We start from the raw sequence: 142,976 nt of genomic DNA, 5'->3' as shown, positions 1-142,976 counted from the left end.
CTTTTTTCCTTCCTTCCTTCCTTCCTTCTTTTTTCCTTCCTTCCTTCCTTCCTTCTTTTTTCCTTCCTTCCTTCCTTCCTTCTTTTTTCCTTCCTTCCTTCCTTCCTTCCTTCTTTTTTCCTTCCTTCCTTCCTTCCTTCTTTTTTCCTTCCTTCCTTCCTTCCTTCTTTTTTCCTTCCTTCCTTCCTTCCTTCTTTTTTCCTTCCTTCCTTCCTTCCTTCTTTTTTCCTTCCTTCCTTCCTTCTTTTTTCTTTTTTTTTTTTCTGAAGTATTGTGTGGAACATACTGAATATTGTGAATTATGGAGCACTGGTTTTTCTAGAGTTGATTTTATCCAGATATTCATAATATATATGTCAATATCATCAAATTGACAATTTCGGCATTCTAATAGTCGGACTAATTGCTGATTTAAAAATTTCGCCTTGTTTTTCCTAATGTTTTTTTTTTCTACTTGCTGTATTCCGGTAGATCTTGCATTAATTTCTTCTCGCGTTTTGAAAATACTCATTTGAGATGAGGTCCTGTGTCTTTCAGAAACAGACTTACCATTCTGGAAGCAATTTTCCTTTTATGTTCAGCTGTTTCGTTTACTATTATGGGAATGCTGACTGTGTGGAAAACTCTATACTTAAGTTATATTTCTAAGGTGAGCTTAATAATGAGGCAAAAGAATTTGACATAGATATATATCAATACATTATTTTTCCTTTTTATTTACCCGTGTTCAACCTCTGACATGTTTGCTTCATCACGATCAGATAAATCACCAACTAAAACAACTACCTGCCAAGACAGTATGAAGTCAGGAAAGCTACATCTGTTTTACAGCTTGCTCATACTTATCTCAGCTTGCAGCGAGTGTGAGGAACTATAGATACAACACGTATGTTCAACACATACGGTAAGGTTAGCTGTAAGGTGACAGTCATCACTTAGTTACAACCAGAAAAAACAACTCCCCCCAGCTAACTAGCTTTGTTTCTTGCTTGGTAAGTCTTTTTTTTTTTTTCTTTCTTTCTTTTTTTTTTAACATTTGCTGATTGTAGATGTATGCAATAAATAATTGGTTGTTTTGCTGTTGGTTTTAATGGGAGAAATACAATGAGCTGGCAAGAAAGAATTCTTCATTTTAATCTTGCAGTTCTTTTTTTTCTTCCTACCTGTAAATGGATCTTCCTCTTACGGTGTTTTTTAACAAGGGATCCCATCCAAGTGTGAGCCTCAGGTCTTCTGCCTGTCACTGCATTTCCATGCCAGGGTTTGTGTTATTGTTAGTAAGTCCTCTTCATACCAATACCTTGATAAAAATCCACCCGAACCAAAAGGAAGACTGCTGGCATATTAAGGAGCACAAAATACACTGTCAAATTCTCAAGTCTGGAAAAATAGAATAGTTTTCCTCAAATCTCCTTCTGCTGTGCAACTTTAGGCTTTATTTGAGGCCCTTATATAAGGAAACATTTCTGATAGATGACTGTATTTTTTAAATTAATGATATCCCTTTATTACTGTATGAGACAGCCATGTATGTGTATCTGTGCCTTACAGCCTTCGTTAATGAACCACATCTGATTAACCACACATGAGTTTTTTCGTAACAGAACAGCTTGTTGATTTTTGCAAGTGTGGATGAAGAAAAGTTCTGTCCCCCAAATGCCTCAGAAATATGAGCAGCGTGGGACAAGCCACGTTATCTTAACTTCGTTTCAAAGGGAAATGATCGTGTGCCGTTTGGAAGGACAAGAGCAATACTCAAGGAGTAAAGGATTTAGCCTTCCACTGAGTACGCTTCATGGCTTCTGTTGTAGGCTGCCCCTCAGCTGCAGCAACAATTCTTTGTGAAATAATTATTTTGATCCGAGTCCCCAGCCCTAACATAAATCGATTAATGTTTACTCATGTAAGTAGTGCTACCAGAAAGATCAATATGGTGCTAATTCCTTGTTAGCAGCGAAGCTGTCACGCAGTCGCTGCGGGCCCTGCTCAGATTGGTGGGGACGGGGCGTTTAGATCCTTCCCTTCATGCAGCAGGTTCTCATCGGGCATCTCCTTGCTCCAAGGGGTGCCTCATTCCCTTTTTTTTTCATCCACTCTCCAAAATACATCCACAATATGAAGTTTCTTTGTTATATTATGCCCTGAGAAACAGATTCAGAGCGATGTTAGGCTTTTAGATTGGCAACCTCAGCCCAGCACAGGTTGTTACAGCTTCTGAGGGAAGCTTTGTGTCCCTCGTACACAAAGAAATGCGTCTTCTCAAGCGAGTTCTGGACCTGATGATTTGACTTGTGTGCATGTGGTATTATGGGTGACATTGTTTTGGAATGTATTTCTGCACCTACTGTGGTTTGCTGGAAAGGAAACAGTAAGTCTGACTGCAGGTAATGTGATGTGCATATTATGTGCATATATGTGTGTGCATAACTCTCCATTGAGCTACTCTGCTTTCTGCACTTTCTAAACCAGGCCAAGCACAGTTTAAGGGGATTAACCGAACGTAACAGAATGTGACATGCCTTGGTTAGTGTATCTGATCAGTTTTTCCTTCAGTCATTTTGTTTCTTTTTTAAAGACCCTGCACCGTATTAAGGATCTACTCTAAAAATTCTGTCAAGTGTAAGTTACTACAGAAAAAAGGCAAAAATATTGCATCATGCATTCACATTTCCTGTATTCAGTGTAAAAGCTCTCTAGTGTGAATGCACAGCTTTCCAGTTTTCTGTAAAATACTTTAATCTCTGGGAAGTTATTATATTGTTATGCATGCTCTCATCTTTGTCCAAAATTTTGGACAGTTCAGTCTGGCTGGATTCAATTGCAGGCATTTTATCTCATTGAAATGTAAATGTGTGTAATTGTACTTTGTGTTTTTGTAGCTCTCAGAAGCATGTGTTTGCAGCACATCTGTCTCTGGATCTTTTTGTTATTAGTCACCTGGAATTAAAAGCAGTCCTGATAGGATCTCTAGAGCATGAGTATTCTGAAGCAGTTAGCTGCTATAGTTCGTTGGCCAGATTTCATTTATAGGTGATATTTTACTTACCTGTGGTTTATATTATGTAGCAGACCTAGAAATTCTATCGAGGTGAACAGAATATGACCTAATTTACATTTAGCAGGAATTAAATGCCTAGGAGTAGAAAGAATCTGCAGGTCATTTTGTGTGAAGATAGAGGAGGTCTGTGTTCATCCACTGTTTGTATGCACTTCTTGGGTCATCCCCACATGGTGGGTCCTCCCCACAAAGAACAGACTCAGAAGTGTTTATAGTGCTGCTCCATGCAGAACGTGTTTTGCATAGGCTTTTGCAGTGGGAAGGAGGGTAGAACTGCAAACTCTACTGTAGGTGCAGCTTTCTGGCACAGTACAGTTGGCCAAGTCCAGGATTTAGGTTGCAACTGGGGATAAAATGCTCTTGATTGTAAAGATTCAGCTCCCGCACAGTCTTCTGAAGCAGATCGGTGAAATCCGAAGTCTTACAAGAGCCTCCAGACTTGGGCTTCCAAGAGGGACGTTCATGCCGAGTCGGAGTGATGTGTCGGTCTGCAGCGCTGCCTTCTGCTGCTCGGGCTTCTCCTGAAAAACGTGGAACCAATAGTGCTGCCCTGGATAGGGCTTTTGGTCCTGAACTGGGGCAACCTCCATGAAATCTGCTAGGGGCTTCACTGTTTCTTCTGATCTTTACATAAGATGCTCTAATACTTCACTTGGCAGGCTGAAAGCCAAAGACAGGAATATACTTTATCAGCCCAGGTTTCCCCAGGAAACGTGAGGAGGATGCTAGCGCACCCCCAAGCACTGCTGAGCTTCAGGGGGGTCTTTCCTTCCTAGAAAGAGTGTCCTGTAAAGACACAGCTGGGTTTTCCTCCAGCTCCGGGGTGGCGTTGGGCCGTCACAGCGTTCACTGTTTCCATTTCACTTTGCTGCTTTTAAGAACCCAAGCGATTTATGTAGTATCAGATGGTGACTTTTTTCCCTAAATTATCATTAGTGTGCATTTAATATTGCTGTTTAATTACAAATCCATAGACTTTTAATCAATTTAAGCACAGAACATGAAGGATTTGAGTTTTAAGAATATATATTATGAAATGTAATATATCTGTTATCTTTAAATTATTCCTCTGATTCCTTTCTTTGAAGTTTTCCTATCTCATCATCCCATATGTCCCAAAGCACTCCCTTCTGGTTTCCTTCCTTCATGGATTCTTTCTCTTGCATTTTTAATTTTTGTGTCTCCAGGCATCTCTGCAGTTTTGTCATTATTGTAATTGCTTCCCAACCCTTCAGTATTCTTAACAATTTTGGACAGCTCTGTGCACACATCCTCATTCTCGGTCTTGGTTGTTCTTTTCTTTTGTGTGTTTTAGTGGGGATGGGAGCCTGGAATGATAAGTGAAGTTTGAATACTCTGGGAATGGCTAATATACATATTTTTTTAAAAAAGACACTTTCCAGTCCTGGGGAGAGCTCTGGAAGCAGCTGCACTGCCCAACTATGGGCCTGGAAAAATGTGGGGTTGTTTGTTTTTAGATCTCTTCAGAAACCATATTCAGTGACTTAAAAGTACAGGGGCATGCTCACACAGAGAATAGTAATTTTTAGATTAAGATATAATTAGTAAAATAATTAATTAGAGCCATTTCTGAGCTGTCAACCAATCTGTAATATTTTTAAATTTTCTGCCTATGCAGATGCGTATCTCGATGCGTAATTCTGATGTGCATATATATATGTGTGTGTGTGTGTATATATGTATATACATACCATATGTGTGTATATATATATATATAAACACAGTAACACATATATATATACATAAAAACACACATGGGATATGTGTGTATATATATGTATATATATTTATATAAACATACACACACACACCATGCCACATAATGGTTTTTGAAAAGTAATGTTATCAGAAGCAAGGGCTGTGAATAATAACTAATCAAGTAATAAGACATATGCCTACTTCAGTGATGCATAAATATTGGCTTCATGTTAGTGGTTCTTCCAAAATTCCTAAGCACTGGAATATGAATGAATGAAAACCCTCTTCTGTTTTGATCAGGCGAGCGGCACTTTCCTTGCAGTGCCCTTGAACCGCCGTGCCAAGATTTGTGTGGGTTGTTTTCTAGTTTTATCATCCCTCTGCCATTTATTGCATCCAGAAATCTTTTCAGCTTTGAATATTATGATTAGCATCATGACTTATCAACTGTGCATAACTTAAGTGTCAGTAAATGAACCTAATGAAATGTGTTTGCCCCTAAAACTGTAAATTTTGATGGAAATCAAAGCCGCCTTGCTTTTGTATTTAATGGTCTTGTTGGGCTCAGTTGTTTGCAGGAAAGAATTTAAAATGCAGCAGCATGAGGGGTTTCCAGTCCTTAACTCCTATCAGTGTCCTCCGTTCCTTCAGTTTGTCTCAGTTCATGCGTTGCACTTTGCTATGTTTGTCTCATTTGAGGCACAGATTTGTGCATCATCCTCATGCAGGATTCCCATTCAGCTTGGTGAGAGTTTAGCATTTGGTAGTGCCTGCTGGTTTACCCTGTAAAATTACATATTCAGTATATAATTTATTAAAAAAAAAGTCAGTAAAACTATCCTTTCTTTTGGAAACGATGAAGGCTAACAAGCAATTTAATGGGAGATGGACCAGGTTTGCAAAACCGTAATGAAAGTTTAATGCGCCTGTTTGGTCAGTGTTTTGTGCGGAGGGGATTGCAGCAGTTACGCTGGGCTCTCTTGGATGTGTGTCCGTCACGGGCTGTCCAAACAGCCATGTCTAGCTTGGGCCCCCCTATCCCATAAGAGCACGCTGAGGTCTGCGGCAGCCGGCGTATTCACCCGGATAAACGCAGCGCGTTTCAGCACAGCGTGCAAGACGTGCAAAGTAAAAGGAAGATTAGATTAAAAAGGAGATGCCTGAACACGAGCATAGCTGCAGATACTGGATTAATTTCCTGGGACCTTCTCATAGCTTTTTTTTTTTCAGTTTCTGTTTTTCCTGCTGTCATCAAAATAGGCATCAAATATAAAATGGACAGTTGTGTTAAGCCTGCCTGCTGTTTCCGAGACAAGGATAGGTGCTGTTTTCCCAGAAAGGTTTCTCGCTTGCCATCTTCTCCACTATAGATCTGTGAGCAAGAAATGGCTCTGGATCATCTTTACTGTTTGAATATGTGCATGCAGTTGCATGCAGTCAACGTAATGTTCTTAAATAAATTGAAAATCCACATCTGGAAGTGACTCTGTGTCCCCTGAGACACAGTAGTTGCCTGTGTATGGGAGGATGTTTCAAAATAGACTTGCTCTGCATCAAATAAGTAAAACTGCACATCATAAGGCGACCTTTCTCCTTTTCATCCGTGTTTTGCAGGAAAGTGCCATGCTGAGAGTGGGGGTCTTGGTGGATTGCAAACAGGAGATCTCAAAAGCAGCTTCTCTTATACATTTGTGGTTCTAAAGAATGGGAATGAGCCTGTGATGGGACAGGGAGGCAGCTGCGTGCCTCAACTCTGCTCCTGCTGGTGGGGATGGCAGGGAAGGGGGCTGTTTGTGCTAGAGTTACTATACTTGGGGCCTGGAAAACACAGAAACTAAATAAAATGAACTGAGAAGGGAGGTTTTTAAAATAAAGCTCTCTAAAATCGATTGGATCATGAAAGATTAAAGAATAGCAAATGAAAACATGAAGCTTACTGAAAAGAGATGGCCATTTGAGTAAGACTGTAGATCTTCATTTCATTTTCTATAAAATCCTGCAGTGCAAGGTATCTTTTTTTACTTTTTTTTTTTTTTTTAGTTGTTTAACTTGTTATGAAATGGAAGCTGTCATCATTTTGGCAAGTGGCTGGAACATTTCAATGCTTTTGTTGCCAGGAAGAGCCTTCGAGATGATGCTGGTTTGAGATGTTTAACAAGTGCCCCGCTCTCAGCCTGTTCCTCAGGCACGTATTAAGCGGGAGGGTAGCAAGTTTTGTTCCTTCTTTAGCACCTGAAGAGCATCATCATCAAAATGATAAAGGTGGTTCTAGTATTGAGGACGTTTGGCATTTTGTGCGGTGTTTTGTGCATGTATATACAAGTATATATTTATTTTAATGGTATGTGAATGTGTAAATGTCTATGTTATATATATAAAAATACATGTATATTTCTGGGTTTGCATTTTATACAATTGGGCAGAATCCTGTTGGTCGCATGTTTTAGTTTCCTCCTTTTGTGTCTTCGGCTGCGTTCAATTTATTAATATTTTATAAGACTCTGATATTACATTATTCAGAGAGGTTTTGTTTGGCTTTGTAGCTGTTGCCTTTTCACAGGCAGATAACAAGACAGATGATTTCTATTTTTCCGCCGCTTCCGGAATATAGGGGTAGGTCCACAGCTCTGGATGTTGATGCCAAAGAGAGAATGCTGCAGTGTGCAGGACATTCTCCCAGTATTTTATAGTTGCTGTGTCTGCATTTGCATGGCCGTGTTCTTTTCCATGTACTGTCAGGAGGTTTGATTCAGCAGCCTGACGTTTTGAAAGCACCGGGGAAGACGGGCTTTGTACGTATTAGTTTGTCCATACTGGGCACTCGAGACGTTTTCTCTGTTTAGATAACGCCCAGTGGCCCGTATGGCTAGAGCTGAAGGACTGTACCAAGCTTTAAACAAGGAGTCCAGTCCTTAATGCAAATGCAGCGCAAGTGCAAAATGCTCAAGGAGTCCAGTCCTTAATGCAAAAATCAATGGAAAGGCCTAGGTGCAAACTGGAGCTGGAAATGAATTTGACTGTTGTTTCCACAAGGTAGCCATTAAAGACAGAAATACAAATCAACTGCCGCTTATTTTGTTTGCTCTCAGCGTGAAGGCTGAATGTTCTGTGCTTTGGAAATCCTGTTTTGTGGCCGGGTTCTGCATAAGGGAAGGTTTGGGCAGCTTCATCGTGCTGCAGCCTGCTGGCAAGTCGCAGCTGGGGCCGGGGCTGCTCTTTCAGCACCATCCAGAACAGAGTGACTCATCGTGACCTACAGCAAGGTTAAGGTGTAGGCAGCCCCACGCTGCAATAAATGCTTGCTCTGAACTAAAAGTCATGCATTTTTTCACCAGTGTGTTATAGGCTATTAAATACAGTCTCTTGTGATTCAGTTAGTTGTATCGTTCTGCTTCTATGTTTGTTTTTTGAAAAGAAATGCCAGGATGGTTGAAGTGCTTCTGGATTTATTAAAAGACTTTCAAATGCTTCATGTAATTCACTGCGTTTAATTATTTTAGGAGGTGTTTCGGAGTTTAAAAAAAAAAAAAAAAAAAACGTGAGAAGAGCTATGTGGGGTTAATTGTGCCTGAAAGCAGAAAATAGTAAATAGCTGAGATACTGGAATGAAGGTAAGAATGGATAATTCAGCAGTTTAGCAGCTGAATTCATGAAGGCTGTTCGCTTGTAGTACTGTGGATGATTTATGGGAAAGTGTTGCTGCAGACACGTGGATGAGAATTTTTGTTGTAAGACAGATTCTCTTGAAAAAAAAATCTTGCTTCTTGTCCCTTCTCCCCTTTTTTGTAAGCAAAGAAATGAGGATGGTTGCAGTTTCTGTAGATGTACAAAGCAATAGTTTGTAGATGTAGCAGATGTGGATTTGTAGATGTGCTCATAGTGATTTAGTCATTTACCCCGTCCATTTGTGGAATCAGGGTAGTCAGAATGGACCAGGACCCTTAAGGATCGGTGAGGACATGGGGAAACTGGGTGTTGTTGCCAACTGGGGAGAGTAAACAACGGGGGCATAAAGAATGTTTCAAGAACGGTTAAAATGAGTTATTTGCCATGCCAAGCTGCCATTTAGTCTGCAGAAGAGCTTTCCGATTTCCCACGTGTTGTTGTAAACAGTGCAATTTATTATTATTACTATCATCATGTGTTCTAGTTTTGTTTCTTCATTTCAACTGATGATTTCTGGGATGGGCCATGTTGCACATCTGCTATTTCTTCTTTTGAAAAACAGAAAAAATGGGTCCCATTATATGGCAAATACAATCTATTGCTCCTTTAAGATACTGTCTTTGAACATCAATGCAGGAAAGTGATTTCTCCTGCTGCATGATTCTCGGATGGTCACCGCTGGACACTATAGTATTTCATATTGTCAAAGAGTCCTATCAAGATTGTTGTGTACCACTTGATTTCTTAAGCTTTTCTGCAATACCCTTCATATCTGTGTTATTCCAGCAGTATTTGTTAGCGTTCACATTTTAAATAATGTATACATTTAGCTTTTCTGTATAGTGAATTCAGTATGCAGTATTTAACATTGTACTTTCCAGCTTTGGTGTGTCCATTTAGGCAAAAGCCTATGTAATAATTATTTTCTGGTTCTGCCGGTTTGTTATCATACTTGTTTGATACCAGCATAGAAATACTCAGTCTGTAGTGAAGTTCACATCAATGGCTGTGACTGAAGGAGGAACATTTGGACTCGTTTGGCCTCAAAGGCATTTAGTTTTTCTAGGGATACAGAAAGGAAACACTGGACTTCATTCAGAATGTGGTCATAAAAGGCACATTTTTGTTTTGCTGGTGTAGTGTGCACAATCTAATTTATGTTCATTCTGAAATATTAATTTTTTGTTAACTTCTCAGACTCAGCAACCGCGGAGCCTAAGCTGACATAATTATTGGCTTAAAGGTATGAAGACTGTGTTCTTGCCTCCCTCCCATCCACTGATAACGTCCTAAGTATGTAGGAACAAGTTGTTAACACAAGAAACTGTAGTATTGGCATCATTCCCTCTTGCTACTGTAGACTTGACCATACTAGTTTTATGCTTAAATTTACCTGTGTGAGTGGCCATTTGGATATTAAGTACGTAGGTATCTTACTTCTTGAGACGTGCTTATAGTAACATCTACCAAACTTTCCTCTTATGAATAGGAAATTAAGAAAGGGGATTTAAGTAAGATAATACTCCTTTTTTTAAGATAAGATAATAATAATCTTTTATTAAGTAAGATAATACTCCTTTTTTTTAAAAAAAAAAAAAAAAAGAAGTCAAAGTGGTTTAAGACCAAAGGCTCCGATACTACTCTTTCCAGTAAAAGATTGGTTTTAATTCTCCTTCTCTGGAGATCTTCCAAACCCGCTTGGATGCAGTCCTGTGCCACGTGCTCTAGGTGACCCTGCGTGTGCAGGGGGTTGGACTGGATGATCTCTAGAGGCCCCTTCCAACCCTAAGCATTCTATGAGTCTATGATTCTATGATTCTAATTCAGGTACTTAAATTTTCAGGGCTGTGTAGCTGAGCTTCTGTTTCATAAAAGGGGAACAGTCTTAAGCAATTGTAAAATATATTTCTGATAAAGTTGATCTCTGGGCATAAGTGAGTATCTGCAAAACAAAAGTTGAATTTGATGTATAATTTTAATGGGAAGATAACGGACAATCACGTAATCCTGAACCATCTCAGTCAGACCTTTTCCCTCCATCGTTTTATGGACCGTGGAGCTAGAACCCTAGCGCAGAGTTGGGATTTTGCATAATGTTTTGTAGTCAAAAGCGCGTCACGTGTCTCACCAGCCTCTGAAATTTCACTTCTGTAAAAGAAATGTGATACTAAAAATCAATAGCGTTATGGCGAGCCCTGCACAGAAGGAAAGAGGATACTGTCCTTGTCCTGAAAAAAATGTCAAGTTCGAGTACGAAACAGGAAATTTGTGTTTTATAGTGAGTGGTTAAGAACTGAAGTGTTTTGAAGAGGAAATTCCAATTCATCTGAGCCTTGAAGCACATTTTTCAGTCGGGTTTGCCAGAATATTGAAGTACCTGTTTCATTTCCATAGCAGCTAATCAGATGCCCAAAAGTTGCAAGTGTTGAAATTTTAAGTCAAACCTATTGCCGTTTTGATTATTGGCCTTGTTTTTATAAAATAGAATTCCCAGATGATCCTTTAAAAGTAGGTTTGAAAGCAAACAGTTTATTTTTTTCTGTGTTTAGCTTTATTTGTATTACAAGTGAAATGAAAATATCATTCTCGTTCATGTGCATGAACTTTACATGTATGTGTCTGAAGAAGAATGGCAGGAGAGATGACATAGCCACACACAAAGGAAGGTTCCCTTTTTTGTGTGGTTTTTGTAGCATTCTGAGTCTCGTGGGATGACTAGAGCATCTAATCTCTGCCCTTGCGAATCAGCGGCTGTTCCTTTTCAGTCAGGTGCTGTGCAGCTGCCTTGGTGGCATTAGGAGGGGCCAGAAAAGGGCAAAACCAAGTTTTAACAGTCTGACTGGATGAAATAAGCTTTTCCCACGTGAGATCTGACAATCCACTTCAGTCAAGTGATCCTGGTTCATTTCTGTGTTTATCCAAAGCATTCTTGGTATAATTTAGGAGCATTTGTTTAGGGACCATAGGTTGGATAAGAAGAGGTACCCTGTTCTTTCCACAGCTTGCAAAGAACCAGCAAATGGGAGTATTTGTAGATGCAGATATTCAAAGGCTCCAAAGTAATGCTTATTGTAACCTTCATGTGTTTTCTTACAGAGGTACATTAAAACCTTCTCATTATCAAGTTAGACTGTAGGAAAGGTTTGACTTGCTGCATTTTGCCTTCAGTTTTTGCTCTCCCTCAATAGAGCGTTTCAAGGTTCAGCTACAGGCACTGCTAGGAAATTGCAGAATGTGTCAAGGTTAAATTGATCCAGCTTTTATTGTTAGCTGCTGGATCCTATTCTGTTATTATCAGCAAGGGTAAAAAGTTCTTGCTACCACATCTCCTTTTCAGTGAGTAAGGGCTTCTGTTCGGTAATCAAATGCCCTTTCAGTCTTTTCTTCCTGGAGCTTACAGACCGGACTCCTTAAGGCTTTAAAAATGAAAAAAGTAGATGGGAGAGTAAAATAAATGGAGAATGCTAAGGACAGCTTAAGACATAAAGCGAAGAAGATGACCTTTAAAAAACATATTAGGAACAAATACGAAAGACACCCTAGGTCAGCTATCTACTGTTGGTAAAATTGTGAGCAGGCAGGCAGAGGGTACCAAGTGTTGTGCCTGCCGTTGAGGCTGACACTTCAGAACCATTAGCTCTCTCCATAGGAGGTGCCCCAGGTTTGCAGCACATCCAGATCCACCTCCTTGTCTCTGCCTATTTTCCACTTGTGCTTCAGGCACAGAAAAGCTTTCTGGGAAAGTCTGCGTAGACCTTTAGCTCCTTTTCCAGATGCTTGAATTCCTTCATGATCTGTGGGATGGTGCCTGCCATGGCCAGTGATCCAAATGCAGATCTCAGCCAAATACTACGCTGCAATTTTTAATGACTACCTTTAAAAGTAATTCCTCTGAAGCAGGAAAGGTGTTAGTGTAAACTTAGAGCTTGATTAAGATGCTAGGCGTGATACGTCTGTTCTTGGAATTCGTATATAGGATGTTAGTATAATTGAAGCCCTGTGTTTCTGTATCATTAAAAAATAGGAAAAAACAACACAGCCAGTGTATGAAAATGTTTAAATGCTTTTTCCCTTCCAGTGTGACTGAGTTTCCATTCATGCCTGTATCCAGTGTTGATTTAAGCTCCATTTTTGGGACCACTTACACTTGCGCAAACTTCCATCGCGAACATTATGCACATGAGGAGTCTGGTTGCACAGAGGGAGCTGCCAGGCTCACAGTCCTGTGCGTCTAAGGCCTTGTAAGGCAGCAGGGGAAGGGCTGAAGGTAATTGAGGGTTGAAAACGGTGATTGCGGATTGCTGCTGGCCGAGCTGCTCATCCTGCTTGCACAGCGGGGCCGGAGCATCCGCTGCGGGGAACAGCCAGACTCTTGGGGTCTATTCCCAATGTTGTGGCTCAGCATCATGAACGTGCTGCCTGTGTGGGACAGTGCCCGTTTCCGAAGTGCTGACAGCGTGCGTGTCCCCAGCGCTCCGTGTGTACCAGGTATGGCCTTTGGTGCGTGGCTGCAGTGCCCTTGGGGCAGGGAGAAGGTGCAGTGCTCGGGCTTCCATTGGCAGCTGAAGAGTCACAGGGATTTGCCTGGCCAGGAAGCCTGGGAACACTGGATTCTCCTGCAGGCTACAGGTCAAATCTTTTCTGGTCTTTTGGGATTTACTGCAAAGTTTCTGGGGAAGTGAAATGCAGGGCTTGATGGGCAAGTTCTCCAGACAGATTTAGGTGGACTTAATTCTGTCCTCAGAAATCTAACTCTAGTGCTCAGTCCTCTAGGACCAGGACCCATCTTTGGCCTTTGCACAGTGTAAGCATTGCCATTTGTCTCTCACCTGCCTTCCTCTGTTTTCCCTTTCATTCCTCTGCTAGCCTCACGGCGGCTCTGCCATGTGAACAGTTTGGCACTGTAGCACTGCTGAAATACAACTATCCTGCACATACCATGCAAGATAAGGTACCTCATGCCTTTAGGGAAACCCAAAGGTGTGAAGAAATTAGATTTCTGTGTATATTAGATATCTCCAGTAAATTTTGCTAGAGGAAGGCAGTGGATGTTTTTGGTGGATGAGAGCTGTCTTCCTTGGAGCTGGAGCCTCATAATTTGTGTATCTTGTAACTTGCATCTGGAGGATTAGATTTAAGAAACCAGCCTGAACTGTAGTTCATAAGACCTGGGAATGTAGTATTTCTTATTAATTGAACATCGAGAGGGGGAATGAGCATCCTTCAGGATACTGTGCTAGATAATTCAGTGCAGAGAAAGTCATCGTTGTCTCTTCTTTGCTTTTAGTGAAACACAAATTGGCTTTCATGTTGAAAGAAAACACTGTAACATAAAATAATTAGAATAAATGTGATAAAGAATAGAAGCTATTAAATATTATTATATTATTAAATGTGTATTATTAAGTAGAATTAAAATGCAAGGAGGAATTTTGATTCAGAGTTCAGCAAAGCACTGTGATGAAATATAGATGAATGTGAGATTTGATTCAAGGTTAACCCTTAGTCAACATGTAATTCTGTTTTAAAATGCATGGATTTTAAAGATACAATGAAATTTGTGTCATTTTGAGCCAATGAGCTGTATAATCAACATACTAGAATTCTCTGTATTTCCTTCTTTTGGCATCATTCCTCTGGTTTGTCCTGTTTCTTGTGTGGAAGGATTCGGGCCCTGAGCCTGAGTATTAACAAAAGTTTTGGTTAATCCTTGCTGTAATAAAAAGGCATGCTACAGAAATCAGCAGCTTTGGAGATTATGTTGTCTTTGCTCAGCAATTCTACTTCAGTTGGGTTTTAAATTACTATATTGGAAAATGCCAATGTAACAAATACATACGGCATCAGTGTAAATTATGAAATTGCAATTAGCTTTTAATTTTAGTGAGAGAGAATATCTTGAACCTAGCATATTCTTGTGTGATTGATCTTTTTTAAAACGCCTACTTAAACTTTATCCTGCCTCATGGCTATCCTTTGGGAGGAGTCTGGATGATGGATTGAAGATCTCCATGGTGGTTTGCTTGGCTTTACTAGTACTGGGGTTCTAGATTTGTTCTAGAAGAAGTCTGAAACCTGCAGAAAAGACCCATATCCTTTTCCTTTTCCTTTACCCAGGTATAACTCATGTTTAACTGTGTGCTCCTGACTATACTCTACAGTAAATCAATAAGAATTTGTGAGAAATGTCACCAGACAGTGAATTGATCAAAGATGTTCATGTGTTGTTTGGCCGGTGATGTGACGTCTTTTCCTTCAGAACTGAGATGGACTCTCCTCCTGTTACCACTAACAGACCAGATAATTGTTCCTGTCAGAATCTCTTCGTTTCCTCTCTGCTTCTCTTTGCTGCATGAAAATCTCTATTATTTCTCACTGCATGTCACGTTGTTTTTTATTTGATGTTGATTTTTGATTTCGTAGATGTGTTTGCCTTTCTGTGGCATTGCTCTGATTTCTCAGCTATTTCAGAATTTGTTGTCACTAACGGAGGAGTCTTGCAAGTACTGTTTCTCTATAATGTTCACCAAGTTAGAGCTTGACCTAAATCAGTACCCTCCAACCTGAGGAGAACACCTAAATTTTCACTTACAGACCTGAGAATTCTGTCTGCTGTAACTAAATTTGCTGCCTGGCCTTAATCATTTTATACATTCCTAACAAGATTTTAACAGTGTTCATATTTATTTTGGAACCTACTGGTTGATTATCTGCCACAGACTCACACAATGGTTGAGGTTGGAAGGGGCCTCTAGAGACCATCCAGTCCAGCCCCTGCTCCAGCAGGGACACCCAGAGCAGGGGCACAGGGTGGCAGCCAGGTAGGTTTGAAGATCTCCAGAGCAGGAGCCTCCACAGCCTCTCTGGGCAGCCTGTGCCAGGGCTCTGGCACCCGCACAGCAAAGAAGTTCTTCCTCACATGGAGATGGAACTGCCTGGGGTTCAGCTTGCACCCATTACCCGTTGTCCTGTCACTGGCCACCACCAAGAAGAGCCTGGCCCCATCCTCCCTACCTTCCCCCCTCAGATACTTGAACATGTTGATCAGATCTCCTCTCAGTTTTCTCTTCTTCAGGAGAAACAGGCCCAGTTCGCTTAGTCTTTCCTCATAGATAGATGCTCCAGTTCCTTTATCATCTTCGTTGCTCTATGCTGGGCCCTCTCTAGAAGTTCCATGTCCCTCTTGTCCTGGGGAGTCCAGAACTGCACACAGTGTTGTCACTCGGCTTCAGTCTAGATTTCTGTTATCCCTCTTCACTTAAATGTTTTTTTCCGGGCAAGGCTGACTTCGTCTTTCTATTGGAAACTTGATGTGAAGAGGGAATGTGCAGTCTTAGGGAGAGGAAATAAGTCTGGAAGAGGAGCTTCTAGATTGTATGGTAAGACAAGCAGAAAAAGATGGAAAGTCATAGCAGCTCAGTAGAAACAGCTGAAGAAGAGAGTGTTTCTTGCTCCCTGCCCTTCCCGTGGATGCTTGCTGGATCGCTTCCCATGGAACTGCTGTTTCCTGTTCCAAGCAGTCAGATTTTTCAGTCCCGTATCTTCCCTTCTTCAAGTGTGCACGTTCTCATCGCAGGCCCAAACCTTTCTCTGTACTGCATAGATCATACATCTTTGAGAATAGTGGGACACCCCTCTAGATAGCATCAACTATCCACTTTTTAGGATAAAAGTGATTTGTTTTGTGGAGTGCTGACTATATACTGCTTATAGCAGTACTGGTGCTCATTGGTGACAGAGTGTATTTTTTGCTATACAGTTAAGCTTTTAAGAATTAATAACAAAGACGCTCTAGGATTAAAATTTATGAAAATATACTTTGGTCTCTTTTATGGCAGTGAGCTTCACTCTACATGAATTGCCTCTTGAGGTCCCTTTCACTGCGAATTACTCGCTGATTCCATTACAGATGCAGAAAAATAAGCCTTGCACAAAGAAAGGACAACAGAAGCAACTCACTCACTGCTGGTTTATAAAATATGTATGACTAGCCAGAGCACTTCCCTTTCCAGGGCAGCCGTACTTGTGGGTCGTCACACATTCTCCTTGGTATAAACAGGCTTGCCAAGCTAGCATTGCATAACTGGCGTGTTAAACAAGGAGACAGTATTTCGGGGTGTCTTGTGTGTGTGTATATGTGTGTGTGTGTATATATATATATATATATATATATATATATTTAATAGGGAGAACACAGGAAAAATAAAATGTTGGATGATGAATTTAGGGAGATGTAATTAACACCAGCTCCTCCAAGCTGATGTTTATGGAGGCTCCAGTCTGCAATCCGGTTGGTTCTTTTCTGTGGTTTGTCTGGTGACTCTGCCATTTTGAGAATGGATGTGGGCTAACAGATTTTGAAGTTGCCTTGCAGTGAGAATTAAATCTGGAACAGGAGTGTCGGATTGTTTCATTTCACAGAATCACAGACTCACAGAAGGGCTGGGGTTGGAAGGGGCCTCTAGAGACCACCCAGTCCAGCCCCTGCTCCAGCAGGGACACCCAGAGCAGGGGCACAGGGTGGCAGCCAGGCGGGTTTGAAGATCTCCAGAGAAGGAGCCTCCACAGCCTCTCTGGGCAGCCTGTGCCAGGGCTCTGGCACCCTCACAGCAAAGAAGTTCTTCCTCACATGGAGATTATGCTTTAAAAGATGGACTTTGGAAAGTTCGAATTTAACCAGAGCTGAAGGAGCCTGGAAGGCGATTGAAAAGTTATTGTATATTATATGTATTTAATCTACTTAGATCCTTAAGGCTCTACTTAATCTACTTAGTCCTTAAGGGTTTTAATTCTTCTCCTTTGAGAGTTCATCAATAAGGTTGAAAGCCACCCAAATAACACTCTTTTTTAAAGATTTCAGGATATGATGCTATTGCAGTACTCATTCCTATCTCAAAATCCAGATTCCTGATCATTCAAGTTTATACATATAATTTGGAATTGTGGTCTTATTATGTTGATATATGTGAGCTGGTGTGATATTTTGTCTTTATTGGTTTGGACTATTTTTTGTAGGAAAGAGAAGAAGAAAACAACAATATAAAACTACATTCACAATTTGTATGTGCCTTGTTTCATTTTGCTGTTTAAAAAACAGCAAAAGAAATAGGAAAAAAAAGAGTAGGAGGTGAATTGTAGAACATAATGCATTTAAGTAAAACAATATACAAGGGTATAGGATTCTTATTTCACAGTAATGGTCCTAGTCTATAGTTAGTAATTTCTCGTCAACAGGGCTGATGTTTAAAATGTTCAAAAGTGTTTTTGAATAAAATTAATTTGATTCAGACTCTCCTGCATCTTTCCATAAGGTGTGTGGAAGTAGGTTATTTTTGTATTATATCATATTTTGCTCCTGATTGATACTACATTGTCAAGAGATGCCTTTAATTTTAAGGAGCTTCTCTGTCTTCCATGATGGCAATCTATCCATGTTATCCATCTGTCCTATTGTAGGCTGTATGTGCTTCCTGATTTCTCCTCACAAGTATTGAGAAATGCAGATATTGCTGTGACTCACTGGTCAAAAATGTCTAAGCTGTAGGTGTCACCAAAATATTTTAGTTTTGAAAGCTGCTTAAATCCATACATCAGATAGACACTGAGAAGCACCTTGTGGAGGTCTCCTACAAAACAATTATTAGTATGTGGCAAAAGTTCAGGTGCATGCTCCAAGGAAATAAGAAATGGTAAGGAATATTTTAACTTAATTTTGATGATGCCAGTAATATATTTTTTAAATAAATTAATGTTAGAGTGCAATAGCACTCTATCAAAAAATCTTTTATGCACTAGATTCATTGGTGAAAATGTTTTCCCATTTCATCCTGAAAAGATGCATCTGGAATATAATACGCGTATGGGTAGTTTAGGGCAAAGGAATTTCCCTTTTACCAAAGAACAAATGTTTTCTTGTCCATAATGTATTTATGACTTAAAAATAATCCTTCTGTGAGAGGAATAATTTAATCACATTATAAGAATGATTCTGTCAAGCATTATTAAATATTTTTGGAGACTGAACTCTTAACAAATAGCTATTGATGAGCAATCCCTCATGCGTACGTTAGTGATTCTTATTATCTGAAATTATATCTAGCAGCCTGTATCCGTTTCCCACTGAATCTGAAAAGTTGATATTAATTTTGTCTGAGCGAGTGCTGCTAAGGGTTGCATAGTTTAACATCATAAATATATTAGCAAAGGTGATTTCTTGTCTTTTTGGTGATAAACTTAACAGTCCAATCCTCTGGTATTTGGACTCCCTGGAAGGAAGACGTTAAAGAAGAAAAGCTAATGTTGGGATGTGTTACCGGGATGTACAATAATATTACATTTTAACTTCTGAATTGGTTTAAGGATTTAAAAGTTTGCAACTGTCTTGTAATTTTCATTTGTATATTTGTAGAGGTATATTTATATAGGTATGTCAGTATATCTGTGACTGTATATAGGTATGTGCATATGTATGTATGTAGGTGTCTACACGATGCATGCATTCCTTCAATTTTCCTACAAGAAATCTGAAAATCCAGAACTAAATATTGTAAAATTCAGCTGCTTAGCAACTCAGATTGCCTTGGTTACTGGGGCTAATTCTTTCTGGACTATTCACTAAATACATATTATTTAAATAGAAAAATAAAAGAATATATTCTTCCCAGTTTGGCCCACGCACTGTCATGATATCTCAGAGAACCTTGCAACTAATGATTTGTTTCCAATTCAGTAATATTAATTTTAGGAATGATTTACTGTCCACATCAGGAAAAGGTGGGTGCATGATTTAGGACCAGTCTTGAGTAAAGATGACTTTTTGCTTCTTGCAGGAGGCAGCAAAGCAGCTTTGATGCAGCACTGATTCTTTGCCTTACTTCAGGTAAAAGTGAAGAGAGGGTGCCAAACTCCATTGGCATGCCTGGTAGAAATGCTGATTTCCAGGCCACATCGCTGATAAACTGCTGGATTAATTGGTTTTGAATTGTTTAATTCAGTTGGGAAATACCTCCTTCTTTTCTCTTGTCCTTATTAAGCTCTTAAAGGAAAGTAGCATTTCTCTAAATTCAGATTCAATACTGTGAAAGTGCTAAGACAGAAAGGGACTTGAGCCGAAAAGGCAACTGCTGTGCATTACGCTTCTCCCCCCTGCCGCCCATAGATGCGCTGGGGCAGGGTAAAATTAAATTACTGTTGATTTCTGCATGCTGAATAGGTTCGATTCTTTCCTTGCATTAGAGAGATCAAGTTCATTAGATGATGCACTCAGGAAAAGTAGAGAGGAGCCCTTCTAACTCCTGCTACATCGCAGCTGTGATTTTAAGTAAGACTGGTGTGAATTCACAGTAAATATTTTGAAGAGATTATAGGAAAAGTTAACTTTTCTGAGGAATAGTTTGTCCATCTGAGATAAAGTCAATTAATTTGCTCTTGTAGCTTTGAGAATTTGCAGCTTTGAGAATAAAACAATGCAAAAATAGTTACACTACCTTACAAAAAATATTCAAAGTGTTTCTGAAGGATAATGTATGTATGTGTACAGTGAGTTCCATAGTTCTTCCTCCACTCACCATTTAAAACTTACAATAATATTTAGCCTGAGGCTTCTAACTAATGTCCACGTTCTGTTGCTGTGGTCCTTTGGTCTGTTCTACCTCTCCGTTTTGTGCTTTTCCTAGCATCAATTCCAGCTGAATCATGAAGAGGCAGGCGAAGAGGTGACCAAACTGGTGTTTAATAAAGACTGGATGTCTGTAAAGTTTTCAAGTCCAGGTGGAAGTTCAGGCCTCTTTGGGTTAGGTGTCAACAGAGATGGAGGAAAGCGGCGGGAGGTGCATCTGGATGGTGGCAGGATTGTGTTTTTAACCTGAGCTCCTTCAGCTAGGTCTAACTGCTTATATCTAACATCTGAGCTCTATGCCATGCATGGGTTGGGTTCGGGATAGCTGAGCAGTAAAGCAGAGGAAAACGTCCTGCGAGCTTCCCTGCAACTCCAAATGGAGCAAGACTAAAAGGGTCTTTCTGATGGTGGCTTTACCAAATGTGATTTCCTTCTCTCTGAGGCAGATAGCCTCACAAAATGGTTTTATAGCAGGCCTTTTGCAAAAGAATAAGAAGCACAACATTATAACACAGGATTCGATCCTTGCATTAGCTGGAAAGCTGATTTCCTCAGAATTTTTCTTATGGTAACTGTTACAGATTAATACTTATGGTTGTGAGGCCATGTGAAAGCTGATTTTGTTTCCCTCCCACAGCCAAAACAGAGGCATTATTCTGGAGGGAAGAAGAAGGAGAATAGGTGGCATTTAAACTGGGCTTGGTCCAAGGGTTCTGAATAGAGTTTGAAGAAAAGCTTTTTATTTCTTGATACTTTGGTTTCCTTTGTGCTTTAAAATGTAGATTCTCTTAGTGATAAACCCACTACATAAATAAGTTTTCTGTTTCTTCATTTAGAAATAATTGTTTCCCTTAAGGGTAACTCCCACATGGAATACTGTAGCAAAAAGAAAAATATTTGAGATGCTGGCATCTTCTGGAGATTTGATTTATGTTTCTGTTGGTTGAGAAGTTGGTCGTTATCTTTCATAGTACAGCCAGAAGCAACATGCAGGTTTTCAGTATGCAAAGGTTAAATACCTTTTTGAATAGATACACTTGTTCCTGTGATTACAGCTTTCAGTAGAACCAGGGGTGGAGAGGCTTCCCTTTAATCCTTTGTAAGCTCAAGAGTTTGTTCTTCATAAAGCTTGGGTAAGTAGGAATAAGGTATTTTATTACCTCAATCAAAGGATTCTGCATTCCCTAAACTATGAGGTTGGCCTCTGAATTTCCATTGCAAAAAGCGGGACAAGAGTGTTGTGCTCTTAAGGTAGCGTTTAGGATAGATGAAACATAGTCGCAGCCTCAGTAGAGCTGCTTGCCCAATCCATGCTGACTTCAACGTGGCAGGTTTGCACTTAGTCTTGTGAACGGAGAGCGTAAATAAGCTCGGGGTGGGTCAGCTTTGCTCGAGAGGTTTCATTTCCAACCACCAGTTTGGTGCGTGCGCTTTTCAGAGAAAATGTACGTCTGTTTCCCCTAGACTGGAAGCCCTTGTGGTCCCTTGTTGTCACCATGCCTTTTGCCACTGGGCCATGGATTGAGGGAACATGATTTAAGAGAGATTTGGGGAGGGGGAAAGTCTCAGGTGCAAGTGTTGTGGTTTTAATTCTAAAGGAGGAAAAATGCTTCTTACCATTTATAAAACACAGTAGCAGTAAAAATCTTTGGAACTGACTGTATACACTTAACCACAATCTTTGCAATCTTAGTCGCAGCATGGAAGAAAATGGCAAAGTTTCTATCTTCCCTGTGATGGGTATGAGATGTGACGTGCATTATGTGTGGTTAAAATGCATGCTCCAGATTCTATTCCTTCCCATTATTCTAAAATTACACTAAAGAGTATAATTTGGCCTTGTTATGCTCTTTCACAAACATAAAACCTCAGAAGTCCCGAGCTGCATGCATGAATCAGTAGTATTCAAGGTATTATATTTATTTCAAGTCCCGGCTTGTGTCGTTCAGTATTTTAATAACGGCGTTCTGAGGTGCTGGTTTTGCTTCGACTCTCTTTAGCACCAGTAGGCCAAATTGTGCACTGTTAGGAGGAGGAATGGCAAGAACCGCGGAAGGGGGTTAATCTGCCTTTTGGCATTGGGATGAGGCCCGGCCGGCAGCCGCTCGGAGCCCTCCGTTCAGCCGTGTCCTGCGGCCACCGCGGAAGGCGACGGGCACGGCCCGCGGCGGCAGCGGCGCGGAGCTCCCGTGCAGGCCCCAGCGCCTTCGGGCCCGCTGGCGAAACACGGCAGCCGGGTGGCTCTCGCGGCATGGATTCCCTCTTTGCTCTCGCTGCGTGGGTTCCCTCTTTGCTCTCGCTGCGTGGATTCCCTCTTTGCTCTCGCTGCGTGGATTCCCTCTTTGCTCTCGCTGCGTGGGTTCCCTCTTTGCTCTCGCTGCGTGGGTTCCCTCTTTGCTCTCGCTGCGTGGGTTCCCTCTTTGCTCTCGCTGCGTGGGTTCCCTCTTTGCTCTCGCTGCGTGGATTCCCTCTTTGCTCTCGCTGCGTGGATTCCCTCTTTGCTCTCGCTGCATGGATTCCCTCTTTGCTCTCGCTGCGTGGATTCCCTCTTTTTGGGAAGATCGCATGGATACATGACTGATCGAATACAAATCAGATCTTCCTTTCGCCTACCTCACTGCTGTGAGATCGGGGGTCTTTGGTTGTGCAGTTAGCCTGAAATGTGCATGGTCTCTTTTTGATGGCATTAAAGGCCCCCACGCTTGAGTCTTGCAATAGGGTCATAAATATGATGTGAGAATAAGAGCTTGGCAAAAATATTAATGTTTTCTGGCTAGAACCTCCTCCTTGGCAAATATAGGCTAGAATATCAATGTTTTATTTCTGTTTAAGCTTTTCTCATCTACATTTTTATCTTAGGCTGGAGAAGAAAGGTTATTGATGAGAAATGATTCTAAAAAGAGTGGGTTTCCCTTGGTAAATAAACTAGGTTTCATCAGAAGAGACAAAATACTCGTGCACAGTGAAGGCCAAATATTTAACTTAAAGAGAAATTTGACTTCATTGTAACTCTTGTGAGTCATTGGTGAAATAAACCCCACGCTTCACTCAAACTAATGCACTTTCACAGCCTACAAGCCACAGATTAAATTTTCCATTACACTAGGTAAAAGAAAACGTTGAAAATAAGCGTGGACTCACAGATCTGTCCTTGTTTCAAATGCATGTCTTGACAGTTGTAACATGGACATTTTCTTCTGTTACTGCTTCTTGTTTACAGCCATGGGATCAGTTAGGATGGACCCTGTGAACACATTCAAGAATAAAATTTTCTCAGAAGCATAAAATGTTAGGAAGAAGCTTCACGAAACAATTTTAACAAAGAGATTTCTCCAGTTATCTCATGTAGCGCAGCTTCCCCCTCTTGGTTTTTAGGACATGACTTACCTTCTGGCACAGGTGATGTTAATTGAATGTTGGCCAGGTGTTTTGGTTGGCGTGTTCATGTCTGTTATTTTTGTCCACATGGAAAACACATCATTGTATTTAACAACTAGATTAAATTGCTTGGGGACCTATAGCTTTAGTATGTCTTGGAGTCGACTGCATTTTTTGCTCCCTGTCATGCTGCCTCTGTTAGACAGTAAGTCACAAGCTGTCTAATCCTATTAATAACTTGTTAACTTTTAATTTTTAATTTCCAAGTTACCTTTGTAAATGCACTGTATTTAGTGAGTCATTAGGAATACTGTGCTTCTCTAAACACCTAATTATGCATTTCAAGGTAAATTTCCCAGGTTAATTCATTGACTGTGTACAAAATACAAAGGAATTACCAGCAACTTCCAAGTAATTTTCTGTTTTTCGAAGGCTGACGGTATTTCCTTTAAATAAAATGTGGCTCTGCATAATGGTATTTCTACCTTGGACATAAATTTTCGCTATTGAATTTTGAAAATCTGATATTCTAGTGTTATGTATTGAGAATGACATCACATTGGTAGTGATATCAAGAATATGAACTCTATCAATACTTGTCAGGATTTTTTTCATGTTTATTTTGAAAGTAATTTGAAATATGCACATAGAAGCAATAAAATACTAACGCCTGCCAGGTACCAGTTTGAAGCTAAATGATGGGGGAGAAGTTGGGAGAGGATTATTTATAGCAGTTCTCAGTTAAATGTGTTGAGAAGGAGGCGTTCCAGATTCTTTTCTTAGTGTATTATACTTAGCAGGATTATTTCAGGGATAGCTGAGATTTTTTGTGGGCATACTCTGATACGGAGTCTTGAAGTAAATAAAGGAAGAATATGTGCTCAGAAAGTCATGAAACATCTGTTTTGAAAGGAACCGTCGCTTCTCCTCCTTACTTCAGAAAAGTTGTAATGTGCATATAAATTCCCTCTGGCCAGTGCCTGCCTCTTTGCCACTCTGTTTTGCTCCTCTTCCCTAGTGTACACCATAAAAGCTTCCTCATAGGATTTTTAAATTCTTGTAGGAAAAGACATCTATTATTCTTATGTGGGATTGATATTAGGTAGAAAGTGATTTGTATTTCCAGTGTATTTCATGCTTCTGTTTTTATCATGAACAAATATAATAATGTCTTATGAAAAGTAGGGTGTCTACCAGTTGGGAATGGTAACACTTTTAGGAAAAAAAAAGTAAAAGAACACCCAGAGAAAATGTTGAATACCCGTGAGATGGCTGCTTGTGTGAAGCTGAATACTCGTTGCACATCTATTATTAGTAGTCATGGTTTAGTCATATCTGACACATGCCTGTGGATTAATAACAGGATCATTGTGAATTACAGGTAAGGAGAAATCCCTGACTGAACTGTGGGAGTTCTCCTTGTTATGAGGATATATTTACTGTGGCTTATAGGATATGATATGTTCAACATAAAAATAGGCGAGATACTTAAAGTAAAATAATGTTTGCCCTACAAAGTGTGTTTTGGAGCTTGTTTTTAGCTTCTGTCGGCATCTTATGCCTGCATGTATTTGTTTGGTTATTGACCACTAAACATAAACTGTATCCACAGATGCCAGTTTTTTGATGCTAGAAAGTATATATTTCAGCAACCTCCTCCCCTGTGAGGAGAGGCTGAGGGAGCTGGGCCTGTTCAGCTGGAGAAGAGAAGGCTGAGAGGGGACCTGAGCAGTGTCTAGAAGTACCTCAAGGGAGGCAGTGAGGAGGATGGGGCTGGCCTCTTTTCACTGGTGGCCACCGACAGAACTAGAGGAAACAGCCACAAACTGAAGCACCAAAAGTTCCACAGGAACTTCAGGAAAACATTCTTGACAGTGAGGGTGCCAGAGCCCTGGCACAGGCTGCCCGGAGAGGTTGTGGAGTCTCCTTCCTTGGAGATCTTCAAACCCGCTTGGACGCAGCCCTGTGCCACGTGCTCTAGGTGACCCTGTGTGTGCGGGAGGTTGGACTAGGTGATCTCTAGAGGTCCCTTCCAACCTTAACGGTTCTCTGATTTTATGATTCTCCAGTGATCTGATCACTTTGTTGTCTGGCTTGTGGATACCTCATGGTAGCATCTATGGTGATCACTGGTCCCAGGAATTTCACTGCCTGTTTTAATGTGCCTCTCTTTAATACCCCATGCCAGGAACCTGTAGGTAGCTAAATGTGCTATCTGAAGGGCTTGCAAGAATTTCCAGTTGTTTTGCCTAATAAATTTTTTAAAAAACAAAAACCTTTAGCACCTCATGTCTTGTGGCCATGTGATACTGTGGTTTTGAAAGCCCATGTCTACATTGGTGCAAACCCTTGTCCTTAGTTATTACCAAAGAAGTATTTGCCAGTTTCCTTTGAAGGCTGCCTGTTATTTAGGGTTGGGGTTTCCCCTGCAACAGCCGCATGGGCTGTGTGTCTTAACACACAACACTGTGAGGACCGTGTTGCGCTAGGTGGTACCTGCTAAGACGCTGATCCGCTTCAGCAAGGGTAACCCTAGGGTGAGAGAGTAAAGGTGTTAAAGGGAGGCAACGTCATAGGGCCACTGCATTGCTCTACAGGGTGGTTTCACTAACCCAACACTCCCTTTCCCTTTCCCTTTCCCTTTCCCTTTTCTTAATAGAAATATTACAAAAATACTTGAGAGTGTTTGCAAATGGCATGTTCTATAATGACAGTTCCGATTTTGTCCTACACAAGATAGAGGCTCTGACAGTGTCAGCTAAGCCAATGTGTGCATTTCGGTATGCTCAAGGTGGAACAGGATTTAAAATACATATTCATGTTGGTGAAATGTTCTCCTTTCTGTTCCCTACAATCAGTACGAGGGGAAACCTCTATTTCCAGGATACTTCTACTGGTAATTTTGAGTATTTCACATTGGCCACTGTAGGATTTATTTGTGTTTCAGTACATCTACCTGTACATCATAGGAGCAGAGTAATTTAGTAGGCATGATTTAGTAATTTAACAGTAATAATATGGTCACCTTGATTATTAGATTATTAGATTTTAATGCTGATGTCGTGGTTGCTTCTCTCTTATGTGAAATGTTTGTGTGACTGGGCAACCCCATGTTTAAATCAGCAGTAAATACAACTGTATGCAGCTACTTGTTTATTTTGCAGCAATTGGAAGCATTTAAGAGGCCCTTGGGCCATGAGTATTCCAACCCGGTGCTTCCTCTGCCAGGCTGAGTACTTGACTCTGCACCTACTTTTTCTGCTCTGTAAGGTGGAATTAGGCCTGTATTACAATGGTAAATCAATTGCTAACACTTGTGAGTAATACTCAGGTGGTGCACGGGGGAAAGGGATGGCTGCTGGAGGACAAACTGCATGTTTAAGCCTCAGTTTTGGCAGAAGGAAGCTTGGCAGTGAAGTGTTGTGGAAGAGCGTCTCTTTGCCAACGTGGAGACGTGAGGAGGTCTGGGAGCCAGTGTCGTCTGGCGAGGGCAAAAGGAAGAGCAACGGAGGGGCCAGATGTAGCAGATGGAGGCGCCTGAACTATGCGAATATTAACCCTCCTCCTCCTCAGATCCTGGATGCTCAGAAGAAAGATGCTTGTTGAAACCCCAGATGCACCTGTGGATATTAGGAAAACAAAAATAAGGAAGAGGTGTTGGATTGTGTTGTTGGTTTTCCCTGGTTCTGTGTATTTCCAGTGCTGAAGCAAAGACTGATTGGATGCGAAGCATGAAAAAAGATATATATATTTGTGCATCTATTCCAGCTGTAGTATGCCATTAGAAAAACAAACATAAATCTTGAGTTTTCTTATGAAACTCTTGGGGAAAAGTGTGCTGTGCCCCTAATATTCGGCCTTCTCAGACACAATGTAAAGTGTGCTCGGAATTAGCAGTGTGACGCAGCCAGCGCTGAGACGTTGCAGTGAGAGCCAGTATTGTGTTATCACAGCGTTGCTGTGATAACAGGCCTGAAAAGATTGGAAATGACCATACCAATAACACTGGTTTGATAAACTGTGATGTAAAATTGCATGAAAAGCCAGAAGTGAGCTCTGCTGTAAGATTTTTTTTTTCTGTTAGCAATAAATCTGATGTGGATTTAATTACATTTTTGCTATAATATATAATAGAGGAAATCCAAAATGAAAGCCAAATTATTTTTTTTAAAATATCAAATTCAGAATATATTTTGCAACACTCTTAGGATGCAGTGTGCTGTGATTTTTTTGTTTGTTTGTTTTCTTTCCTTTTGTCACTCAGCATTAGCCAGTGCCTGTTGAAGAGGTGCATTTTAATCTTAAAAACAGCAAGGTAATTTTTAAAACATTAGGATATAAAACAAATAGTCTTTAGGAGAAAAAAAAATCCCCATCATAAAAAAGTATATTTAGGTCTCTAATTTCTGTTTATTTTCTTGATGGTATGTGCGCTAGGATTTCTTGGCTGTATTTATAAACACTGATTTCAATCATGTTCCGTTTCCTGGAGCACCTCCGCCCTGGGCTGGGTTTACATGGCATTTTGCTGCATTTCAGCATGTCCCCCTGCTGAGCCAGAATTAGCACACTCTTTAGTAACATCTTTTGTTCATTTATCTCTGTGGCAGGACTTGATGCTATAAACGGATGCTAAAAACCAAGATCATAATTGGATTTTTTTTGGTTTGTTTCCTTTTTTTTTTTTTTTTTCTCCTCTCCTTTCCTTTTTTCTGTGGTGGAAAGATGAAGGAATATAGAGAATATTGGCTTTTTTTTTAATGCAGTGCTAAAATAAAAGGTATAGATTTAAAGAGAAATGTAAGTTAAATTAGCCTTTAAATCTTCTGCTGTTTGTTAGCTAATATAGGAACTGTCTTCCAGAAAAGATTGAGGTCTTTCTAAAGATATAAATTGGGAATGGGGACTGCTCCCCTGAGACGTGCACATGCCTGGCACCAAGACGGTTGAGTGAACTGCGAACACAGGCAGTTTGCTGCAGATTCCTCCTGAAAAGGGGGGTGTTTGGAGCTCACCATGCCCACATCCCAGAGGATTCTGTGCAAGGATGAGCTGGAGCCAATGACAGCGACGTGAAACTGCGCAGCGAGGAGCTCTGAGCCAGGGCCTGCTCGTTGGCGTGGGGAAGCTGAATGGAAACTGTGAAGCGGGGATGGATCCAGCGGTGCGTGTCTCTATTTTTAGCTTATTAGCAGCTCATGCATATTTGATAGCCAAAAGCACTAATTCAGAACGAGCTTCATCTTTGTATAGCCCACTTTGATTTGCCTTTTTTTTTTTCATTCATTATTTGTTCATTAATTGGTCATTTAGGTTTGAAAGGATTTCCATTTCACTTAGTGCAGAGACTGGGCAAAGCAGCTAATGCAGCAGTATTCCTGGAAAAAAAATATATATATATATATATACACACACACATATACATATACATGTGTATATACATATACAGTGTATATATATATATACACACACACATATAGAGAGAGCGTGTACTCAGTGAATTAAATAATGTCTTGCAATGTATCTTCACAAGAGGAGGAAGCAGGGCCAGCAATAACTTAATTCCTGCCTCTTTAGCTCAAGGAGACAGTGGCCACGTGCACAGCAGACTGCTTACACCTGCATGTGATGACCAGGTAGGTGGCTCACTGCAGGAACATCATTTTCTTCATGTTGGAGTCCCTAAGGGCTCTTTTGTAGCTTGTGAGGAAACAGTAATTTTTGGAAGTGTAAGAGCTGGTATGTTTTAATGATGAATTTGAGGAGAGTCCGTAGGAGAGTCTGTAGGACTTCATAGCTATTTTGGTGGCAGATCCTGCAACACTTGCAACCTAATATACTGAATACTCAAAGAATCTCCTCAAATCTTTAAAGAAATATATTCTGGGGGGCAGAGTAAAGCTGGGTTAAAATAACTCACTGAAATACCATAAAGGTATATGGAACGAAGAGAAATTTGAATGTCTGCTGATGGACAATTTAGATTTGCTCTGGTAACATTTGTCAAGTTATTTTAATATTATTATAATAATTTTCTGTCATCTGGAGTTTGATCTGTTGTTTGTAATTATGCTGTGTATTTAAGATGTAGATACAAAAAGGGTTAGATTGAGCAAGTGAAGTTTGAAAAGGAGAGCCCATTCCTGCGTTTCTTAATAACATCAGGAATCTGCCTCTTGTGTCGTTGATATCATTTCAGGGAGTGAAATTAATTTTATATTGAGAAAACTGAGCTTATACAGGCCTGGTAACAGAAATGATTATACAGGATTTGGATGTGGAACAACCAAGATTTATTCTTGGTTAGGTATTTTGGGGATTGTCATCAATATATTTGATTGCTTTTGGCACAGCATATATACTAACTTTTCAACTGCCAATTAAATATTTAACTCTTAAGTGTCACTAGCACGCAGCAGGGATGTGGCACTTGTAGTACCTGCATCTGCACCGATTGTAGAGACTTGGAAGTGAAACTGCAGAACTACTGTGGTAACAACTATTAAATAATTATACTATTACTTGCTCAGTATTAAATAATTATACTACTACTTGCTCTGTCATATGCATTTTTTTAAACAGCTTTTAGAATTTTTTTTTGGCTTAGCAATTTTCCTTTCTTTCAAAACAATTTCTTTGCTGTTCACTAGGCTTTTTGCCATTATACTCTTTCTTCACATCATGTACTTTCATCTACCATGGTGAGGGCATTTTGCTTCCAGAATAACTAGATTCCTAGTTTTTCTTACCGTGGCAGAACAGCTCCTCACAGACATGATGTTCTCTTTTCCCTTTCCTCCGTGGCCTTTTGAGAAGGGCTGTGTTTGAGATGGGTTGTGTGACCTGGCATCAAAAGGCTAAACTGGGAGCAAGTGCCTCAGTATTTGATGGGAAATCCTTCAGGACAACCGATCAACAGCAGCTAGAAGGGGGTATATCGGTGTCATGAACACTGAAGATCAAATTTCTGGCAGTGGGGATTCTGAAACTAACGGTTATTTGGAGTACATATTGCAGAGTGAATTAACCTGTAGTTCTGCAGTGCACTGGGCTTCATTTCCGAGCTCCAGCCCTTCAAGGGGTCACCCACCGAGGTGGTTGCTCATATGAATGTCCTGGGTTCAAAGAGCTTTCCCCCTCCTCCGTGTGAGCCAGAGGGATTTATTAAACTGGCTTCACCTGTAGGTTGTGAGATCCTTTTGGACAAAGGACACCACAAGGGCCCATGCGCTGGAGACGAATCCAGCTTGATGGTCAACACGGCAGAGACGGAGCGCGTGACGGACACAACGTGGAGCTCCAGCCCCCTGGCAGCTGTGACATTTGCTCCCAAGCAGGGGGAAGATGAAGGGCTCAAAATAAATACAGTATAGGCTTTGGGTGGTGTTACTATACAAGAACTTCCAGTCATGTCTTTTGTTTTTAGGGGAATAGCCCAGGTGATAAAGAGTACATGGTGCATGTTGCCGTTAAGTTTGGTCTGTGTGTATCTATATTACGAATTAACTGTACAAAAATGTACTGAAAATGTCTAAAATAGGTGTTCTGTTACACTCTGAATTAGCTGAGCTGTTCTCTCGCCAAATAGTATTCTTTATAGACATCTTAAAATATATATATACACACACATTTATATATATATATATTTATGTATGCTGAACTATATGCTTTTTTTTTTTCCCTAAGGGGAGTTTTTCAGCCAGTCTAAATTATATGGTGGGTTCGTAATCTGAGCTGATGTTTAACAGCTGAGCTGAGTCACCAAATTTGAGTCTGTGCATGTGCAATTTGTCCTTCCCCCCACCCCGTCTCTCTCCTGTCTGGAAATTTGACTGTGGAATTTCAGCACCATAATTTTTAGATTTCTCTTAAAATATCTGAATGCAGTTTCCAGAAGTAAATTCCTGTGCTATTCATAGTTTACTAGCTGTGAGCTTAGAGGATGAGTGAGCAGGCTAAGGACAGGGTATTCTCAGCGTGGTTTGCTCTTCTTTTCCATTGTTTGCAGAGAAATTGAAAATTTTAGTTTAGAACATTAAAAAACCTGCTATCCCTCAAGATGCCTCAGGTTACTGGGAAATTCTTGTTTTAAAAGGGAATCTGGTTAGAAGATTCTACTTGGAGTTCCTTTTCTGGGAGCTAATAGGTTTATTAAGTTCTTTCATCATCAGTGCCTTGTTTTAGGCTGCTTTTAAAAAATACTTCAGCAAATGACTTGTCCTATCATGAAGGTCTATGGGCTTTATTAGAGAAGAAACAAAGCAGATCTTTAGAAAAATAACTTGCTTTTGAATGTAACTCATCTCTTTGCTCTTGTTTCTGAATAGAAAAAAATGTACTTTGAGACAGTAATTATGCAATTACCTTGCAATTTACTATATTTTTTTAAAAAGTCACTCATATATAAATTGTATTTGAGTTCTGTGTCAGTTTTTATGGTTTAAGATGATAGTTTCCTACCATTTTGATTTTTTTCCTGTTGTTTCATGAAAGAATACCACAGCTGAAAGAAATACCCAGAATGGGCTATTCAAAGAAAAGAGCAAATAACAAATTTTTGTAGTCAAATGTGGAAATCAGAGCTGAGGAAAAGACAGGTGGTTTTAATCTCTCCGAGATGTCTTCAGTGTCCTTGTAATTAAAAGGCCAAATGGTGTCATAGCTGTAATGATGTGATTTTTCAAATTCCCCGTATTTCTTCTCCTTGCAAGTTAATCCCAAGTTCTCTAGTTATTGTCCCCTTCCCAGAACTCCATCGCTGGACTTGTCCACGTCACCTGCTTGAGTAATTTATTGTTGAGAAGATGCCGCTGGGTACGGGGAACCCACGCGGCCACAGCTGCCGTGTGGCAGCAGTCTGGGCCGGCCACGTCGGGCGTTTGCGGCCCAGGCGGACAGAGTCTGTGTCTGAACAGTCCCAGCAACGGTGGAAGGAGTTGGGGAAGGAACTGGCCTCTCGTTGCTTCAGGCACGTCCCAGGGGTCGCAGGCCTAGACATGGAAATACCTCGGGGCGGTTTTGTGCTCCCCTTGAGGCTTGTGTGATACTGGAGGTACCAGGATCTTGTTTAGAAAATACATGCAAGGGCTCCCAAAATATGCACTGCATTGGGTTACTGCAAAAAACTGCCCCAGCCGTGGGGACAGCACAAGCACGGGGACACAGGTTTAACAAAGTGCCTTGAAAAAGGAAAGAGGAGGAAGGGGAACTATCTGCTGTGTTAAAATTCACTAAAAAAAAATGAGTCTTTTCTGGGATGTGTTTATTGTAATACCTGAATATAAAGGGAAACTAAGCGCACTAAGTTAGAAAGAGGAAGCTCTCCCTACGTTATGCATTAGCACCTCATATATTTTTAAAGCTTTTGTGAAAAACAGTTTACAGGGGTCTTACTGTTACCTGAGGCTTTTTGCAAACTCTGAAATAGAAGATTTAATTTTTTGAAAGAGACCTCACATGTTCCATGCAGGATTTTATTCTTTCTTTTAATCAGCCACTGGGTCATAACAAAGGTTTTGCATGAGTGCTTTGGGAATCTCTAAGTAGTATTTCAAATGCAGGCAGCAGCCGGAGGAAAGAGGTACAGAACAGCAAGAGGAAAGGGCTGTTTCTGAGCTCTCTGGGGAGGTGGGAACCCCCACGTTCTGCAGACACCGTTCGCACGCCCAGGGTCAGCCCGAAAGGGGCTGTTTACTGGAAGCGCTGAGGGAAGCGGCTGCTAGCGCGACCCGTAAGGCGCGTGAGAGACTCCCGCGTAGACGAGCAATGATTCACCGTTATAGCAAGATAAACGGGGCACCATGTGGGCTCTGCTTGGCTTTCTGCATGCTTGTTTTGCTTTTCTGCTGTAATTCCTGTGCTGGTGTTTCCTTTTTAACCAGACCTTTGTAACTCCCAGCCTTTCATTCATGTATTTTTTTTTTAATTGCTGAATATTGGACCGTATGTCAGAAATGCTTTGAACGCTGCTGTAGCTACAAAGGCTGGGCAAAGGGATCTGGTTTTGTGCGTCTGCTGGAGCTCTCCGTGTTCTTCACTTTTCCCAGATCTCTTGCCTTTGTGATTAGTAGTTAAGAGGTAGGTTTAGGTACAAATAATCCTGACTCAGTGCCATTTAGAGATTAAGAGGAAATCAATCCTACTTTTCTCTAAGCTTCTTGTGAGGTGTCGAAGGAAACACCGTGATGCAGATAAGCAGCTTTGATTCAGGTTTCACCTTGCAACTGAAATGCTGAACTTCTCCAGTGGCCCTGTTTTCCTGTCCTTTTGATTGAACTTCCACATTTTCACTTGCCTTCGCTAAGCACCATTCCCTGCGCTCAGAGAGTCTCCTGCAGGGAACACCGTCGGCCTTGGTGGCCTGAGCCCACGGCACGGACATGTAGCGCAGGGGCCCTGTCGTCTTCAGCAGCTTGTTTCGTCATCGGTTTTAACGACCGTTGATCCGGGCTCGTTAATCAAATATGGGCTAAGCGGTTTGTTCCTCAGGGGCAGCAGCTCTACACAGCAATTTCTTTCTTCTGCCTTCAGGATGAATTTTCAAAAGGGCAGATAACTGCTTGGGTCTCTTTCCTGCTCCATCAGCCCTCCTGATACGGGATTTAGAGCAATGAGCTTTTCCCTTTTACTCTGTGAATGTTGTATTTATCTCACTGCAAATCTCTTTAAATCCATTTTGCAGGCTATGGAGAGACTGAATTGTGGCACTAGGCACTAAGTCCCTTTCACAACCTCTTTCCCCAAAGTTTAAAAAAAATGCTCCAAAAGTGCAAGTCTCCTGAATTTGGGGATTCTCCTAAGAAGTTAGGAGAAAGTAGTTCTTGGAGATTCATGAAATTCGTTATCTTGAGGAGGGGAAAAAAACAACACAGAAACCTTCCATGGTCTAGGGCAGGGAATTGATTTTGGAATATGAAATTTGAACAGATTCCTGATACCAATTCTAAATTCGGTCCTTCCAAAGGTATTTTCTCAACTTTTCTGCCCTGAAAATTCTAAAATATTATTCTGCACCATTGAATTACTTTTGTCTTTCGAGTAGTTGTGCACCCAAGTGCAATGAAGAAAAAAAAAGTTTCTTAATTAATTCCTTGGGATCTTTTGGTTTTGATGCACCTTGCAAATATACAAAATACTATTTTTGTTGTTAAAATCATTCTGGTTTTCTTAGTCACAATCTTAGGGCCTTTGTAGAAAAAAAAAAAAAGCTGAACACTCATTATTATTATTATTATTATTATTATTATTATTATTTCCCTTGCAGTAATCAAATGTCTTTTGGCCTGTAGGCGTAGTCTGCTTAATAAAGCAGCTGTGGGACACGTGATGGGCAGCAGTAGCGAAGCGGGGGTCCTGTTACAATTCCAGCACTATGAAGGCATCCACCCCATGATCCTTCTTTTCTAGTGGGTTCCACGTGCTGTTAAATTAGGCGCTTGCTGGCTCGGAGCGAGGAGCTGCGCGGCCGGCGCGGCCTCACGGCGCTGGGGTTGTTTTGGGAGAGCGAAGCCGCCTGCGCGCGGTAGCTGGAGAGAAGCACCTGAGAAGACAGCCTGGGAATACGACACAAGTATCTTTCCTTTTCTTTTTTTATGCATCCGTACACACTTGTTTATATATGGCTATATATATAAATAATATATGTATATTATTAAGGTGGCTTATTAAGGTGGCTGCAGTAGAGAAGATAAGGAAGTAGATTATTTACTCACTCCAGTTTAGGCTGTTACAGAGACCTGTAGTCCTAAATTAAATCGTTTTGAAACAAGCTGGCTCCGTTTGAAGTTGGACGGATTAACGTGCCCTTGAACCTTTCCTTTCTTGTCTTCTTCCCGCCAGATCTGTGAACAACAACTTCTTCACGTAGCGTGTCAAAGCTGAAGGGGAGATGGCCAGCTCGGCGCGAGACCATCTGCTCTTCGTGCGGCGTCGCAACCCGCAGTTACGATACACCCTGAGCCCGGAGAACCTGCAGAGTTTGGCGTCGCAGGGCACCATGGCCGAGAACATGAACTTGCAGCGGGCCAACAGTGACACCGACCTGGTGACCTCGGAGAGCAGGTCTAGTCTCACAGCCAGTATGTACGAATACACCTTGGGGCAGTCGCAGAACCTCATCATCTTCTGGGATATTAAAGAGGAGGTCGACCCAACCGACTGGATAGGACTTTATCATATAGGTAAGTTGTCATTTTTCAGGATGTTTGTTGCTCCTTTGCCATTTACATTTTCTTGTATATGTTTTGGCAGACCACGTCACTAATCTGAAGATAATATTGAAATTCTGTAGAGAATTACCCTGGATTTCTCTTTGCTTTTCTTAGCACAGCAAACTATGTGCAAACACAATTCTAATTAGTGTAGATCTAATTTTATGCGACTTGCTAGAGAACAAAATGCTTTCTTCTTAAAGGACCTACATTGCAAATGTGCACAGTTTCTTCTTTGCGTCCGGTGACTGCCTTGCAGACTGGAGAGTTGAGAATACAATATTCATCATGTAACTTGATGTGCTTACTGTCTAATATTTATAAAGGTTTTCTGGACGAGAAGATTTTAACCATTAGGGAAAAGGTATTTTGTATAATTCTTTAGTTTTTGTAGAGCAGAAATTGTATGAGTTCCAAATGATACGAGATTCATGCTGCTTTTCCTCTTTTCTTGTTAAGGGATCTAAGGTCCAGTCACATGTTGACATCTAGTTTTCACATAACACTTGAAATTTTTGAGCTTTGAGAGTTTTGAACTCTTTCAAGGATATAGAATCATTATTTTTTTTTCATTAGTTTATGATATGAAAAGCTTTATTCTGCTTAATTTTTGTAGACTTCGGTAAGATAAAGTGCAATGGAGTAATTTGTCATAAGTGCATGTATTAGGAATTGCTAAGGCTTTGCAGGGTTTTGCATTGCTTTCGGTGAGAACTGAATTGATGCACTTTGGGGGTGTTTTGTTGTACATGCTAGGTCATTTGCTTATCATGTTTATTAATATAGAATTGCTCTTCTAGAAAATCTTGGTTGAAGAGACCTAGGGAGCTGAGCCACCAAGAGTCAATGAAAGCAGCACATCTATTAACCACCTTAAAACACCAGAGAGAAGGTTGAAGCAATGAAAGCTGGTAATTGTAGATCAAAGCTGTAATGAATTATTTGAAAAAAAAATATTAACTGGGCCTTGAAACACAGCTGTAAAAACGAGCTGTCATCGCCCCTTCCCGTGGACCATGGTGTCCGATTTGGGCAGGGCAAGGCAAATTGGTGGGATGTTGGCGTGTCCCGGAGCTGCGCACACTGCCCCACCGTTGGTGCCACTCGCTGCCAGTGCCACTCATGGCTTGGGAAGTTACAGGCACTTGCTTCTTGTTTTCTCTGGAGCACAGGGTGTGGGGGTGAATGGATTTCAAAACTAAAGCTCTGCTCTCGAGCAAACTGTTAAGACAAAATACTGAGGTTACCATTCCCTGGTCTCCTTGAGCATAAACCATTTGACTCGCAAAGTCATTCTCCTCTGGCACTGCCTCCTGCAGGTGACACAGGTGACATGTTGTCACTGCCACGAGCCCTTTCTGTCTGGGCCCGCGTAACGCAGTATCCCTGATATTCCTCCACATCCTTTTGGAAAGCATCGTTTTCAAAGGAGCCAGGAGTAGACAAAGGTGTAAATATTTTGTTACTTAAAAAAGGCATTGCAGAACCCAAAAGCACAGTTCTGTCTTTTTTTTGTTGGTCTTTGGTTTTTGTTTGTGTGCTTTGTTTTAATGTTGCTTGTGCAGTTAACTGATCACTGCTTTGGAGGTTAAAAAAAGAAAAAAAGAGTAGTCTTTAATTCTGTAAATGAGCAGAAGAAGGAGGTCTAAAAACGACATCTCTCTGGGCACAGGCTTAGTGCTGCAGGCAGCTTGTCAAAGAGCTGCAGCAATCCAGGTGAAGCTTCACTTCGTATTAATTTCGCAGAATGCATCTGTTGTAACAGGAGCTTCAAATGCCAGGCAGAGAAAAGTCTGCTGCCTCCATTCATGACTTTATTGAGATGATTCAATTAACTCTCTCATTAGCTTTCTGCCACAAGAAAGTGCGTATTTCTGTGCTTGCAAGTGTGCTCTTAGAGTGCAGTTAAAATTGCAGTTAAATCTTTAGGAATCCCACCAGACTTTTGTTAACCCCCTCCTTTTAAGACTGGCTTTAAATCACTATGGTGATTTAAATAAAAGGTGGAGCTCTTTCAAAGTACAGTCCAATTTCACTGAAATATTTTTCCTGCTAATTGTTTTGAAAGTGTTTCATTTTATAAAGGGAAAAGCCTGTGGAGATAAAAAACAGAATGATAATATTCCAAAGGACTTTTTTTTGTGCATGTAGATTTTTTTCCCACCTCTATTAAGAGCTCCGAGATGCATCAAATATTTTTGCAAAGCAAGATTGTGCATTGTGCTAGGCATTAGCCCACCGTAATGTCCTCAGGATATTCCACTGCTGCAACTTTAGATCTTCAGGTTTGAAATGCAAGAAGTTGACCTCAAACGTGGAAAACGCTACATGCTCATGCTCTGTTTTTCTTAAGTCCTGAGTTTTAAGGCATTACTCTGGTTGCATGTGCAAGTTTCTGGCTGCTGGCCCAGCACCCTGTGCAGCTCCTCCTTGAGTCCACCCTCGTCTTGGACAGCTCGGATGCGCCCGTTTCCTTCGCAAAGGGCTGTTTGGTACCAGGATTCTCTTCTCTTCGTGGTGATTTGCTCAGGGGCACCAGAAGAGAAGTGTATGTAAGGAACATCGTGTATTCTGTGAACAAAAGCACTTTTTTCTTTCCTTTTTTTTTTTTCTTGAGTATTTTTGTCTCAATTCTTTAGAATAAATCGTACAGTGCTGGTAGCACTTCTTATCTATGAACAGCCTTATCCCTGAAGTTTTGTTACAGGCTTCAGACCGGAGCTGTGGGGAATATGGATAATAATACATCTGTAAAAGAACAACAATAAACTATGTGAAATGGAGAAAGGGAATTTCAAAGTATTGACTGCTTTTTAAGCAGGCTAAGATGTTGCATGAGAGCTTGAAATAGTTTTCGAAGTTGAAATGTGGGTTATAACATTTTGAATTCAGCTTTAAGTTTTGCCTGAAATGGGCTTCCCCCGCCTTCTTCATGGCTGAACTGGATGGAGTGACATGCATTGTCACTTTGAAGTGACAGGGCTTGATGAAACTCAGAGAAAGGAGCTTCCTGGTAGCTGCACGACTCCTCTGCTTCATCTGAGGAGTAAAGGTGAATTTCCAATTTTTCTGTCCTAGGGAGAAGGAAGGAAAAAAACAGTTCTGGAAGCAGTCACCACTTGGGTTTGGAGTGAGTGTATTTCTGCCTGCTGGACTGGTAGAAGACCGTGCTATGTAACAAGCAGATTTCACAGGGATCTTCTTGGCCCTGTGACACATTTCCCTTAGCCAGCGCTGATGCAGCTTGCACATGGCACACTGGTTTGCGCAAAGCCTTTTTTCACTTGTTGAAAGTTTGCAGGCATTTTTTTTCCACTAATCAAGGGGAATCTGACTCCTTCCCTGGCAGGAGTGGTCGACCTGTGGCTCTGGAACCATAAGCTCCTCCAGTGCAGCTCAGGGGCTGCTTTAATGTCTGCCACTGCGAGGCATGAAGTTGGATTTGTGGGAGGTGTTTTGCTGTATCCGGCTTTCTCACTCCCATGGCCAGGATCTAGCAGGAGAGATTGGGCTGACGCTCACTTTTGTTTGCCCTGCCAATGTGTGGGTCTGAAGGGGGAGGAAGGTGAAGAAGATGAGGGAGATGCCAGCTCTTCTGGTGGCTGAAGCAGATTAACTCCCACGGCCACACTGCCCTGGTCAGCCTATTTCTGTTCTAAGTTATGAACCCCCGGTTGTGAGATGTGTGGCCTTATTCTAGAGATCCTTAGCACATTGAAAGCACTGACTATCAAGGGTTATTGAACTGATTTTCATCGACTGCTTTTTTTCTTTTCCTCTCTGCTCTAAATAAATAGAATATGAATCCGCAATAATAGTAAGAAAAATAAAAAAGGCACAAAAAGAAACAAAAAATGACAACAAGAAAAGAAACCTTGGAACTTATGTGCAGAGCTATATAGGGCAACTGAGATAGCATCCAGGTTTGCCCTAAGCCTCCCACAGTGGTGGAGCTTGGAGCTCTTCTCTTTCAGGTCAGACAAGATTAAAAAGGAAAAAGCTTTCATGGGAACTGCCTTTAATACACTTGAGATTGATGGCTTAGGATGGATGGAGAGAGAAAATGTTGTGATACCATAGCCTATCTGCCAAACATTTCTCTGGTTTTGCTTATCAAAAGCATATAACGTAATAACTTTATTATAATCTAGAAAAGCCTACTTACTTACTTGAATTTTCCTTCCTCTTTTTAAGAGTATGAGTGCTTCTCTGTACTTTAAAATCTCACCAATGCTAATAGTTTAATTTGGCTTCTTATTAGTAAGGGCAGTATCCCTTTGTGCTGGGTGCCGGTTTCGGCTGCTGCTGAGTTTCCTGAACCACGGCCTTGAGTTTCTGTCTGAAGGAATCAGCCCCGTCCCAGCTCGCTCCTCGGAGGCCAGGAGACGCCGGCTCTCAGGAGACTGGCAGGGGACCTTTGGTCGTGAAACCCGTGGATATTCCTGTGTTTCTGCATTTGAACATGTACACACAGTGCTGCCTTTGTTCCCTTAGAAACAACAACAGGAGAAAAACGAACAAAAACAATCCAGCCGAGATGTGTGTTCAATCCTACCTGTAGCAATGTAAAATTATATAGTCAACACTATAGCAGGGAGACAGAAGAGAACTTGCAGTAAATGTTTTGTGTCTGCTTGATGTTGTGATAAACAAAAGGGCTTGAATTTAGCTGCCGTGAAGTGCATCAGTTGCTGATGACTTGGCAATATTTACAGATGAGTGGGGCCCTGCAAGCCAGCACGAGGGCCTGAACGAGCCCAAAATAATCATTTTCTTCAAAAAATCTTCAAAGAAACCATTTATGGGCACTAGAAAAGATAGAAAAATGAAAAAGGTGCTTTGTCCTATCTGTTTGTTTTGCATGCAGCAGATAACTTGATAACTTGATACGCACTCAAAGATTGCACTCAAAATATGCACTCAAAATATTTATTTTAGGAAGAATGAATTCCCTGATTAAGGAAGAACCTAGGCTCTTGTAGGATGATGTTTTTGCCTGCTAGAAGATCAAGCCATGACAGGAAAGTGCTGTTGGACCTCACAACTTTTTTAAGTTTTTGAGATATCTCTGACCTCAAATTTAGACAAATGTAGCTTTGGGAGGGGGGCACTTGCAGCTGTGTTGGTGTCAGTAGCCTTCCACTGTGAAGGGTTTTGGCATGGCAACATTTATAATCCTTAACAGTAAGCGCTTGGTCATATAAAACAAAGCAATGTACACATCTGAACTCATAATATTCTTTTTTAGCATAACATTCTCATATATTAGCTTGTTCGTGGGTTTGTCTGTTTGTTTGAGAAGGTTGGCTTTCATTTTAATTTTTAAATAGAGATGTGCTGTGCTGTTTTCTTCTGCTATCGCCAAATCACCAGGCCATGCAGTATTTTTATAATAATTTGGAAAAAAAATTATTCAAAGTCACCAACAACTAGTTTGAAAAAATAGTTGCATTAATTCACCTGTTGATATGCCTCACATATGTAATAGACTCTGGATGCCTTTTGTGTTGTGCACAATGTTGGAATTCCTCTTGCGAATGTTTCAGGAAGTTCTTGGCTCCTTCATCTGCATATCAGGTGGATCAGCAGGGTGGTGTCATCAGCTGGGTGTTGAACGTGGCTCGTCGAGGACAAGAAGATGCAGCAAGGGCCAGACCCGGCTGTCGGGGAGGTCTCGTCTTGGGGAGAACATCTGAGCTGGGCCCCAGCTGCACCCAACCCCTAGCAAATCTCAGACTAGCAAAAACCGGGAGCAGAAAGCTCCTGTTGGAAGGTCTGCCCAGGCTCTCTCCATGAGATCTGCCCCTCTGTCTGGCAGTCACTGAGTGTTCTGTGGGATTTTGAAGATAACGCCAGGAATACGGCAGTGTAAAAACTGGCAGGTTCCTCACCTTAGTAATTCCTGCCCTGTCCTTGGGAGGAAATTAATCCCAGTGTGCAAGAATGCCAAAGAAGAATATACAAATACTTATCATACTTATAAAATTCAATCATTTTAATACACTCCAAGGGCTAGAGGAAACAATACAGCAGAAATTCTCCGTTTTGCCTGACTTAGCAAGATTAGCATTCTAAATGGTAAAGTGAATGTAAAGGAGCTTATTTTGAAAAGACAGAGTATTCAGAAAAACCGCATAAGGGGTTGGCAGAGGTACATAAGTAGTATTAGGGATATATAGTCAGATTTTAAGGGAGAAGGTTGTTTATTCTTGAAGCACGTACTTGGAAATTAGGACTCTTATATGGCTATATGGGAGCACGAGAGCAATCTGATGCTGCATGTCACTGTTAGCATCGAGTCCTCTTTCACCTCACACCAGCCTAAACCTTCTCACAGAAAGCATGGCTTGAAATTTAGTTTGTGTTTCTCCTGACAGTGGTTCTCCGGTGTTTGCTATTTGGTCACTTGTTGGAAGTTTCCACTGGGAGACGTGATCTGAACTCTTAGGAGTCCACGAGTCTTCCCTCCCTTGAGAATTAAGTGGTACGTGATGCCTGCTATATGCCTCATAGGAGTGAAGTCTCACGTGAGGACGTAGGTAAGCTGAGCTGAACGCTTGGACCTGCCTGGTGTCCCTCTCTCCAAGGCTGAAGGCAGGCAGTGCCTTGCAGGATGCAAAGGAGCACAACCCTCGTTCCACCAAATTATGCAGGTGCCTTTTTCGCTTTTGTCAGCTGCGCTGCCACCTTTTCCGAATCATTAGCACAAAACACTTGGTGTTTTAGAAAGCTGCCTTAATTACAGCACGCCTAATTGAGCTCGCTCCTGCTCAAGTGGCTAAGTAAAATTCCCCCCTTGCAGATGAGTGTGCATCGCTGCCTTCGCTGCTGCTCCCTGCCCGTGGTCTGCGGGGAGGTAGGAGTGTGCGCTGCAGCACGAAGGGGAGGCTAAGAGGAAAGCAGGTTTATGTAAAAACACCAGGAATGGTTTACAGGAACCCATTCCACCCATCGAGGAGCAAACGCACGAGCAGCAACGCTGCCTGCAGATGCGGTTTGGCCACATGCTGGTCTCGTGCCCTGCTTTTCCCTCCTCTTGCAGCCCCGTGCTGCTGCCTTGGATGGGGAATTGAGCCCCCAGCCAGCAGCTCCATGCGGATTCAGCCTCGCCGGCAGGACGAGGGCACAGGCAGAGCCCTGGGGGCCCCTGCAAGGGAAGTGCCCCCAGGAGCCCTCTCTCTGCACAGGAATTGCCACGGGACGAGTGGCTGCAGCAGAGCGGGCGCCGTGGGGTGTTAGGGCAGGAGTACAGACCCTCCTGTGCTGCTGTGGTCTGTTGTTTGCTTGCAGAGACCCATAGGGAATTCCTGTTTTTTTTTTTAAAAAAAATAGGCATTTAAAAAGGATCATGGAAATGGTTTCTCTCTAGGTGCCTTCAAGCTATTCACCCAAATTAATCAAGCTTCTTTGCTATCATTAGCCTGCACACAGTTCTCTTGACTGTCTGCTGTTGCATGTTAACGTTGTGAGCGAGGAAGCTCCTTACTTCTGTATCTTCATGCTCACAAGTTAAAGAAGGCACTTTTTCAAATTATTTTTTAATGATTTTAATATTATTTTTATTGGTTTTAATATAATTGGCTCTGATTTTTTTTGGCCTACAGTAATGCAGCTTCTAAAGAACTGCGACATGACCTTGCTCTTTTCATTATCTTTGGTCTCATCCAGATTAACGCACATCCATTTAGTGCTCAACGTAAGTACGAGTTTGGCTCCAGCTGCTCTCATCTCATGAGTAAGAGCTATATTGGCCTCCTTTTTGGCACAAGAGGTAAATCTAACTGCTGGAGAAGTAGTCCTTCCCGTTATGAATGTACAAAACAGGATATGTGCGAAGAAAAAGATCGTGGGCATGTAAGAAACCAAGCGTCGTTCCTATTGCTCTGAAAATAATGTGGTGGTGGAATTTTCCTGACTGTGTTATGGGAAAACGCCACACGTGGTGTATTGTCAGTGTATCTCTGCAGACGTCATTTTCCCTGGAAATTCCAACTTCTCTTGAGCTAAAGCAGATTGAAGAGATCCTGGGCAACCTTCCAATCTGTTTTTCCAATCTTCTGCATCTGCTGCACGAGAGACAACAAAGCCTGGATTATGAAAAATGCTGTTGCTTTGGTGTTGCCTTTTTATTTAGGAGTGCTGCACAGCTAGACATAGTTAATGCAGACCTCATCAGAAAACACCATTTTAATTTCCAGTAGAAAACGATTTGCTTTTTAGAAGCAGGTGGGATAGGTGACTGAGAAACAATCCCTTTTTAAAAATTATTTATTTAAGGATGCACTGACTTGCGTTAATCTTGATTTGCTTCTTCAGACCCCATTCCTGGTGCTTCCACCCAGGTTCTTTTTGTGAAAAGTTCTGCAGACTTCTGGCAAATTTTAGGTTTAGCCGTTGTAAGTACTTAATAATAATGAAGTAAGAAATGATTTTTTTTAGTTGCAGCTCTACTTTTTTTTTCTGCTTCAATTTATTTGCAGAGTCCATATAAATATCCTCTCATGCCATCTCTATTTCTGCCTTGCATTTATCCTTTATTTCTGCCTTTGCATATCCTCAATATGCTATTTTTGTGGCATATTTTGTGTGTTAAATTGAGGGGGAATGATGTTAAGTGCCATTTGAATAGGGAAAATAGGTTATTGACAGCTCGAATTGGCTTTGCTGTCCTCCTTTCAAAAATAAATGGTTTCATAGTGTAGTTTCACATTGCGTATAATTTAGTTATATTTTTTTCTTTGGAAACTTACTGGTCTGATTCACTGTGCAGTTCAATGACTGTTGTGTCTAATACGTTGGCTGTCATTAATAGCTGTTATGTGACACTGTGTCGTTAGGCAAGGGGGTTTATCTTGGTTTGCCAGCATGAGCTAAGAATTTGGAAGCAGTGGAAGATTTCCAGATGTTGGGGCTGGTGTCTGCAGAGCTTATATGGTGAAGGAGCTGAAGCCCCGCGAAGGTTTGGAAACCTCTCTGTTCGCCAGACCCGGCAAAGCAGAGGGGAACTGCTGAGAGCCACCATGGGAGACTCGGATACGGAGAAGTCACTAAATGGAAAAATGAAGTTCAAGAGGATCAGCTGAAAGGACAGATTGGACACTGATCCCATTCAAATGTTGATGGGGGGTGACTGAACTGCTGCTGCTTTTCTCCGCTGATAGATTTTTCTCCCCCCGAGCACTTTATCCCCGCTGGGCTCGGGTTCGCCGCAGTTCCTGTGCGAGTTTCCTCCCGCTCGCGGCTTCGCGCCGGCCTCGGCCTGCCCTGCGTGTGGCGGGGCCGCTGCGCGCGTCGCTTCCAGGATGTGTTGGCTCATTTCCTGGAGTACTGCTGAATTTCTTCAGTCATAACAAGAGAGCTGAAAGAGCTTGAAGGAAGTGAGTCAAGCTCCTGAAATAAATTGCTTGCTCATAAATCGCTTGTGCGGTGTTCAAAATCATAGAGGCCCTAGAAAGCTCTGGGTGTACATTGCAGGGATTTTCTGAAAATATATTGCCTATATTCTGGGTTCCAAAAGCATTTGGGGAAAAAAAAGATTCTAGAAGAGCCTCTGAGCTTTGCTATTAGACATGCAGCACGTGTTTTCAGATTCCCTGGGAGCGGAGCATGAAAAAGGTGGATTGGGAAGTGCCAAGAGCCATCTCATGCAGAGTTAAGGACATCACTGGACCTCGGTGTCACTTCAGAGGTGGAACATAGGGAGTGATGCCAGCCTGCCTGAACATAGCGCCCTGCCTTGTGAGCGCTGCCTGAGCCGGGCAGGTCTGTAGCCGTTTTGCTGCCCATTATGGCCTTGCGCTGTGGCCCAGTACAGGCTCGCGCCGTGGCCCGTTTCTGGCTCGCACCGTGGCCCAGTACAGGCTCGCTCCGTGACCTGTTATGGCTGGCGCCGTGGCCCAGTACGGGCTCGTACCATGACCTGTTACAACTTGTGCCGTGGCCCGTTACAACTTGCGCCGTAGCCCAGTACGGTTTGCGCTGTGGCCTGTTACGGCTCACGCCATGGCCCGTTACCGGTTCGCGCCATGGCCCGTTACGGCTCACGCCATGGCCCCATATAGGCTCGTAGGCCCATATAGGCGTACGGGCTCGCACCGTGGCTCGCGGGAGCGCTCACCAATCCCTGCGCAGCGGCCGTCCCACGAGCGCGTCCTGCCTGCGGCAGCCCCAGCCACCCGTGCGGCGCCGCGCTCCCCACAGGCGATTGGGGATTTCTCTGCTGCTATGGTGGCGACTCCCGAAAATCCTGCATAGGCAGTTTTAAAAATAAATAGAGGAGACGCTTCTAGAAACGTGCATATCTCCTGCAGCAGGTCCACAAGGCCTTGGGGCTTTGCTTTGCTTCCCAAGAATTGGTGAGCAACTTAGCAACAGAAATGAGGAAACTCGCATCTTATTTGGGAGGCTGTAATGACCCAAACTGTGAAATTACATGCAAGTGAATGTGAATTTTAAAGACATTTGATGACTTGATCTGAAGCTGGCCTTGCAGCCGATGCCAAGCCAGCTTGGAGGCGCCCTGGAAAACCCAAAACCACCCAGAGCAGAGGGGAGAAGGTGCTGAATAGCTGCAGGGGAGCGGGCTCTCCCACAGGTCGTATTTGGTGTCAAACGTTGTTTTCAGTACACTGAGAGCTTTATCGTTTTTGAATCGTGCAGTGGTGGAGCGGTAGGGAGATGACTGCAGCACAGGCACTGCTTTTCTTTACAGGGACTCGGCACAAGGGTGGCACAAGGAAAAGGGTGTCCGTATGGACAATGTGGTGGCTAGCAGTGTTGCATGAGCAAAATGAACAGTATTTCACGTATGCCTAGCAGTACGTAAAGGAGGAGATAGTAAGTCAATGATTGTTTGGGTTTAGATTTTTTGACTGTGGTCATCCTGGGGAACAGGCAAGGGCTTTTATGCATTGCTTTACCATACAAAGTCGATCAAAGGGTGTTTTTCTGTGTTGTTTTCTCTGCTAACTGGCATGCTTTGCAAGTTTCAGGTGCTGTGCAGTGGGAGAGTAGAAGGGAATTTCCCTTGAAAGGGAATTAGTTGAACGTGATGCGGCTGCTCCGGTTTTCTGGCCGCCGTCAATGTTTGTCTGTGCCTTGTTGTGAACAACAGATTCGGCCCAGTCCTCTCCCTGGATTGCAAGTGTCAGCCAATGTATTTTGATACTGAGGTAATGAACTTTTTTAATATGACCTTCAGGAGTAAAATAACCGGAGTAGCAGTATGGAATAGGAATTGCAGCTGTAAATTCCATAGCAGTTTCATCCTAGGCCTTAAGGCATTTCAGGTATTTCTAACCGAGCTGTCCAGGTATTTAGTAATTCTTCTGAAAAAGATGAAATGAAAAGGGAAAAAAAAAAAAAAAACCAAAGGTCACGTACCACTGTAAAGTGGTACCAGGTCTCAGGATTAAGGATTAGAATACTGATAGCTTTTTACTTACTATTTTTGGTTGATTTGAAAAGTGTATCATCTGGTATAAGCATATAGTTTGTCTCTCATAGGAAAAAAAAGGGCATGTTATTTAAATATCTATTTTTCTATTTTTTATATTCCCAACAAAAAGCTGTTTTGACTTTCTAATAAATTCTCTAAGAAACCTATTACTTTCAGAAGGCAACAATGGAATAATCTACCTTCTTGCTTAAACAGTTAGTAATATCAAGATAAATTTAAAGAATTTATTACATAATAATAAATAATAAATCTCTAAGAGAGGTCCTCGGGAAATCCTTGAACGATGTGTGCAGACACCTAATTTCTTGAAACGAGGAGGATTTGTAGGATGCAGTGGCAAGTTTCTGAGAGCTGGCAAGGAAATGCCCATTGCAGAAGTGGCTGTTAGCTGTGGGAATGGCCTCGGGCGCCGCGCGGGAACCGCCAGCTCATCCTGTGGCCATCAGAAGGCTGCAGCAGGCGAGTGGGAGTCCTGAGGGGACAACGCAGGAAACGGCAGGCAAGGAGCAGGGGCCGTCGGACACGGAACTGAGCGGGCAGGACCACCTGGAAAAGCAGAAACTAACCCAAGTCCTGGATCCATAAGCATCAGTAAGTGGAAAATGGGACAGCTCCTTTCATTTTTTGTGCATTTTATCTGCTGTGTGGGCAGAGCACACATGATATAATGAACTTTTTTAATATGACCTTTAGGAGTGAAGTAGTAGGAATAGCAGTATGGAATAGGAATTGCAGCTGTAAATTCCATAGCAACACGTTTTGTTGGTTTTTTTTTTTGCCCCCCTTTTCATAGCAATAAATAAAATATTCACAGAAGAGTAAAAATAAGACTAAACAAGCCCCACATAAGTCAAGGGCTGAAATGCAGCAGTGATTGGGAAGCTAAATTAACCTCAGCAGAGCCCTTGGGGAGTGTGAGTGTGTTTGGCACTTCTGGTTCACTCCAGAAAAGCAAATGGAGTGCTGGGAACCCCAAATCCAGCTTGCTCCGTAAAAGCTGCTGGTGGATCTCAAGCCTGGCTGAGCCCTTTGGGGTGATGCTGACTCTGTGCACATACATTTAATCTCTTGTATTTTCTTCTTAAAAGTTATTTGCTCAGTTCTAGCAAGGAAATGTTTTTACTGAACATAGCCGTTCTGTTTGTTTGCAGTTTGTATTTCTGTAGTTAAAGTTTTCCATGTTTGTTTTTTGTTTCACTTTTTTTCTCCCAAGTTTTGTTCATAATTTTTTATTATATAAAATCTAACGACTTGACTTAGGCTTGTGACTTTCATTGAAAGTTGTGACATGAAGTGTTTGTTTGAATATTTATAGAAAACAAGCACATGGGTAACTAATGCAGCAGTGAAATCAGATCAGGTTTTGTAGAAAACCATTGCGGAAGTTTTTGAGGAATTTGTAGCACTTAGAGTGGGACTTTTCAAATTAGTGTTCAGTAGTGTTGTTGGTAACTATTTCTTGCCTTCTGGCAAGTTGAGGATCTTCATACAAGTGGGTTTTTTCACTTGGTAAATGTATTAACCTGAAAACTTTCAAAATAAAATAGAGTTTCTTACATTAGATTATAATCTCACCTAAAATTTGCAGATGTTTTTGGAAGCGTTCTCTGGTCCCTATTAAGCTTTGGACACGGGGATGGCATTTGTATTTTGTTAGTGTTATACAGGTAGCAACAGACTTCATGCGCCTTTTTTATTACTCTCCTCTTATTACTGCCTGAGTTTCTGGTAATAATTCACAGCACTGTTGTGAACCCTGTGTAAAGTGAGATAGTTGCTTTCCTGCTAGGAGCTGCTAGAGAAGAAGGGGGATGGAAGTGAAAGGATGGAAGAAAGGAAAGGAGGAGACTAGAAAATGTTCTGTGCAAAACTACAGGTCAGTAATAGATTAGCCAATATAGCAAATATAAAGCTGGTAGTGCTTTGCCCATCACCTTGCAGGCAGGCAGCAGGAGGCGTGCTGCAAAATGTAGTTCTGAAGGAAGCTTTCTGCTCAAATGGAAAACTTGAGCAAGTTTTAGTGGAGAATTGCCAAATAATCCTGCTTGATTATCTGATTATCTGATTTTAAAATGTCATAAATATATCAATAAAGGGAATGTACAATAGTGTCAAAGTATGGATTCGAAAGCTCAGGCTTCAGATCTCTTCCAGCTTGTTGTGCTTTTTATATGTGTGTTTCAGCACTGAGTATTGGTTTTAAAGGGCCCAAGCAAATTTCACGATGATTCAAAGTGGAGATTTATTTTTAGAGGTTTGCAAACAGAAAATATGCAAAAATAGCACACCATGACTTTTTTTTAAGGTCGTCTTTGCAGTCACGGCAGTCATCTTTGCTGATAGTTCCACAAGCCAAAACCATCCGAAAGGAAGATATTCCGAAGATACGAACATTGCCGGAGAGCAGCAACCGCCTGGGCAGCAGGACCAGCGCCTGAGATCGTGTTGGTCTCTGGGGTTGGCTGAGGTGCTGGTTCGCTTTTCTAGGGAAAGGCAAAAGACTCCCAAGGGTGATCCTGGTCTGATCCACATCCATCTGCCCTGGTGGCCAGCTTGGTTGTGCCAGAGGGTTTGTACGTCGGCTGCTGCCTGGGCCCCAGCGATCGCAGGGACTCCCCGGCCTTTCCCCAGAGCCTTCCCACTGCAGAAACGCGTGAGAGAGAACAAATAAATGATGAGACCCCAGCAGCTTCTCTGGCCCCCTTTGGCATGGAGTGTCCGCGCGCAGCTGCGGATGCTGCCGCTCATGGAAAGGGAAGGATCCCCGTGGCACCGCGCAGGGCCGTGCCGCGGCTGTCCGGCACGGCGCTCCTTTCCGCAGCGCTCACCTGGGCCGGGCTGCCGGCAGCTCCGCGTCGCTGCTGGGCGCCTTCCCCCGCGGAAGGCCCCGGCGTTTGCAGCGCTTCGGGGCAAGGCTCCCGCCACGCGCCCGCTCCCACGGAGCGCCGCAGCCCCGGGTGCTCACGGAGCACCAGGTAAGGTTGCAGTCAAGAGGGAAAATGCTGGAAAGCATTCCACAGAACACTTGCACGGGCAGCTTACACATGGCACAGAAAAGCTGAGATTGCAGTTTACATACAGATGCAGCAGTGTCTTAGGTACAGGCCTCTTGCAGCCACGAGGAAGAAGGGCTGCTGGTCCCAGGATATTGGCACGCACTTTAGGTACATTCGGTCTGTTCTTTCTGTTTCCTTGGGGTTTTTTTTTGTTCTTCTTTTCTTCTTAACCTCCACTTTGCGTATTCTTGCCAGGCTACAAGATGGTGGGAAAGTTGGGATGTGCTTGGGGATATGCTGGGACACTGGGTATGGCGCAGAGGAGCCTTTTGGGAGGGAGGAACGGTTACTGTGCAGCTGGATTTGCTGAGGATATGAGCCAATTCTGCCGGTGACCATGGTTCATATAGAATAATATAGCTACCTATCTCATCCTTACTGTCCTGACAACACATTCTTTCCCAAAGTGCATCCCTTTAACTGTTAATTTTTAATTTCTGTTTTCACATTAGGGCCTGTTCTTTCAGGCTTCAGCTGGTTTATGTTTCCAGCTTGTTTCTTAAAAAAACAAAAAACAAAACCTCCTTTTTCTTAATATCATTCTTGACATTCTGCTCAACCTTCTTTCTTGCGTTTCCTCTTCTCTTGGTACAGCTCTGTCATTTTAACACTGGCACAGACCGACCCCTTGTTCCATGGGGAAGGTGCAGGAGTTTATAGGCGAGTTTCTAGCCGTGCAGCTGGTATCATTGAATTGCAGAATGTTTAAGGTTGGAAGGGACCTCTAGAGATCATCTAGTCCAACCCCCTGCACATGCAGGGTCACCTAGAGCACGTGGCACAGGACTGCATCCAAGCGGGTTTGAAGATCTCCAGAGAAGGAGACTCCACAACCTCTCTGGGCAGCCTGTTCCAGTGCTCTGGCACCCTCACTGTTAAGAAATTTTTCCTTAAGTTCCTGTGGAACTTTTGGTGCTTCAGTTTGTGGCCATTTCCTCTAGTTCTGTCGGTGGCCACCAGTGAAAAGAGGCCGGCACCATCCTCCTCACTGCCTCCCTTGAGGTACTTCTAGACACTGCTCAGGTCCCCTCTCAGCCTTCTCTTCTCCAGGCTGAACAGGCCCAGCTCCCTCAGCCTCTCCTCATAGGGCAGATGTTCCAGGCCCCTGATCATCCTTGTAGCCCTGCGCTGGACTCTCTCCAGCAGCTCCACATCCCTCTTGTCCTGTGGAGCCCAGAACTGGACACAATACTCCAGATGTGGCCTCACCAGGGCTGAGCAGAGGGGCAGGATCACCTCCCTCGACCTGCTGGAGACGCTCTTCTTAATGCACCCCAGGATCCCAATGCAGTATCCTTTTCTATAAACCCTCCTGGACCTGGACTTTCGCGGTCCTGCTGAACTCCCCAAGCATCCCGACGTGGTGCAGTGGGTGTTGCCTTCTGCGTGAGTCTCGCCGCGCTGCGGTGCGGGGGAACATGAAGCTGACACGCGAGGAGGGCGGATCGGCCTGCGCAGGGGGCTTGCTCAGATCTTCAGGAAAAAGGTTCCTCTTGAGGTCATTTCCTTCCTATTATTACACTCCTGAATTTTTGCCAGAAACAGGGGTGAAAGGATTTATTTTTGGCCTTTGAATGCTTTGAAATTAAATGCTGTCTTTGACTGCTTTGAATACGGAGAAATAGAATCCCGCTTAATTCCTGCCATTGTTATTCCCCGATGCGTCTGGAAAAGGGCCTTGCATTTTTTTGCAGTGTCTTCCCTCTGTCCAGCGGCCCAGCTAGTTGATCCTTGGAGCTTTGGCGGTGCCTCCAGGTAGCTCATGGAACGTTTGCTGCATGGAGGTGCTCCCAGCGCCGCGCTGAAGGCCTTAGCGCACACGTGGGTAAAAACACATGGTTTTGTGGCGGGGAGAGGAAGGGAAGGGACACAGGCCGTCCAGGGTGGGCACTTTCCAGCCAGGTCTCCTCTTGGCCCCCAGGTGCCCGTGGCAGCACAAAACAGCAGAGCAGCTTCCAGTTCTTGCTTAGCAGTCTGCTCTTCCCGCAGCCAAATGCCTCGGAAGCTCCTCCCGTTTGCAGCCGCCCGCTCCGCGTGGCCTGCCGGAGCCTCTTCTGTGGAATTCTCCCATGGAAGAGTCAAGGAAGGAAGCGGAGGGAGGATGGGGCTATTGCATCCTGTACTCTTTGCAGGGGAGTGGCCGCAGTAGCCTGGTTCCAAGGACGTAATACTTTGTATATATTTTAACGTAGGGTTGTTTGAACCGAGGTAAACCCTCGGTGAGCGGAGCCAGGGCAGCCGATTGTGCGTAGCTGGTGGAAACAGCCTCAGAGTTTGAGAACATCCTCCTGAAACCCTTTCCTTACATTGACAAGAGGAAGAGACAACCCCGAAGCGGTGACGGCGCAGCGGTGAGGATCCGGAGCAGGAGCGAGCGGGGTCCAGCGGCAGCTTCTGTGGAAAATACACCCTGTGCCTAGGAACAGGGGTACTGTCATTAGGAGTTCTTCTGTAAAACAAGCATTTTTTTTCTTGCTCTCCAGTTGGTTAATTGGGCTGAAATGGAGGAACGCAGTTTAGGATCCACATATACCCTTTGGAATAGCCAGGTAAGGCTGGAATCAACAGTATTGGACTTCAATTTCAGCACGGTGTTATGTATTACTAGTGCTTCGTTCTGTGGAAAGTGCTTGGGTTCCACTAAAGGCCTGGGGGCTGTTTGCTGGGGAACTGATGGGCAACTATTTGAGCTATCACAGAATATAACCCATAATTGTTACTGGTGCTTGGCTGAAGGTGGAAGAAGAGGCTACCTGCTTTCTAGTGTCTTTTCAATGGACTGCTTTAAAGTGATTTAGTCTAGCAGTTGCTTGCAATGGACACTCTGGGTTCCAAGTGTTAATTTGCTTACCAGCTTTCTAGCAAAGAAGTGAGGCCTTAGGTGGTAAGATTTGTATTCTTCTTTAAAAGTGTCTTGAAAGAGTGCTTAAATTGTTCTTAAACATATTTCGGATACCAGGCAGAAATGGAATCAATTTGTTAGTTCAGCAAGCATTGCGCTGCTTCCTTAATGCTAGAATTGAAACACACTTAATAGAATTAAAGTGATTGCAGGCTGCCAAGGGGAAAGTGTCGTGCAGAGGCAGCTCCTCGAGCTCGTGCACAGCCAGCTGCTCCAGATCCACCCCTCGTGGCCCATGTCATGGCCACGTCAGCTCAGCGGCCTCCTCTGAGCTAGAGGATGGTTTTTCTCAGAGAAACTCCTCTTGTGAGAGAAACTCCTGCCAGATCAGTGAACCTCACCCTGAGACAAAACCGTCCTTATTAAACAAAAATACTCGTGCCAGCCCTCCAGCCCTGTGGATGTGCACGGTAAGGGAGCACCTGCCAGGGGAAATAACGTCTGGAAGGAGAAATCCCCAGGCGGAGCAAAGCCGCCCTCGTGGTGATATGGGATGTGTCACCCGTTACCTGAGCACCCAGGAATTCAGTAAAATTAACCTCAAATGCTAAGGAGGTCAATGTTTTGACAAATTGAACTTTATTTTTTTTAATTAAGTGTAAAGAACACAAACACATTAAAAGATTCAGCATAAAGCACCTTCTAGAAGGGGAGGAAATGCCGGAGATTAGGAGGCAAATGCCAAACAAAGTAACAGGATTATGCAGGGATGCAGCGTTGCCAGCAACACTGTTGATCTCCCCTGAGCTAAACTACGTGGATTTTTGAAGAGCTGTAAATGAGAAAATCCATACATGCCAGTGAAAGATGAAGGAAACTCTTTATACGATGAAAAGTACTCGGTGCTTGAACCTGTTTAGCATCACCTTCTTTCTGAGCTCTGCATACACAGTGCTTTATAAATGCATGCCAGAGAAGAGATCCATGTGGAAAAGTAGGAAGCTTGTAGTGAATTTATGATTTTCTTCTTCCTGTTCAGTAAATGAAACTTGAACTTTTCTCGCTAAGACTTTGTGGGGCTTATGCTATAAATTGTAATAATTCAGGTCTGTGTTGTGTTGTCTCAAAGTCAGGGATGGGGATGTGGGGAGAGCTCAGTCTTCACAAGTGATAAGAGGGTAGTGTGTCCCTTAGGCTGGCTCAGAGCCCAGGATATTCAAAGTGCAGTAAGCAAACCTTGCTGCCTACAAAACAGCACCTAAAAAGTGAGCTGGCTATTTTGAGAAAAATGATTTTCCAATGATGAAAAATGGTTGCCCGGGGGGAGGTAAGGGCCTTGCTGGAGCAGGTGTGGGGCCAGCGGGATTCCCGCGGGGAACGCGCCGGGCTGGAGGCGAGGGGCCTGGTTCCTCCGGGCCGCGCACGGGGAAGCGGCTCCTGCCGCTCCTGCTGGCGAGCCGAGGCGGGATGCGCTGCCGCGTGAACCGGCGGCGTTTGGTCTCCCCGGCGTGCCTGGGGACTCTCCTTCACCGGTTCCTAGGGCCAGGGCCAGGGATTATTCAGCAGTCGCACAAGGAGAGCAGTGTTGCTCCCCACGTTTGCTCTGCAGTGCTTTCCAGGAGCGCTATCCAGGGCAAAGCGCCAAGCAGCAGGGTTTATTACTGCCCGTTGTCCAGTGCAAAACACCGTGTGTTCCCGCACTCACTGATCTGCACAGGAGCTGAAGCACTGGAAGATGTACATGATTTTCTGTGACTTTTTTTTTTCTTCTTGTCTAAATGAATTGTTAAAGATTGAAATCTGATCTCCCGTTGGGTTATTTCCTTCAGAAGCATACCTCGAGTTGGCGAGATGCTAATGGGCTACGGCAGTATTTTGTTGCATATTTTATGTTCTGGGAACTGGTGTTTATACATACGCTTTGGCCCAGATTCTGGGACAGCAGCCTCTTTCACAGCAGCAAGTCGTCAACGAAGACGGCGCTAGAACTGCTTCGAGCTGAAGATCCCTGGGGAATAGAGATGATTTTTTTGGAGAGGAGCCACCTCCTGTCAAAGCTGCCCCCCAAGGCTGTGCAGGGGGAGCAGGTGCTTGCCAAGCAGTGGTCTCTCAGCATCCTTCATCCCTCCCTGTCTCCAGCACGTTTTTCTTGCAGTGTCCATGTGCCTGTGACCAGAGTGGTAATGGCTTGGTGGCCCTTGCTGGAAAGGGGACCTTTTCTTGATGCACGGCATGAAGAGCTAGGCACTTCCTTAAATGCTGAGTTTTAGTACGTTGTAAGAAAATACGCTTTCTTGTAGCTGCCAGCTCAAAATTTGAGACTTACCTTGTGTTTTTGTCCATGCAGTGCACTTTCTGAAGCTCACTGCTGTTTTTGTAAAGGTTCCTATTGATTTTACTTGCTCATAGGTTTAGAAACCAAAGAACAACTGCTTGTACCTTCCTTCTTGGAAATAGCACTATTAAAGGCATATTTCGTTGCTTAAAAGTTTATTGATTTTTAGAATTAGGTGAATGTTCTGAATTTTCTTGTTTATGACTATATCAAATATACTTATTAGTTATAGTGTATCAAACATATGTAACAATATGTAGCTAAATATGGTGGTAGTATAAGTGAGTGTATCTGTCCTTCTGCTTGGCATTATGAACAGCCTTTTCTCTAGATGATTGAATACAGAGATGTGGGAAAGGTAGAGCTAGCAAGAGCTGGCTCGTCACAGGCGGCATCCTGACTTACCTAGACGTAATGAGAGCACTGAATCACAAAACCGTTAGTGTTTCAGATAATGGGAATTTTTCAAAAGTCTGCTCTCTCTCAGTAGCCGAAATTGTATAGCCAAGTTCATCTTATGGACCAAAATATGCAGCAGCACAGGTATGTTAGAAGTTAAACTGTGTCTTGCCATTCTCCGGAGTCCGGTCCATGGAAAATAACCTCATAGGAAACCTGATGTGATCGGGAGACGGGAAGGAGTGCGACTAGTTTGTGTGCTGTTGTGTTGGGGCTGCATGGAAAAGCAAGTCCGAGGGTGCTCTCTGCATCCTCCCGGATTGCAGGAGGTTGGTAGTCACCGTAATTTTGGAGTCATCGTGACGGGGACGTGTTCAACCCGCAGCTCGCTGCAACTTCTCCGAGATGCCCGTCCCTTGGGGCTCAAACACCTCAAGAAAGATTCTCCAGGCTGCCTTTTGCCTCTCCAAAGGTGGCTCAGGTTGGGGACACGATGCTTGATTTACCCATGAGCAATCAGGGACCAAGTCCACTGTGTGCCCTGTAATGCTTTGCTTATTAATTTAGTGGGATGGGAATGTCTAGCCTGCACTAATCACCATTCAGGAGATTATTTGGCATGTGCTGAGTTAACCCTGAAGCAGAGGAAGAAAGGTTTCAGTGTACATGTATGTATTCGAAGGGAAAAAGTAATAAAGCTTCATTGCTTATTGTTCTTTCATAAGTCGTATATGGATTTCTGAAACAGAGGTGAAACTTTTGCTTTTATTTATGCAGGATTTCCTACCAAAGTATAAGGAATGTCTGCTTGAATAGCTAAGAGCTTCATGCAAAGCAGGCTAAGTTTTGGGTGAAGTTTTTTCAAAATTGTATAATGCACTCAGGAATAAATGATAGAACGGATGTTTTTTGATTGTTTATTTTTTTGAGTGATATCAAGCATCACTGGGATGAATTTGTTATTTGGTAGTGCTGGCAGTTATATATGTCTGCTCAAGAGTCACGTGCCTAAACACACATGTAAAATATTATCGTGAATACTTCCAAAGAGCCTTTAGTGTAAAATAAGTTAACTTGGATTTTTGTCAGCGTCTTGCGGGTGGTTGTAACTAGTCTTTGCTTCCCTTCCAACAGCTTCTTACTCCATTTCTGTTTAGTTCAAAGTGTTTTCTAGGTCTGAATGTAGGCTGCTAAATTAAAACCAAGCAAACAAACCTCCAGGTCTGCTTTTGTCACTGTTAGTAGTAAAGAGCTAATTATGAGGGGGGAAAAAAAACATTTTACTAAGCTAATAGTCAGGTGCTGACCGTTTCCTTGTGAATTCTGCTCTTCTGAATGTTGTCTCAGCCTCATTAACAGCAATTCTGCCCCTTGGCAAACCTGTGATTCAGGTTCACTGGTGGGTGATGCTGCCGTGCGGGTTGGGAAGTGGAGCCTTAGAGGTTTTGGTGTGGACGTAAAAATATTCTCTCTGCTTTCTAAAAGGTAACCCAACGGAAGCATTGGTACCTCCAGGAGCATTTCTGTGGTTGGTACCTCGAGAATGAATGTTATATTTCCTTGCCACAGAGCAGGATAGCTGTAAATAAGTGGTGTGGCAACCCTCTGAAGGCCGTCGTGGTGTTTGGAGCTGCAGTCCCTGTGCATTCCCAGTACCCCATCTATTGAGTTAGTCCTGTTCTGGAATTTCATACATTACCGTGGTAGGTCAACTCTTACAGGAAACCAAATGTTTGCTTTGGCTGTATGCATGTCTGCTTGCTCTGTATAAATTGATCTAGCTATGACTGTAAAGGAAAAAACATTTATCATTGGCCAGTTAGTCTTTTTTTTTTTTTTTTTTTTCCTGACAGAAGTCCTGTTTTTGTTTCCAGGTATCTTGAACTGAACAACCACCCTCCGCCGCACACTTGCTGTTATGGGTTGGACTTTACAAAGAAGGACTGTTTTGGCTTTTTCTCTTTCAGATGAGAACTCTCCAGCAAATTTCTGGGACTCCAAGAATCGGGGAGTGACTGGCACCCAGAAGGGACAAATTGTATGGCGAATTGAACCGGGCCCGTATTTTATGGAATGTGAGTACATATTTATGCAGCATAAGGCAACCATATGGCTGTAGGAAGGCATGTTCATAGGGTGACATTTTTAATATCCCTTTTGTCAAACTCTCTGGAAAAACAAAGGAATAGATACTGCTCAAAGGACAGTGCTCTCTTTTAGTGTCCTTGCCAGGTGTCATAAAAGGAGAAGTTGAGCTTAGCTTAGCTGTCTCTGTCATGTAGGGATGTTCCTAAGCAGTGTGCTAAAGCTTAAGGGAAGAAAGAATTGCCTTGTGCAATGCCATGCATGCATTGAAAGATTAACACCCTTCTCAAGTTTACAGTTCCAGCTGAACAAAACATTAATCAACTATACACAAAGGCAGATAATCAGCCAGTAGTGCTAGAGTTTGTTAGTACTGAGATTAGATTTGTCTTCAGGAACCACTTCAGGGATTTCCAGGTGGGGTTTTGTTACGCTGGAGACATCCACCAGGCAGCTTGGAAATGCTGGGAGACCCAAGTCTGCCTGGAAGGAACAGGCTTCAGGTGAGCTCTGTCAGTGAAGCTTTAGATCGGAGTGGTATGGCATTCCTTGGATGTGCAGGAAGCTAAGCCACTCTGCCGTGTGAATTTTGCTGTTTTTTGCTTTTCAATGAAAAGGAGTTATCTTAGCTTCTAAAGTATTTGATCCCCTGAAGAAGCTGCCGTTGTAATCCTCAAACGGCCCCCGTGAGCTTGTGGGAGACTGACCTGCTGAGAGGCCACTGCCAAGGTGGCAGTGTGTCCCCACGGAGCTGTGGGCTGGTCCACCTCCCGTTTAGCTTCACAGTCGCGAATCTTGCTTCAGAAATTAGGGCAATATATATGCCCCGACTCTAATCCTTGCTTCACCGCACACTGCAATGCCGCTAACGCCGCTTGATATGAATTATTCTTCCAATTAACTGATGTGTATTTCAATACACAGCAATATGTGTATTTCAAGAGGTGTTATGTACTATTCACTATAAATAATAGAAACTTCATATTTCTAGAACTCATTATTGCATCGTGTCAAGTTATCATATCTGTTACACAACATTTTTATATATACAAATGCAATACAGCGATACAGGAGTGGGAAAAACATTAGCAGGATAAAATCAAAATCAATTTTAGGAGTTTATTCCAAGAAAAAAATGGCAGAGCTGAAGATGAAGATCATGAGAATAATGAAGGTCAAGAAGATGATTAAGTTTCCTGCTGCAGAAGGCAGTGCTGTGTTAAAGCAGATGCGTGTTAGAAGAGTTCCTTGCCTCTTCCTTCTTGTGCAGAGTCTATCTCCTTTGTGTTGCCACCACCGGTCACTTGCCTGTGTGGCAGTTTGGTCACGAGTGTATTTATATTCTTCAGGTGCCTACGTGTTGTTCCACAATCTGTTGACACCAGGTTCTTGGGCAATATACATAGGTCATGTAGTAACCTCAGCCAGTATCACGGGTGGCCACCAACAGAACTAGAGGAAATGGCCCCAAACTGAAACACCAAAAGTTCCACAGGAACTGAAGGAAAAATGTCTTGCCAGTGAGGGTGCCAGAGCACTGGAACAGGCTGCCCAGAGAGGTTGTGGAGTCTCCTTCTCTGGAGATCTTCAAACCCGCTTGGACGCAGCCCTGTGCCACGTGCTCTAGGTGACCCTGCGTGTGCAGGGGGTTGGACTAGATGACCTCTAGAGGTCCCTTCCAACCTTAAACATTCTGTGATTCTATGATTCTATTTCACGAATTGGCGGTTTTGGTGTAAATTCAGCTGCTGCCGGCTTTGCCCTGCGCAGATCCGTGCAGGGTTTGCTCGGCAGTGCTGGGCTGGCAGGGCAGCTGTGGCGGGCAGCTGCGCGCCCTCCGCCAGCCTCAGTGGCCCTTGGGCTGCCCCAGGCCTGGCGCAGAGACTTGCAGGCTCCTTGCTGAACCCCTGAGGTTTCTCTTGACCTTGTCCTCGGCCACTGCGACGTGCCTGAGCTCCCCAGGGCTGCTGGTAAGCTGCAGGAGTAACCGAGGTAGAGAGGGCTTTTGTGACAGTGGTGTTTGTACCTCAGAGCCGTTCATGTTCGCGAGCTTGAAGCACAGGCAGCTCTTGACTGCCCTACCTATATGTTGCTGTACCTACATAACTGTCGGGCTCCCTCCTCTGCCTATATGTGAGGAGAGGAGGGGATGGGATGTTAGTTACAGGCTGAAGAAACCTTGAGCCAACCTGGCCATGAGAACCGATATGTTAACAGAGTTGCATTAAGTAACTATGGTAATTGCTTAGGAATTATAGTCAAAAGGTAAATGAACCTGGCCCGAAGTTACCTGCCTCCTAGGCAAGAAAAGCAGCTGAAGTTACTAATGTTGAATAATGAGACCAGTCAGTGTGAAGATTACCCAAAAGTTTGGTTGTATTTTTTTTTCCCTACCATTGTTGAAGCTTCAGGACATGGCGTTTCTTTTTCACCAGCAAGGCTGTACCATCTGAGTAGGGCAAAGCGTGAAAGACAACAACATTGCCAAGAAACCGTGTGCCCATGAATCTCATGCGGAAGGTAACTTAATGCTGAGCATAACTGTAAACATATCAATAGTTTAGTTGAGGTTCATGGAGTTTATGCTGAAGGTTAGATCATGGTTAAGCTTTTTTCTTTTTTTCTGAATTTGACATCACTGTATATGGTCTTGTATACGCATACAGTCTTGTAATGCAATTTTCCAGGCATTCTGTCCATTCTTCCTAAGACCCCTCCTTGTAGGTTTAGCAGTTCCTATTTCCCAAGCAAGTACCACGTGTACAGGCAGTTTGACTTCTGCATTCACATCAGGCAATCCGCAGAAGGAACGGGAGGGAGATGCTCATTATCAATTCCCCCAAAAGCAGCAAAACAAAGATGATCAAAGAAAACTCTCACTAGCCTTCAAGAAAAATCAACACAAAAAAATTCCATAGGCTCTACCCGAGAAGGGAGATTCAAAGGAATCGGCAATGAAGTAGCAAGAAATAAGCTTAATGTGTCCCAGAAATAGAAACCACCTCAGAGGAGTGGCAGAGGGAAGAGGAAAAGAGTATGCAGAGGGGAAATAAAATACGTGCAAAGAGCAAACCCCAGCTCACGCCAGCAAACAGCCGCTGCCCTTAAGTCATCCCTGCTGGCCCGGGGGCCTGGCTGGAGGCTGCAGAGGCTCCTCTTTCCCTCGGGAAGGACCCGCAGTGCCATGCAGGCATGAAAAGGAGGTTCAGCAAAGGGAATACGAGCAGCAGGATCCCCAAGGTGGTGTTTCGTTACTTACATAACAATATATACATACTGCATAATTGGGGTGGTTTAAAACTCGGTGCTTTGAGGCTTGCTAAACTGTGTGGGAAGGAGAACAGTGATTCACTAGGCAGCTCTGTAAAGCTGTTGGCCTTCAGAAGGGTTGCTTAGAAGTGACCACGACTGAACAAAGGGTTTTCCTACCTCTGCAAAGGGACAAGGTTGAGGAGAAGGACAAGTTCCGAGTCCTTCCTCTACTTTGCTGTAGCGTAATAAACTTGCTGATGTTTATAATATCCTCTGTCCTAGTCATTCCTGTAAGCAGGATATAAATATGTTTATTTGCATACCTTTGCTGCAGTGATGCTGTGGGTTTGCATCTCAAACTGTAATCCAGAGTGGCAGCTGCTGGGATGCATCCAGAAGCTGCCAGTCTTGTCACATCCATCATTTCCCAAGTCACCCTTGGGAAGTTTGTGGTTAAATTACTTCTGGTGCCTCAGTGCAGTAGGCAGACAGAGTGGCTGCACGGCCAGTGTTTGCTTTGTGCTTAAAATCTCAGTTCTGTGACTGGAACAAGCTCCAAGATAAATTCAGAAAATATGATAACACTTGTGTTATCTTGAATTTACAATTCAAGAGGTCTTAATCCTCTCTGCTGAGACTGAAACTTGCCATACTGTGCACTCAGCCAAGCAGATTCCTACCCCATTTTTGGTTTCATTTTGTTTAAATATAATATGAATTTTTAAAAAATCGACTTCATAATTGAATTTGTTGGTTTTAGATTTTAAGGCCTGCTCTAGTGAAGAGTGGTTTTATCTGTTAAGAGATATAAGCACTGTTTATAAATATTTTTATTGGTTTTGAACAAAATGGTCAAGGTTAGTGACTATTCTGTCAAGATGATTCATTGCCTGTGTCCTGTCTTTACATGTTCTTGATATTCCTTTAACTGTAGATTTCATTTGAGTGAACTTCAGCCCGTCGTATTTTGCATTGAACTGTTCTGAGGCTGTGTAACTTTGTGTAACCAGGGCCCGTATTCTGACTGGAGGCTCTTTGGCCATCGCTGTCCCTAGGCTATTGATGAACATGTTTGCTCGGTTAGAAACATTCATACCTGTTCTTAAAGGGGAAAAAATTGTTGAACTGAATTATCTGCCTCCTGGAAAGGAATGAGCTCTTCTGAATTGTGTTGGTGCTTATGTACTTCAAGTATATTTTTAGGCAAAAGCAACTTTTTGATGGACAAAGATAAAATACGAAAGGCAGGGAACAGATGAAGTGGGGGACTTGGGGGAATTATGCATGTTTTAAAAGTAAGCTATTATTTGAAATAAGATGATGAGACGAGAGTGCATAGTCCATAGAGAGAATACAGCACTATAATCTCATGCAGGAGTTCTTTTGAAATTCAAATGCCAGCATTTGAGTCCCAGAAACCCTTCATTAATTCCAGCGTTTTTATGTAATGGACCTGAGCTATAAATCTATGGCTATAAAAGGGCAACAGCCATTGGCTTTAGAAAGAGAGGATTATGGTGTTGTGGAGTGTTCAGATTAATTAATTAACATATATGTGTTAATATATATGGCTCTTTCTGATATGTTTTGCAGAATCATGAGCCATTGCTTGGCTGTTTTTTGAAGAGATAAATTTGGAGAAATTAGTATTTTTTCCGCATACTGAGAGGCAGCTTCCAAGCACTCAAATTCCAATCTTACGTGAACTAAAAGTACTTAGGTGCCCATTTGGCTGCGGGCATTGTTCATAAGTCAACAGAAATCCTCAATTTAGGAAGAAGTTGCAGTTTTGGGTTCAAAATTGTTGCATATGTCTAATGAACTTTTGTAAGTGATTAGAAATCCTGTTTGTATTTTGAATTTTTCTTTAAAGCTGGTTGTAAGTAGGGCGGGTTAGGTTAGTCCTGTTTGGCTGTGTAAACCAGCTGTAAGTAGGACGAGGTGGACTCAGCAGCTCTCTGCTGGGGACGTCCCTGGTGGCACTGTTAAGCCAGATGCTTCCCTTTGCAGGACAGTGCTGAGATTCATTCGCTTTGTAAATGAATGCTGAACCATAGCTGCACCTATCGAAATGTTATTTTTGGCTGAGCATTTTTGCAGAATGGGCTTTGATCCTCTCTGAATAGGGATGAGTGGACATTTCATCTTTACAGCAGTGAAATACTTCAGCCTTCAAGGAACCGTCCTACCTGTCCCCACATGCCATTTGGCACGTTTGGATTCCTGCCGTGCTGCTGAGCTGGGCTGGAGGGGCTGCACTGCACAGGCTTTCATGCCCATCTGGTCTGTCTGAACCTCTCACCAAAGTTATCCCAGCAGAAGAGGGAAAGATTGTTCCGGATGGGGCAGAAAACACGGAATCCAAGTCAGCCATAATTATAGGGTTTTTAGCCCAGCTGGAAGAACACAGAGTAACAACAGTGGATATCAGGTTTTGGTTAAACAAAATACTCCCTTGTTTGCAATAAGTGCAAGCAGCAGACTAAGCTCTGTTGAGTGGGATCAGAAGCAAGGTGAAATGTTCCCCTTTCCCCTGTGCTGACATAAGTGCTTCAAGCTTCCTTCACGTTATGTCTCATGCAGTTTCCTTCAAAGCTTCCTTGTAGCAGGTATCTTGGTAAGACTTTTTCATAACCAATTGTAACAAAACAGTAGCAGAAATATTAGCTGAAAAATCAGCTAAGCTCTTTTCTCCTATGCAATAGAAGGTTTCCACACAGGGAGAGGAGGAAGCAGCTGCTTTATGCTTAATCTACTGTAAAAGTATTTCTGGAACCAGATCACTGAAAGATGGATCCTACTCCTATAGAATGACTCTTCCAAGGTATGCTGGAAGGTGCAGCCTTTCACCATGGTTGATCATGCCTAGGCCTGTCCTTCTACCTGAGCATCAGGATATCTGTAGGGCTGATGTGAAATCCCAGCTTGCAGGACTTTGGATAATATTTTATCTTGTCCTCAAGATAAATCAGGTACCATCATCAAGAGTATTTTTGGGCTGGCATACCAAATGATAGGAGAAGGTTGGACAGGTCACACAAAAAGGGGAGATCTTAAAAGTGGGGCTCTGCAGGCAGTGGTTGAAACAAGGTGCTTCTAAATGTTTCCATCAGTGATTTGGAAATAAATCTAAGACTCGTTCTGATTTTACCTGTGGGTGCTATGAGAATTAGAGAAGTGGATAGAAACAATGAAAGATCCATATGGGACGACCTAACAAGATAGGCACAGGCAAAATAAAATCAGTTTCGAGTTAGTTGTCCTCAGGATGAGGCACAAAGGCCCTGCGTGGGTGAGCGTGTCCTGGCCGTGTAACCCGTGACCAAGACCTCTATGCACAAAGCGGAGCGGGGACGACCAAGACTGGTCAGAATAGGTGCTCTAACGATTGCCCTTCTCCTCTGTCTCCTAAGAATCAAGTCAGAGGAGAAAAGCATGTTTGTCTAGCAGTAAATATGGTGTGTTGTAGTGCCCTGTGCCCCTGTCTGAGGTGGGGGAAGAAGGCGGGGAGCTCCGGCGCCGCTCGAGCTCGTCGCGCTCCGCACGTTCCCACCCTTCCCTCCCGTCCTGCTGAACCGCAGTCGCCGTAGGGGGAAGTCATTTAGCTGAGAATTATTGTTTTGATGTGAAAGGAGCCCGCTTAGATTGCGTAAACAGGGTTCCTCTCTTTAAATCATCACGTCAGCATAATATATGTTAATGCATTCATCTAAACAGGCTGCACAGCACTTTCCATTTGAGAAGCAAAGTAATCAGTTACTTCAGCTGTTCCATAGAGGATCAAGATACAGTGTATCTTTATTTCTCCCTGTGCTTATAAAGCTGTAGAGAGAGGCCTCGATTTCCTTTGATTAAATAATTTAAGGGTAAAACAAATACATATTGATTTTTTGGTTTTCTACTTTCAGGTCTGTTGAAAAAAATCATAATTGGAAGTCACTCTTATGTAGAAGTGGTCTGGTCTTCGCAGCTCAACATTAATCTCATTCCTTTCCCTCTGCATCCATTCAAAACAAAAAGTGGGTTAATGCAAGCTGTGATTTGCAAATGCTTTCTTCCTCATTAGCAATAGTGGACATCTCAACTGCAAGAACTCAAAAAATGCCCTCTTGCTTTTTTACAGACTCAGGGTAGAAATCTAGTTAAAAAAATGCAATTTACCCACATTTTAGCTAAAACCTTTATTCACTTTTTTTTTTTGAGAGCGAGATAGGCTTCTGCAGTTCGAGAGAGCATATTTTTCAGCTGCAGTTACTGTGGCTTTTTATATAGTGAAGATATTTCAGTAAACTGCTAGTGAAAGAGGCTGCGCATTCGAACAGAAGCGAACGGTGATTCCCCATGTGCAGCCCTTGCCTTCACTGCCTCTGTCTTGCCCAGTGTCAATCACAGAGGATTTCATGCGATTAATGTTTTGTTTTCCAGCTGAAATAAAGATCTGTTTCAAATACTACCATGGTGTTAGTGGAGCCCTCCGAGCTACTACTCCATGTATCACTGTGAAAAACCCTGCTGTGATGGTAAGTTTAGCCTATTTGTTTGTTTATTTTATGTGTGCAAGAAAATAACATTAAATATCAGCTATTCCTGATTAAAAGAGAAATCTCTTTGCTAAGAATTTGACTTTGCTTGCTTTCAAATTTGAGGTTGCACATAGGCTGTAATTTCACGCCCTGGGTAAACACTTTCCAATACCTATCTAGTTGAAACTGATTCCTTATCAAACTCTCTATTCCTTATTACTCCTTGCTAATATTTAAAGTTGATGAGACGGTGATTATTGACATAAAAAGTAAGATTGACTTGAGAATAATCTTGAACTTGACTAGAATTCTTGCAGAAACAAGTGAGTTCTTTCAGTGTTCATATACCATTAAAATTTAGATTAAATACACTAATGAGAGTTACTGTTTCCTTATTACAATTTCATTACAACACTTGACCTTTTGAAATGCAGCATGTTTTAAAGGAATCTTGAATTGTTTAAAATAAATGTCTTCATTAAAACCAAAGAAACAAACAACCAAAAAAAAAAAAAAACCATACTTTTTCTAAGAATAGTCTCCCAAATTTTACCCAGGTGGTTTTGATTATCAGCCAAGCTCAGGGTTCAGGTCACACAATGTTCCACAGGGCATTTGATCCGTTGTTGTTAGCTGCCAAATACATAAAACCAGAGCTGCCAGGACAGTGTCGTGACAACTACAGCTGCCAGGACAGTGTCCTGACAACTACAGTGTTGCAAACGGCGCAGAGCACAAGTTACTCAAGCTAGTCTGCTTTTATTCTGATGTTTCACCTACGCCTTTTCAACACTGTATGCTGCATACAGCTTGATGTTATGGCTACATGATAGGTATGTGTTCTCATAGACACTGTGCTGCCTGTTATGGTAGACTGTCTACTGGAGGATATTCTATTCTTTCGGTATTGGTGATGTCCCTTATTACAGAAATTACAGAAATTTTGGTAGGTGTGAAAGAGTCAAGGCATGGATCCATGCTTTTTTTCAGTCTGTTACAAATTATCTGCCTACTTGGATCTTTCTGAATTTTGGTCTCACGTGGCTAGCCATTTGTCGAGTGCCAAATCACAACAACTATTCCAGTCTGTCGTGCATTTTGGGTAAGCAGTTGACCCTCTGAAGTGTTCATTTACACACCATTCTAGTGGAAAAAGCAGGCCTGCTCTAGCAATCAGGACAAGCACAGTTTCCCAGGTGAGCTAGTGTTCGTAGTTCAAAATTCTCAGTATTTATGGTGGGATCAGATTTGGAAATTGGGAGAGAAAAATCGAAGTTATTGTTTGGGTCGCAGTGGAACTGGAAAACCAGATATGGTGAATGGTGACAGTGGTAAGTCTGAAGGAGTGTCAGCTTTGTGGGGGACTCTTCTATTGTGAAGCTGCTAGAGAAGAGAGTTATAAACCATTGTATTACAACTGAATCGTGGGCAGTCGTATCTTTCTGTAGAACATAGGAAGTAATGGATGTTGAGTCACCGAATCAGTGACGTAACAGAAAAACACGTAGAGAACGAGGAAGATGCTTTTCTTGCTATGTAATTTTTTTAATGAGAAACTAGTACATGTTAGAATAAGCCAGAGAGAGCACCCTGTTCCTCTGACCCTGTGCGTGGGGTGTACGCGGGGATTAGCCCCTTGCTGCATCCCCGGAGCCCGTGCTTGGATCAGGGAAGCTGAGCTGCAAGGAACCCAGCGTGTTTCCGAGGCCCCCTCGGATTTCCTGCCAGCTGGTGCTGCCTAGGGCTCCATACAAAGTCATTGCAGTAGGGATGTCGTGCCCGGTGGGAAAACAGTGGCATTTGGGACACTGCAGTGACAAATGCTTTACCTTGAAAGCGATGGTGAATCACGGCCCGAGCAGCGCGGCGAGGAAACGGGCTGGAATGTCGCAGCGTCACTTCCCGTCACAGCGCGTCCCCGCGGCCCCTGCCCGGCCCCCGGGACGGCCAGCGTCCACGTCCAGCCCTGCATTTGTGTGGCCGCGTGTTGTGCTGCATGGGAGAGTTTTGTCAAGAACGAAATCCTGCAGTATCAGTTCTTGATTTTGGCCCTGGTACATGTGCTGATTTGGTTTTGTTCTTCCAGTATGCTTGCTAATCATGGGAGGTATATGAAAGTTAATGGCATTAAATTGCTTAAAGCTCTATAAAAACGTATGGCTGCATTTTCGGTTAGTGCAAGGTGGTTTTCTTAATAGTTTCCAGTCTGGCTGTCAAGTCTCCCCCAATAATTTATCATAATTTATCATAACTTCCCATAACTTCCAATTCATCTTTAAACAACTGTCCTGATGTTAAGTATTGCTTTTCATACTTGATTGACACATATAGGTACAAAATTTTTATTCAACTTATTTTTATGGCTTTTGCTTAGATTTCTTGGATTTCTTAGCTGGATTAACATCTTTCTCTTGAAAAACAATTTTTTCTGTTCATCATAAGAACTCTACTTGTGTATAAAGTAATAGGACATATGAATACATGAGAAGGTTTCTTGGGGGAAGTAATGCAGAAATCCTTTGTTTGGAAAAGTAGAAGACAAACTCTCAAAATCTCTGCAATATGAGCATAGCTTTTGGGGAACATTCGTAGATAACTGAAATTCAAAAGAAATGTGTTCACAGATGTGAAAACTTCTGTTAGTGTAGCTGTGATTTCTTTGCTCAATCTGTTTGCTGCAAACTATCTCTTTGTGAAAATCAACAGAAGTTACCCTAAGAATCCCAGCTAGCACATATGTGGGTATCTATTACCAGTTTACACCATTGATCCATTTTGAAACATCAAAACCCAGAAGAAAATACTTTTTTTTTTTTTCGATCAGTCATTTCTTCCCGTATTATAGCCCGTATACACTCTGCTCTGGTGATTCCACGGACTGGCATGTTAACACCACATGGCATAAATAGCAAATAGATGTTTTCCTAGAAACTGATGCTGTAACTTTTCCTCTGGGTAATAGGCAGGACTTCCCTTGCGTACTGCTTTACAATTGCATAATCCTTGTCAAACATGCATAAAAACAGATGAAGACTTCTGGGAAAACTTTTGCTTCATTTTTTCTTCTCTTCAGATGGGAGTAGAAGGCATGGATGAAGGTGCTTCTGGAGCCCAGCACTCTCGGAAGTTAGTCAGCTTTACCCTTTCAGGTAAAAAGCAATTCTAATCTAGCTTTTGCGAATTATTTTTACAAAAAGAGGAAAGATGTGTTAAATAATGCATATCTCTATTAACCTCTCTAGGAGAGAGAGCTTACTCTAGTGACTTGAAAGACGTCATTATTGGGGGAGAATTTCTTTTTGCTGGAAACAGGCTAGAATTGCAAATCTCTAGGAATTAAAGAAAGGGATTTGGCGGATCTTGGCATGAGAAATTTTTCAATTTGCCCAAGGGAAAAGTCCCTCTCAGATTGAAGAGTGGAAAACTTAGCTCGGGGATAAACTGCAAGTTCATCCCAAGCCTTTGAAGGAAGCAGTAAAAAAGCAGCACTGCAAATGGTAATTTAAAAATATACATATGTACTGGTAACAGGGGCAGCGAAGCTGTCCCTACTGCGAAGCAGCAGTACAGCCAACCAACCTCACTTGTTTTCATTAGCTCTAGAGCAGGAATGTTCAAAACCATTCCTGGTTTTCCTTCCTTTTGTGCAATTTGAAGAAGGTTCTTGGAAACGTGTGTCCTTCCAAGTCTTTGTTAAGACCATTGTAAGAAAACACATTGGAAAACACATGTCAAATTGAAACTCGACTAATGGCGAAAGATGGATGTTTCACTGCAGTCTCTAAAATGAATGAGGAATCACTTAAGTGAGCCAGCTGGCAGAACCTTCCCGACCAGGTGCTTTTTATAAATCATGGCAGCATATGTCAGACATCATCAGTAACATTGTACAGTATATTACCATATTAGCAAATCAGTGTGAAATAAGAGTTTTAATGTAATTGCAAAGTCATCTGCTTCGTCCCTGGAGATGTTGCAGGTTTGTGGTCTGTGCTGGTACAGACTCATGCAATATGAAGGCATGTAGATATGATTTCAAACCAGGAGTACGCAGTGCCTTTTCATTGCTAGGGAGTGTTGGTGTTTCGGTGGCTGTCTTGCCTTTCCCAGCTGGTGAGTGGAGCTGGACTCTGGACAGGCAGGGCTGCCTATGTCAGCAGCAGCTCTGTGCTCTCTCCTGGCAAAGCAGCTTCTGAAGGGCTTTAGTTCACAGCTGGTGAGGGAGCGCCCCGTGCATGGACTTGATGTTTTCCAAGGGAGCTACTCTCTGTTTCCCTGCATTCCTACTGTGCAGGTGCTATTTTTTTTTTTTTAAGATTGGAAATATCTCAGGTACTGAGAAAAAGCTCTGCGTAAGTTAAAAGTTCCTGCCGTGTTTTATGTTGCGTGTGACTGAGGCCAGAATGTAACTGAGGTCGTTGCTGCTTTTCCTCTGTATAGGCCCTTGGGAAAGGACTTGTCTTCCTGCCTTAACTATCTGCCTAGTTATGAGTTCCTGTATGACTAATGTTAAGTTGGTTTACTTAGCGCTTTATGGTAAATTGATTTTGTGCTTAATATTTTAGGAATATGCCGGTTCATGAACTAGTTTGATTACTGTGTTCTTTTTTTTACCTTCCTTTTTTTCGCTTTAAAGATATTAGGGCAGTTGGACTTAAAAAAGGCATGTTCTTCAACCCTGATCCCTATCTAAAGATGTCCATTCAGCCGGGCAAGAAGAGTACGTTTCCCACATTCGCTCATCACGGTCAGGAAAGAAGGTCGACTATCATCAGTAACACAACTAATCCTATTTGGCACAGAGAGGTAATGTATGCCTTTTAAGAGCTCTCTGCCAACTGATGCAGTGTACAAGGCTTATATTTTCTCTTTATGCTTTGGTCCTGGCTCTCTCAAGGTTTTGAGCCTATTTTCTAGCTAGTGACTTAAAATGACACACAAATTAGAGTAATTCTGGAAACCCCCATGCTGGATGCTAGCAGCTATCATCTGCATGTTTAAGCTACGTGTTTATGCTACACCGCTGTGAGGTTTTCATTCCCTTCTCCGCTCACAAGAGTTGGATTCATTCAGCAACCCTGTGGACTCCTTGCAATTGCGAGAATAAATTAATTAAAGTGGATTGTATGCTGTGAGCAGCCGCTTTAAGCAAAGGTGCAGTAAGAGAGCATTTGTACTCTGTGATTGCAACCACTGTTCGTTCAGAAATGATGCTCTTATTGCACATAGCAGGTGGATGGGGTTCTGTTTTGTCAGGCACGGGATGCTCTTCGGCGTGTAGAAATGGAAGGAATTACAGGAAAAAAGGCAGAGCAGTGGAAGCTGCTTTTCCACTTGTGCTTGGCCGGGGTGAGCTGTGAAGCCGTGCGGGTCTCGGGGGACCTGCAGCGGTGCAGTCCCACGGCTGCCTTCAACACGTGAGCAAAGCCTTGGCTTGGAAGAGGAGTGCTCCTGTGGGAACGGCGTTGGCATAAGCCCTCCTCCCTCCGGGAGTCCATAGTCTTTGAGGACCAGTGAGTTGGTCTGGAGAATATTTCCAGGCTGGAAGCAAATCAAACAAGCACCAAAGCAGGACGGGGCAGGGCCAGCGTTTGCACTGCTTCTTGAGTGCTTGTTTCCGAGAATGACTGTGGATCTGAAAGACTGTAGAGTTTGAGGGTTTTAGTTTCTAAATCAATTCAGATTCTTTTTGTCTGTCTCTCCATCTAATACGCTGTAGGAAAATCTACTCGCATTTTCTCCCATCCTTTTCTTTCACTCCCCTGTTTTGCAGCTTATTGCAAAAGTGGTAATACTGGAGCATGCGTTGCATCATCTTGCTTTAACTGCTGGATCTTCCCTGTAGCAATGCTCTGACAGTACCAGCTTATGCTTCCTTTACATATGCTGGCCTAGTGGTGCAGAATTGATCTTTTTTTTTGTGTCTACTCTCCTCTGCACAGTGATAGGCAATTTTATAGCAAACAGAGAGCGAGAAATTTTGTGTTTATCACAGCAGTGCCACTCTGCCATTTATGCTGCATGGGAAAGAAATTTTATTCCTAACCCAGTTTAATTGTTGTTTCTGAATATATTAAGTAGATCTATAGAGGAGCTGAAGGGTTGTTCCTTGTTTTGACTCTGTTACATGCAAACACAATCACAGGCTCTGATACAGCCTCAGGTATCCAGCTTAGGCGCCTGTTAGCCATGGTACTGAAGGTGTGATTTGTCCAGAGATCTTAAAAGTAGAGGACAGCCTAGGCTTTTCCGAGTAGGTTTTACCCATACCCTTTTTGTTTGTTTGAAACAATCTAGAGAAAAAAAAAAGATCTTTTTTCTAGAGCTACACTCCTGTGGGAGTTTGTCAGCATGGCATGTGCATGCACTCACACTCAGATCCGCCCGTAGATCTAGTTTTGAATCTTTTGGCCACCTTCAGTCAAAAATAAATTAACGCCATGGCAGTGTGATGATAGAAGGGGAGTTCCTGAAGCACCACCTGGACAGAGGCTCTTTCCTCCTTTACCCTGCACTGACCCCGCTACTGTTCCCCGAAGGTGTACGGTGAGGATTCCTTCTCCTTCTCCTTCCTTTTTTTTGGCATGGACCAAAGTGTGTTGCTGCGGGGAGGTTTTCTCCTGAGCATGCGCGTTTGAGGAACAGTAAAGGCAGGGGTTTTCAGAGAGGCTGATTGCACGTGTGGAAATACAGCTCTTACTAAATGATGCTGACATTATTCTCCATCATAAAAAGTGCTGTACTCATCAGTCTCTGCTTTTGGAGTTTGCTGCAAACTGGTAGTAATTATGTTCATACTTTCTGAAAAAAGGTGTATTGATATGGTGTCAAATATGTTCTTTCCTTCCAGAAATATTCTTTTGTTGCACTTCTAACAGATGTCCTGGAAATTGAGGTTAAAGACAAATTTGCCAAGAGTCGTCCTATCATCAAGCGCTTTCTCGGGAAGTTAACCATACCAGTTCAGAGGCTATTGGAGAGACATGCCATTGGGTAAATTCATATTTTTTAATGCTAACTCTCCCTCATGGTTCACTCAGCAGCTGAGCTCCTGGCGCAGAGCAACCTCATCCCATTAGGAGGAGATGTAGGAAATATCCTTACTGAGAATATGTAGCCTTATTGCCTGGCTGGAAAACATTTGTGTTTCTTAGCCTGTGGTGAATGTACCCATGTTTGCATATGCGTGCGTGTGTAATTGGTTTCTCAGTTTCTTTTCAGAGCTTTTTTTTTAATCTGTGGCTAACTAGTCAAGAAGCAAGGCACTGTTTAGCACAGCTCTGTACAGTTGTGTGCAAGTTTTTTAGAACAAGCAGATTTTATTGTCTCACTTCTTTTACACTCAAAGCATTTTTAGTTGTCAGCTTAATAAGCAGACTTTTAATATCCCTTGAGCTAAGCAGGCAGAACTGCGAGGCTGTGCCTGGTTGTTTTTCAGGATGTTGGCGATATGGCACTACTATTTTTCTTTTTTTTTTGATTTTTATCTTTAACAAAAGGCAGTATAGTACAGTGTGTTATTTTTGCCAGAATCTTTTGACCTTTACATGCTAGATTTGACACATCAGGTAGAAAAAATAATTCCTCAGAAGATGACAGGAGGAACCAGATTGTTCAGCTCTGTTTTGTATAGGGCTTAACTCAACAGCCACCAAAGTTAATGTGTGTCTATTAACTGCAGGTGGGAATGAGACCCACCTGGAACAGTGGAAGAATGTTTTCTTCCTGGAGAGTTTAAGAGCATGGCAGTATCATCATGCTTTTGTACAAAAAGCAGGATATAAACAACTGCCTCTGTTTTCGAAGGTATTCCCATCAAAATAACAAGTTGCATAAATAGAGCAAAGCAAATTCAGTTTGAAAACAGGTTTCAGCTTTAAGTTTACAAAGTGGTGGTTACCCTGGTAAGTAAAATCAGAATAAAAAAAAACAGAATAAAATATTAAGAGTAATCTTAAAATCGTGATTGTGTCTTCTGATACTGAATTTGTTTTAAGAAAATGAAGAGCTGCCCGGGTACTTTGTAATGGTCTGCAAGTGCAGTTCAGATGTACACACTTACAATCTAACTTTGCTAAGAAATGTTTCATCTCTGAGTTTCAACAAATTGCTCTAAGTTGACACAAGGAGCTTTCTCTAATAAATCTGCCCACTGCTACATGCTAGGAACAGCATGGTGACAAAGATTTTCTTTCAAAATCTGGGTCAGGGTGGTCATTTCCATGCTAAATTCCCAAATGTTCTTCTGCCCTGGGATTCCTGGTGGTGTGAAGTCCAGGAATCCCTTACCTTGTTCGCCGTGTTCATCCATATGCATCCAGTTCTTTTCTTTTTCTTTTACTTTTTTCCTAAACGAAAATGCTGGAAGAAATTTTCTACTTTCTTCTCTACACCTCAGTTAAGCATATTTGATAAACCAGATTTTTTGTAGGAAAGAAACAGATGTGCAATAAGTATGTAGGTGGAACCTGGGTAAGTATTCAGTTAGCTTTTGCCATGCTGCTGTTGGAACAGACTTTAAATAAGTCTTGCAGATGTTTTTACTTCTATCTGCAATTTATGCCTATTATTTAGGGTGTGTTTTTTGGGGTTTTTTTGGTGCATATCCGGCACAAGTATGAGAATGAACTGCACCCAGAGCAGGCGTTTCAGAGACTGCTCTACTCCTGGCGGGCTGAGAGTAACGACAGTGTCAGAGAGCCCTGTGTGCCTCTCAAATGACAGTCCTCTGAGGACACCCCAAGGCTGGCTGAAGAATTGTCACTGGGGTACAGAGACATGCATCGGTGACACAGATCCGCCGTGATCTGGTGCACTGTGGCCCATGGAGCATCCCGAGGAGGCTGCTTTACCTCACATTGCCCACTTCGGGCTTTTTTTTTGCCTAAAGCTGATGTTTGGATGCGAACTGCTGCAGCCTGTTTGCATATTTACCTTGCAGAACTTTGCTTAGAAGAATGCATTTTAGTGTATGTCACTCATACTGCAATCAGAGTGCTCCCAGCAGAAGAGAAACGTTTATACCAGTGTAAATTTATTTGCAGCAAATTGTAAGCATGTATTTGAAGTTAAATTCAAGCATTAAAAAACACAGGAATGTGTTTAGGCAGATGAAAAAAAAAAAAAAGGCTAGGAGTTTTGTATAGAGTAAAAAGCCACAAGGGGGCAGAATGTTTTCAAAAATGCAAGGGTTTTGTTAATTACAAAATAAAAACGTTTTCATTTGGGGATTGAGGAGGTAGAAGTTCCCTTACAGTTTGGTTTCTTTTGGAATTAGGGGCAAGTTTAGGGTTATACGACAGTTTCTGGGGCACAATCCCTATTTGAAAATGATAAAAAGTAGTGTGTAAGGCTGTTTTGTCTCTTCACTTCGGGTATTTTAGGGCATTGCTAAAATTTGTCTCCATATAAGCCAGGATATGAGACTGGTCTTAAGAATGCAGAAATCAGTGCATGTTGATTCTATCTGATAAGAGTGTCTATATGTGCTGGAAAAGTAAAAATAAAGCAGTTGAAACTGTAAAGACTAATATCTTTGTTTTTGCAGAGACCAGATTCTCAGCTATAATCTTGGCAGAAGGCTCCCAGCTGATCATGTCAGTGGCTACCTCCAGTTCAAAGTGGAAATCACATCGTCTGTCCATGAAGGTGCGAGTTTGTCAGTGATCTGGATCTTCGGATAGGATGGAATTTCTGTGGTAGTTCTCCTCCTAGGTTTTAGTATGACAAGTGATTCCCATTTGTGTAGAGTGTCTCTGTTACAGATTTTTTCTAGCAGGAGTCAAATCGGGGATATTTCAGATAACTCTTTGGAGATGTTATTGCTGAAATATTGATATCTTCCCCTATTGTTCTTCTATTTTATTATAGTTATATTTTAAATGGATGTGTTTATTATTCAGTTTTATGAGACACAGTAGATAGTCTAATTTGTTGTTTCTGGTCACTGTGGCACATACAGTGGCTACCTACAGCTGAGATAAAGAGTTGCAAGTGAGATTCCACTCGCGTTCTCCTCCTCTCCTAGCATATATGCAGATCACAGTGTTTTTTTCCCTTTACAGGACTCTGTCCTGCTCAAAACTGAGAATATCTGTCACGGTTAGAAGAATATATGGTTCCATTCTTAAATTTCTTGTGCAGAAGTACAGACACTTACAGCTGGGTTTTTCAAATCTGTACCTGTTTAATTCCCATGTGGGAAATTATTATCTCGTTGCTCAAATGAGATATACTATAAAGAATGACTCTTTGATTGAGGAGTTGACTTTACACAGTTTTGCAGGATGCTGGACAGTGCTGTGCCATTTGAAAGCAGGATGGTGCTTCACAACCATGAATTTCCTTTATCCTACAAGATACTATAGATTTATACAGAGAAAATTCTGTCATTGTTGCAGATGCCTGCATTGATTTAATTGTAAGCAGACATCTTGAAAGATGAGTATTTTTGTACCATGCCTGTGATGCAAAGAAAATGCAATCAGTTGTCTGTAACTATGTCGTGTTCAAGTTCAGTCGTTCTCTGTTGCTCTGCAGATGCTTCACCAGAAACAGTGGGCACTTTGCTGGGAGTGAACTCTGTCAATGGGGACTTGGGGAGCCCCTCTGATGACGAGGACATGCCAGCAGGACATCACGATACATCCACAGTATGTTCCAATGGGCCAGTCCTTGAGGAATCTTCCGGAGAAGCAATTCCCAAACACCCTTTAAGGACTAGTGCTACCCTGGAAACAGACCAGGATGAGTTAACCTCTACTGCTTCAAGATCATCACCTACCAGAGGTCGCCAGGACTCTCTGAATGACTATCTGGATGCAATAGAACACAATAATCATCCCAGACCTGGGACATCTGCCTGCGGTGAGCGTCCCCTTGGGGCCTCCCCAAAACTGAGGAGTAGCTTCCCTACTGACACAAGACTTAATGCTATGCTTCACATTGACTCGGATGAAGAAGAGCATGAGCTACACCAAGACCTGGGCTTTCCGTCCTCCTTGGACGATGAGGGTGGTTTAGTAATGCTTAATGGTGCTACAAGAAATGCTGAAAGAAATGGTTCGAGTTACTCATCAGATCAGATAATGCAAGGGCCTGCAGAGAATGAAAATGCTTCAGCCTCTGAAGCTCCTTTGCAATCAGCTGATGACCAGCAAGAGACTCTCCAAGAGCTTCCTTCATCCCAGGTGGCAGGAGATGAAAGCCTGCAAGACTCTCGAAGCGAAACACCAGCAGAACAGAGTGGCAGGGAGTTATGTGCCGCTCAGGAGGCAGAGCAGCCTCCTGGCAGCGTGGACTCGGGAGCTGCCGATGCTGCTGCTGGGAGCAGAAGAGGTGCTAGTGAAACTGAATCCATCGACCAAGGGTCTGAACCTTCCCAGGTGTCATCAGAAACTGAGCAGAGCGACCCTGCTCGCACGGAAAGTGTGAGTGAGGCTAGTACCAGGCCAGAAGGGGAGAGTGATGTGGAAGGGGCAGACAGCTCTTGCAATGAAGGTGCCACGGTGCAGCGCTCCTCCGTTGAAACACGGTGCGCTTCTTTTGAAAGCGCCAGGTTTCCGGAGACCCCAGCCTTTACTTCTCAGGAAGAGGAAGAGGGCGCTTGTGGCACTGATGTGGCCAGAACTGAGGCTGTTGCTGAAACACAGGCCGCTGCAAATGCTTCTGGCTCTTTACCTGCAGTACAGGTCCCTCAGGAGGAGGTGCAGGAGGCTGAAGCAGCTGAATTACAAGACCAAGAGGAAGCAGAAGAAATTTGGCAACGGAGGAGTAGCCTGCAGGCGGCAGCTGCCAGTAGCCAGTCTCAAGATGAAGAAACTGAAGGAGCCCAAGCAGCTTGTGAGGGTGCTACAGCAGAGCTGGAAGGAGCTACTGGAGGTAATAGCTGCAGGAGGCACTTTCTGAAGTGCCTTGTCCTTTCTGCAGCCATTGAAAATTATTTTAAAAATGAACAACTGAAAATAAAAACCTTAATCTCTCAATTTTCAGTATCTCTCAAGTTTTTTTTTTTTTTTTTGGCACATGAGGGTTACTTTGTTCAGGAGGCTCTGAGGGATTTTAAAATGAAGGGAAACCAAAATATCCAAGCAATGCTTACTTCAAAATTAGGAATAACTTTGAGAGAGTAATGGTAAGGGTGAATAATTCTGGAGTATTACCCTGTTGGTTCATCAAAGAAAAAACAAGGGAAAAACAAAGTGTGGAAATAGAAAAACGTTCCTGTTTTCTTTGAATTGTTTTTGACCTGAAGAAAATATGTGTATGTTTTGGCAAACAAACATAAGGATAATTAAAACTCAGATTTTGGTTGCACTTCAGACCGATTGGCTTATTTTTCCAGCTCCTTATCTAATGCATATCATAGTGCAACTGGAACCGTATGGGGAGGGGAGCACGTTACTCGTGTTAACCATATAAAAAATTCACCCGTTGTAAAACAGAGAATTTAGAGTGTTGCTCAGTTCATTGGAAATAGAAGGGTGTCCACAATAGATCTTTCCCAAGCATGGATTCATCCACTCCCTTTCTTCAGGGACTGAAGTGCATGTCATCAGGTGGGTGCAATCACGTAGGATTGTTGGATGCATCCTGTTGATAATATGTCTGAAATTGGGAGCGCTTCCCTGTCTTTGAAGCTCATTTTGTTCTGGATACGCTTATAATAAATAATCTCTGCCATAATATTTTATTGAAATTAAATAAATATTCCCAAAGAGCAAATTATTTCTTTCAAGTCTGAGAGTACTAAATTGCACCAGATATCTTAGGGAACAATGGTCCATGTTCTGTTTAGAAAAGAAAAAAAAAAAAAAAAAGGAATGAAATAAAATGCTGTGCCTGCTTAAGTCATAGAAATACTGGGCAGATCTTACTGCCTGTTGTTATATCTGGAGGTGTAACATATCTCTACTATCTGCCTACATGGTGCATGTTTTATGAAGCAAAGTAAACAATTTCTTTTCTAGTGAAAATGCTTACTAGCTTAGTTTGAGAAACATTGTTTTCTTCCCTATGGTTATAGTTTTTGTGGGGGAGGAGGATTACGTGTTTTTACTTCTTTCCTTCCCAAACAGGTCTTACCTTAGAGTAATGTTGGTATACCTTACTAAATAACTGTCAGTATATTCCGTTACAGGGTTTTCTAGGCATTGAGGGGACGGTTGAGTAGGTGTCAGTGCGCATCCCGCTTGGCGGCTCCGCGCGGGTGCCGCAAGGAGGGTCGGTGCCGTTCGGGCCTGCGGGTTTCGGTGCCCAGCCGGAGCCCCGGGCCTTGCTGGGCCGCAGCTCCGCGCTGAGGCGCCGCCGCAGTCCCAGCGGGCCGTGCTGGGTGACACCCCCAGGGCATGCTGAGAAAACGTTTGCCCTACACATAAATGGCTTTTCCCTGAAAAGCCAGATGAGTATTAGGAGTATCCTAAAATGCGATACAGAAGCCTTGACACCTCTTACTCACGTTAGAACTCTGGGGGCTTCCCCGTGTTGATTGAAAAGTGATTTATGGCGTTTTGATTCTAGGTGCTCAAGCCAATGGCCATCAGCCCCTGAGGTCGCTGCCTTCAGTACGTCAGGATGTTAGCCGCTACCAGAGAGTGGACGAGGCTCTGCCACCAAGTGAGGCTCTTCATGCTTTCTTTGGGGGGTAGCCTGCTTAGATCTCATCATCATCATTATTATTGTTGTTATTTTTAACATGAGAACTGAGAATGAACTGAGAGTGAGCAACTGAGAAGCTTCAACTGAGAAACGATGATTAAGTGTTGGCTTATTTTGTAAAAGGCACTGTGCTCTGTCTGCACAAAAAAATGTGTTACGATGATCATACCTAATGTATACAGACTTGTTAAATGAAATCTGTGGAGAAGTAGGATGAAATGATGCTGTCTTTTCAGCATGCAGGACCCAAGGGTAAGGCAGTGAGGTTGTATGAGGCACTCTGAAAGCTGTGAATACGCTTCATGTTTGGTGATGACTTGTAAAGAAATGTGTGATGTCTTTCAGTCTCCTTTGAGATGAAAGCGGTCTCTTGCTTGCCTTTTTCTTCTGAGAGTCAAAACCTTTCGAGTATAAAATAAACCTGGGTATTGAGCAATTGTTGGCTGCTCCTAGTTTGGCTGAGAGATTGTCATTTCCCATTTATCTGAAACCTATGAAAAATGTGTCATTCCCAGATGTTGGACAGATGCCCTGAGATAAACCTGAAGCAGTCAACAATGCTTTAATCGGTATTAGATACTTGAAGAAAGGACAAAAAAAGGGAAAAAAAGAAGAAAAAGAAAGAAAGAATAAAAGAATAAAAAGCTGTTCAACCAATAGCAAAACATTATAGTTAAAATTTCCCAAGCAGGTCCATTATTATGTTCCATTAGTCTAGCATATGCCATTCCTAATTTCATGTGCATTATTGCATTAGAAACAAATAATAGTTTTGAAGGCTGTGATCATTAGCAGAATGAACCAGAATGAGTGATATTTTAAAGGAGTCAGGAATTCAGATATCGAGTTTAAAAGTGAGGTATTTGAGTTTCACTGTGTGGAACGGGCTTGTGTTTAATTTGTAATTAAAGAAGGTAATTGTAAGGAGCCTGATATCAGAGCGCAGATATAAATATGTATTGAAATGCCAGGGCGATGAGAAGATTTTATTTACGTTTGTTTTCATAATAATAAGTGTATATAACAAATCAGACCTGTCCACAGATCTCAAAGTTAATCAACTACCACCTCAGCAAACTAATATTGCTTTTTGTAAGATTGTGCCTGGGGAAATATACTTTGTTTGTATTTTAATCGCCTTTCATACCGAAAAAGGCAGAATATTTTGGGAAATGTTCAGTAATAAAGGGTGGTAAATAGAAATGCATTCAGATAGCTTTAGTAGGGCAACGGTTTGTCCGTGGACTGGCCTTTTGGTTTCAGAAGCAAACTGTGCACTCTAATAACTACCTGAAACCAATAGAGCAAAGTTATAGACTTTATAAAGTTATTTCTTCATAATCTAGGCTGCATATTGTATTTGTTGTTTCATCAGAATCTGAAAGAGAAAAGAGAAAGATAGGCTTATTTCTTTCCATTTTGCTTTTTCCTTTTTTTTCTTTTCAATTTTGCGAGTTAAGAAATGAGGAAGAATTAGAATATTCATCTAGTATGTCTAGCTGCAACATGCAACTTTGTGGTCTGATTGCTACATGCATTCCTACCTTCATTCCTAGGACAAAATCAACAGATCATAGAGGCTTGACTAAACAATCTTGACCAATAACAATTTTGCATTTCATAACTTTCAAGCTTTTGAAAATGAGGTTTTCTAACACATCTGACTAATGATGATTTGACTAACAGAAGGTAATCCTTGTCCATCGCAGCAGTGATGCAGGTGCTCAACTTTAGTGGAGATTGCTCAAGTCTGTAAATTTTTGTATTTGATGTTAAATGAAGGCAAAAAATCTTTTTTTTTTTTCTTTTTTTTTTTTTTTTCCTGTGTCAAGATCACATCATAGAAATGGTGCCTGCTGCCCAGAATACTGCTGGCTTATTATTAGCACTGGTTAAATGTTCCAAATCAATATTTTTAACTCTCCAGAAGATGATGCTTTTTTGATTTCAGCAGAAGGTGCTTTTTGAAAATGGGTGCTTTGCACAGGAATATCTATTTCAGTATTTACTTTTTCTTTAGGAGGAAAAATGGAAACAATTTTCAGAGAATGCTGGAACACTGAAATGTTTGCTTTTATTGGGATGAAAATGAGATGATTTTGTTCGGAATAACATTGAAATATGTTATAATTTGAAGAACTGATACAGTAACCAAACCATAACCTTTGCACTGTTGTAATTTTCTTTATTCTGAATTATGATTTTTAGTGGACAGTATACTTCAAAGCCAGGGTGGGGCACGTTTTCAGGTTTGGAAAAAGAAGACATCAAAATGCCTTTCCTGCACAGCTTTCACATGCACTAATAGTGCTCTAGACACTAGTAAATTGGTAGATATTCTTACAGGCTTTTTCTTTGAGGAGCAGGAATTGCATAGACTTGCTTGCTAGCCAGTGGTCTTTTAAGGTTTGAAAGGGCTTGAACATTAAAATTGTCCATCTTCTTGGACAGATTTGCTTACCTTTAAAGTAGGTGCATGCAGCATCCAAGAGGAGCACTGGGATCTGTTTTGTTATTACTCTTACTACTGTTAGCTGAGAAAATGAGGGGCAAATGTAAAGCTTTGCAAGATTTCTGGTATTTAGCCCCTGGCCTTTTGTGTTGGGATAAGCCTCTTGGCATAATTCAGGGCAAGAGAATAAAACTGAGTCTCCTGAATTGTTTTTTTCTGGGACAATCACTACTTAGTGGGGGATCATTTCTATTTATTTCTGTATGCTATTAGATAGGAACTCCATAGAAACTCCCTATGATGGGGGATTTAATTTATGGGATAAAATCAGGGAAAAACAGTGTTTCTTAACCCTTCAGTGAGAAAGTTCTGTGCTCAAATCATCCTGTAGCAGAGAAAGAGAAATCAAGAGTAGTAGATTCAGTTGCAAAAAGAAGCAGAGCTCAAAACCTGAATAAATAAGCGCCAACCCGGCCGCAGTTCACAGTATTTTGTTGCTCTCTTCAGACTGGGAGGCTCGGATCGACAGCCACGGGCGGATTTTTTATGTGGACCACGTGAACAGGACCACGACGTGGCAGCGGCCCACAGCCCCCCCGGCCCCGCAGATTCTCCAGAGGTCAAATTCCATCCAGCAGATGGAACAGCTGAATCGCCGGTGAGGTTTGCTGCTTGCGGACTGTGTGGCTCCAAAGCGGTGCTCCCCGGCGCGTGACCCAGACGGGGCTGGGGCCCAGTTGCTGCTGCAGCTGGCCGTGCTTGCTGTCCTTGTCTGTCCTTTTTAGCTGGCACGTGGGCTTTTAAAGCGTTCCTCTGCCACCTGTGCTCAGCAGCACTGCGGCTAACAAAAACTGCTAACGGTTGTCAGAAATTCAGAGCACAAAAGGCTATTAATACCGAAATTGGGGGATGAGTGTATATGAACCTGTATGAGAGAAAAGATAGATAAGCCTGGCTTCATTATTAGAGTCCCCTGGAGCCACAATTGAATCATAGGTACAATATATATACATATACATATATATATATATATATAAGTCTAGTTTTCTGTCCCTAGGTACCAGAGTATCCGAAGAACAATGACTAATGACAGGCCTGAAGAGCACACAAACGCCATGGATGGAGCTGGAGAAGAGACGGATTTTCACCATTCGAACGCAGGTGAAAAATAAAAATAAAAAAAAGAAGGAGCACTCAACTTGTGAGTGACCCAGTAAGAGTGATGTAAGGCAGAACCTGCTTTCAGTTCCTGAAAATCTGAGGCACTGCTTGCCTGATAGTAGGTTGACCCCGTTAGTCAATCTACTATCTTTTCTCTTAAAAGGTTTTCTTAAATCTATGACTTCCTGGTTTTCCTCATGCATTAATTTTTAGACCTTTGAGTGTTTTGTTAGTCTACCCAGGATGGTGTTCATTTGGTCCACAGTGCCTGAAGGATATTTCAGAAAACTAAGTAAAGCTACAACTGTATTGCCTTGAGGAGACTGGGAATTTTACTGCATGTATCTTGTATACAACACTTCCTTACACATGCCTACTATTTTTCCTGATGGTTTGATGCTAAGCACAGATATGCAGCCTTTGATCCATTAAAATCCGGTTCAGATCTTTTTTTTTTTACAGTTCCAGGATGCTATTTTTCAGCTTGTGCAGTTGATTATCCTTACCTGCATGCACGCTGTCATTATATCTTGGCACTTTTCTAGTTTGTTATTATGGTTTTGAATCTTAATCCTACCCTGCAAGTGCTGCGGCTTCTGCTAGTTGGCATCATCTGCACATTTTGTCATCTTTATCCAGTCGTTGATACAGCAAATACAGAGATTGGATGAGACCGTTTGTGTTTGACAGAATAACTCGTACCTGCCCCTCAGGACAGTCTCACCAGCTGCTGCATACCTTTCTCTGGGTAGTGTCATCTAGTTAGATAATATTCTCCCCCAAAGCGATTACAAGAATATCAGATAAAACAGCATTTGAAGGCCTAGCCGATACCAGGAGGTATGGCCTACTGACCACTCCCCACAGGAAGAGAGGATTACATTAGTCTGCTATAATTTATTGTTCAGAAAACCCAGTTATTTTTGTGTTGTTTTATCTTTCTATCTTCTAAGTGCATTAAATAATTTGATAATTCTCATAGTTTATGTGTCTTTTTGGGAACAGAAGATAAGCTGATTTGTCTTTTAGTTTCTTTCATCTTTCTTTTTCCTGTTCTTAGAGATAGATGTAATATTTATTCCTTTCATATCTCAGAAGCAACTGCAGATTTCTCTGGGGTGGTTTTGTCTAGTTTCATTCACTCTGGTATTCTAGAGTGTATTTTGTGAGGCCCAAAGTGTTTGAAAATCTCTGATTTAAGGAGTAAATATATATATATACACACATATATACTCTTTATTTAATGAGTTCAGGCTTATTACTGCTTTTCTCTAATCAGTTCTTTCATTGGTCGTCATCCCACTACCAGCTTACTAATACATTTAGAAAGATAATGTGTTATGCATTTAGTCCTTTGCATAGTTGAGTCTCGTTCTGTACTTCGACATTTTCTCCAGGTTCTCTTGATCTCCTGTTATAACCCTCCTTCCTAGGGAGGTTCTCTCCTACCCCTGCAATGCCACTGTCCTGAGTCACTGAAGGACTTGCGATTTAGCCTTAGGTGGCCTCTTTATTCCTCATTTCTACTTAGCCTTCTCCTTTTGCAAATTCAGACTAAACCCTAATCGATAAGTCCACCTGAATCAGACTCTCATAAACCAAATTGAGAAGCCTACTTATTTCCCCCATCCTGCATTTTTACCAATCTGTATTTAACATTTCACTCTTCTTTCCACATTGCTGTGTTCTACATAATTAATACTCATTTGGCATTTAATAGTGAGACTCAAGTTGATGCAATAAGGTAATACATAAAATGCAGAGCATGTGAAGCGTAGAAGGTGGCCTGTGTTTTGGAGTAAAATCACTGCAGAGCTAGTCTGAATTTACCAATTTTCATTTACTTTAACAGATACATCCATATATCCTGTGGATTTTCATAGTCCGGGGAGAGTTTTAACACTGCAGTGTTTAACACTACATTCATAATATAGTTTCAGTTCCTGATAGTGTTGAAAAATCAGTGCCCCTCACAGTTGCTATGAGAGGAACGAAACATTTAGTGAAAGCTGAACTGGAGAGGTACTCCCTGGCAACCCTTTTCTTATTTGTGTAAGCTGGTTACATATTGTATTGGGATCAGGGCTGTGTTGCTAGCAGAGATTTGCCTTTCTTAAAACAAGGAATAAAACACTTCTAAGTGTGCAATGTGTCTATATTAGTCAGCATTTAGAATACTGTTATCTCTGTACAGCAAGGACAGAGTTGCCCCAGGTACCTTCTCATGTGCTATGCCCAGATGTGTTTGGTACCCCAAGGAATTAATTCCTTTTTTAATCTTTGAAGTCCAAAAGCAATGAATAAATGTTGCTAAACACATGGATTCTGCTATTTTCAGGAACTTCAGTGCTATGTTAGAATGATTTCCAGTACACTCGTGGAGAATATTTATCAAGTCTGATATTGCAGTGTCTTTGGTTGATGACTGTTACTGGACATTTTTGTCATTAATTTTTTCACTAGATTTTCGGAGAGAGAACGTGCTGCCTCACTCTACCTCCAGGTCCAGACTTACGTTATTGCTCCAGTCTCCCCCTGTGAAATTCCTGATCAGCCCAGAGTTCTTCACAGTGCTGCATTCTAACCCCGTGAGTACAGTGTGCACGTGTGAAAGACTTTCTTACATATGTGTGTGCATTTCTAAATGTGGATGTCTTATATACAAAGATATTCCTCTGTTTGATACTAAGATGTTTGGTAGTACCTAGGGAGGCTGGATGAATTCAGTGCTCATCACCATTCCTTGAAATTGGGATATCAGAGATACAGCTGATGTTACAGCTTCTTCAGCTTTTATTTTTAACTCCTCTTTCTTATGTCACTAAACTGTTTTGTTTCTCGAAGGAATGGGTTTTTTAACCATCCGCTGCAGGGAAAAATTGGGGAATCTTTTTAAAGTCGCTTTGCTGCTCCTGAGATGATCTGTGCCCTCAATTTTGCCTGTTTCTATCTAAATACATTAGAGATCATTGAATAAAAATACATTGTAATATTCATTCTTTTCTGTTTTCCTTTTTCTTCAATCTTCCTTCCTACAGTTACTTGTTCCAGCATCCATTTTTCTCTGCACAACAGGGTTCACAGTATAAAAAGCGGTAGTGAAATGAGTAATATGTTATGTGCAAGCACACTTGTTAATAATTCTTTTTTTTTTATCTACTGGTCACTGGTGGCTTAGTTTTAATACATACATATGCTTGTGCATTTTTGAATAATTCTTGTGGGCCTTGTACAGCTTTATATTTAATACCTGAAGTGGTGTAGAAGTAGGTGAGACCAGGGAGGAGAGCGAAGGGCACAGAGGGAGTAGCACAGGCCCCAGGAGGGCCCAATGTCCCCCTTCCTGTCAGGGCTCTATTGCTGATCCTGAAGCAAAGACCTGGTTTTTGGTTGTCTGTGAGTTTGTTCTTGTTCGTTTTGTTCTTCAGGGGGTTGCTTTCCCCTTCTGTTTAAAGTCTTCCCTATTCCTCTGCACTCTCTTTTTTAAATTTTATTAGATAGGCTACAAGTAGACATGCAATTATAGACTTTGGGTGTTTTTTTGGTTTTGAGTCTTTTTCTTTTGAGAAATCACTGAGTGGAAACAACATTTATGCACGTTTTTTGATGAGTTCGGAACACGTGTATGTGCCAGCAAAAAGCTAGGCAGCTTTTTTGCAGTGCTCCATGGCTGCATTTGACTCCTTACTCCACAATTTAGAGAATAGCTGTACAATTTTCTACTTTTTAAGCAATTTCAATGCTCTGAGGCGCCTTGCAGTTCCCGTGTGAGGAGTGTGGTGAATGGAATGTGAAACGACGTTTCCAACATTGAGAGGTGATTTGGTAATGGGAGTTCCTATATGCTCATCTCAAGTCCTCAGTATGAGGACATTTTTTTTTGTTACTTCTGTGGTGTAGTTGAAAGGCTTTTTAAGGCTTTATAGATAATTAGGTCTTTTAAAAAAAAATAGAAAAAACACCTTTTGTAGTAACATGAATGGATGATTCTTTTTGATGTAAATTAGGTCTGAAAGCATAAAGTATAATGGGAGGAATTTACTCAGAAAGTGCTTATTTTCTCATTTTTCACAAGACTGTCTACTTACCTACTGATCAGTGCCCCAGATCAGGATATCCATAAAACATATGCAACATTTTAAACCTGTGGGCAGCCCCACTGACTTGAACTACTTCTGGCTAAAATTCAACACTTTCCAAATTCAGAGCATCTCTTTTTATTGCAGTGGTCATATAGGTCTCTCCCAGTTTCCTGAAAGCAGTCTTCTCAGAGTGGATTGAAATTACTGTCTATTCATCAGGCAGACATGGATGGAACTGCTGGACTCGTGTTTTTTCATGTAATATTTTGTCTTACCCAATGAATTGTTTTTGTTGTGGGTTTTTCAGAGTGCCTACCGCATGTTTACAAGTAACACGTGTTTGAAGCACATGATCACCAAAGTCCGGCGGGACACCCACCACTTCGAGCGCTACCAGCACAACCGTGATTTGGTGGCCTTCCTCAACATGTTTGCCAACAAGCAGCTGGAGCTGCCGCGAGGCTGGGAAATGAAACACGACCACCAGGGCAAGGTAACTGGAACCAATGTGCAGCTCTTTGCTTGGTGTTTGCTCTTGAATATTGCAATGCCAGACTTGAGTTGGTTGCTCTTGATGAGAGCACGAGTGCACAGAGTTCTCCACATACAAAAGGTACACGGCCCCTGCTCCTTCCTTTGCTCACCAAAGACTGGAATTTCTCATCTGTGCCAGTAGAGCCTTAATTGAAAGGGGAAAGAGACTGGTAGGTGAATATAAACATTGCAAGAAAACTCGATATGAAGCCCTTAGCCTTTTTATTGTGAAATAAGTTGCTTTGATTCCCCTGGATGCTTAAAGCTTCTTTTGAAAGGAAGAATTCTCTCTTCTATAAATCTAGGCACTTCTGTGAAGTTCTTTGGAGTTTTGCCTGTGTATCTGGAAGAGAATTGAGATGGAAAGTTATTAAAGTATTTTCTATAGAATTTTGTCTGCTTATTACTGAGCTTCCTGTTTAGCTGTCAAGATTTTCCTTAGAGCTTTTTTTTTTTTCTCCTTCTTCAGCCTTCAGAGTGGAATTTATGAGCATGCAATGTTTGCCTTTTTTTTTTTTTTTTCTTTACTAGCTACCAGGTGAGTTCTCCATCCACATGCTAAGTAGATCCAATGTTCATCAGCTTCTGAGGTGAAATGGATGCGCTAGGACTCTAGGAATGGCCACTCTGCTTATGTGTTGGCTAACAGTAAAGAAATTGTGTGTAGCAAGTTTTACTAAATAGTGTGAATCTTGAATAGTTGCAAGCCATGTTGACTTGTAAAGCAGACAGTTACAGATCACAGTAGAAGTTGTAAGAACATATTTTAAAATAAAAGGATAATAACTGACACTTATTTTTACAGTGGGAATGGAATTTTAATGCAGCTTTGAGCTATGTAACTTTGCTATCTAGAACATGATTTCTTTGCAGAAAATAGGAAGGATAAAAATAGACCGTGATGAGCATGTGAGGAAGAGATAAGGCTATCAGCTTGTGTGAGACGTCCTAATTAAGACTTTAGGCACATTAAGCCTATCAGTTCTTACGTTTATCAGTCTTGGCATGCTTAGCTGCAAATGTTCACATAAATAATGATCTCGATGCCTGAGAAGATTACAGACAGATTTCTAAACTGAAGGGCCAGAAAATGTGCTTGAGGGTTGTTCTCTTGAATTTATTAACTTTGGAAAGCACTGCATTTTTTCATCATAAACAAGATTAGAAGTATGCAATTATAGTAACCCAGTTATTTGCCTGTCTTACTCTTTTCTGTTCTAAATCATCCTTTTCTGTTCGTTTCCTCAGGACTCAGTTTCCTCCTGAGGAATACAGTAGTAGTTTCAATTGGTTTTAATAGGTGCTCCAGAGAGAGAACTAAACCTCTGGATTTCTACTGTGGTTTTTGATAATGATTATGCTACTATAACATTAATCACCAACAGGAAGCACTGAATAAATCCCCCTGGGATTTCTTCACTTTGAATTATGCTTAGTATTATTCGTTCTCATTATGTTGAATTGTCTTTTTCCCACTTGTGGCCAGCAGGAATGCTTATTTAGCACACGAATCAGTAAATGATGAGACCAAACCAAAGTGAACCTGCCTTTAGCAAAACATAGACCGAAAAGAGGCGAGCAGAGATTAGCCATGCTACAACATGTAATTCTATCTCCTCTCCGTGGCTGCTGAGCCTGCTGAGACAAGGATTTCCGTAACTTTTGTGAGTTTGTTGTAGCATGATGTCCTTGCTCCTGCTCGCAAGGAACAGTAATTCTCATCTGCCTTTAAATATAAGCTGCAGATACTAAGGAGAGCAGTGCAGCTGCATACAGTTCTGGTCCCCTCAGAGACTGTCTTCCCTCGTAAGGCTGGGGCTGAACGTAGCAAAGGCCCCTCGGCTGCTTGTCCTTTCAGAGACACATTTAGCTGTCACATTTAATGGGCTATCTGCAGCTTTGGCCCCATTCATATTTTAACAGTCTCTTTAAACATCATGAATTTATGGATTACAGCTAGATAGGAATTATGAACAGATTTTTTGGTTTTGAAAACAGACTGAGCTACAGTGTATTCCCAGCTGTCAAATGTCCAGAGTAGCCCAAAGCTAGGAAGCTCCAATGATTGTCTTCAGTGGAGCTTCAAAATAGTAATGTATGCTTTACTTTAAAATAGTCTGCTATTAGCTGGGCCTTCAAGCGTTCATGTTTAATAAGACCTGATTGTCTTTAAGTTAGTACTGAAGTTGTTTAACTGTAAGTGTAACTGTAAAGCCAAAGAGCACTACATGCAATGTCAAACTGGTGCAATGACTCAAAGAACGGCGTAATGCAACTCTAAGTATTCCTTCCTCTCTGTTGAATCATTATTTTTATTTCCTGATATTTTCTTTCCTGAATGCTTTCGCTATGTGATGTTGACTACATTAAATCAAACTTTTTCTAGTTGGGATTTGGAAGGAGTGAGGAAATTTCGTCAAAATGAAGGTTGTACCAACTAGACCGTATGTAACCTGGACTAGGTAGAATAATAAATAGAGGAGCTTGCAATGCATATCGACTGCCTGCTCACAAGTTAAACAAACCTGTTAAACAGGAGCAAAAATTGCAACAAGCCTGGATCCATTCTAGCAGCCTCTTCCAGCCTTTTGTAAAGCCCCAAAATGAAATTTCAAAGCGACTTTCATTCTGCTTTCCTCTAGTGAGATGGAAAAATGTTATCCCTATTCTGCCAAAAGGAAATGTGAGCTATGGTAATGTGAAAAGATTTCCCAAAGTCTCGTATCAGTGGCTGAAACATGGAGTCTGAATGTATGTAAACCTTGGACACGTGCTCGAGGGTGGCTCGGTAGTGGTGGGTATTGACTCTGAATTCTTTCCTGGTTCTGTTCCTCCAGGCCTTCTTCGTTGACCACAATTCCCGAACGACCACGTTCATCGATCCGCGACTGCCCTTGCAGAGCAGCAGGCCCACGAGCGCGCTGGTCCATAGGCAGCACCTGACCAGGCAGCGCAGCCACAGCGCCGGAGAGGTGAGCCTCATGCCTGCCAAAAGCAGGCACTGTGTTAACATCATCCTGCTTCACGGTGCTGCATTTCATTCTTGTAATTTTGCTAGGATGTGTGGAGTATATGTGGTGAGTTGTGCTCTGCAAGGGTATGGTGCTCACCCAGAAACATTCATTCTTTATTGTTTGCCAGCCGGGAACCTCGCTGCTTTTTTTGAAAGATGTGATTTGAGAAGAAAGATATCAGACAAGGATTTCTTACTGTCAGTTTGCAGTAAGCCCATTTAACCACAGGAGAGCATCTGATTACAGGTTACAAATATCTGTATCCTGTTTTTCACTGTCAAAATACTTATTATTGACTAGCATGATGTCTGCCAAGTATGTTGATATAATTTTGCAAACAAAAGTGAGTACATATTTATATCTAAATGTGAAACTTTCTGAATAAATATTTAAAAAAATCCTATTACCTCATATAACAGATAATTACACTGTTGTATGTATGTACATATGTATGTATGCATTACCTCTGTGCTTTCTAAATGGAGACAGGAGGAAAACACTTTCTCTGAGATATCACTGTGGGCCACTAATGGTGGAGCCTACAACTGTGAACCATTTTCACCAGCAGTTTTCACATTGCCGTAACTTCTTTTACCTCATGAGCAAGTGTATGTGAACTCCAACTTCTGTTGTAGTTTACTTAACCTGTTAGTTTATTTATGCTGTTGGCTGTAAGCTCTCTTTCCAGTCTGCTGGAGGAGAGCTATCCTTTGATAGAAATTACACTTCGTATGGGTTGGGATGACTAGAAAGATGCTCTGATTTGTGCTATCTATAGTCAGAAGTCTGTTTCAGAGCAAGCAAGAATCTTCCTTGCCACTTGTCTGCGGGACTTCCGCTGAGCTGCGGAAGTGTCAAACCACCGGTTGCACATCTTACTGTATCCTGTGTGACCGTAGCTGAGTTGCCCTGGTTACTTCCCTTCCCCCCAGGTATTTTTTACAGAGGACTTTAAACAGCATTTTCCAGCAGCCTGATTTTGCAGTGAAGGCAGTAACATCCTCTCGACAAGCAGCACAGCTAGAAGCACCTTTATATGGCTATTTAGCACTTGCACAGGGTGAAACAAGTGTTTCCGTTGTGGCTGACACATAAGAGAGCAAGAGTAAGTTGCTTTTCTTGACTTAACCATGCTCAGACTCTCTTTTTGTAAGTGGTGCCCAAAAACCCACAGCAGATATTCATGTGAACTGTGCTGCTGAAGTTGGCAATACTGCAACAGAAATACGGTTTATCCTGCAGAAAGCTGTCACATATATTGCATATACACAGTGCTGTTCATCTGCCAAGATTTGGCGCTCAATCTAGATATATGGAAATCTTTAAGCCGTGCTTTTGCATGGTAATTTAAAAGTGCTTTGATATTGGTACAATTGTAACATGATTCCGAAGTTTAATTCCAGGCAGGAATCTCGAATCTAGCAGTTCACTACAGTACTTCTATTCTGGGATTAATAATGTAGATACTCATGTGTATGAGCATATATTTATGCATATATATGAATCTGACCATTGCTTTTCATCTACCCTTATGATTTAAAAGCTGCTTATTTGCAGCTATGTTTTTTTCTGTTTTTGAGCTTTTGCATCAGGGCTCTGTATGTTGTTGTAGAAGGACGAATATGTAATGAAGTCAAATTCTCAGAATACTTTATTTAGATTTGTGCAGCCACAGACTTTGATGTTTTGAAGTCACTGACCCAGTTTTTTACAGGGGGCTGCTCTAAAGCAAACACAGCCCATGGTAAGGAATGCCTTTTAGCTAACGCTGGGCTGCAGTGAAGCTGGAGCTAATGACAATGGCATTCCTTTCCAGCATAGTGCCTACAGGAATGAGTTTTTCATTTTTCAAGACAGTATTGTCAGAGAGCACACAGATCTTGCAAGGTATCTCAGGACTTTTGCTGCTTTGTGGTTTCAGAGGCTAGGTTTAACAAAACCTGCATGTTATTTGATCTTTTGGAGTTAGGTTTTGGAAGAGTTGTGCAAATGCTAACCATTGTATGTGGCTGCAGGGATTGAGGAATAAACCTAGGGGTTCAAAAAGGTGAAAAAGCGGTTGAACAAAATGTTTTATATAATTAAAACACAAATACCAACACTGGAGAAAGGACCGAAGCCACAACATGCAGAAAACTGTAGCAGTTGCCCTAACATCACAAGTACTCCTGGGAGTGATTTGACGTTGTGGTTCTACTGAAAAAAATACGTATATCCTGTAGAGCATTCTTGGATTGCCGAGAGGTGAGCACACACACAGGCACACATACACCAGCCTTGCACTGAATCCGAGCCGGCTGCATTCTCCCTCCTGCTTCAGCCACAGAATTGTTTCCAGTTTAAAATCAGTGAAATTCCATTCATGCACAGGGGTAATAGAAGTTATGGTTCCAATAAAGTAGAATTCGTTCTTCAGAACCTTTGATAGGGATAAGGACACATACACAAAAGGGTATATAAAGATACCCTCTGAATCTCAAGTTGAACTTTTACAGAATAAGTTACTTTTCCAAATGCTTTTCAAAAGCAAACGCAAACCTGGAATGAGTCTCTCTTAATTTTTTTGTACTAATAAGCACAATATACCAGATGATAATCTTTCACTGGTAACTCACAGAACACAGATGATCCCTGCAGCTGTGTTTCCTTGGAATAGTTACTCATCAGAGCATCCATGTATGTGCTTACATGTAAGCGATACAGGTTCTCACTGCTAGGAACGTGAGTGAGATCCTGGCATGGAGACATTCACTGTGGTTCCGTGCACCTTTCCAGGTTGGAGAGGACTCCCGTCATTCAGGACCACCGGTTTTACCAAGACCATCCAGTACGTTTAATACCGTCAGCAGAGCTCAGTACCAGGACATGGTTCCAGTGGGTACGTCAGCATTTGGGCTGCTTGCAGAGAAGTACTTGGTCAATGAATTTGTCCTGTCAGTGTATGTCGTTGGGGTGTTCAGTTGCTTGGGGTGGGTGAAAGTTACCATTTTTCAAACTAATTCTGTCTGTCAGCATTTCCTTATTGCACAATTGCAACCTGCAGGAAAGATATTGAAAAGCTTCTGTGCAGAATCGAATAACCGAGGTAAAAATTCTCCCTGTACTGAGTGTCCTAATTTGCCTGATGAAAGAGTTGACAAAAAGTTGAAGGCATTGACTCAAGTTCTGTCCTAATCGAACTCCATATATTCCCAGTACAGCTCTGGCAGGATCACAGAAAGTGTTAATCAGCTTGGAATTAGTCCGTAGCTTAAATTCTGCTCTCAGTTACATGCACAAAACTTACTGACTTCTGTGCCACTGAGAACAGAATTCAGCTTCCAGAATCTAACAGCTGTCACATTGTGCAGAATCAAGATAATGAATCTGACTATAACTGCTTCTTTGTTCTGCGCTGTGTTTACTTGAAAATTGCTGCTAATTTAAATCCTTACCCTTTCCATGGACATGGTGAGCACTGGCTGCAGGCTCAGTAGTTGCTAAGTATTGGAACAGAGGTGTTTTCAGTTATTGCTTCGTGGTTGACGCTGCAGTGGACACCAATGCTGACTGAGTCACAGAATCACTTTAGAAAAAGGAATACACACATAAGAAAACATATTCAAAAAAGTGACAATATGTAAAAATTAGGACACTTCTATTAGGACACACTAATTTGATTTTTTTTTCGCTAATTCTGACCATAGCCCTAATCTGATTTTTTTTGAAGCTTCATGAATGGCTTTTGCCTACTTTATTATGGTACCTGTTGGCTTTGATGCCCCTGAAACATTTCAAAATATAAGTTGGCTCTCTGTCAACAGTGAAAATGTTTGTATCATCAGAGATACGTTCAGCTGCCTGAATAGTGTTCGTTAAAATAAATGCCTAGGATAAGGAGAGTCGCATGTTGTGTTTTAGAGGCACATTAACATTATTAAAAAGTAAGTATAGATGTAATTGAACAGGAAAACTATATTGCACTCTAGTACCAGGAATATGTTTTTTTTTCCCCCGTATAATATAATTTGACAATGAATTTTAACAGCAAACAGTGAAATCTTTAATCGTTTCTGCAAAGTTGCAAAGAAGAAAAGGAGTAACATTAATTAAGTTTGGAATATTTCTTAAACACATGAATAACGTGAGCTTTACCACAAAGCTGACGTAACTGGCCTGAATACACATCCTGTCAAAGTGTCAGAAAGCCACATCCTCCCTGGCAGCTGAATTTACGGTAAGCAGGAAAGCCTGTATGGTTTAGAGGTGGCGCCTGCGTGTACAGCCATGCGTTTGAGTGCACTGCCTTTTTGAAGTTCAGTGAGAGCAGAACCAAAAGTCGTCACTCCTCAGAGGAGGAGATTAAAAATATTCACGTATTTACCCTATGTACAGCATGTAAGAACTTTATAATGTCTAAGTATATGGTCATCTTGTAGGCTTGTCTAGCTCTGTGAGTCTAAAATATCACACAGATGATGAGATGAATGACACTGAAATCATCGATCTATAAATTAGGTGGCTAATGGCAAATCTCCTTCTGTGGAGATCTTCCAAACCCGCTTGGACGCAGTCCTGTGCCACGTGCTCTAGGTGAGCCTGCGTGTGCAGGGGGGTTGGACTAGATGACCTCTAGATGTCCCTGCCAACCTTAAGCATTCTATGGTTCTATGAATGTGGTCTCCCACTAGCGCATCCAAACAGACACCTCCAGAGTGCAGTTCATCAGTTTAGAGCCAGTCACTCATGTGGGATGACTCTTCCCTCTGGTAGGGTTTATGGAGTGAGACCACATGGGCTGGAAGGGGAGGCTAAAGGTGTGAAAGAACCGTGTCAAACCCATCCCCATGAAGCAAGGTGTAGGACTTCCCACGGGTGCTGTGATGGAGGGTAATGCAGAGGAAGCCATGTTGCTCACAAGTCTCGTGCCACTTTGCATGGGTGTTTTATGACTGATTGTGGTGAATTGCTCAGAGTTTTATTCTAGGAATAGGTCCTCGGGGTTTTATTCTAGGAATTAATAGCCTAGTTTGACTTTAGCTGAGAGAATATGAGTGATGAGATACTATCTAAATTCCTAACAAAAGTGGCATAGTGGGAAAGGTGGGTCATAATCAGATTTGGTTCCTATCACAAAGCAGGACCCGCAAATGATAGCACGATCAGTGTCCTTAGATGAAAAACTGCATGAACCCAGTACTGCTACATTCAAGAAGTTTGTGAAGACAAAGTGTGCTGTTGTTATTGTTCAGAATTCAGAAGAAATGCAATCTTGTTCTCTACATCCTGGTTTTAGAACATATTTTTGTTGATATTTTCAGCTTACAATGACAAGATCGTTGCATTTTTGCGACAGCCCAATATCTTTGAAATTCTACAAGAGCGTCAACCAGACCTTACCAGGAATCATTCACTCAGGTAATAAAACCTTATTTAGAGTCTAACTAGAAGTAGAGTCTCCTGTCAAAGTTAGGAGTTGGGAGTAAAACACAGCAGATCTAGAAGTTTGGCCAGTGAGAAACAAACGTTTCGTAAAGTTGTGGGAAATAGTTCTTTACTGTATTTCTGTACAACTCCCTGAAATAAGACTTAGGAGAACAGAAGCACTGTCTTACTACAAAATGAAGCTACATACAAGACAAAGTTTTCAACAACTGGTGTAAGAGATTTGCTGATGTCTTCAAAATGTGCCAAGACAGCTGGATGGCAAAGCAAATGTGCCCAAATGTGAGAGCGTTCAGCTGGGAGTGTGAGGCAGGCAGATACCTGGTTTGGTAGATTTGGTTTTCCTCTAAATGCATATGGACAGAAGGCCTATTCTGACCTAACGACCTCAGAGGTAAGCTTCATTAGCCCTGTCTGTCAGCGTTTTTAATGTTCCCTCCTATTTTAAGCAGTTATGTATAGTGTTTTCATGGTCCAATGACATATCTTGGTGAGACCTGGTGAAGGATGATCTCTGCTGGTTTCATACAATGCTTCTAATTCACCAGCACAGATAGAATTCCCCAGACTGAACAGACTGAACAGCAAGCTCCCAAGGTGGATGCTTGACTTTCAGTCCCTGTCTTGTTAGAGAAATGCCGAGGTCCAGACCCTGCCGCCGCAGCGGGCAGCGTGTGAGGGCTCTAGGAACAGCCTGGCCACGGCCCTGTTCTCCCACAGACCTGCCCTCTGGCTCGTGCCAGTCCCCAGGGCATCTGCGTTAGGCCTGTTTGCTGGAGAAGGCCCTTAGTGCAGGGTTCATCTGTTCAGACTTTAGCAAGAGAGGCCAAGAAGTTTGTTTTGATCCTTTTGGTGAACCCGCTGTGCATGAAGTGATGTAGCTCACATTGCAGTATAGGGGATGCGGCGCTCTTGGCTTCTGCACGGTTAAAATGCTGATTGCCAGGATCATTTTATCCTCCCAGTCACAGTTGCTTGTAGGACAGTGGGATAGATGGACCTCTGAGCTGAGCCAGTGCTGCTGCTCTTGTGTTACAGGGCATTTCTCTTCTCTTTGTTTAGGAGAAGCTTCCCGTAGAATTCACACACTTTTTACCACCCTATTTACTTATTTACTGTGTCCGTCAGTGCATTATTTGCAAAAGATGGGTTTTTTTGTTTGCACGTTTTGGCTCCCACAGGGAGAAGATCCAGTTCATCCGGACAGAGGGAACCCCTGGGCTGGTGCGTCTGTCCGGCGACGCCGACCTCGTCATGCTGCTCAGGTGGGCGCTGCGGCTGCGCCGGTCTGCGGGACGGCGCGTGCGGTGCCGAGGCTTCGCCACCTGCTCCCTGCCCCTCCAATCCTCCATATTTCTGACGGTTTTCATGCTGAGTTTCGATGTGGTAGTTGCTAGTGTGGAGGTCACATTTTTTTCTCACAGCAGTGATGAAAGATTTGCCCTCTGTGGAGGGGAGAGGCTAAGGGTGCTGTGCCTCTTTCACAGGTTTCATTCAGGCATCAAAATCAAATAATCAGGGAGATTTTTTTGCCAGATTTAAAGCTTTATATCCTCATGTTGTGTTCTCATTCGTTGTAAAAGTACGTCTGGAAATTCATAACTATATTTAATACTAAATCTAGTGTAATAGGATTGGCATTAGCAGTATTTAGATGTCAGGTCGCATAATCATAATCCTCTCAAGCCCTTAAATCCCTGAACTAGTTAAAGATACAGCATCTCATTTTAAAGCTGTGTTGAAACTATTTTTAAGTGAGAATATAGATTTTTTTTTAATTTAGATTTAGATTTTCTTAAAATGAAGGTTGCAGGAATTATTTTGTTATTGCTGCATGACAGAGTTCCAGCGTGTTTGCTGTTCTGACAACAGCAAAGGCTGCAACAAAATCTTATAGTGAAAATACAAGAAATTCAACATTTTAATTACAATCTTTCTTTTATAGAAAAGCTATAATCAGTATGAGAAAATTAAGGATAACCAGTACCTCCCCAAAATGACTTCACTGCATTTTTTAGATTTTAGTTCTCTTAATCTACTGATCGTTTTATCCAAAAATATCTAATTGAAAAGCACCCTCTCCCCAGGATTCGTTCCTCTCTTTTAGTAACAACTGAAGTTGACACTGGAACCTAAGAAACACTGAAGTACCATTTTCCCCAAGATATATTACTTGATATGTGCATCTCTTGGTTTCTTAAATGGTTAGATTTTGTGCTTCAGAATTGGAGTAAATTATTGCAAGTTTATTGTTGTTATGTGTTTATTTTGAGGGTAGATACTTGTGTAAAAGGAAAGCTGAGCTGTGTTAACATAGCAGGGCAGTGAGATATGCTGGAATTTCTCTTCATACTGAATTTCTAATATATACAGATCCTTTGTATATGAATGCAATAAACAGGCTGCAAAAAGGTTTATTATTTTTCTTTTAAAAGTTGTGTCACCCAGAGGGCAATAATAGGTGAGGCAAAGAATAGCCCGAGCAGACTATATGCAATACCAGTTTTAGCAAGTGTTAGCTGTAAAGTTAAACAAGGAAATAACCTGTTATGCCAGCAAGCTTTGCTTTTAAATATGCTCAACAAGTTCAAATATGATTCTTCCTCCTAGAGCCTTAGAATATTTGTCACAGTTCCTGATCTTTGTACAGCGTTACGGATCGTTTTGCAGGAAAGTGTGACTGAGGTTATTGACCCCTTTGTAATGAGAATGCAAGTGAAAAAAAGTAATTTTAAAAAGCCAATTAACTATATTTTAATCTTGAAAATATACATTGCACTATTAAAGTGGTGCCACACAGAAGTAGTAATAATTGCTTTCTAGTAATTTTCCAAGATTGAGGGAAAGATGATAAAATATTTTCTAGCACCCTAGGTGTATACAAGGAAATAGATGCGTGGCTGCCAAAGAAACCAGGTTAGTTTTGAGGCCGTAACCAGCGAGCAGTTCCATTCATTCAGATAAGCATGTGATTTTGTCTCTCTTGGCTCTTCCCCAGCTTGTTTGAAGAGGAGATAATGTCATATGTGCCGCCACATGCCTTACTTCATCCCAGTTATTGCCAGTCCCCGAGAGGCTCGCCGGTGTCTTCACCTCAGAACTCTCCAGGTAGGTTGCTTAGGCAGAGGCTGCAAGAAACCATTTCTCATCCCGGTAAGGGCCCGTTCCCATGTCAGGGAATCTGCTTACACGTCGCTATTGCCATCCCAGAAGTTGGAGAAAAAAAACAGTAGAAGAAGAATTCGACTATAACTTATTGTTTGCTTTTTCAATTTAATTTTCTGGCAGCCTGAAGCTGAGATCCTGCCATGCCGGCAGCGATAACCTGTTTTTCTTTGCAGCTCCCACCTTCTGGGTGGCTGAAGATGACCTGAACCTCCTTCTCAGTGGCCAGTGTCCTAGTAATTGCTGTCATTCTCTACCATACTACTTTCATTATGAGAATACCTCTAAAATTTTGCAGCAGTGCAAGTCCCATGATCTAGTTTACATTATGCTGCATGAAATTACTTCCCACTTCACTTTATGAAGATCTAAGTTCTGTTACTGCAGCAACAGCAAAGGTCTGTTTCTATTTGAGCAAAGCCAACCACTGTGTTTGAATTTGACTGTCAAACTTAAACCTTTGCCTTGGGCTGACAAGGTGTTTTGCCAGTGGAAAGATAAGTATTTTTTTCCAACATCAGAGTTTGTGATTTTGTTCTGACTTGTAAAACGTGCAAACTGGTTTTTCAGAGATGTGAAACAATCGAGTACTCTTGCCAGTATCCTGATGCCGTGAGAATTAAATTATGAGAGCTAATAACTGTACATTAAAATGCCACACTGGGGTTGTGGCATAATGAGTCATAACAACCTTACGTGGAGTTGAATTGTTGTCCCTTAACCTAGGTTAAAAAAATGCTATATTGCAGCTCTCTGGCTGCACAAAACAGAAAGGAATTGAGTTGTGCAAAACACTGCACAAAACATTGTAGAGCACATTCAACTGTTAACTGTGTTGCTGATTAGAACTAAATTATTTCAGATATGACAAGTTCCGTTTGATCTCTGAAGGCAAAGTAGAGCAATTTGAAGTTTATAGATGTCACTATTCTTAGTTTGCTCAAGAAGATAATGATAGATATGTAAAATAAAATCCCTACAGTAAATCAGAAATGGCTTAAGGGGATTTCCACGAATTAGAGAGCAAAAATATAGGTAAGTAAACAATCTTTGGAGTGTAACCAACTCTAGAAGTTCCCAGAAAATAAGGAGATTTTTATTAGAGATATTGTGATTTTTATGGTCTGTTTTTCCATCCAGAGATCTCAAGACAAAAAGCCATGCATTTTCAAGAAAAGCCAGATTAAAAACATACATTAAGCACGTCCTAAGCAGTATCTTGTCCTCCTAGTGCACTTCTGCAGCACCTATTCAGAGAATCCATCCTAAGATCTTAATGATCTTATGGCTGCTGAGAAGCAGCAAAATATATTCATGTGTTACGCTGGTGTTTTGGATACATTTATGGTGCACGTATAATCATTTTCCTTCATTAAAAAGAAAGGATGAACATCTGCATATGTGCACCTCATTTTCAACTGCAAACCTGTCAATCTTTTATGAGTAAAAACAATCTTGTCTTTCAGAGTTGGCATTTTGTTATTAGTGCATTCACCCAGACTGGCAGGGCCTCAGTCCAACAAAATAATTTAAAAATATTTTTAATCTTTAGCATATGATCTCCTCATCTAGTCCTCAAAGTAGTAAGGGTTGAGCTGTGATGGCCTGTTTTCCTAAAATTGTCATCTTTGTTCTACCACATAGAAGATACAGAGAGCAGTCAGTTGGCCTGTTTGTGAGCCTGCGTGTTTGTATTGGCATGCAAATAAAGTCCTAACACTTTTTGATCAGAATATAAACTGACCAGGATTTCTGTAGTTTTTTTCTCTAGTTTTTCTCTAGTTTGTTTGTGTGTTTTCATCTGCTAAACGGGCAGTGCTGCACTGCAAGAGACTGCATGTTGAGGAGAGTGTAGATGAGTCACCACCGGTTGTACTTTCTCTTTTGGAAAAGGCAGATTGTCATGAAGCTCTTCTTTACATCTATTTTATAAAACAATCTGTTTGAGGATCTCATCTGGTTATCACATCACTTTGTAGCCTTTCCACTAACATCTTTTGTTCCCAAGGCAGAAATAATCGCTATAATTGGCCGGGAATTTCTTGGCAGATGTATCTGATTTGCAAAGAGAACTTGTCATGTGCTGACAGGGTATTATATTGCAGAGTATTATACTGGTGATTTCTGAATCATGAAGTAATGTGTTACCAGAGGGATCTTCTTAGGGTAGCTCTTAGCAAAAACTCCCTCCAGGGGTTAGATGGAAATAAGCTTTTGCTGCGTTCTTTGGGGACTACGTTTTTGTACCTCCTTTGACCCAAAGCAGAATAAACAAAGTAGGGAGAAAGGACCGATAATTAAAAGGCTGTTTACAGTTTGGGACTGCTCTGTTTCTGGAGCGCTCGCACACGTGTGCAATCAGAAGCCTTGGAGCTGTCAGCAAAACGCGATAACCGCGCTGGGTTCGTCGATGGCTGCGGTTCCTTCTCCCAGAGGGGTTCTGCACATTCCTCTCGGAGCCAGGAGGCTTTTCTGACACTTTGCATTCCTCCCACACACCAGTACTGTAGACCTAAAGCAAGTGGTAACTCCTTTCTTGTCAGACAGGTCTTTTAGAGCCCGGCAGATGATGTTCCGTGTTAATTCTGATCTCGTTCTTCCTTCTCTCTCCAGGCCCTGCAGCTTCTTCCGAGAGCTGCTCGCTGCATACTCACAGGGCCAGACCCACGTACTTTGTGGTTAGACAAGCTACCTTCCCTTCCCCTGCTCTTTTTCTGCAGGCTCTATGGGTGCACTCTTCCTCTCATCTGTAACCTGCAGCATTACAATCTCTTCTCTTCACCCCTACTAGTAGCACATCTTTCTGTATGGCTTCTTTTTTAGAGGGAGCCGAAAGAAAAGCAGTGCAAGGAGCTGGCTGTCATTTAAGAGACACAAGTCCCCATACACATGCTTGGGAATTGTTGGTTTGTGTTCGCTGTGCACTACGGGCCCCTTCAGTGATCCCTCCTTGCTAATGAGGAGTTAGCAACCTCTGCACACTGCAAGGCATGAGAAATGGTCACGTCCTCAGTGTTTTTGTGAGAAGTCTGCACACCAGTGCAAGGGAAGAATCACCTCATGTTGTAAAACGTAGGGGTGAGAAGATGAAAGTAGAAACACTAGGGTAAACTGCCTCTTGGCCCACTTCCTTGCAATTACAATCAGTTGAAGTGATTTCCCTATGGAGGCAATGGAAATTCTAGTGTTTGTGATATGCAAAATAGATCAGACTGAAACACCTGATTTGCATCTACTAAACTTACACAGAAGAAACAGAGGAAGGGCTATGTGTATTTTTTGGCATATAAATCTGTCCCTGCTTTTAGGAAACTGGTCCTCAAAATCAATTTCCATTCTTGCAATATTATTCTTCCTTGTTCCCCAAGGAAAAAATCCCTAATGGGAACTTTCCACTTACGTATAAAAGTTTTCATTCTTCTTGCTTTTTTTTTTTTTCCCTTTCTTTTCAGTTTTGCAGCATTTTCATTATTCAACCTGACAGACTCAACAGGGCCACATTACAGAGCAGAGGACAGTCTCTTTATATTTTTATTGCTTTTTCTCTTAATAATTTTAATATAATAATAGAGGGGAGCATTTATTTAATGAGCATGAGCTATCTTAAAGTTTAGACATATATACATTTAACAAACATAAGTTTTTCCAGTTGATCCCCGTGTTACTTTTTAATCAAACTTTCGCATCCATCTAGAATCTGGAGGTTTTTTAAACTATATAAACATAATACCATTTAAAATCAGCAAGCAGAATCTTGAATGCGGAGCAGGCTTGAAGGTATGCAGCCTTTACTAGTTTGTAAATCTGGTTTCCAGTGAAATCAAACATACCCAGTGCTGTTTGCTCTGAAACAGTCTCTTTGGTAGGAAATGGGATGTTATCAGCTCATGTCCTCGTAGCTCATTCTTTGCCTTTGGTTCCTGCAGGTACTCAGCGTGCCAATGCCCGGGCTCCAGCTCCTTACAAAAGAGATTTTGAAGCCAAGTTGAGGAACTTTTATAGGAAGTTGGAGACTAAAGGATATGGACAAGGCCCAGGGAAATTGAAGTACGTTGACAAATCTCATGAACCATCTCGTTGTTTCTCCAGCAACCTGTTTGGCTTTGCACATCTACAAGCTTGTTCCCACCAGGAGGAACACAGATATGTCACGGTTACCCTCACACTTTTGAAATGAAATATTAACCCTGTTGTAAAAGATACAGCACTGGCATGCAATGCAGAGGATACCAGTTCTGAGCACTGCTTTTCCATAGTACTTCCAAATATTTTTGTCCAGGCAATATTGCTAATGCAGTGACAAAAAGAGCTGTGGGAAAGGGCATGCTGGCAGAGTCTCTTGTTTACGGAACAGGACACATTTGAACTCCTGCAATACAGGAATCACTATGAGATAAATAGTTACATTTTCTTTTGTCTTTTCTATTCAGAAAATCAGATGTGCTTTTTTTTTTTTCATCTTTGCCTGTTTTAAGACCGTAGTTCTCCAGAGCAAAGAGGACTTGTAGAATTTCAGCTGTCCGAATGCTTCTTTGTATGAGTCATTTTATTGAGGTTTAATATGGACCTGTGAAGGATAGAAGTAAAACCAAACAGAAGCTACTCAATCTGTATTAAATCAGCAAAAAATATGTATCAGTGCTCTAGTAAGAGTTACCCCATTGCATTTAGCAATGTAAACAGATGTTTCCAACTGTGTTTCACATTAATGAATTGCTGTTTCAAAATTATTTTGATCTTTAGATTAATCATCAGAAGAGACCACTTGCTGGAAGATGCCTTTAACCAGATTATGGGTTACTCAAGAAAAGACCTGCAGAGAAATAAGCTCTATGTCACATTTGTTGGGGAAGAAGGGTGAGTAGAAGAGGGAAGTAGATGTGAATTCAGGACTCGGTATGTCTTGCAGCTGTGCTGTTTCACCAAATTTTTTGTGGTCTAGGGTGAAAAGAGGAAGGATTGTGGTCAGGAAATGCCATATACATCAGCCTAGAACATACAGCTGTTCAAGTCAGGCCTTGTGAAACATAAGGCATCCTGCCTTTGCAGAAGCTGTCCCTCTTGTTTATGTCAATTTTCGCAATAGTCGCCGTGTTTCAGAACATTGCTGGGAATGCCAAAGCAAAAGCAAGCAGAACTTTGTCCTGTCATTCACGTTGCTTTTCTCTCAGCACTGGCAATATATCCCCAGGGCTTTTTACCAGACAGCTGGTGCCTCCAGAGTGGGCTAAAGGCTCAGTCCTTCGTTCAGCTCCTACCTAAGGCAAAAGGGTCTCCTGCTACGAGATGCTCGTAGTGTCCCTAAGCCAGGGCAAGCAGCTAAGCTGCTGCTGTTTGTCAAGTAAACCCACATAGTCCTCACATTTCAGAGGCATTTCAGAGAATGCTCTGCCTATGCTTGATGCAAGCCTACGATGATCCAGGCTGTGTAATTTGTGTTACAAGGCCAGATGTGGTTAGATTTTCCATTGTGTAGATTGTGTTACTGTCTGTCTCTCTCAGCTTTTCTGTTTTGGGTCCCTTTACCAGCTCTTAAAGCCTGTTGCCTTAGTCATTAAGCTTTTTATGGATACACATGCATGTGTTTGTAAATACCTTCGAAATGTTGTTCTTTGGTATTTGAGGAAACTGCAGCACACAGCTCTTGCAGTGCTGTAGTGTGTGTTAGTGCTGTGTGATATGAGTCTTTAAAATAGCTAAACTGTAGTAAAAGCATCTCATACAAGATTAGGTAAGTGTAAGATTAACCTGTCTCTGAAAAAAAAAACCCTAAATACTCTTCATTTGTGTAAAGCTCCCCCTGAAATCCATAGTATTAACAAGAACTCACTGAAGGTTTAAAATAAAAGAGTTGACAGCTGAGTGCGGAGTGCGGGCTCGTTCCTGTAAATAATATCAGTGCACGGAGGAGAGACGCAGGACGGGAGGGACGGGGCCGGCACCGACAGAGCAGCCTGGGGATGCAGCCCCTATGGAAGGGTTTGAATCGTGCCGGGCGTCACTAGGAAGCAGAGGAAGGGAGGCCAGCGTGGAGGAGAGGAGCAGGAGGAATGCTGAAAACAAACTGTCCCGTTTGCTTCTCCTTTTCCTTTTCAAAAGCAGCTGATCAGGAATCCGCTGTTACGTTTCTTTTCCTCTTGGTGAAGAGGCACAAGTCTTAAAGTAATGGGTGATGAAATCCTCCCAGATCCAACTGTTCTGAGTAACTTTAGATTTATTAGGGTAAGTTAGACATAGTTGTTGCCCTTCATATAATTTTGATCATAAATCTCTTAATGTTCAGTCTCATCCTTTAAACTTCAATTTCAACAGCCCGTGATACTATTTTTATATATATACATATATATTTTACATTCCTAATACAGATGGAAAAAGGGAAAAATGATATAAAGAATATGATTCCTTAAGTTATACTCCCTAAGTTGTATTAATTTTAAGCACAGGTTTAAAAAAAATTATTCATAACTAGTGGAGATGGTAATAAAAGGTATTTTCTGGATTGGATTTACTTTGAATGATAAAACTAATCTGTTCACTTTCCATGGTTTTAAATGCTCCTGCTGTGTGTAGTATATAATTCTCTTAATTTTGGTTGTCTGCATGTGAAAACCCTTGTTTCTTAGCCCTCTAGGCCTACTCAGATCCAGTGGTCCCTAATGTATGAATGTTTCATGGCATCTAAAAGTGCTGGATGAAATTTTCACCTCTGTCATGATAATTGCCTCGCAGAAAGGAGCCCTAAAATTCAGGAAGGGTATCCCTCGTGGAGGCAATCTTGAAGATGCTTTCACAAGTCCAGATGTACAGGAGCTACTAGGGCCACAGATCATACACCACAAAGGTTCAAAGGAGAAGTGAGTCCTACAAATGAGTCCAAATGAGTCTGGGGAACCAGGCTTCATTTTGGCTCAAGCAGCCTCTCCAATCATTACAGCAGGCCATAAAGATGGCTTAAATAATTTTGGGGCTCTTTGTTTCCCTGACAGGTGTAGTTCAAAAATATCACTGGTATTTCAAATCTTAGATATATATTTCTTTATGAAATAAGTGATTTTTTTTTAACATGGGACTGCCTCACACATTAGTATGAATGTCCTGTGTCTTCTCAAGGTGTCTCGGAAAAATAACAAATTGCACCACAGGAGTCTTGTGCAATCTGCTTTTCCTGACAGAGGATGCCGCCCGTTTAAGAGTGGCAAAGCTGAAGTATCCTGCAGGGAAGTATTCTCCTGCTGATTCCCAGGAGACAAGACTCACGTTGCCAACAACAACTTACCCTATTCCTGAATACCCAGATGCCCCCCGCTTGCAGCTGTCGTGTGGTTACATACCTCTTGTATGAAGTTTTCTCCTCGTGTGCCAAGCTGTTAATTGTGGGATAAATCTGAGTGATGGGGCAGTGCTCACATGATTGATTTATTCAGCGTGACTCACAGCAATGCCATGTCCTAAGGGAGCTGTAGGAACTGGATGGTAGTCGAGTGCACCGTTTCCCTGCTGTGATTCAGATTTCGTAGTGATTCTGACTATCCCAGGAGTTTGCGGGAATCGTTTCTTGATCCGGTGTTTGTGCCAAATTAAGATCTAACAGTTGCCTGTGATAGCAGGCTGTAACTTCATCCTGCAGTTTGAGGGTGGAATCTGCACTTCTTGCCAGGGTGAGAATCTCTCAGGACTCCCTTCTGGAGCTTGGCAGAAGCCAAGAGCTTCCACGTGACTGAAGGGAAAGTCTTTTTCCTTCAGCAGGGGAGAGAGGCTCTGTCCTCAGCGTGATAAGGGCACCTAGCCCTTACCCTCCTCACAACTTCACCTTCACAAGCTGTTCCCACGTGTGGCTAACAAGCTTTAACAGCAGGCAGACAAAACAGGAGGAATAGGAGCCCTGTGTGGAAGCTGACTTTCTGGCCTGTGTGCGTTGCCTTCGTTTTAAAGCAAGATCTTAAAAGTCAAGTAGGAGTTGTTCAGCCTACAGAAGATGCTTTATATCTGTTATGATTTTAATAATTCCTGTACAGAAAGATCCCTCATTTTCTGCTTTCCACCTCTACCAAAGCGTTAACTTCAAACTGAACTGGTCTCACTGGCGACCCACAGCGTAATGGCAGAATTCAGGCTCAGTGCTCTGTCAGCAGTGACTTTGTTTATGATTCAGGAAAAAGGGTTTATTTAGATTCCTTGTCCATTAGTACTGGAATCTTGAAATAGAAAAACCCAAAGGAAATGCCTTCTCCAGAAGGTATTTAATTGCACTGAATAGACCAAGGAAGATTAAACACTGAGGTAATTTCAGATGATACTGTTAGGGAAAACACAAATATTACCCCTGCTGCAATGACAGGCTGTGAATGTTGTTCATCCTCATCCTTAATTTCTCAGATGCAGATAGGTCTAGCACTGGCTCTTTTCAGATTTCCTTTGCCTTACCAGAATTATGTGATAGATTCCCATGGCAAAGGGACCATTGCAGATGGAGCAAAGTCTTTGAGGAAGGCCGTCCGGGCAGCATTTCGCTCCAGTCCTCCAAGCCACTCCATTTCCAAAGGGCTCCACGAGGGCTTTGCATCCCTCGGCATTAAGCAGTCTGAAGGATCAGGGCTCTGGTTAAAATATTAAGGAAGTTTAATGTAAAATGTAACATAAGGAATGTAGATTCACCACCATGTTTAGCTGTATGCAATAAACACTTTATACTAATGTCACGTTTCTCTTTACAGGCTGGACTACAGTGGACCTTCAAGAGAGTTTTTTTTCCTGGTGTCTAGAGAGCTCTTCAACCCATACTATGGTTTGTTTGAGTATTCAGCCAACGATACCTACACAGTACAAATAAGTCCTATGTCTGCTTTTGTAGACAATCACCATGAGTGGTAAGAATTATTATTATTATTATTATTTATTGTTTTTCAGATGTCTTTTCTGTTGTTCCCACTTGTGGAGAACAGCTCATATTTGTTCAGACATGTACCACATAATTTGATCTTTTTAACCAGCAGCAGAATAATTCATTTCTTTAGACTTTCTTCATTTTGTTTTCTCTTGTGGTCATTTTAAATGATCTTACTCTTCACAAGGTCAGCAAAACTGTGATTTGGAACATGTGTCATGGGATTATCTCACAACACAACTCTGCATTTCTTGTGCGTAGGGAAACAGTCATTTCATGAAAGTAATATTAACCCCTCATGCAAATTTAAAGAAGAAAATGTGAATGAAATATTGGCTTTTTGTCTCCCTTCATCTCCTAAGTTGCCTTTAAGAAAGCATTAACGTGTATCATTTGTTCAGGACTTCCTAAAGGGTGTAGGGGTATCTACAAGGGAAAAAGCCCCCATCTACTAGAGGGGAATCTATCTTAATTGTGAGTAGAAAAAAGAAAAAAGACTGCTGGTGACATAACTCTTGACCAAATATGTACACGTGCACAAACTTTTAGAATAGTCGGCAAGGATTCACAGAGAAAATGTGAAAAAAAGGTTAATTTGAAATGCTTTAATATGTTTTTATGTAATACTATTTTCACAATTATCACCCAGTTTAAATCATTCTCAGATGATTTAAATCATCCTGATGGCATCTTCATAAGTCTGTGAAGTTTGTGCTTGTGAAGCTGTGCTGTGAGTAACAGCAGAGAATTCTGCCCGGGGGGTCACTGGGTGGCAGGAGCAGTGGAATGGCAGCCGCTCCTCCCTGGAGGACAGGCAGGTGCTGGCTTCTCCACGGAAGCCAGAATGAGTAGCTGAGAGGAATCTCATTACTGCCTTGGAAAAGGAATGGAAAACTGGATGCCCGTTGCATCCCGTTCAGCGAGTTGAAGCAGCTTCCCCGCTCAGCCCCAGTGCTGCCCCAACGCACCTCCTCGTGCATCGATCCCTGCACGCAGGCAGGAACAGCAAAGTCCTCGCCTGCCCAGGTAGTACGTCTGAACAGAACGTTTAAGAAACTCTGTTTTCTTTGAAAAGTGACACTAGGCTTGAATCTGGTTCCAGAGACGTGGAGGATTTTTCACCATGAGTCTTTATTGTCTTGGGAATACTTGCAGTGCTTCCATGGCAAGGCTACCATCTGACCCACCTGATCTCAAAGCTGTCTCTCAAACCTCCCTGTACTTCCAGCAAAATCAAGATATGGGAAGGAAGACGGAGGGCAGGAGATCATTTAGGTCATATAGACACAGGAGTGAGAGATGTAAGAAAGCTTCCAGCCACTGTTCATGACATGATAGGTGGAAGCCCATAACAGTCAGAAGAGAGAGCAAGTCCCCTAAGCAGAAGAGAAAAAGAGCAACATCTTCAGGCTGCAAAAGATCCTCATCCTCTCAGTGGTGTGAAAAGAAACTAGTCCAATGCAAGGAGTGTGCAGAAAATAGGCAGACAGCGCCTATTGTTTTGGAAACTATGCTTTTATAAAGAACCTTGTCTGGTGGGGATAGAAGGGGTTAATATGGATTCGAGACTTCTGTAAAGAAGCAGCTCGGATAACTGAGGGATTTTCCACACCCTGCAGATTTGTTTTTTTTCCTGTGCCTTAGTAGAAATGTAAAAGAAACACAAGAAGAAACAAAATACCACAATTTGACACTGCTATCTGATTTGAAAATACTGTTTGGAAATGTATGTAAGTTTTGATGACAGAGCAGTGTACAAGCCACAAAGTTTCAGTACAGTGATTTTAACTCTTTCTCTTCTAGGTTCAGGTTTAGTGGTCGAATCCTTGGTCTTGCTCTGATACATCAGTATTTACTTGATGCCTTCTTTACACGGCCCTTTTATAAAGCTCTCCTCCGAATGTGAGTAGAAGTGTTCTGTCTCCTTCCTCCCCACCACCATTTTGAGTAGGGATCAACTACGAAGTTGTTCTCCTCCAGAAGACCAGTTATTCTATCATTTCATTTTGCTCCAGAACTTCTTTACAAGCTTTTTTTTTTTTTTTTTTTTTTTTTTTTTTTTCACTACCTCTGGTGTTAGCCAGGTACCTAATAGCACAATATGTGTTGTTTCTGAGCCGTATCAAAACCTCATGACTTGTTTTAGCTACAGCATCAGCTTTCTTCTATAACATCTTCTTTTTGAAGTTGTACAATGCTGCGGTTTTATGCCAGTTATTAATAGAGTTCTTATTCATATGTCTCCCAGTGACTCATAGGATCGGATATGAATCACTTGACATAGACCACAAGACGCACTCAGAGGTAGACTGATTTTTGGCAGTCTCCATTCTGAGGTGTTTTCCTTGGAGGTAGTTTAGACCGGATCTTTCGGAACGGCTGTTGCTGTTCCGGGTGAAGCAGTGAGAACCGCACTTAGGCTGCAGGTCTGGACATGCAACGCGGTCACCTGAGAGTCACTGGGTGGCAGGGAGCTGCTTCACATCACAAGGTGGCACAGCTTGTCCTTGTGGTGTTTAATACTGCTGAAAACCCACGGGTTTAAAACTTATAGTAGTTGGCTCACAGGATGCATTTGTAAATGGACCGGTTAAGGGAAACATCACAGAAGGTTACAGGTATTTGCATGGTAAGGAGGCCATCTGAAGAGACTTTGCACAACAAAGAGACAAGAGAAGTGGCAGTGTAGGAACACAAGCAGTAAAGACAGCAGTTGCCCTTTATTAATACTTAACAGTTCATTTCTGATTTGAAATTGTTCTTAGCTAAATATTATAGATTTTCATAATTTCTGCTCAAATGAAAAAATACTGTGTGCATGGAGTATGGGACAAATTCAGAATAAGAAGCAGCATAAGCTTGAAAAAGCAGTGGATCTTTTAAATGAGCAAATTTGGGAGCTTAGTACAATAGCAAAACAACAGTCTGAGTTATGCAAGTGACTGCTATTTTTAGTAGGAAAACACGCAGAGGCTTGGAACAGTGTCTTTGCTCCTGATTTTTCGGTTAGCTGTCCTTATTCTGAGCGTGTTTTGCAGGCAGAAACTGTCAGAGCCCTGTTATTGAGTGCACGCTACTGCTGGCATTTATCCTTGTGTGTTTTCATCTGGTTTGTTAGACTCTGCGACCTGAGTGACCTGGAATACCTTGATGAGGAATTTCACCAGAGCCTGCAATGGATGAAGGACAATGATATACACGATATCCTGGATCTGACATTCACTGTGAATGAAGAAGTTTTTGGGCAGGTGTGCAAGATTCCTGCATTCATTTCCATTCCTCTTTATAACCTGCTGCTAGATAACTATTTATTTTGGCAGAAAAAGACTGTCATTCCCTAATGATTTTAACTGGCTTTAAAAAAAATCTCATATATGAAAACAATGTTGAAATCTTGGGAGGAATTATTATCTGTAACCGGTCAAACGTGTCTTTCTGGCTAAGAAGATTTTCTGGAGAGTATTCAAAATATGAAAAGTTTGGATTGCTTTGCTGATGGCAGTTTAATTACTGTGGAGTTAGCATTCAGACATACTATTACAACACCTAGATTAGCACCTACATTATTCTTTACATTTTGTGCTAAATATGGTCTTGTGCGAAAAAAGAATGTTCTCTCATTCCATATATTCCCATTTGTTTAAAGCTGACCTTGGTTAGTGCTATTAAAGAATTGCTTCAACTTAGACCTTTTAACTATTATAATTATTTTTTTTTGTAATATTTTGTTGCCATCCTCTTCTAAGATCACAGAACGAGAGTTAAAGCCAGGAGGTGCCAACATCGCAGTCACTGAGAAGAACAAGAAGGAATATATAGAAAGAATGGTGAAATGGAGAATTGAGAGAGGGGTTGTGCAACAGACAGAAAGTCTAGTTCGTGGTTTCTATGAGGTAAACAAACAAACAAACAAAACAAAAAAAAACCCCAAAAGCTTAAATTTAGTATACTTTTGTGTCTCTTCAAAATATCTTTCTCCTCATATGCATTTCCCAAACATACTGTCCCCAAAAGCAGATTAATACGCAGCCAGAAGTGCCCCTGTACGTATCTGTATGTATGGAAATGCCACTGTTAATCACGAGCTTAAATACTGTGGTTATCTTTATAAAACCCTCGACAATATAGTGGATCATAACTTGTGTGCCCAACAGTGAATGCTGCAGAAGTGACCAAGGTCTGTCTTCTTTGGGCCTCTGAGATCCCCTGAGCACACAGTACATGCCAGGCTGAGCCTAACCGAGTAGACTGTATTTCAAGGTATTGCTCTTGTATGTTTTGCTTTGGACAATGAAATTGAACGCAGTGATCTCAATCTGCCCTAGAATAGTTGAGTATTATTTGCTAATAAACTTTTTCTACCAAAAGTGAATGAATCTGAGTGAAACCTTGAACAAAACTTAATGGCCATACACCCTAATACAGGGTGGGAAAATTGTCCATTGATTTGCGTTTAAAAGATAATAATAAAAAACATCTTCTTATTCATGAGGCAAGCCAGTACGTTACCTGATAAATTTGTTCATAACAAACAAGCCTGTTTACAGGAGTACAAAAATCAATAATTGAAGAAATGTTAATGCACATTTTTTTTATTTTACAGGTCGTTGATGCCAGGCTCGTGTCCGTATTTGATGCCAGAGAACTGGAACTGGTCATAGCTGGAACAGCAGAAATAGACCTGAGTGACTGGAGAAATAACACAGAATATAGAGGAGGTAACATTATTTTTTAATTGCTCACTCACAGTGTAGAGGAATCTGGAATTACTGAAAATTTAGGACACTGATCCCATACTACAGATACAGATATGTTATACTTTCTTTTGTCTGGACAACGTAGAAAATGAACGAGGCCTCTTCACAGAGGGTGCTACACTCACTAGCACCCTGGCAGCCTACAACTCAGACACTGGAGTCAAGTGGAAATAGCAATTATGCTTTACAGAATCTGCCTCTTTTCCTCTCTTAAGAAAAAGTAGAAGCAATCCCAGGTGACTGCAGCTTGGCCATTGAGAACTGTGGAGAGCAATGGGAAGTGGAAACTATTTTGAGAGGTGTTTTGCAGCATCATTTGCAGCTTTAAATATTTCAATGATCTTTTTTACGCAGCTATGTATACACATATATTTTTGTGTAGTTATTCTTTACATACACATATACATATTCCAAGAATCGGCTCCTGTTCGGGATTGATTAATGAAAGAAATGCTTGCAAAAGGAATTTCTTTTTGTCACATTTCCTGCATTATTTGATTTTTTTTTTCCTCAGGAATAGTTTTCTCTCACTTTTTGTCTTTTGCTGCAACTGGATAAGAAATATGACATTAATAGCGTGACCAGGCCTGAGCTAGGAGAACTTATTAGTGTTCTCTCAAACATTTTCGTTGCCCTTAGAGGCATAAAGCCTATTGTTGTTTTAACAGGTTATCATGACAATCACATTGTAATTCGGTGGTTCTGGGCTGCTGTGGAAAGATTCAACAATGAACAACGACTAAGACTTTTACAGGTAAGAAACCAGCTGATCTATGTAGAAATATTGTGTCATTTAAATACTAAACTAGTTTCTGTCTAGGTTTATAACAACTCAAAATTATGTCAATGTTAGCTAGTAGAAATAGCTTGATAACCTTCAGAGGATTACTGTAATAATTTTAAGTGACTAAAACTCACAGCATATATTTTTATTATTTTATAACTTAAAAATACACCCGAGAATGAAGTACTTGATTGATTAAAAATATATTAAGGCTCGTAATGAGCCAGAAAAGAAAAACTGTTATTGTTTTTGCTGCTGAATAGAATTGGGGCCTGTTTTCCCTGAACCTGGAACTAAAGCAGCTTTTATTACTTGCCTTATTTGCCAGCGCCGTTCCTGCGCGGCGGCGCTGCGGTGGGCAGCCTGGTCTAACCGCGTTTCTCCCCACGCCGCGGCGCTTGCGCGCACAGTTCGTTACAGGCACGTCCAGCATCCCGTACGAGGGCTTCGCCTCCCTGCGGGGGAGCAACGGTCCGAGGAGGTTCTGCGTGGAGAAGTGGGGGAAGATCACGGCTCTGCCGAGGTACGACGGCGCGCGCCGATCGGAGCGGCGGTGCTATGGCTGGGGGTGCCTTAGCCTGTTAGCTCTGGGGATAAGCGCTTTGGAAAACATCAAAAAGTTGTTGAAGAATATGTGATGCCTTATGAGATGATTTATTTCCCTATTGTTGCAGTGTGTGATATATCCATGTTTCTTTGTGCTCAGTTTTTCCTTTCATAGAGATGGACAAGGCACTGTAGTTGTAGTTGACATCTGGATTTTAATGTTGTTGTGTAAGTTAGAATATAATTTGCTGTGCTCTGCTTCAGCCAGGTAAGTCTGCTTTATAGTTTGATTCTGATTGACATATGGGCTAGCTGCGATTCAATTTTAAAAGAAGCAGCTTTTATTTTTAATTATTTACAACATCAACATTTGAATTCTAATTTAAGTGTACGTAACAAAAGAGACTGCGGAAGTCTTCCCCTACACTCTCTAATACTGAACTCTCTGCTTGCAATAGCAGGTACAGCTTGCAGAATAGAAAAGGTCAGTTCATGCCTGAAAATGATGCTCAGAATTTCCCCTGGAAGGTTATGAGAGCCCTGCCTGTAAGGTCAAACTGCTCCCTGTGGAGCACAATGCAGGAAGGTGCTGAGAACCTGCACGGCTGCAGGGTGCTCAGCGGGCGCGGGGAAACGCCAGCTCTTCCCCTTTATTCCTAGGGAATGTGTCGTGCCTTGAGAGTTTAATTTATGATTCCCTCGTTTAGAAAACGTTACATTTTGTTTCTGTAGGTTTTGTTTTGTTCTTGATGTATTTTATGAATATGAGAATTAAAAGAAACAAGACTACACTTTAAAAAAAAAAAAAAAAAACCCACCGTCTATGACAAACGCGTGGGGTTGCCACGAGCTGGCAGTTGTTGCCATCCATACAAGGAGCCTTGCTCTCACAGAAAATAAACGACCTAAAAAGATCTGTTACTTGGAGTTTAGTTTAGCTACTACTGTCCTTGGTGCCACTTTTACTCCCCTTTTTCCTCATCACTTTGTACATTACACTAACTCAATAGGCAAACTGTAATTCATGCAATTTATTTACAGGTTGAGAGGTTAGTTATGTTCCAGGTAGCTTTTATCGCTGCGTATTTTATAGGAACTGATTTAAAAACATATGAACATGCACATGCAAATAATATTTTTGTCATATGGCTGGGCTTTCACCCATTTCACTGCTGTAATGCTGTTCAGGTTATAATGAATTGGAGATCTACTGGAATTCCAGTCTATAGGAACCAGTTTTCTGTGTGTGTTGACATATAATGTGAGTAGAGGAGGATGAACAGCTAGCGTCCACGTGATCTGAAATGTTGAAACGTTGGGAAAATGCTTTTCAGAGAAAAATCTTTCTTACTGAAGATTGACACTGCTGCCAGCTAGGGTGAGAAAAGCATATATTTCTTCAGTAGACCAAAATCTTAACTTTTTGTCTTTTTTTAATAGCTTGGTTTTCTGAAGTAGGTGATTGCATTTTCAAACTTACCTTGCAAATTCAGATAAAACTCAATTACCACTTCCATAATAAAAGCAAGCAAGGTACCTTATTAGTATGAAACCAGTTTGTAATGAATCCCCCTCTCATTATATACCGTGTATAGCCCACACAGCACGACCCGAGCTCTGACGAGGGGCTGTGAGTGCCACGCGGCATGTGGTTGTGCTGCTCGTTGCCTCAGACTCCTCTGTGGTCTGCACGGAGCTCCAGGGATCACTGAGGTCTTCCAGCCTCCTTGGCAGTTTTGCTCCAATTCCCCATTTGCTTTTTATTTTTTTTTTTTTGCCTTTTCTTTGGGCCGAGGGGGAGGAATACAATACTTACGTTAAGGGATTGCATTCCTGATGTTGAGACTGATGCTGGTGGCCCTCTGTGAGTGCCTTTCTCACGCCCAATATTTTTATGACACCGTAAAGCTGTTACTTCAGCGTTACCTTCCCTGGGATTTGGGATGAACTCCTGTGTTCTTGGCACAGCCAGCTGTAAATGTGCTCCGTGGAAGGTGGCACGCTCTGACCTGCAGAAAGCTCTGCCATAGACACTCACCTTGTCAGCGTAAATGAAGAGCTGTGTTTGCTGGTAGGGGACTCGCCAAGTCCTTTCATTGACAGTATACATTTATACTTGCTATGGGTCATGCTCTGAAGGGCAAGTCACTGCTGAAAAAGTTTATCTACTGAAATGTATTAAAACAACCGTAAACTGTTTTATTGCAAAAGAATGAAGTGTTTGTAAGCAGAGACCTACCAAGATACTGAAAAGTTTTCATCCTCTACAGTGAACATCTAAAGTGAGATTTCAGTTAAGAGCTTTAAAGGGAAGAAGTCCCCTGCCCAGCATTTCTTCCTGAAGAACCTGACAGATGAGCAGTTATGTTACCTATTTCACTAGAGCAGGCTCGTCCATGATAGGGTTTTAGGTGGAATTAACCTTCACCTGCTTGAGGTCAGGCCGTGGTGTCCCATCCTTCTTGCAAGAGCAGAAACATTTATAATCCCCCTTTTGGCTTGCTGCAAGAGGTTGCAAGAGTCAGTTCAAAGTGCATCAAAAGACTTGAGGTGGGCAGACTTCAGAAATAAGATGTGTTTATCCTCTTAAGAGCACGCGAGAGGTACGTGCACGTTTCCATGTAGCTACAGAAGGATTTGTTCTAAAGGTCGTTCTAAAGGCCACATCTGTAAAAGCATAAATCAGTGATAGGAAGGAATTACTGATCCAAGGAGTCACTGCCCAGGAGCAGAGTCCACCCACCAGCTGAGGAATTGAGCAGGGAAGAGCGACGGGTTTCTCTGTCCTGTGTGAATGTAGAATTGTTTTATGCGCATTTCAAGCACTTTTTTTAATACTTTCCTCAAATCCAATAACTGTATTGGCCTGTTTATGATGACCAATACAGTAATCAAGTGTCATCAGTGCAGAGAAAAATGTTACTTCTCAAAAGATGCATTTAAAGCCAAGCTTTCAGGACCTCCTCCTCAAATTGTACCATGTTTTTTTTTTTATTTATTTTTTCTTTTCTCATGCACATTCAGTGGATAAAATTTACATCGCCCCTTTTGACCTGTTACTGTGGTTCTAAAGACAAATGCGTCTCACTGGATTATTTTAATTAGAAAAGTCAGATGACACCCCATTACTTTCTCATGAGGAAAAGGCCGCTTGACGGCAGGTTTTCTGGAAGACCGCGCATCTCCGCACAACGTGACCAGGTGTGTGTTTCCTTTTGAGCTTTTCTGGTTAACGTACTTACTGGCCTCTTCTTTCTCCCCTCCTCTCCCCTTCCCCTCCCCAAGGGCTCACACTTGTTTCAATCGTCTGGACCTTCCCCCTTACCCATCCTTCTCTATGTTATACGAGAAGCTGTTGACAGCAGTGGAAGAGACGAGTACCTTTGGCCTCGAGTGATGCCCCGGCCACAGTGCCCAGCTCGTGGGACTTTGCGGATCTCTCTTCTCCGAGGCGGAAGGGACGTTTGTGTTGGATTTCCTGGAGGAAAGCTGTGTCACCGTGCAATTCCAAAAACGCCATCCTGGGCGGGAGCGTGCGAAGGAGCCGAGGGCCCTGCGGCGGGGGCAGTGACGCTGCGCGGGGGGAGCCAAGTCTCGCAGCCCGCAGGATTTCAGGACCGCCAAACTCGTTACGTTTGTGGGCCGAGAGACGCGGCCCCGCATTGCGATCGATGTGGCCTGTACCTAACCCACCTGTACCAGTGAACTGGGGGCCACCAAAGCTGCTGAATGTAGAATTCAAGTCAAAAGGTGAAATCATTCAGCCCCCGCACTGCATAAGTGAAAAAAATATACACCATAGACTTTTTTTAAGTTTCGTAAGGGTACATTATTTTATGCCATATGTTATAATAGAATATCCAGTACTTGCTGTACCTAGGACTACGAGTGCCTGCATGGCTGCACCATAGATTTCAGCTTCCCGAGGCAGAAGCGAATTGGAAGGAGAGGCTGCGGCAAAGGATGCCGCAACGGCGGCCTGCAGTAAGGAGGTTTGTGGAACTGTGTATGCAAGTGGTGTGTATGGCAAAAAAAAAAGAGCTACTAGAAAACAGACTTAATAAGACTGATTTTATGCTTTATACTGCATGGAAACTATTTTAAGAAGAAACTAGCGATTTACCACAGCATATCAGGAAAAAAATCCTTACACAGTGACTTCTGTTTATTTTTATAGGTTCATTATATTATGTTTCTTAGAGTGTAAACAGGAAACAAGCAAACTAAAAATGCTATTTCTGTTTTTGTCACGTTCCATGCTTAAACAGGCATTGTGCTAATGTTTATTCTTTAAGCACTCTCAAGGGAAAAAAATGCCTTTTATTTTTATAAGGGTAAAAAAAACTCCCGAAATATTTTGCACTGAATGTACCAAAGTCGAAGGGACATTATGATCTGACTGACAGCAAACTGCATCACTATCAAGTATCTATAAAATGCTTAGGAACCAGGCTTTCTTCACGGTGCCATGTCTATCGATATCAGGACTGAGCACATAAGTAATAATTTTATAATACTTATTAGATGTGATATTGTAATATGCATTTATTTTAAATGCATCTGGGTCATTTTTCATGCATTGGGTAACTTAATGCAATGGAGTTTAATACTGATATTTCATACGTTCCCCGCAACTTTTTATTTGTACAGCACCATAACACACTGGCTCACCTGGAAATCCATGAGCAGCCTCCTCCCAGGTGGAGCACGATGCCACTGGTGTCCCGTGTCAGTGAGCACCCACCAGACGTAACCTGGCCATAGTCTTTTTAAGCCTGTGTTTTCTCTGATAAGTAGTTTTCTTATCCTACGTCGTTTGACTGAGTTCTTTTTTTATGGCGCATCCCACGCTGCATGGGCACCGGTGTGTTTGTGCTTCCTCCTGCGGAGTTGCCCCGCGCTGGCTCGCATCCTTCTTGGTACCGTCCTTGGGATGGTCCTGCGGAAGCGGCGCGCGGCTGCGTGCGGGTCCCGCACGTCCTCCTCTAGGGAACGCGCGGAGTCGCACGTGGACACTGGATGGCAGGAGCCTCCGGGAGGGTCCCGCTTGGTCCTGGCTTGCTGGGCGCCCCGGCGCGGGGCAGACGTCGTCGGCAGAGGCTGCCGGCCCCGCGTCCGCGTCAGGGGCAGGCGCAGCCGTGGTGGCGGCAGCCGAGGCTGAGGAATCCCGTCGGATCGCTGAGCAAATGCCCCCGGTGCAAAGGAAAACCCGCGTGCAAAATCCGAGCGAGAGCATCCTTTGACTTCAGGAGTAACCCAGCCTCTGCATGACAGCTGGAACTCATGCAAGGAACACGCGTGCTCTTGCCTCCTCTGACTGGCGCTAAGTAGCAAAGGAAAACCCAAGGCTGCCCTCCTCCTCCCACACCTCGACGTGCCCGTCGTCGCTGCAGCTGCATGGCAGGGGGCTGGTGCACACCTGGAGCAGTAGGCAAATCCCCCTTGCTCACATCCCCCAGCATGGCTCGTTTCACACGATCACTTCCCTGAGTAACTTTGGCACTCGGAGCAGAATGCAACTTCTGTTGGTTGAGGGACAGCAGAGTTTTGATTTTACAGTACTGTGTTATTTGTGGTGATTTCCCAGGTGGAAACTGTACCTACGAGCTTTGAACCAGAAACTCTTTGGAATGAAAAGTTTAAATATTTGGCACAAAAGAAGTTTATACAAGTCTGCCTTTAAGTTATGCTTTTGTACAAATCAAAAATAATAAATGCATCTGTCAGTTTTTATTTATATCTACCACACACATTCGTTCTGTATTTATGCATCTCCAAATAATTGAAGTTTAGTTGTCGCAGTGTAGGATTTTGTAAAGATCTGACACAATCACCAGTGCGTCAGGGAAGAAAAAAGCCCAGAAAGGCTCAGATCCACGTAGTATTTGGTCTGAGAAGATCTGAGCAGCGGCTGCCGCCAGCACCATGTGTGGGATAGCGCCCTGGCAGAGGCGGCGCGGGGCGGTCGTAAGCGACGTGGTCATCCAGTGATGCTCCTTAGGAGCACCGCCAGCAGATCAGCGTGCAAAGGGATCCTCTTAATCTCGAGTATATTGCAGTGTAGGGTGTAATTCAGCTGCCTGGAAACCGCTCCACACACACGCCATCCTTGGTATTCTTTAAGCAAGTCCCTTTTTGTTTTCAAAACGATTTTTCGTTGTCTGCGCTGTGAGCCTACCCCAGAAAGGTGTTAATGTTGCTTGCAGAATACGCAGCTGGCGCACGGAGCCGCCGGGCGCCGCGTCGTCCCCAGCCGAAGCTGCCGAGGGCAGGTCACGGCGCGAGCAGCAAAGTCGCGTCGTGTTCAGGGAAACGGCAGCGCGCGGGCTGGAAAACGTCCTGGCGGGAGGGGACCTCTCAGAGCACCGGGCTGGTAGTTTGCTTGTGTTCTAATCCCTAGGAAAGAAAACAGTTTTGTGGTTTGCTCTGTAATTTCAATCTTTCTCAAGTCCACAAAAGCTCGCTTCCCATGTGAGGAGTCGCATCGCCTGCGCACCCCGAGTGACCCCGGTATTAACACAGCAGCTTGTTAATGGCTCCGGCGTTAGTGGCCGTGGGCGAGCAGCATGCGCGGGGCTCCCTGCCAGGGCGGGAGCGCGGAGACCCTCGTGCCTTGTCAGCAACTGAAACTTGTACTAACCTATACTAGCAACTGCGTTGATCCTCCCACTGGTTTTATGTGGAAGGGCAGCTTATTCCTGTTAATGCTAATGGGGATCCAGCACCAATCCTGTCTCCAGTCATAAGATCACAGGCGTTTGCCTCAACGTGAACCGTGCAGTATTATCACTCAGCCAACAGTCACTTCCCTTTCTCATCCACTGCTCCTCACCTTCCAAGGTAAGCAGAGTCTGCTCCAAGCAAAACACGTCAGAATAGCGGCTCCAGCCTGGTTTCTTGAACCGTTTGCGTTTTGCGTCCGCTGTGCAGGCCGCAGTCGGACTGCAGGGATGTTACGGGGTGACTAGCTGAGACGCTGCAGGCACCCAACCTTTACCGTGCTGCCAGGCAGCCGCGCTGGCTGCGCTAGAGCTAATCTAAGCTTTTTGCCTGGGTATTTTAACAAAGAGTTTAGGGGGTTACATTTGAAATTGCTGGTCTGCTGGAAAGATGAATAGAAGTTAGGGTGAATTCAATGTGGAGCCAAGCTCAAGTCCTTCATCCTTTATAAAAAAGATATTTTTTGAAGAGTGGAAACTATATTTTGGTTTTCAGGACATAGTGACGTTAGTCCATTCAGAAACTCATTGATCAGCTGCTGCATTGGTCTGACAGTTCAGCGCTAATCTCAGCCTAATCACTTTGAAAGGCAGAGGCCTGCAACGTCCCATAGCAGTGTGGTGTCCTGCTCCGGGGCTGCTTCCCAGAGGGTGCCCTCTCCCTGGAATTGCACGAAATCCTGCAGTCACCCCGTGCGGAGCACCGGCCGCCCGCACTAGCTATAGCTGCGGCGTCTGCCTAAGGTTGTGCTTTATCCTTCTGCTGAGAAGGAAACTGGTCTCCCATGCAACAAGCGTAGCTCCCCCGGCCCAGAGAGCCAAGGGCCTCAGTTATTCTGAATCTAGATCTTGTGCGTGAGTTAAGGTGAGCTAAGGGCAAATATCTCTTCATCCAGTAGTCACAGAGGTTACTTAGAAAACCAACACTTGGTATCCAGTGGCTAGATGTCCCTTGGCTTTGGTTTTGCAACGGTAACAGAGGTGGAGGTTCCAAACCCCGGCGCGGGCAGCGGTGCTAATAGCGGTACAGGTGGCTCCCGACGCGTCCGCACCGTGTCCCTTCAGCTGCAGCGCTCATTGTAAACCAAGAAAATGGTGATTTTTATAGCTGAAAAATACCGACTCCATTAACTTCTCTAATAGTATGAATCCAGATAGCAAAAAAAAAAACCCAAAAAACAAAAACCAGATTTTGTTTGATGTCATATTCGATTGCAGGGCTGATGGCAGTGAGACTTTCGAGCGGAGGGGTTATAGATTCCTGCCTGAATAAACGAATAAATCTCCAAAGCCCCATAATTTAGGCATGTAATTATGGGCATTGTGATGGTAAGGTGTGGTTGATCCACAGAGAAGGTGCAGTGCATAAAACACAGCCCGTGAAGACAGGATTGCCCGAGTGGGGACGGAAACAGGCTCAGCCTTTGCAAACGGCGCCTAGGACACCGGGCAGTGCTGAGCCCGGCTTGCACAACAGGGACGCGCTTGCTTCAATATTAAGGTAATACACCCAGCAAAACTGGCCCTTAATCCTGAATTATGGTAATGTTGCCTGCACACGCAGCAAGATATATTTTAGCTTATTTTTAATCTCACACAATCTAAAATAGAAGATCAGAAAAGTAATTCCCCTGGTAGTTGTTTTTGTCCTTTTGGTTTTGTTCTCTTTAATTGGTCTGCTCAAGAAGATGAAGGTCTCTCGCTAAGACAAGGGTGGTGCCTGGAAGTCTTATTTTTGTTGTTACAGTTACTGTGTTTATTGCTTGCTGTCCTGGCAAGCTAATCAGTACCTGATACAAAGTTCAATCATCACTACTAATGGTAGCTTTTCTTGTAAGTGTCCTGGGCCAAATCCTAGTTACCTAACCTTTAGGTGTGTGAAAATGCACCTGCTGCTTTTGACTGGTGGGGTTGTGTTATGGCCATATGAAAGCCATGAAGTTTCACAAAGAGAGTTTTCTCCTTTTTTTGCTGTTCTGGAATTGGCGTGGAGTTTGTGAGGTGTGTTCTACGTACTAACGCAATGATGAAGTTGGCTTTGGCCAACTCTCACCCTCTAGTGAGATCCTAATTAATTAAAAAACAAAAATACTGAGAAGGTAGGAAGAATTTCAGGGTCTGGTTCTTCACCTTGAAGAAACCCAAGACAGTTGGATGAAGCTGAGTACACAAGTCCAAAGGAGAATTCTTGGCAAGTTTACTTCTTCAGCGTGGTAACTGAGGTGGTAGGAGTTCATGCGACAGTAAGTAAGTCGCAGACTAGAAGACAACGAGTACATTGGCCCTAGTGCTGCAATGGAGGAAGAGGCTGCACGATACCAAGTGCATCAGTCATCTGAGGAGGACACATTTCCTCCGTGCTCTCGTTTTCCTTGAATGGCATAACCATGAGGGCATCCGTGAATCTGCATCCGCAAGGTCACTGGTTGTACAAGCAACTGAATATTTATACTCGTAAGGGACAGCACAGTGCAGAAAGGGAAGAGTTTGGGAAAACAGGGCACCGAACGGAACGTTCGCTAAGGGAAGCTGGTGCCCCCCGGTCTTCTTGTCCTTGCGAGACTAAAGCTTTGGTTTTCAGTGTGTTGGGAAGTGCATGTAGTTTTACGAGTTTTTGTAGTGGGGATGCAGGCATCCAGAATCTAACCGGTGTATAGGTGCATCTCCCTCATTTTTGACAATTACTTGATCTAATTTTATACCAAGTTCTTTGTTTTTAAAGAATTTCAGGCACTGAAAATATATAGTGCGTATTTATTTCTCAGCTTTCAAAAGAACACAGTGTATTTTTAATCCTTTCCATAGTTTTCAGTTTAGTGTCCACAAGACTGTATATCAAATATGATACCAAGTTTTTTTCTATCTTTCTACAAGACTATTTAAGTTTCATCTGGATTTGGTATATGTCTCACAAAACACTAAATGGGGAAAATGTGCTTCAGGCATTAAGATGATGTATGTCCTTTTCTCCATTTGCATTGCATCACATTTCAGTTTATTTTGAGGCTGGGAGAGCAGGTATGAAATGTGCTGTGTGTCTGACCGGGGCATTTCACTGTGCCTGGCTTCAGGGACTGTATAAGGACTATATAAGGTTTGACTGCTCACAGATTTGCATAATTATTTACTTAGTTGAATATTGGATTGTTGTGTTGTATTTCCTGTTACTCAAAAATGTTTGGGGAAAAGACTTTTTCTGTGTATAATTTTATTTTCATACTGATATCTATTTTGTTTAAGACCATGTTTCATCATGAAATCACTTAATTCAAAATAAATCTTCTTACAAAAGCGCCTTTGGAAGCGTACTCTTATTGTGCCCCTGAATGTATCATTAGCATCCTTTCTTAAATGCGTAGCCCTTTTCTGTAGATCGTTCTACATTGTATGCAGCAGGTTAAAACACTTGGAGAATCCCCCTGATGATGCCACCCCTCACATCACCTTTTCTAAACGACGTCTGGTGCCTGCAGGGTTGGGCATGGTGCACATGGTCATTTTAGAAGCAGAGGAAATACGGATTCTGCAACAGTACGCATCCTAATTTGAACCAGAACCACATTGGGAACGAAGGCCATCATAAACTAAACGAGCAAAGCACGGGACGCTACGATGGATGTGCTGGAGGAGCCAGCCGAGCTTCTTGTCTTTCACTGTGCTTGTTCACAGCATCAGCTGCGCTTGTTAAATCCCCATAACCAGAGCTGACTTGACACAGCAAAAGTTGGCTTTTAAAAACACGTGTATTAAATAGAACACCATTACCTGCGTGAGGGGTGGGCACATCCCATGCCGAGGTCATTTCCAGCACTACTGCAGATACAGCAGGAGATGGCACATTGCTTAGGAGGAGCTATTTATAAATGTCTATGTTATTTGTACCATTTACAGTATTTGGGGTTTTAGCTTGGCATTGGTGATGTTAGGCTTCTTCAGCTACCCATGCTCTCATAGATAGGTTTGGGCCATGGGGTTATCTCTGTGGCTTTGGCTTTTTTTTCTTTTCTTGCTTATTTTATTCCTGCAGCAGGAATTTATTCAGCCTCGGTACAGGAGTATCGCTGCTCAGACAGGCAGTTTTAAGCTATAACATGCGATGCAGTGGACCAGCAGACCTCCCCGCCAGCCTGCTGCGCGCGGCGTCCGGCGCGACGGCGTCGTGCTCCTGCAGCAAGCGCACAACGGCGGCAACGCGGCACGACTGCTGCATCTGCTGCTGCTCGAAGGCTGCACGAGCAGCGGCCGTGTGCAGAAGACGTGGCCCTTTTCCCATGACTTTGGAGCTTCAGGGCACCGGAGATGCTCGGGGAAGGTTTTGCTTTGTATACAGGATCACACTAGTTAAGGACACTCTGACTGCTTGTGGCTGTGCCATGTGAAGATGGACCAGATCTTGCCTTGCCAATGGCTTGTCCAAGGAGTTATTACAAATGGCTTGGAGAAGAAGTCTTGGGGAGTCTCAGCTTCATTTATGTGGCTCTTAACTAACTAGTGTTGTCTTCTTGTCCTTTGCCGCAAGAACAAAGCTAGCTGCTGTCTACAACAACCCCGCGATAGGTCTGAGCTGAAATCAGCAATGCTGGAGGGAATAAAGATAATAAAGGAAAGCAAGAGGAAGTCAGTGTTAAGAGTAGGGATTCTGAAGCTAATGTATTTGTGGTATTTAAAAAATATCAACTAATGACCTTCACCTGAAATTCTAGCAGAACCAATTTTTAAAAACAAGCTGAGTGCAGGATAATAAACAGAGTTCACAATCCTGCCCCGCTGTAACCTTCACCCTGCCATTCTCCCTTCTCCACCCCTGACACTCACTGTTGTCTCTAATTAAAATGCCAAAGTCCTTGGGTGGAGGCCCACCAATTACACCCTTCTCGGAGTGCCATACGCATGCAGCGCTTCCATGGCACCACACAAACAGACAACAAGGACTGCAATGGCACTCCCATGTGCTCTGCAGCACTTGCTTGGCTTTGGGCACTGGAAGGGAGAGCACAGCAAAGCCTGGCCTGGAAAAGATCTGTGAGGAAACACAACGAGCTAGGGAGACCAACATAAGCATTGTCATTTATTTCTGGCACTGTGTGCTATAATAACCTAAAGCATCTTAATTGCAGTCATCTTTTAATTTTACTCCTGTGGGTCATGCGGCACGTCCGGAATGCTGCCCGCTTTTCATACTGTGCAAAAACCTCAACAAAACGAGCCTTTTCCACGCATTGTGCATTTGTTTTATTTGGCAAAGCTCTTTGAAACCAGGTTACAACGAAGAACGGGTTGAGGCTGCGGCTTTGCACACAGCCAGCCAAGCTCTGGCAGAGGCGTGAAGTTTTGACTCTATCAAAAACATCCACTGCTCAAAATGTTCAAATCATAGACAGAAGGCCCAGCCGGTGGGAGTGTGTCTCTAAAGCAGCAAGTTCCCAGCAGGTGGACGTTATTGTAGCAACACTCCCTGTGCATTCACTATGAATTGAACTGCACCCCTTACCTCACGTTTATGAGGAATCACCTCAGTAACCGCGGGCTAGCACCGCCGCGGAGCGCACCGTGCCCAGCACGCAGCAACCGCCGTCCTAACGGCGGGCCCGGGCACCGCCAGCGGCCCCGCCGCAGAGCAGGGCCCCGCTCTGGGGCGCCCCTGCCCTCGAGCACCGCCGGGCCGCGGGCAGCCGCCCTCGAGCACCGGGGACGCGCTGCGGGCAGCCGCCCTCGCGGCAGAACAGCTCCCTCGGCGGAGCGCGGCGGCAGCGCGTCGGGGTGGCTCTGCAGCCTCAGGAAGGGTCTCTGATTAACCTCAGGAAGGGTCTCTGATTAAAACCGACCAACAAAACCCCGAAGTGTTAAGTCTTCTCGCTGCTGTTCTCCTCTCCTTTGCCACAGCCGCCGCCGCCACCTCAGGGAGACAACATGGCTCCCCCGGCGGGCCGCGCTCCCGCCCGCTCGGAAGCGGCTCGCCAGCGGCTGCGACTCTCCACGGGACTCCGCAACGAGGAGGCCGAGCCGGGCCCGGTGCCCCGCGGAGGAACCAGCGAGACCCCCTCGCCCGCGGCACCTGCCGCTGCCGCCCGTCCCCCCGGCCCTGGCTGCGGCACCGCCTCCGGGGCGCGGGGGGAGCCGGGCGGCGGCGCCGCCTCATTGGGTGAGTCCTTGACCAACCGGCGGGGCGCACGGCGCGGGCCTCGGGACGCCGATTGGCTGCGGGTGCCGCTGGGGCGGGCCGCGCCGCTGCCGCCGGGGCCGCCGCCGCCGCCGGGCTGCGCTTTTCAAACGGCGGTTGCGGCGCGGCCGTTAGCGGCGGCCGTTACGGGCGGGCCCGCCGGGGGAGCGCGGTGAGTGCCCGGGCGGCGCGGGGGAGGCCGCGGGGAAGCTGCGCGCCTTTGCTTCGTCCTCGTCAAGAGCAGGTTGTGGCAGGGGCAGGACGTGCCTCGTAATCCGGGATAAAGGAGGGCGTGCTTGGGGAAAAACAGCGGCTGCGGTTGGTTCGAGGCTGTCGTGGTGGGACCCCTTGAGAAATCTTTCAAGAGCTCCGTGATGCTGGTCAGGTGTTAGTTAGAAGATACTCACAGGAAGCCAGAGAGACCCTCTTTCCCTCTCCGCCTCGTTTAAGCATGAGTATTTAAACCCGGAGGAGTCGCAGCCCGAGTGCGCGCGTTTCGAGAGCGGGTTTGTCCCCGGTGTGGTAGGTGTTGGATACTGCCTGGGCCAGCGCGAGGCCAAGTGCTCCCCTAGAAGTTCTGAGAGCACACTGCTGCAATCTGGAGGATGAAACCGTGTTTCTAGAAGGTTGTTAACTCAATTTGACCTGTAATCTGACTCGCATTCTTTTTTTTTCACCGTTAAGAATAATCCTGCTCTTTAATTTACAACAAAACGATCCATTAAGGTTTCTCTTATCCTTAAATAACATAACTGTGTTCTGCTTTTGTGCCAGGCCTATTTATGTGAACGCCATAAAACAATATATTCAGATCATAATGAGCTAATTCTCGGTGACCTGCAGAAATAACAGGGGTGGGAATATCTTCACCATGCACAGTTCTTTAGGTTTATTAATGTGCTTTAGTGTTGCTAGTTGGTCCGTTGGTTCTGCACGATCTGAACTTGCAGAAAGGATGTTGTCCATTCACGGTGATCTCTGACAAATTTGTCTTGCAGTAAAGAAATGCATGGGTGAGCTACAAGTAAGTTTAATAACAAATATAGAGCTTTCTGCTTATTTTTTCCCCTGTATTCAGCTATGCCTGCTGTGTTGCAGACAACAAGAAGGAAGGGATCTTGTTCAAGTCAGTCAAAACTAATTAAAAGCACGGAGTGTAAAACATAGGGAATTGTCAGAATTTATGTAAAGATTATGTAAAATAGTTAAAGCTTATTTTAATGAAATAAAAAAATAACAACTGTAATACTTAAAATAGCTATTAGCCTTTTTACTAGAACAGAAGCTTATGCCTAACTATTTATGAGTATGCTCCAGGGGGAAAAACAAACAAACAAAAAAAAACAACAACAAAAAAACATTATATCAAATGTTAAGGTGAGGTAACAAAAAAAAAAGTTAGCATTTGAATTGTGTTTCCTAGCATCACTTGATTCTGTTGATCAGCATTCTTTTAAAGTGGATTATATATGTTGTCTTTGGTAACTGTTATGTAAACCTTAAGGCTATTCTGTTAGTCTTAATATTGGTATACTTTGCTGCTGTGTAGCTGTGGGATTTCCAGAACTCTTGGATATATTGCTTTAACAGGTGACTAGTAGAAGAGAGACATCTGCTCCTAACAATGTCCAGGAGAAGGCTGGAGAATAAAAGCCTTTCCGGCTTGTTGGCCACCTCTCTGCAGACACAAATCAAGACTGACAATTTTCACAATTTCTACATGCTTGAATCTAAAGAACTTGGAAGGTAAGACTGTTTATTTTAGTAGGAGGGATTTCTGCTGCAGCCGAATCCTCTGTGCAGCGATAGGCTTTCTGTCTGGAACACTCTTATGGCAGCACATGTGGATGTCCTTATTCTTCATTACCCCTCTCCAGTGATGCCTCAAATTCCAGGTGCATAAAGAGGAGATGGCATAGGGTGATACTGCAAAAATGGGAAATTTGAGTTGGTTGGAGTCATTTAGAGAGCAAAGATGTTTTTCTTTCCTTCTCATCCTCAGCAATTTTGACTGACTAGATTTTAGCAACCTGCCATTTCAGATTTATTTCCTAGTTGACTTCCTTGACATGTTTCCAACAGTAAAATAAATTTTTAAATCTCTGATATTTATACTGCTACTGACCTCTGAGTTATGTGTGTTTAAAATCTTTGGGTTATTTCATACCTTCAAAATATTCAGGGCATTGGGTAGAAAGCCATGCAAACGTAATAGCTCCTCTAGAGCTTCAATAATCTGAAAACCATATTTGCAGATGATACTTACCTGAGAAATAATGTCTGAAGCATCTGCATGCATAGATTTTGCAGGCATTCCAAAACGCAGTCCTTTCTGTACCTGCAAAAACAGACTTAAAGTTAATACCAAAACGTAAAGAAACAGAGGCAGGGAAATAGCTTTTCCAAACAGCTTATTGGACTTTTCCTGACCTAAGTGTGCATATCTATTCTTAATGTTTTATCTTCTTAATGTTTTAAAGGTGCTTACCCTTTTTCCTAAGTGGTATAAAATTTACCTTTATATGTAGTTTCTCTAATAGGTGTAATTTACTTTTGTTTTCTCCTGCTGTTTTCTTCTTCCTCTTCAGATTACTTGATAAATAGTTCTTTTGTTCCTCTTCTGTGTTTCCTCCACACCCTTCATCTTTTAGGTCCTTTTGGTATTTAAGACAGTGACTCACAGGTGAGGCAGGTTGTGTTGGAGGGTTAAAGTAGTTGTCTTCCCTGCAGATGGCTTGGCTTCTTCCAGAGTAGTTGAGTACCTGTGGTTTACAGCATGGCATGTGAAAATAACTTGAAATCGTTTTTATCTTATAAAACTGGGTTGCTATAAATTGTAATGGTTTGCAGGCAACAAGTGGGAACCACTGTGCTCGTTTTGGTGCAAGACCTGGGATTTGGTTTTTTTTTTTTTTTGGTGTTTTTTTTTTTTTGCTTGATTTTTTTTTTTTGTTTGTTTGTTTTTTGGCCTCCCCTCCTTTTTCTGGGGAAATTCCAGTGCTCCAGAACAGTTTACTGGAGAAAACTCAGCTAGAAAACTTGTTTCTTCAAGCTACAGCTCCGCTTTTAGAGAAGTGCTGCCTTGTAGATGAGCTGTCAGGGTCAGGTTTTAGTGATGCTTTTTAATGTTGGCTTGTGCGATTACTATTGGCCATCAGGACTGTATTAACTACCTGTGTTAGCTTGTCTGCAGGTGCTTTTAGAAGCATAGTCTTATTTTTATTTTCTAGATCCTGACTTAAAGAAAAATATAATTCAGTGTCTTTATTCTTAACTATCTTTCCTTTAAAAGCCTGCTTGTCTGCATGCTGCTGTAGGAGTTGGAACAAGTTTTACATACACCTATGTATCCTGCCTTTAAAGGACTTTATCCCATTCTCTGGGGTGTGGTAGCATGACCATGTGAAGGTAAAAGAGGGATGAAAAAAGATGTCTGGTGAAAGTTCTTTGTAGTAGAAGATGTGGAGTCAGTGATGAAGCATGGAAGTCTGTACAGAAGGAGGAAAGGCAGAAGCCAGGCAGGAATCGTAGCATCCCTTCACATGGCAAAGGTTAACAGTTGATAGAAAATTAAATTATGTTGAAGAGGGACTTCTGTATAAAACTTTGCATGGCAAATGCAATCTGTTCATGAAATGCATTTTTTTTTTTTTTGGATGCCAGGAGTGCATAAGAACAGTATTTGCCAGAATCTAGCTATCTGTTTTTTTTCAGATGGCTTTCTTTTGGGTGACTCCTTCAAAGGTGTCTATTGATTTGCAGTCTCGTTCACTCACTTTATAATTTTACATTCTAATAATTTACACAAATACAATATAAGCAGATAGGAATTCAGACATTAGCAGTCCTTTCTGGAGATACTGCTGACCCTTCAAAGCTGTTGTATCTGCAGTTATTGCCCGGAAGATGTTCAAAAACTCTCAGGGAAGATCTTGTTCTCATGAAACTCAAACAGTTCCCCTTTTTTAGTTTGGAGGAAGCTGTGGCGTGTGACTATTTTCAGGCTCAAGCATATTACAAAATTCAGCTCAGAAAACTTTTAATCCTCAATGCTCTGCGACAATAAGTTGCCCTGACAGTTAGGAAAATGCTCAGCTGTTTCACATGTGTAGATAGTTTCTAAATTAAGTGTGTGTACATCAGATTGTAAATGATTTTCAGCTCTTAAATTGATTGCTTTCTTTTGTGTTTTGTGCTCCTGCCTTTTTGAACTTAATGCTTAGAAAAAGGACAAAAAAAAACTCAAATCCACTGGTAACTGATACTTAAAAATAATGATAGAGAAGCTGTTTCGTTGAATGTGTTTATACATAAATGACAGAAGTACAAATACAGGTCAACTCTTCATGTTTTATCATTGTCAGACTTGTACAAGCTGTACATAACATATATATTCCTTTACAAATGGAAATATGATTTATGATGAGACTTTTTTTAATAGAACACTGAAATCTAGTTTTTTATTGAAAGATGCTTCAAACATGCTTTTCATTTTAGATGCACTTCTTTTAAGCAGCCTTTTGCAGCAGAAGGGCAAGGCTTTTGCAGGAATAGTTAATAGAGTTGAAAAAGCAGATTAGGTTGTGAGTATTCATTCCCTTCATTGGGTTTGTGCTGTGATGGCAAAAAATGCACATGGAAAAACGTTGGTTGTTCAAAGGTGTGTCGGTCTTGTTCTTTGCAAGGAGTTTTATAACTGATTTTAGAGCTTTGCATAATTTATTTTAGCCCTTCTGCCTTTTTTTTTTTCTTTTTTTTCTTCTTAAAGAAAAGAGAATGCCTCTTGTATGATTTAAAAACATTTCCTAAGTCTGCAACTAGGCATTTTGGGGAATGTGTAGCTGATGATTATAAAACTTTGTTTTTTTGGGAGTTTATAACTTGGCTTAAAAACTGCATTTTTTCCTCTATTTTTTTTTTAAAAGGTCAGCTTGGTGTTCTAACTATGGTATGTGGTTTTCTTTTAAAAACGTATCTTTGCCAAAATACATTTTTGCTTCCATACTTAAACAGTTGGCTAAGAAATTAAATAGCATAGTTTGCCTAACTGTAATTGGGAAAGGGAATGTGAAGTAGTGGGACTTTCTTTGCTTTGTTTGTTTTTTAACATAACAGAGAACTGAATTTTCAGCAGTATTTACATGGTTTGTGAAGGGAACTTCTTTTTATATCTCCCAAGTTTTCTGCTTTTTAACAGATGTGTTTGCTGTATCCTGTAAGTGCTACAATTTGCTTGAGTTTCACTTTTCTCTTATATTACCAACTTGAACAAATCCCTGCTTGAGCAGCCTTGTCTGGCCTCATAGCTGCCTGCCTTGAGCAGGAGGTAGGGTTAGACCTCCCCAGAGGTCCCTTCCAACCTGCTTTTTTCTATGAAGCCGTGAACGTTCAGTAAGAGTGTCATGTAGGCAGGTATTCTGATATAATGTGTGTTCTTTTACGTACATAAGAGGAATTGTACTTTGTCAAATCTAAGTTTCTGTTAGCTTACAGTGACCAAAAGCAGACAGCCAGGGTTGTAAGAAAAGGCCAAACATGTCACTTCCCTGACAGTTTCCTTATTTTTCATTTACTTGTCATACCTTTTTATTTCTGATGGAAATTCATTTACTTTATATCTTAGGTTTTAATGTTTCCCTTTTACTTTGCAGAGGAAGATGTGCGGTGGTTAGAAAATGTATAGCTAAATCCACAGGCCAAGAATATGCAGCTAAATTTTTAAAGAAAAGAAGGCGAGGTCAAGACTGCAAAGCAGAGATTTTCCATGAAATTGCTGTCCTTGAATTAATGAAATCTAATCCTCGGATAGTCAATCTCCATGAAGTCTATGAAACTGCAAATGAAATCATCTTAGTGTTGGAATAGTAAGTATGCTTTCTTCAGGTGTCCTGTGTTTTGTAATTACAAATCTGTCAATATATTCAATTTTAGCACAAGTTGCCTGAGCACTCAGAAAAGTGACAACAGTACATGATAAGTATTATGCTAGGATCTTCTCGTGATATACCTCAGTAAACTGAGGACTCTTTTTTGGTGTGCTCTATGTTCATGTAAATGTAAGTGTTGAATCCATTGCTGTTCAGGTGTTTGCAGTGAGTGTTGTACATGTGTTATGTTGCACCCATAGCTAAAGAGTTATATCAAACAATATGGAGTAGAGACTTGAAATAGACCAAAAGCTATCCCGTTTGTGTACTCAGAAGTCTTAAAAATACTGCACTCATTGTGGTGTATGAATGTGTTAAAACAACAGAAAAGTGGGAAATGTACTTAGGATGTAAGTGCTAGCACAGTGATATTAAGCATCATATTTTATGCAGGAAAAAGCAGCAAAGTGTTCTGGTTGAAGTGAAACACTAATAGTCTCACTCTTGTGCCCCCCCCCCCCTTTTTTTTTTAATAGACTTTATCATTTTACTGAAAATGGAATTTGGGATTAATCCTCTCTAGCTTTGAAACTCCTTTATCCGCAAGGGAGCGAAGCTTCAGGCAGTTTGCAGGCCAAGTGATGGTTTCAAGCTCGTGTGAAAGGAAACGCTATGCTGCTGCAGTGGCAGTAATGACCAAGAAACCACATGCGGCACAGTGACGCAGCGTCGTCTGCACGTTGCCTTTTTGCTCTGCCAGTGGTTTTCTGTATGGAAATAAGAGTCTTATTCCGAGGGAGCCATCTCGAGTTGCTGTGTGAAAACATGAAGCTTGTCAACCTCATCTTTGTTATTAGGGTGGCAAGGGTGCATTTCAAAGCATGAATAGTTTGTATCTGCTGGAGTTCTGGGAGATATTGCTTGTTGGGTGAGCTGTGCATTACAGCATCATCAGTCAAAGGTTTTTTTTTTTCCTGGTAACTCTGGCAGGAATAGCTGACTTCCAGTCTTTCATCGGAATGGCAGGCCCTATAATAGTAACTGTGCAGAACTACTCCCAGAAAAACTCCTCAGTTATTTATCATATTGTTGTTTTTGTACCTTTGAAATAACTTTCTATTTGACAGTAGGAACACTTTTGATCTTTCTTCCCTCAAATTGCTCATGGAACTATCCTAATTGAAGATTTGGCCATGTCCCAGAAATTTTAGGTTTCGTTTTGAGAGGTAGGCGGCCTCTGTTGCAGAATGATGATAGAACTCATCTTCTTGGAGGCTTGTTCAGGCCCAGTTGCAAGAAAGCAAGGTTGAGGTTTCCAAAGCATTATGAGGAATCGATACAAAAAATTCTTTCACTGTCTGAACCCCTATTGGCTACAATAAAAGCATCATTAGTTTTTTCCTCCCCGCCTCGCTCCATCTTTTCCCTTTGCTTGCTATGTCTTAGCGTGTGTGTGTGGTTTTTTTTTTTTTTTTTAAAAAAAAAAAACAGTTTCTAGGATGAGTAGTGAACAAATAAATATTGATACATTTATATACATATATACTACTACTATATGTACTTACATAGATGTTTATATGTAACACTTTTTTCATTTAAGCCCGACATTTCAAGTTTAAATGAATGTTCTTGAATGTGTTTCAGTGCTGCTGGAGGAGAAATTTTTAACTTATGCATCCCGGACCTGGATGACAGAATTGGTGAAAATGATATTATAAAACTTATAAGACAAATACTTGAAGGACTTTGCTGCTTGCATGAAAACAATATTGTGCATCTTGATTTAAAGGTGAAGCAATGTCAGACTTTCTTCTTTCAATAGTTTACCTTTAATTTAATACTGTGAGCATCAAAATCATTGGTTAAGACATAACGAGGATGAGGAAAAGGGGCAACATATTAGAGATTAAATAAAAACTTAGAATACAGAAGACTTTAGAATACAGACACTGTCTGTTCTGCTTAGCTATTTGCAAATTTCTGTGGTCAAAATACTGTAAGTAAGCATGGCAAGTTTAAGCTATTTTTTAAAAAATAAACTCAATGTTTAAAATAAAATTTTGCATCAAGCCTTCCATAGTATAAACTGGAATGTCATTTGGTATGTTGTTTCTTATGCAGCTTGTAGTATATGAACTAAAGAGCTGAAACTCATCTATTCTAGCCTCAAAACATCTTACTGAGCAGCTGCAATCCTCTTGGTGATGTAAAGATTGTAGATTTTGGTATGTCTCGGAAGATAGAGAATTCCAGTGAACTGCGGCAAATCATGGGAACAACGGAATATCTAGGTATGGAAGAGTTCCTTCAGAATTGCTAGCATGCAGTTTCCTGGATACAGCAATTCATAGATTGTTTTTGATGAGCCATTGCTGGAGAAAGAACAACAGCACAAAGCAACCTTTTGTTTTGAGCTGTTCTCTTCCTTTAGAGAATGTTTGCAGAAACACCCCCAAACTCTATCCATAGCGCACATCTAACTTGATGGCATAGTTCTTGCTGGGACACATTCTTTCAGTTGAGTAGCTTTATGAGTAAAATCACAAAGAATTCTTGACTGTTAACAAGCTGTGCTTACAGCCAAAATGTAACATTAGTGTGCATACAAAAAAAAATTGAACTAGTATGCAGTTTAGTATGATGATTTAATGAGTTGAAAATATTCCGTGAAGGAAAATGTCATTATGACTCAATCTTCTCTGTGAAGCAGGTTTCCTTAAAGACCTGTCCACACTCAGGTGTTTTTTTTTTTTTTTTTTTTTTTTTTTTTTTTTTTTTTTTTTTAAGGACTACTTAAGCCTGCTGTAATGTATAGCATGCTCTCTATCCAGCATATACTAACAGCAGCTGACATCAAAAATGGCCTGACTTTACAGAGTTACCTGAAGACTCTGTGTGTTCTTCTTAAGAACTTCTCTGGAATATACAGCTTTATCTGTGCATTCATGTGAACTTAAAATATTTTGGGACTTGGCATAGGCTTTATGCCATGTAATACTAGTTCAGTTTGAACCAGTTAAGTGTCAATGTCTCTGATCAAACTGAAACAATGTTTTTCACCCTTGTAGCTTGAAATAATAAACCTGATTATAGAAACTGCATGCTCAGTCTTGCAATACTAGTTGGCAAAAAAAACAACTTTGCCAAAAAGATCAGAGTATGTTTTAAAGAACCCTTGAATACATTGTATCTCTAAAGTGCTCTCTTCTGAATCTTTCCCATCTCTTTCTCCAGCTCCAGAAATCTTAAACTATGATCCTATTACGACAGCTACAGATATGTGGTAGGTTGTATACTTTATTTTGTTTTGATGAGGCAGGCATAACCAATTAGCAATCTAGAGTCTAGATGCAGTTCTTGATGAAACTTTATCTTGCTTACAAAAACACTGTTTTCATGGTGGGCCAAATAAAAGAAAGGAGAAGAGACAGTGCTCAGGGTATATACTGGAATTACTGCATACAAGTCTGGTTTGTTCCACGGTTTAGTAGAGAATGCAAATGGCTTCTGAGCGTACAGACACTGGACAGTGGTTCTAAGGGAATAATAATAATTATTGGGAAACTTGCTTTAGATTACTCTTTGATAACACTGGAGAACATATTTCAGGTACTAGCTACTCTTGGACTAGGAGGAAAATAGAGAAAAGTGGGAGAAATAAGCAATTTTCAGAAATCTCTTCATTTAGATGTATGGATAGATTTCCATTTGTGCGTACATGCATGTATAGCCAAATTACATAAGTGAGAGAGCATGCTGTTTCTCATGTTTTCAGTATGGCAAACATCAGAAAGCTGTGGTCTGCAGTACAACTGGGGGACAAGGGACTTTGCTTTAGGTGTGTAGGATGACACGCTGTGTTCTTATCACAGGAACATAGGTGTCATTTCATACATGCTGTTGACACACGAATCTCCATTTGTGGGAGCTGATAATCAAGAAACTTTCCTTAACATATCTCAAGTTAACGTTGATTATTCAGAAGAAACATTTTCATCGATTTCACAGCCTGCCAGAGACTTCGTTCAAAAGCTTCTCATCAAAAATCCAGAGTAAGTAACAAATTCTTCAGAGTAAAAATTCTGTTTCGTGTTCATGGAGCATTTAGAAAAAGTGAATGTTAGTATGAAAACCTAGTATCACTAATATTATCAGTTACACATTTCTAAATGCACTGATATTATTATATATATACCCCACACATGTAGGGTATTATCACTGGGTATTTAAAAATTCAGGCTTCATGATTTTTTACAGGCTAGTTTGCTCACTTTGACTCTTTTTACTTCCATGTGGGTGACAGATTATTCTAGAAAGATCAGATTCTTGTCTCTAAAGATCTTGTCTCTTATTATTCTGTGTGTAAAGAGAAAAAGATACAGTGCTTTGATGTTTTGTCATTTGTATTTAATGCAGCTTTCCATTTTGATACAGTTTTATATAAATTTCATAGTCTTATGATTGAACATTCTTCAGGAATAAATAGCGTTTTGCTCGGTTCAGTCTTGTCAAAAGTATTCTCGATCAAAAGTAGGAACCTCTCTGTACTTCTGATGCATGTGTCCATAGGTTTACATTCCTTGTGAACTTGGAGGCCTTTCAGAGTAGCTGAACTGAGTCTTTGAGAATGGGAGAACTGTACACAAGGACTGTCTATGCCCTTCTTAGCTAGCGTTAAATACTGAATGTTTAACTGTCGCACAAGCAAATTAAAAAGGGAAATGGAGAATGACTGTCAGTACTAAACTCAGGTACTGTTACAAAGAAAGTCAGCAGGTCATGTTCAGCTAGGCCTGATGAGGGATTGTTGGTGCTGACGCTGCACGTTGTCATCTGTATTCGGGAGTCGCTGTCATCCACAGGAGGCTCCACGAAGCAGGCGTGAGGTCACGGCCTGAGGAGGAGGCTCTTTGGTAGCAGGGGTTGGCTACAGGAGCTGGCATCTGTGAACTGCCAGCTCTGAGGAAATGCAGACTGCCTGTTACCTCGCGCCTAGCCAGGACAAGATCAAGGATGAGAAGTCCTTTCTATTTTGTAGCATCGCGTAGAGGGGTTCTCAACAGCTGAAAGAGCTTCCTGGAAGCGCACTATCATCAGGGAAGCAATTATGAGGCGCCGCTTCAGTGCGTGTCAGAGCGGAGCCGCAGGAAGCCCGACGCTCTGCCACAGCTTCTCCATTTGCCATCTTGTTCTCCACATGCCAGCGCCTTCGTTCTGTGCTCGGGAGCCGCTTTTCCCTTTCCAGTGCTTAATGACTCTGGCTTTTTGAATGTTTAAGTCTGTCTTCTGAGACTCATCTCCATAAAGTCAGAGGTCTCTCACCACGCAGTATTTATGCCTTCCTACGCATTTGAGAGCAGGTAGTGGCACTGTTACATACCCAGGAAGTTTTGTGGAACTTGGCAATGCAAAACAGGATGAAAAGTATAGTAGCACTGTAGTAGATTATACAAGGGAACTATTTAGTAAATCTCAAGTGACTGAAGTGGAGTGACTGAAAACTGGCATAATTCATACTGGGCTACAGTGATTCCAACAGTAAAATACTGCAAAATGTCTGATAGAGTTACAGACAAATTCCCTCATTTGGTCCTCTCTGAAAACTGAATGACTGAATATTCATTAAATAAGATTTCACGCTTAAAATATGTAAAATGTAGGACTTCAAAAGCATAAGCATGTGCATATATATAATGATGAAATCATTCTGAAGAAATATGAATATTAGCTAAAAAGTATGTTCCTTGTTCTGATTAAAACTTTGCCAGTTTTGACATTCAGGAATAGGGGAAATGAACTAAAATCTAGATGCACGTTGCTAATGATGAACCCTGAACTACAGTTTGTTCTAAGGCATTCCTAGTAGCTCTCTTGGTGAGTGGCAAAGAAGCAATGTTAATTGTGTAGTGTTCCCTCTGTAATGCCACTTGTGGTTAAGATTTATTTTCAGCATATGCCAGAACTACTTAAATTATATTCTTACTGCTTCTGAAATTAACTTGAGCAATTTACCTCTTGGTATTTTTCTTTCAAAGGCAAAGACCCACAGCAGAGGCCTGTCTCTCTCATTCGTGGTTGCAGCAAGGGGAATTCATACTCTTGTGTAGCCCTCAAGAAACTTCCTGCCCTTCTCTGATGCCAGGACACGCAACGAAATGCTCAGAAGAGTGGAATATAAAATCCAGTTGTAATGATACCTGTAGCAACAAGGAAGACAAAGAAAACATTCCAGAGGACAGCAGTACGGTCTCCAAACGTTTCCGGTTTGACGATTCGTTGCAGTATCCACAAGACTTCATGACAGACTTCGTATGCTAATGTGTTTTTATAGACTTCTTTTGAAATGAACTTAGCATAATCTATTCCATTGGTGAATATAAGATTATGGCTTGCCAATTCTTGCAGCATTGAGCAAATGCACTTTTGATCCTTTTATGCTGGTGCTTCATTTTCTGTCCATTGCTGGCGATGGATAACTCCTGAGAAATTGGAGTTATAGCACCAATAGAATGAATTGTGGGTTTTTTTGTTTTGTTTTTAAGGTATAATTAAGTATTTGCACTTTTCAAGTTTTAGTCCAAAATTGATGCCAGAGTGAGCAAATTAAATCTGAAAAAGTTTAAATAAACTCAAGCTTAGCCAAGCAGTGCTTGGATAACACACATGCATTTTACTGATTACACCTTGATAATAAACTGATGTAAGTAGGGGAAACTGAATTGATCTCTTATCAGGTTTATTTGTAACCATTTTCACCAGTTTAAAGGAAAGGTGAAAATCAGTGTGCTTTGTGAGTACAATATATCTGTTGGGATCACTTGCTTTCTAGGATCGCTAGTAATTAAGGAAATGTTTCTGCCTTACTGGTTTGGTCTCCTTAAGGATTACAAAGCATAGTGTGTGTGTTTTTCTGTGTTGAATCTGCAGTGCTTGGGCAGAATACGGGTAGATTGACTAGAACAGATTATCACTCCTAGTGCTCGTGGTCCCTTTTTTTTTTTTTTTACCAGTCAGTTATATTAGAAGAGGATGAGGATGATGAGCATATTGGACATGCCTGCTGGTTTCCTTTCATACAGTCTCTAAAAGTGTTGTCTACCTGTAATGATCTATTTCTCATCTTAAAAAAGCTTTAGAGATTAAACTAATAACCGAGTATAACTTTCACTCGTGAAGCTGCACTTAAGAGTTTTTTTTATTATGCCCTTTTAATGCAGGTGCTCAGTGCATCTTTTCTGTCAAATCCTGCTACCCACACTACTTGGCTTTATGCCCACTCTGAGAAATGGACTGCAGTGTGTTAGTAGTTGAAGACAAATTATCCAGGAATTGTTTTAAACCCTTCAGCTTCCTTTGTTTTGTGGCTATGGGTTTTTGTTTGTTTGAAGTCCAAATTTTGGCTTGGAGCAAATGCCAGTCATGTCTTAACAGCCTGAGGCTAAGAGTTCACCCTTGAAATACTGCTTGAAATACTGACAAGATACAACCCTGATCATAACAACGCTGAGTTTAAAAGTCTTTCTGTGTAGAGAATATATTAAAACTCCTAGAAATTTTCCAAAAGTAAAGGGCACTATGAAATACCTTTTTGTTCAGTTTTCCATTCCTCATTGCATAGACCAAGCCTCTTTTGGCTTGGATTTAGTTTATTTTTTATTTAAAAAAAAAAATCATCAGGACTAGGATATCTTATTATCAAGTGTCCCTGTGGGCCTCTCAGTACTTAGGCAAATTGAGGTATATGGGAAGTAAGTAAAATAATAATAATCGGTAGAAGGATGTGTGTGTAGTGTGTGTTTTTTTTTTTTTTTTTTTTTTTTCTGAAAAGGAACAGACTGTTTTTTAAAAAATAGTTTTCAGTATAAAATTTTGACATAATGAATGGGGAATTCAGGACTCATGTCTTATTTTGGGTGATACCCATCTTGGCAAAGGAAAAGCCATCTGTGGTAAAGCCTGTATACCTGTTCTTGCTTTTGAGCTTATGTTTGTCAGACGTCTTCCAAGACTTAACTTCATGTGAATTGAAATCACAAGTATATTGGCATGAATGAAGCTTAGATGCCTATGTATACATAAAATGCACTGACTCTTCTCTGCACATTAATTCTTATGTAATTTTTTTCTGGGATGCTGATAATAGAAACTATAAAATGGCTTCACTGGAAGTTGTCGTTGAGTTGTATTCAGGTACTTTATACCATTCTGAAAGCTCTTGACTTTTTCCAGTTCATCTTACTTCAAAAAAAAAAAAAAAAAAAAAGAAAAAGAAATCCCCACCAGCACAAAGTCCAATTTAAACTGAGTAAGTTTAAAAATATGAATTATTTTATACACATACACTCACAATTTAAAGTTCACTTAAGTTAAAGGAAGAAATTGTCAAAAGCCAACAAAGATAAGGATGGGAAAAAAAAATGGTCTACAAAGTTCATTACATTTTAAAATTCTCCAAAAGTGTTACTAAAGGGAGATTACAACTGTGAATCTTGCTTTGTGTGTTAGTGTTCTGTTTTTAACATCTGAAAAACAAAGCTGAAAGCATACTCCAGCACTTTAAGTTAAATCTTAAAATTTTTATCATCATAACTTGTGTTTACATTTATAAATACTTTTGGAGCTAATTTATCTTTAAATTTGAATAAATGAAATTTTGTCCTTGCCAAGGATAAGGATTAAAGACTTTATTTGTACTTTATGTAAATTCAAAATATACGATGAATCTGATTTTGTTTGGATCACTGTTTGATGTTTATTTAAAAAATAACTCAGCATGCATAACTCCAATTGACTGTAAATAGAAACATTATAGGCAATGTTAGCCCATCTTGCTTCCGGCCATATTATTGGGGATTATGAACTGTAAATGTCCAATAAGTAACATCTTAAAGACTACTGAAGTCACTTCAATGCAGTTCGTGACCTTTTTATATAAAAAACAATAAAATATTGTCTTTTACAGTATTTGTGTTTTTGTTTTTACTCATATCTTTACTAGCTAGCTTTCAGAGATTCTTTTGTGTGTCTGTATTTTACTTACAAAAAGTATATATAAAAATTGTCAGTCAGTGGTCTAGTATTTTGCAGTATTTACTGAGGTGACACTTTTGTAAAGCGGCTTTTGCATAATGGCCATGTCAGAAAACCTGAATAAGTTGTATACAAATAGTAGGCTTTTGGGGCACTAGTCCTGTGCTTGTTTGGTTTTCAAGTAGATGGTCAAATTAAAAGGAATTGCGTTCAAAAGAGGCAGCAGCTCCTTCGGGTGACCCCGCTGCTGCAGGCTGCTTCTTACCAAGGCGTGTTTCATTCCTGGAGCTTTCTCATTGCTGCAAACACCTGCCTGAGCCCTCTTACCAGGGAAAGCTGCGGCGTATCCGCGCACTCGCTTCAGTAGCGGCTGCAGCGTTACTCGGGACTGGCCTGCAGATCTACATTTTGTGTGTTAGAGCTATCCTTTAACCCACCTGGTGGGGGAAGAATGATGCTGTATATAATACTAGCAGCACTGTGAGACTGTTTAAAAATGCTATCCTTTTCTAAGGTCTTGCAGGTACAGGGCAAGAGAAAAACATGCAATTAATGAGTGTTTGGTGCAAAAAGACAAAAAAAACAACCAACCAACCATGGCAGCTGTGAGATGTGGAACTCACAGTCAAGCGAGCTGCCCTGAGCAGCTGGGAAGAAGTTTATCAAATTAATGGTGAAATGACAGAGCTGAAGTTCCCACCCATCTCCCACTGCATGCGAATGCAAAGAATTTCCTGAATCATAAGCGCATACAGACGGTACAGCATAAAAAGAAAGCTTTTAATCTAGTCACCCTTATGTCACTAGCCCTAGAGTGACTTTTAAATAAAAAGTGTAGTCAAAGAATCCCTTCTTTCCCATCCAAATGGGAACAAATGTTTTTTGGAAAACAAATGTCTTATTTCTAAGAGATGGGCACTCAAGCTGGCTCTGCAGTGCTTTCAGAAGGGCTAGTATTCTAGTATTACAAATTGAATAGAAGGAAAAAAAAAACAGTATTGAAAAACCTTACATTCATGCTTCTATTAGTTTAGGCATGGTCTAACTATGGCATATAAGCAGTAGTCACCTATTTTGGTTCTTCAAAAATTCACTGAGGTTATTTTTTTTTCTCTTTCAAAACTTCCCTAAGTGTAATGTGCCA

The 142,976-nt window shown here is 42.0% G+C and overlaps 2 protein-coding genes across 2 annotated transcripts; both read left to right on the top strand.

Moving 5' to 3' along the window:
• The first annotated feature begins 35,325 nt into the window (after window positions 1-35,325).
• On the top strand, window positions 35,326-117,453 carry HECW2 (HECT, C2 and WW domain containing E3 ubiquitin protein ligase 2). Its single transcript, XM_010219794.2, has 28 exons — window positions 35,326-35,617; window positions 57,705-57,812; window positions 65,500-65,594; window positions 68,671-68,746; window positions 70,234-70,403; window positions 72,448-72,590; window positions 75,145-75,245; window positions 76,137-77,477; window positions 79,116-79,211; window positions 82,213-82,363; window positions 82,763-82,866; window positions 85,330-85,454; window positions 87,256-87,441; window positions 90,320-90,454; window positions 93,272-93,374; window positions 95,797-95,893; window positions 97,102-97,185; window positions 98,919-99,028; window positions 103,012-103,132; window positions 103,829-103,942; window positions 107,800-107,952; window positions 109,773-109,871; window positions 111,088-111,217; window positions 111,716-111,862; window positions 112,573-112,687; window positions 113,395-113,480; window positions 113,921-114,033; window positions 117,342-117,453. Exons 1-28 carry the CDS (start codon window positions 35,326-35,328, stop codon window positions 117,451-117,453), a joined length of 4,707 nt encoding a protein of 1,568 aa, XP_010218096.2.
• An 11,039-nt stretch (window positions 117,454-128,492) lies between these two features.
• STK17B (serine/threonine kinase 17b) lies at window positions 128,493-139,392 on the top strand. Its single transcript, XM_010219614.2, has 7 exons — window positions 128,493-128,681; window positions 132,587-132,799; window positions 134,447-134,591; window positions 134,967-135,093; window positions 136,037-136,085; window positions 136,675-136,854; window positions 138,838-139,392. The coding sequence occupies exons 1-7, from the start codon at window positions 128,560-128,562 to the stop codon at window positions 139,118-139,120; spliced, it is 1,119 nt and encodes a 372-aa protein (XP_010217916.1). The 5' UTR covers window positions 128,493-128,559; the 3' UTR covers window positions 139,121-139,392.
• Window positions 139,393-142,976: the final 3,584 nt, after the last annotated feature.

This window comes from Tinamus guttatus, unplaced genomic scaffold, assembly GCF_059628265.1.
Source record: "Tinamus guttatus ecotype Peru unplaced genomic scaffold, ASM5962826v1 Tinamus_guttatus_pri_ptg000197l, whole genome shotgun sequence".
NCBI lineage: Eukaryota > Metazoa > Chordata > Aves > Tinamiformes > Tinamidae > Tinamus > Tinamus guttatus.
Note: the sequence above shows the minus strand (reverse complement) of the source record. Positions and strands in the feature narration are given on the sequence as shown.

What these genes read in the sequence shown, in the direction of transcription:
- STK17B (XM_010219614.2), top strand. Translation starts at nt 128,560, where the DNA reads ATGTCCAGGAGAAGGCTGGAGAATAAAAGCCTTTCCGGCTTGTTGGCC. An exon ending in GAATCTAAAGAACTTGGAAG is followed by an intron (nt 128,682 to 132,586) that starts GTAAGACTGTTT and finishes TTTACTTTGCAG; the next exon opens with AGGAAGATGTGCGGTGGTTA. An exon ending in ACGACAGCTACAGATATGTG is followed by an intron (nt 136,086 to 136,674) that starts GTAGGTTGTATA and finishes TTCTTATCACAG; the next exon opens with GAACATAGGTGTCATTTCAT.
- HECW2 (XM_010219794.2), top strand. Translation starts at nt 35,326, where the DNA reads ATGGCCAGCTCGGCGCGAGACCATCTGCTCTTCGTGCGGCGTCGCAAC. An exon ending in ACATTTGTTGGGGAAGAAGG is followed by an intron (nt 103,943 to 107,799) that starts GTGAGTAGAAGA and finishes TTCTCTTTACAG; the next exon opens with GCTGGACTACAGTGGACCTT. An exon ending in TATAAAGCTCTCCTCCGAAT is followed by an intron (nt 109,872 to 111,087) that starts GTGAGTAGAAGT and finishes CTGGTTTGTTAG; the next exon opens with ACTCTGCGACCTGAGTGACC.